The sequence below is a fragment of the Cryptomeria japonica genome, chromosome 7 (assembly GCF_030272615.1).
Source record: "Cryptomeria japonica chromosome 7, Sugi_1.0, whole genome shotgun sequence".
In the NCBI taxonomy this organism is placed as follows: domain Eukaryota; kingdom Viridiplantae; phylum Streptophyta; class Pinopsida; order Cupressales; family Cupressaceae; genus Cryptomeria; species Cryptomeria japonica.
In genome coordinates, this window is record NC_081411.1 from 710369025 (window position 1) to 710513203 (window position 144179).

Sequence of the window (144179 nt, forward strand, 5' to 3'; positions counted from 1 at the left end):
TTCATAAGATTCCTCATCTTTTGTTGATCTAGTAGTTTTGAATGTTGTCTTTGTTCTCGCACTAGTAGTACCAAACTCCCTCAACTCTAAAGAAACCAAAGAGCCATACAAGTATTCTAACATATAATTCATATAATCCATATAATCCATCTAACATACCAAGTGCATATAGAGAACATTAGTATAAATCCATCATATCAATATCTTCAATAAAAGGTATCATCTTAAGCATCTTAAATATAACTAAAGTCAACACATAGTATATTACCATCAAATATTACCATAAAGTAAACTAAGCTATGCCAATAGGGTCTATAATGTATAAGGAGAATGATGAGTTAGGGTGGGACATTACAGTTTTACTTTGGCACCTTGTTTCAAATTATTTCTCTTTGTTCTCAATTGCAAGGTGCCACCAAGAACAACAACAAGAGTAGTTACTACTTGAGTTACATTAAGCTTCAAACTTTCCAACATCAAGAAAAAGTCATTCCATGTTCAAGACAACTTCAAAGTTTTTTCAAATTTAGCCTTCAAGTGTAATTTTCTACTGTTTATGGCTTCAAATTTTATTCTAGTTGGTATATGTGTGTTATATATGTAGTTTGTGGCTTCATGTTTGGCTGCAAATTTTTGTATCTGCTATTTATTACCTTTTGCCGAGTTGCAAAACTTATGTTTGGCTACAAGATTTTGTTTATGTCGTCGATGGCCTTTTGTTGAGCTACAAAACTTTGTATCTCCATGTGGTCTCTCATAGTGTTATGTTGACAGTTATGATATCTCTTGGCACTCCTTCAAATTGCCCTTCTTTATTCTATTTTTCTTCCAAGCATTGATTTCTTTACCCCCCTAAAAAAAAAAACTCATCTAGAAAATAAGGAAAAATAACCTCATGTCCCCATGCTGCTGCTTAAATGTAAAATCTGCTTAAAATTAAGCAGCTAGAGTGTTCCCATGGAAATTTTTAATTAAGGGGAAGGGATAAATTATAATCTTTTCCTATTTTGGTGGAGCAACAACTACTTAAAACTTAAAAATAAGCTTTGAAAAATGAAAATAAGCAACAATTGCTTATTGAGAAGAATGACAAGTGGCTCCACAATTTTTTTTCCCTTTTTTTATGTTTCCAACTTTTTCTTTAAAATTTATGTGAAAAATTATTATTGTTAAAGAATATTATTAAAAATACAATTTAAGATAAATAAGCAGTAGACACTTAGGCTAGGATCCAAGTGGAAAATAACATGCCTAAGCTGGTCCCCTTCACATATGAAAGCCTAAAAAGAAGGAGCTTCTACTTTTTAGGAAAAGATTCCAAATAATCTATAATGAGACTATTTCTTTGGAATCTTTTCCTAAAAATAGAAGCTCTTATTTTCTAGGCTTGCATATTTAAACATATGAAAATGGGGTGGGACTAGAAAATTGCTGCCACTTGTCAATTATCTAAGTTTAACACTTCTATTAAAAAAAAGTAGACAAAAATAATTATTTTTTACTCATTTATGTCTCAACTTGTTAAATTTACTTAAATTTTTAAGCTGAAATTTATAAGACCAACAATTTTAAAATATTCGTACAAATCTAATATCTCCAAATCTATTTTTATTTCAAAGCCCCCGGCATCAAACCCTACATAGACCCCGTCACCCCACCCTTAGGAAAAGATCACATAGCAAATTTATGTTTTAAGGAAACAAAGAATCGAGACAGTTGGAGACTTTAACGGAAAAAGGGCCAAACCCAATTTCAAAAAGTAATATCCGAGTTCAAATAGTTGGAAACTTTTAACCGAACAATTTTAATTTGTTTGGGAGCGGAGCGTCCAGGTAGATGCCAGCTAAAGTATCCGTTGGAAGAAACTGAATGATCTACATGTTTGAAATTCTTTTCCCATCATGATAATTGATAATTTACGTTTGACACGAGTTTTTCAGGTGAAGTGATAGAAGCAGATTTTTACACATCTGAGATATACAATTCCATGCATGCATAAGATGATCGAGCTCTTAGGTAATTTTATTTTCAGAAGTCTTTAAGCTCCTCTTAAAAGATTGAGCTCTTGGACAGACCATAAACAACTGGATTTTCTTTTTGATTCCCAGGGTTTGATGATGTGTAGATGATTACCCAGGGCTTAAACAGGGATGCATATGTGGGAAGAGTAGACGCAAGCTTGCTTCCAGAAATTGCAGCAAACTACAAAGGAAAACCACAGTGCGAGGAAGAAATTCTTGCGTGGCTCTCAGGCTTCTCGGTCAGGGTCCCTTCTTATTAATTCGATATCCTAGCTGATCTTCTATTGCTTGAAAATCAGGTCCTCCTCCTTGGGCTGTTCGAAATGGAGGACAAGCACACAGAAGAAACGGCAAGGACAGAGCTGCTAAGAATGATACTCGATGGTATAATTGCCTTGGCTCACCCTTTCTCGTATTCGGTGCACCCAAAAACAGGGGAATCACCAACAGAGCTTAAAGAGAGCGACACAAAATTGAAAGAAGCCCTACCGTTTAAAGCATAACATTCTGAAGCAATACAATCACATTTTGGGATTTTTCCATGATTTCCAAATTTGGTGGGTTTCCAGGGTTTTTAATCTTACATCACGTTAACCATTCTTGAGAACTTGCGTGGCTCTTCAATCCCTAGACTCTAAGGCTTGATCACTTTGGAACCTTGATCAGGTTCCATCCTAAATGACCTTCGATTGCTTGAGAATCAGGTCCCCATAGTCCTCCTCCTTAGGCTATTGGAAATGGAGGACAAGCACACAGAAGAAACGGCGAGGACAGAGGTGCTTGGAATGATATTCGATGGTATAATTGTCCCCATAGTCCTCCTCCTTGGGCTGTTGGAAAAGGAGGACAAGCACACAGAAGAAACGGCGAGGACAGAGGTGCGTGGAATGATATTCGATGGTATAATTGCCCTGGCTCACCCTTTGTTATATTCTCTGCAGCCAAAAACAGGGGAAACACCAACAGAGCATAAGGAGCGCGAGACAAATTTGAAAGAATCCCTATAGTTTAAAGCTTAAATTTCTGAAGCAATACAGCCACATTTTGGGATGTTCATAATACACGAACAGAGGGTAGCCATCATCGTTAGCTTCGTGCTCTTCTCCCTGTGATTTTGATATAGATATCTGATGCTACAAATTTGATCTTCAGGAACCTCATGGCTGTGGACCTCTCCCAAGAAAAAAAACTCACTCCTACTTTAAAGAATGGGTTTCCAATTAATACTTTGATCCAGTCTTAAAAGGACGTGGCTCTGCTGAACATGGCGATAAAAATGAAAACTCTGCAAAAGAGCTGGGATGAACCTACACAAAATCGTCCAAAAGGCCAGGTATGGTTGCGATTCTAATTTCCTTTTTACCGTATTGCATATTTGTCCTATATCTTCTATCTTTTCTAAACATAGTGGTTATATACATGTCAAACTATTCGTATTCATTCCTATATTTCAGATACAGGTCTATCCGATCTTGACTTTTATAAATTATTATCTGCTTCAATCCGTGGTTACATTTGATTGCAATTTATCTGATCTCTATATAGCTGTCATTTATTACATTCAGGAATATTACAGATTTGGAAAACTATCACCTAATTCCTTTTTGTCTATGTCATTGTGTTCTACTACCTCCACATTTTTTGATCTTAAATTTTTTATCTTACTCATCTTTGGATAATGTCAGTTAAATTCTTGATTGATTTTCATTTTTAGTCCATTATGAATGCTCCTTGTATGATCATGCAAAAAATTGTGAATGCTTCGAAAACATTACATACCTAAAATCTGTCATTCCTTTTCTCTCTCTTATCTTCCAGTTCTTGCATTGTAATGCTCAAGAAAACATTGAATCACATAGCCACAGCCTTTACATATCTTAGGCCATGATTATTCCCAGGCTATAACTACTTTAATTTCTACCACGAAGAAGTAGTCATTTAGAATTTGCACTATTTAGACTTCATTTTAAAAGTATATGGAATTTTCATGTGAAATGAAGCTTGAAAAGAGAGAGATCAATCCAAAAACGAAAAAGAATATAAACCAGCTCAAACTATCCATTTGAAAGGATGACAAACTAATTAAGAGAATGCACGTCTCATCATCAGAAAAGGTAGCTAAATCAACCTTTCCTAGCTATTCCTGTGTCATCTTCTGGCCTTTTCTGGTTTCTGTGCTGTAAATGCCCCCATATATATTGGAAATTCCATGCACCACACATCCCTGCAACAACACACAAATCACTGTTATACAGCTATTAACTTTATTGAGTTTTAGGCGTCTTGAATGCCAAGACTGTTAGTACAGAAGATGGTTTTACAGTTTCAACGGACTTTCTCACAAATTAAAAAAACTGTATACCACATACAGTGAAAGGCTATTTCCAAAGATAAAATCCACAGAGCCTTTAGTGTATTCTGTTTTCTGAGGGCTACAGATTGCTTGCCAAGTACTCCTGGTGGATGAATAGAAGCTGTAGTTTGTGCTTTCAAAATAAGTAAATAGGCAAATCAATGCATTAGTATAACAAAAATCATCTACCACTTAGAACATTTATTCTGTAGGCATTTGTTAGTCCTTGCCTATATAGGTCGAAACTTATGTTTTCACTTCGCTAATGTTATTATCTCGGTTCTTGGGAACCATGTCAGTTCAAGAGAACAGGATTTTCCTATGGTCTGCAGCATGTTGATTATTAAAATGGATTTTTTTTTTGCCAATTTTTTTCTTTTCTGATTTGCCCTTACATGTTGCCAGGGGGTTTCTGATTTTCTGATTAACAAATTCAAGGAAAAAATCATTTGGCAAATGAGAAACGAGCAGGGGAAAAGTTTAATGCATTCTCTAATGTTTCGTTTTAGAGAGTTTTTTTAAGAAAATCTATTGATTGGGACGGTTTTGAATTTTGTAATAATTTCCCAGAAATTTTCTTTGTTTTCAAGTGGCTTTTGTAAAAGAGGTCATGTGCCATGTTTATCCTTCCACATTTTTGCATACATGCCTGCATCCACACAGGGACAGATGGCTTTAGGCCCCTTCTTCATGTAAATGCTCAAAATCAGGACAAAAAGAGTAAACAGGGTCAGTAAAAGTCCAAATTGTGGATATCCCGCAGTATACTCAAGGGTTGCATCTCTTCCAATGGGGACTCATGACAAGGATGAAATTTCCATTGCTGGTGAGTTGCAAGATTCATGGCTTCAAGGTTTAAATTCAATAGCGGTACAATTTTGCAGTTCTCAATTGCTAGTTTTCTCCTAGATTGTGATGTATTTTAGAGTTCCTAATGTGCTATATACTTATGTTTACAGGTATTACTTTTCTGAATCTCAGTTTTGACAAACTGTTGCACTCCCAATAGTTCCCTTGCCCTTGGTCTAAGGTATGTAGCCATTTTTCGATTGCATCCCTTGTTTTCAGGCTCTGTTGCATCCCGAGATTTCTAATCTCTAATGGATTCATAGTTATAGCCTTATCAGATTTCAATTCAATGGTGGTGCAAGATTAGAGTTCTCAATTGCAAGTTTTCTCTTAGATTTTGATGCATTTTGAAGTTCCTAATCTGTTATATATTCATGTTTACAGGATCTCATAGTAAGTGGTGTTGCTAATGCTAATGCTAATGCTGTTGTATTTGACCCCTCAGCGAGGCAGATCCTTTCTACACTATCTGGGCACAACAAACAGGTTTGCTAAAATCCTTCTTGTTTGTTTCTTAACCTAGTGTTTTACCAAGTTGTGAATAGTAGTACTTTTTAGAATCTCAGTTGTCAATCCAACATGTTTGGATTAGACATTTTCTATGTAAATAGACGTGACTGAGATTCTATTTGATATTATGCGTGAAATAGACATGGTAGTTTCGTTTTATACCATAACTTTAAAAAAAACACTGTTTTTTAGGAGCTACGCATATCATTTTTCTCCAATGTTTGTTTTGTTCTCCTTCTAGGTATTCATTTTGAACTCTAATCCTCTAGTGTATTTTGGAGATGCAAATATTTTCTTTAGCTGCTATACATTCTCTTCAAACTGCTGTAGTCACATTATGAAGCTGCAACACTCCTCTCCTTTAACATTTGGTTCATCATTATCCTTCGATACACATATTATTAAAGAAATTACAAGTTCTGATATGAAAGGATTTGGACACTATCTAGTGCTTTTGCTAGCCTTGAGCCACATAGCTACTCCAACTGTTATAGATGTAGTTTACCACTGTGTTCACAAACATGTCTTGCAAATATAGGTTTATTAAGGATTAACTTTTAGATATCCTAAGTTATGTTTATTTAACACATGAGAAGGCAAAGTGTAAGCTTGTAATTTGGAAATCTATACTCGTTTCTATCATTCTAAAATGAAATAGCCATGAAATTTAAAAAGTTTCATGAGAGAGGGATTTTTTCTGCACCATGGCATGCTATATTTATGTCAATGAGACATCTCATAATTTCCTAGTGATTTGCATGCCAGTTATTGGTTTCTAGTTTTGGACCATAGAAACAATATTGTCTGTTTATGTTTTATGAGCATTCAACTTATTCCCTGATTCCCTTTTCCAAATATTTTGGTGCTAGATTTGGGCCTAGATTTAGCTTGGATATGCTATGATGTGTTTCCAATACGTTGTTACTACTGATGATTTAGAAGTTAGTAGTACTTGGTTATGTACAACTCTAGGATTCATATGATATATCTGATAATGATAATGCTTCGGAGATTAGATATATCATTTACCTTGTCCAACATCTCCTATGTTTTACAAATACAATTCTGTGAAGGTATGTGTTATGGGTCTTTTGCAACGACTTTTTTATAATATACACTTTGAATTTAGTTTTTCATAACAAAGAAGCAAAAATCGGCAAAAGAAATCATAAAAATTTGGCAAAAATTGTTAAAATTTTAGAATGCTGATTCGCCCCCCACCCAAAAGCTCGTGATTTCATTTAAAATTATTGACCAATGATTTTGACAATTTCCTAACCAATTTTGACAATATGTAGATTTAGTATCAATTTTGAAATGTTTTTGTTTGACCATTTTGTGTCTTTGGCCTGTGAAAAATCCTAGGGTTGTGATAGTTCTATAAACATGGTATCGGTATCAGAGCAATAAAATTTACTCCGATTTAGAGTAATGTTTCGTATTTCCGGTGTAACGCATTGTTTCTCAAAGTATTGTAGTAAAGCCCAAATTTAAAGCCTGTTTGAGCGGCAATTTAATATAGCAGTTAGTCGGGAAGCCAACAACTCCAATTCAACACACTATGGATTTGTCGAAAGCTCCAACCAGCTGATAGGATAGGCAAAATGGAATACATGAAGAAATTGGATCAAGCAAGTCTTCGAGACATTCCAAAAGTTCAAAATGTTTCTTTTCCATTTGATAATCCTAGTGATAGAGATATAGGAAAACTCCCTTTGGAACGCTTTAGGCTTCCAAAGAAACTAGTAAATTATATTTATAAGGACTTAGAATTTATGTCCCTATAGATATGTCACTTATTGCAAAATTATTGAACTCCAATTGTTTCAAACAATCAATCAAATTTCATCAATTTGATTAACTCTACAGAAATAGCTATGCTTAAAGACCAAGCTAAACAAAAAAATGGCTATAAATATATCCACTTTGGGTATATTATGTGTGGAATTGAAGGTCTTCCCATTTGTTTGTATATGAGTCTTTTGGATGCTAGGCACAATCAATATTCTGATATGTTGCTTGTAGTAATTCAAGCTCCTATGATCAAAGGTCCTATAGTCTAGGATTGTCAACCCAACTACTCAAAGTTATCTTGACAAAAGTCTAGTTTACCGGTTCCAATCATTTGACCTAAATCTGAAGAAAGATGCTATTAGCCATACTCAGTGTAGACAACAGTCTTGCCATCATAAATAAATAATGTCTTGTTTATGTTTTGTTGGTATACTCGGTAGTATAATTAGTTTTTCTTGAGAGGTTGTGTTAGTTTCCTACAGTTGACTGTCTTAACCAACCGCCAGGGACTATATAGGTTTGGAGTATTGTATCGGGAGGAATGCTATGAGAATGACTGTATACACATTACACTTGATAATGAAGGAATATCATATGTTTTGTTGAATATTGTCAATTGGTATTATTCTAGTATGTTACTATTTCTGTTGTATTCTGTTTTCTCTACAGATAGGATGGCGGAGTAATGGGCCAATTGTTTGAACATCAAGTACTATTAACAAAAAGTGACAATGAGGAAGAGACACTTGAAGATTGGTTAACATAGGTCTTGGTAGACCTGTGGGAAGTTTCAGTCGATCAATACGTGCAGAGTGAAGATCGGGAGAGTGGCCCTTGAGAGCATGGTATGTGACAAACTCATAGTGAACCACACGTTCTTTGATCTTCTCAGGAGAATTCCAAGAGTGTTGGCATGAAATTTGATTGAATTACAAAACCGGTGGGAAGAAAGGAATCAAGAGCAGTGTCAATAGCAAATACTACAACAATCTAAAGAAAGGAACTATAGGGAGGAAGAATAATGATGTATTGGCAGATGTCGTACCCTCGACAATTAATGCCCCTACGACCAAATAAGGAGCAACGTGCCAGAGACACTCGAGAGGCAGGGGAGAGATTAGTAAGGAGATCTCTCCACCTGAGACAACAAAGTGAGAGGAGACGACGAGTATAGGGAATCGTCGAAGGTTTGGAGAGTCCAACAAGAAGTAGGAGTTAGGGGTGTCAGCTGAAGTCATAGTTGGGAGAGAGAAAGATCGTGTACGTGGAGTTGGAAGAGGTTGCCAGAAACCTACCACTCCTACATGATGAAAGCGAAGATCTAGCCGACCAGGCAAGTAACCAAACCATACACTCTACTTTGCAGACATTACTAGTAGCCTGTTTGTATAGTCGGTATGTGATGAAGAGGAAGAAAGGAACCTCCAGATTGAAGTTGCTGAAAGTTTTGAAACTAATTTGCATCGTATCGGGAACCTGCCCCTTGTGGAGGAATCGAGAATAGGGGACCTATGCCGAAGACTCTGTTGGTGTTTCCAACTGATTACTCCAAAAGATCCTCTATGAGAGGCCAACTTCAATTTTTTAGGTTTGGATTAGTGGGTCAACTGACAAAGCAATGACTAGGAATAAGGAATTGTTACTAAGGAATTGCCTCTCATTTGTAAGAGAGATTTTTTGTAGAATTGTTGGTATATGCTACAGCTATTTGAATATAAATAATTGTTCGACTTGATGGTGATTTTGTCTTTCAAATGTTGTCTTGCATTCATGGTTCTCAATTCCTCCAAGTTAGATTAGAATTTGTTTTCATGTTTGTTAGATTGAGTGAAAGATTTGTTGAATATATTTGTGTGGAATCCTTAATCCATACCACTAGCCTCTTGCCGTTGGTAACTGCACCTTGTGTGGTCAACTGGAAATTTATGCAACCTTAACTTCAATTATTATACATCCATTGATATGCATCAACTTGGATGGTCCCAATGTTTGATTGTAGTAATATGAAAATCTATTAGTATACCTTAGATGATTGCACTAAGCTCGTGTCAAGATCTGTTCGATTTGATGGTGAGACCTTGCCTAGTTTGATTCTACTAAATTTGTTCATCATTTCCTACATTTCTAGGCTTAGAAGAGATTTCCTGAACCCTATTCCCTTTTGTCATTTTTTAGAAAGTCTTGTTAGAATTAAGTCTAGAGCTTCAATGCAAAATCCTAAGCCATCGACATACCCATCCTAATCCATGATAAGATTGTGCATTCATGTACAACGTAAGTCCCCTTGCAATTCCAACACATCTGTAGCGTCCTAAAATTGCGACACTTGCAATTTCGACTGCATTTGGGTCTTCACGATGGCGATGCAACATGGAACCTAAATGGAGACCCCGAAACTTGCTCATGACACCAAAAACTGCATTTTTCTAGCACCCTGGCCTGATCCTCCTTGCACCCTGCTGTCCCGAGAGGTGGGACCAGAGCGCCCAGCGCCCTGGTCCCCCAGGACCATGGCGCCCAACGCCCTGGTCCCTGGCCCTATTTTGGGCCCGGTCTCCTATGGGACTTCGGGCCTTTTTGTTTGCAAATTGGAAAATAACATTTCCTGGTTGGCCTAAGGTCGGGAAAATCAGTCTTTTAACCCTAATTGGCAAGTATATAAACTACTTTTCCTCTCTCATTTTAGAAGGAGGGAAAAAGGTGAAAACGATATTCAAACATTCAAACATTCAAGCATTCAAACATTCCTTCAAGCAATTGATCATTCTAAGTTTCCATTCAAGGCTAAGTGTTGCATTCAAGACAAGGATTCAACCATTGAAGAGGAGATCACTTACAACACATTACATGCTACAACATACAACATACAACAAACAACAACATCTATACCTTCGCATATAAGGATACAAACATCCTTACAACAAGGTATTAGTACTTGTTTTACATTACATTTACAGCATTTCTCATTTCTTGGTTAATTCCAAAACCGGGGTTTGACATAAGGGCAAACCCCTAATCCCTAACCCCCCAATCGTCTTCACTTTTCTGTGTGTAGGTTGCAGGTACGCGGCTGAAATTGAAGATCTGGAATCCTTGTGCAGAGACGAACAGATCCCCCTTCGTTTCGCGGATTTTTCGGAGGACCGTGTGCACGCCGGGCGCCATCGTCCCGTCAACTTTTGCTCAAATTTGCAGGACAGCGCCGTCTCGACATTTTACTGCTAATTCCAGGTCCGCAGCTTCATCCTATATCCCTAACTCAGTTTATAAGCGAATCTTTCTCACTTTCTATGCATTCCTAGTTCAATCTTTCTATCTACATTCTTTACAAAAGAGGGTATCCTTGCTATCACAACCCTTGAAACTCATATAGAATCCAATCTTGCATTGCGTGGGATTGGATCTTGTGGGTTTCAACCCCTCTTTTGAATGTAAAGTCCCTCCTAAGTGAAAACCATCAACCCTAGTGACTCTCCCTTCTCTCTCCTCGGAGTTGGGGAGGGGAGAACGACTAGGGTTCGATTTTTCCGCTTTACATTTTGGTGAACCCGACGTGAACATCCTTTCTGATTATTCATGGTTAGATCTGAAAATTGGATTCCTTGATTACATTTCCATGTTTGATCTTTTGCAAAATTTTAGAGGTTAATTGCATAAAAACCCTAAATTTTCTTTTTAAGTAATTAAACTTGTGAAATGTTTAATTGTTGATGCTTGTTTCAGATCTGCCCTTCTATTACAAATTATCAATTCATATTTGTGCTTTAATTTTGAAAATTAAGTGGTTAAGTGTCAAAACCCTAATTTTTGAAACCCTCTTGATTCAACCTTTGTCCGACAATTTCACTGATCAAAACATCTCCAAATCGGCTGTAACTTTGGATTCCGCAATAAAATCATAATATCTTTCATCCCTGAAAATTTGGAAAAAAGTTGCGAGGACCGTGTGCACCCCGAGCGCCATCGTCCCCGACATTTTTTCCGAAATTTCGGGAGCTAGATCTTACTGTATTTTTCTGCTAAAATCCAGAATTTTGGCCGATTTTATCAATTTTAACACCTTCAAAATTACAGTCAAAGTTGGTCTAGCGATTGCTTGGATTGAGGCTTCTAATCATTCAAAAATTGTTGAAATTGAAATTTGTGTCAAAATTGTGTTTCTTACAGTCCTAAATCTGAAAAGTGTGTTATCATTCATTCGAAATTTCAGTGATTCATTCAAATTTTTGCAATTTGTGACTTTTGAAATTAAGTGCTTAATTACAACAACTTTGATTTCCGCTTTCAAAATTGAATTTTGCGTGAAATTGAGTCAACTTTCAAATTTCAAAACTTGCATTGCTTTTGGTATTCCCTCTAAAATCATAAAATTCAAAATTTCAGTTTCCCTCTCTTTTTCAAAATTCAAATTTTGCATTTTCGACAATCTTGGTAGGGTTCAATTTTGAGATTGCAACTTTAATTTGGCCTATCTACAAATCGTAAAATCACTCAATTTTTTCAGGTTAGCTGTAAAATCATCATAACTTTCATCCTTGCAAATTTCGAAAAAAGTTGCGAGGATCGTGTGCACCCCGAGCGCCACGGTCCCGGACATTTTTTCCGAAATTTCGGGAGATTGTCCTGATTGTATTTAACAGCTTAAATCGAGAAGATTGGCTGGTTTTACTGAAATTTGCTACCTCTAAAATTCAAAATCTTCTCTCTCTCTAGTGCATGAGTTTTACAACAATAAGCCCTACTTACACTATTCCCGTTAGACGAAGCCTTAGAATTAAGTCTTTCCAAGGTTTAATTACTGAGGAGATGGAACCTAATTTGAATGGTCTTTTTAACGAGGACATGGGTAATTCCTCTAATCCTCTTAATGATGAAGAAGCTCTCCATGAGGTTTCTGTAGAACAACTTTCAAAATTGGATAACCAATTTGACGATTTTCGACAATGGATGTCTCAAGAATACCCTGATAGTCAAGCTCTTCCTTTAATTGAGGGTCTAAAACATATGCTTCAAAGTGATAAGAATGGAATTGATATTTTGCGTGGTATTGCACACATTGTGGATTCAAATGTGATGCCTATGAAAAGTTGTGCCGAAACCTTAGGTTATACACAACCTCCTACTCAAGACAATCATTCTATTCCTTTGACGACTCCTATTGCTAGTATACCTACTTTTACATCAAACATAGTGACTACTTCAACACAAGACATTCCTCCTATGATCACCAGTCATGGGGGCAATCCCTCTTCTTCAATTAACCCTCTTCCTTCATTCAATCCGACTTCTTCATTCATTCCTTCAATGAGTGTTCCTCTTATATCTCCACAAATGAACATGACGCAAGGGGGCAATTCATTTAACCCTTCCATTCCTCCTTGTAGTGTTCCTCCTTTCCAATCATCTCCTATGACTAACTATCATAGTGTCCCACCACCTTACTCTCTACCTTCTTTCAATAACATAACACCTCCATCACAATCTAACACGTCTAATATGAACTCTTCGACTGAAGCGACCATTAACAATCTTGCACAAACTGTCTCCTCTTTACAGCAACAAATTGCCTCTATGAATCAATCTAAGTTTAGTGTGCCCACATTTGACGTTGCGAGCCCACTTTCTCTTGACATTGTTCGAGCTATCCCCCCTAAACATGTTGAAATCCCACATTTGGAGCTTTATAATGGTAAGGGTGATCCTCTAACACATGTTAAGACCTTTCAAACAATATGTACTGATTTTGCTTATGACCAAAGGTTGCTTGCAAAATTGTTTACTAGAACATTAAGAGACAAAGCCCTACAATGGTATTGCTCGTTGCCTTCCTATTCTATTACTTCTTTCGAACAACTTGCAAATGCTTTCATTCAACAATTTCAAAACAATATAAGTCCTAAAGTTACTTTGATTGATTTAATGCATTGTAAACAAGGTGTTAAAGAAAAAGTGACTGATTTTATTGGTAGATATAAGCATTTGTATGCTCAAATTTCTGTTCCAGTGCCTGACAATGATATTCAAAGAATCTTTATTTCTAATTTACAAAAAGACATTAGAGAAAAACTCTTGTTTTCTGAGTTTACTTCTTTCCAACAGTTGTGCGCAACTCTTCACAATTATCAACTGACTGTGAGTCAAATGGAACAATCACATCCTATGGCTCCAAGTGATAAGGGTGATAGTAGTCAACAACCATTTGGGAAGTTTAAACCGAACAGAGAGTCCATTAAATTCAATGAAAACATCATCAACAACAATGTGAATACAGCATCAGGTGTGTCTCCTATTTCTAAGTTTTTCAAGAAAGAAAGAAAGTTTACTCCTTTGAATGAATCATTGCATAGTATTATGAATAAGTTATTGGAACAAAATGTGCTTACTCTTCCTCCTATAAGGCAAATTGATCCTGCAAAGATTAATTCACCCTATTTTGATAACAAATCTTTTTGTCAATTTCATCGTCAACCTGGGCATGATACTGAAAAATGTTTTGCTTTAAAGGGGAAAATTCAAGATTTGATTGATAATAATACTATCTCTGTTTCTGGTGTGAATGATAGTAGTCAACAACCATTTGGGAAGTTTAAACCGAACAGAGAGTCCATTAAATTCAATGAAAACATCATCAACAACAATGTGAATACAGCATCAGGTGTGTCTCCTATTTCTAAGTTTTTCAAGAAAGAAAGAAAGTTTACTCCTTTGAATGAATCATTGCATAGTATTATGAATAAGTTATTGGAACAAAATGTGCTTACTCTTCCTCCTATAAGGCAAATTGATCCTGCAAAGATTAATTCACCCTATTTTGATAACAAATCTTTTTGTCAATTTCATCGTCAACCTGGGCATGATACTGAAAAATGTTTTGCTTTAAAGGGGAAAATTCAAGATTTGATTGATAATAATACTATCTCTGTTTCTGGTGTGAATGATAAAGGCAACAAATCTGTAGCTCTTCCTAACCAAAATCTTCAGATTTTTACTGATCCATTGCCTTCTCATACCTCTAATGCGATTGATACTACTGATTCCTCTGTCTCACCTGATGATCTCGTGTCTATGACTCCGAATGTGATTAATTTTGTGGAGCAACAGAAAATCCCTAAAGAACCTTCCATCACATTTGATTCCAGTGAAACTATCAGGGCACCTGATGGTCCTTTATATATAGTTGCAAAAGTCAAGAACACACCTTGCCGTGGAGTGCTTATTGATCCTTCTTGTATGGTTAATGTCATTATTGAAGAATTTCTTTTTACTTTGCAATTGAATCAAGTTATCTATGACAAAACAGGTGTGGTTGTGAAACTATTCGATGCATTTTCTTCTCCTGCAATTGGTTCTATTACATTACCTATTGAGGTCCGTAACAAATCCCTTGATGTGAACTTTGCTATTATTCCATCTTCCGAACAGTTTCGTGTGAAGCTTGGCTATCCTTGGCTATCTTCCATGAAAGCTATTGCTTCTCCTATTCACAAGTGTTTGAAATTTCCCCATAATGGTGAAGTTGTTACTGTCAATCATAGTCTCTTTAAACCAGCTGAAAGAACTTCTAGCGTTCCTATTGATTACTTTTGGCCTAAACAATTCCAATCTCTTCCTCCGCGAAGTGGTCATCTTTTCAGATCTTATCAAAAGTGGAAAACAGATATGATCCTATCTCTAAGTGAACCTAGAACACCCAAACTTGACATTCCTATCATTCTTGAGAAGGAAGTTCTTCCTTTGAAAGATAAAACTAATGTCTTTCCTCAAGAAGATTCCCAACCCATCCCTATGGATGTGACTATGCCTATATCTAATAAACCTCCTAAGAGTAGACCTATACCTCCTCGTCATGATGGACTTGGTCTCCTTTCTAAACCAAATATTTCTCCCTTATATGGAGCAGTTTCTCCTCCGTCCTTTTATAGAGAGAAGAGACCTTCCTCTTCTCCTATTATCCAGCCTAAGAGACCACAACCTAAACACCCAAGTGATAAGGATGAGAACATTCCTCCTCCTCAATCTTCTCAACTTCCTACTAAGACTAGACGAAATCGTTCTGCACGTGAACGCCGGCGAAAGCGTCGTCTTAGAGCTCAAACTTTGCAATCCCCAAAAACACCTTCAACAAGCATTATTCCATTTTCTCCTCAGCCGACAATTGAGCCGAAATCTCCTAAACATAAGATGCATGATGGTCTTGATCCTGTGCGAGTTAAAGATCCTATTTTTATAAATCTTGATGATGATATAGATGAAAATGTTATTCATGATGAAAATGCTACTTCTCCTGTTCATTCTGATAGTGAATATGAACTTGTTGATATTGATAACCATTTATCTAACGAATTTTCTAAAGCACTTATCCTAGCTTCTAGACAAGAATACCGTGGCTTGGGATATGAACATAGCCCTTGTTTGGATCTTGTGATAGCTCCATCTGCTGTGTTGGATGTTCCTCCTCTAGCGTGTTCCCTACCTTCCCGAAATACTGATCAGCAAGATCGGGGGGTAGATGACGTGCTAGACTAGTTTCATTAGCATAGCAGATTCTCTCCTCCCCTATTTCTTTTGTTACTTCTTCTATGTGTTATTCTCATTCTTCTATTTGTTGTCCTTAGTGTTGTCTACTTGAGGACGATGCAAAGCATTGAGATCTCTCGATCTCTCTCATGTTGACTCAAAAGACACATGTGTTCCCTTCTTCTAGGTGACCTTCCTTGATTGGGGAGTGAAGAACAATTATGCATACATACATATGATATACATGAATTATCATACAGCATACTAACCCCGAGGAAAGCGAAGTCACCTTGTGCTTTGTGTTTTGTGTCTATTATCCTTGGGCTTATCTCACACTTGGGGGCTAAATCCTTGTGATAACGTGCTCCTTTCTCATTTCTTATATGTATCACTACCTTAAAGCAATCACCCCCGGTGAGGCGTGTGCGATCGCTTTAACATAGGGGGCATACATCCCGTCCATATCTTTTCAAGATACTTGAAAATTTCTTGGCAAATTTAGCTTTGCCTTGAAAATTTTTGATATCTTTCTTGCATGACTCATAGTGAGGGAACCTTACTACTGACAGTCATGGTTCTCCCTCGTGATCTTCCCTTTTACTTTGTCAATCGAAGTCGTAAGATCCTTAGCCCACTGGGGGCTTGGTGTATCTTGCCTCCTTGACATGGTGAAAGTTTTTCAATGTTGTTTCCTTGTACTTTACCGGAAGTATGAGCGTACGCTTATACTCCCGCTAAAGTGGGGGCTAAATGTAGCGTCCTAAAATTGCGACACTTGCAATTTTGACTGCATTTGGGTCTTCACGATGGCGATGCAACATGGAACCTGAATGGAGACCCCGAAACTTGCTCATGACACCAAAAACTGCATTTTTCCAGCACCCTGGCCTGATACTCCTTGCACCCTGCTGTCCCGGGAGGTGGGACCAGAGCGCCCAGCACCCTGGTCCTTCAGGACCATGGCGCCCAGCGCCCTGGTCCCTGGCCCTATTTTGGGCCCGGTCTCCTATGGGACTTCGAGCCTTTTTGTTTGCAAATTGGAAAATAACATTTCCTGGTCGGCCTAAGGTCAGGAAAATCAGTCTTTTAACCCTAATTGGCAAGTTTATAAACTACTTTTCCTCTCTCATTTTAGAAGGAGGGAAAAAGGTGAAAACGATATTCAAACATTCAAACATTCAAGCATTCAAGCATTCCTTCAAGCAATTGATCATTCTAAGTCTCCATTCAAGGCTAAGTGTTGCATTCAAGACAAGGATTCAACCATTGAAGAGGAGATCACTTACAACACATTACATGCTACAACATACAACATACAACAAACAACAACATCTATACCTTCGCATATAAGGATACAAACATCCTTACAACAAGGTATTAGTACTTGTTTTACATTACATTTACAACATTTCTCATTTCTTGGTTAATTCCAAAACCGGGGTTTGACCTAAGGGCAAACCCCTAATCCCTAACCCCCCAATCGTCTTCGCTTTTCTGTGTGTAGGTTGCAGGTATGCGGCTGAAATTGAAGATCTGGAATCCTTGTGCAGAGACGAACAGATCCCCCTTCGTTTCCCGGATTTTTCGGAGGACCGTGTGCACGCTAGGCGCCATCGTCCCGTCAACTTTTGCTCAAATTTGCAGAACAGCGCCGTCTTGACATTTTACTGCTAATTCCAGGTCCGCAGCTTCATCCTATATCCCTAACTCAGTTTATAAGCGAATCTTTCTCACTTTCTATGCATTCCTAGTTCAATCTTTCTATCTACATTCTTTACAAAAGAGGGTATCCTTGCTATCACAACCCTTGAAACTCATATAGAATCCAATCTTGCATTGCGTGGGATTGGATCTTGTGGGTTTCAACCCCTCTTTTGAATGTAAAGTCCCTCCTAAGTGAAAACCATCAACCCTAGTGACTCTCCCTTCTCTCTCCTCGGAGTTGGGGAGGGGAGAACGACTAGGGTTCGATTTTTCTGCTTTACAACATCAAACCATTGAACTTATCCACACGTCAAGACCTGGCATTTCGTAACCTTGCAGTTGTCTCATTTGATCGCGAAGCATAGCATATGAGAGACTTTGTTCAAGAGAGGATAAGATACCTTGCTATTTTATTCTGTGTTCGCATGTGCATGAAAAGCACATCAACAGGAGGCAGGGTAGGGTGCCCTAAGACAACTGTGCTCCTTCCATGCAGTCCTCCACTACACATCCATGTCTAGGAAGCCTTATGTTTATTAATAGTCCCTTAATGTAGGGGTTGGAAGGAAAATTGCAAGAGGATGCCCTTAGCTATTCTCTCCCTTTTGTAAAGTTATATTCAATTGCAATAAAAGAACTATTATATATATGATAATATTGTCTAATATTTTATTGTTTAGTTTGCAAGCTGAAGGAGAGAGATCATTTACGTTTTTTTTATGTCTTCTCCAAATGATTCATATCGGGCTTTATATGTTTAGAGGACCGGTCAATGGATGTCTTGACCGGTCATGTCATTTAGACATGACCGATCAAGGCACCCATTGATCGGTGCCTCTTCATAATGCACATCCCGATCTATGTTATGTTTGATAACTAACATTAATAATTAAACTCTTGTTCGAAGCGGTGTTTAGTTAAGATGCTTTGTTAATGACCCGAACAGGTTTATGAACTAAACTCGATAACAACAACATTCTATATGCTATCGGGTTAATACCCCGATAGCATATTAATGCCGATCCATTTATGGATTGACATTAATGTGCTATCGGGTTACTAGCCCGATAGCATTAGATCAATGCTTAACTATGTTAAGCAAGTCGTCGATCTAATCCTTCTTTTATCAATGTCAATATCATAATCATGATCAATGTTGTAATCCGATAAACATATTCAGTTCGGAAAGCATAAATCAGATAGCATAATCAAAACAGAACAAAGGAGATTAATAGGTTAGAAGTGTCTTATCTTGCAGAAGCTACTAATGCATTAACACTCCCTCTTAGCTTTGGAAGATAGATAAAATAACTTGCATCACATTTCTTTTTCATAATGTCAGTCTCCAAAATATATATCATCAATACACCTAATATGAAGTATCATCCGGACACAAGATACAAATATAAAACATCACTCTAACCATGTGATATAAAAGATTCATTATTTCATTATAACAAGATATCACTTGAACACGTGATATCAGTATTGCATATTAGTATTGCCTAAACACACAATACTAAGGATAAACATATGAGGATGATTAAATTCTCATCTTATCCAGGTTGTGATATGTGCACAAGCATTTTATACAAATGTTTTATCACAACACCATCATGGCACATCCATGACATACCAGAGATCCAACATGATAACTGGTTAGAGAATCATAAGATCGTCACCTTATGATTTCTGTATACAAGTGTTCATTATCTGAGAGATCGTCACCTCTTAGATATGAACATAGAGGGTGAAACCCATAATGTCTCAACATGACAAAAGAAGTTTACACATTAAACATCTTATTTACAAAGCAGATTACCTTTCTATCATACCTAAACCTTTTTTGAAGTGATCAACCTTCACTTTGGAAAGTGGTTTGGTCAGAATATCTGCAGTTTGATCTCCCGTGCTAACATATTCCAATTTGATCACATTTTTGTCTACCATGTCTCGCACATAATGGTATGGAATCTCAATATGCTTGGATCTGTCATGAAATCCTGGATTTATAGAAAGCTTTATGCAACTCTGGTTGTCACAATGGATGACAGTGGGTTTCATAGGTTCACCAAATAGTCCCACAAGCAACTTCCTAAGCCATACTGCTTCTCGAGTAGCCATGGAAGCTGCAATGTACTCGGCCTCGGTGGAACTCTGAGCTACAGAAGACTGTTTTTTGCTGATCCAAGATATCATGGCTGATCCCAAACTGAAGCAACACCCTGAAGTGCTTTTCCTGTTAGTCACACTCCCAGCCCAATCTGAGTCTGTAAATCCGTGTAGGTCTAGATTGGCTTTCTCATATTTGAGTCCAAGGTTTAGAGTACCTTGTAAGTATGTCATAATGTGTTTCACTGCAATCAAGTGAATTTCCTTAGGCTCACACATAAACTGACTTTCAGTGGATTGTGACTCTGATGCTGCTTCTCTAAGTTTATGTAAATTTGTTTCCATGGGAGAGGTCATAGGTCTGCAGTTATGCATTCCGAATCTCTTCAAGATGTCCAAGGTATACTTTCCTTGGTTTAGTATAATATTGTTAGAATTCTGCCATACTTCCAATCCTAGGAAGTAATGAAGGAGTCCTAAGTCCATATCGAATTCTTTGGATAGATCATTCTTGCATTGATCTATAAGATGATCATTTCCTGTGATTAATAAGTCATCAACATATTGTAGCGTCCTAAAATTACGACACTTGCAATTTCGACTGCATTTGGGTCTTCACGATGGCGGCGCAACGTTGAACCTGAATGGAGACCTTGAAACCTGTTTACAACATCAAAAACTGCATTTTTCCGCACCCTGGCCTGATCCCTCCTTGCACCCTGCTGTCCCGGGAGGTGGGACCATGGCGCCCAGCGCCCTGGTCCCTGGCCCTATTTTGGGCCCGGTCTCTTTTGGGCATCGGGTCTTTAAGTTTGCAAATTGGAAAATAATGTTTCCTGGTCGGCCTAAGGTCGGGAAAATCAGTCTATCAGCCCTAATTGACAAGTATATAAACCACATTTTCCCTCCCATTTTAGGAGGTAGGTAAGAAAGAAAGAGAGGAAGAAAATAAGCAAGAGCAAGACGCGGAAGCAACATTCAAACATTCAAACATTCAAGCATTCAAGCATTCCTTCAAGCAATTGAGCATTCTAAGTCTCCATTTAAGGCTAGGTGTTGCATTCAAGACAAGGATTCAACCATTGAAGAGGAGATCACATACAACATATAACATACTACATACATTACACCTTTGCATGTAAGAATACAAACATTCTTACAACAAGGTATCAGTACTTGTTTACATTACAAACATTTACATTTACAACATTCTCATTTCTTGGTTAATTCCAAAACCGGGGTTTGACCTAAAGGCAAACCCCTCATCCCTAACCCCCCAATCGTCCTCTCTTTTCTGTGTGTAGGTTGCAGGTACGCGGCTGTAATTGAAGATCTGGAATCCTTGTGCAGAGACGAACAGATCCACCTTCGTTTCGCGGATTTTTCGGAGGACCGTGTGCACGCCGGGCGCCATCGTCCCCTCAACTTTCGCTCAAATTTGCAGAACAGCACCGTCTCGACATTTTACTGCTAATCCCAGGTCCGCAGCTTCATCCCATATCCATATCTCTGTTTATAAGCGAATCTTTCTTGCTTTACATGCATTCCTAGTTCAATCTTTCTATCTACATTCTTTACAAAAGAGGGTATCCTCGATGTCACAACCCTTGAAACTCATTTAGAATCCAATCTTGCATTGTGTGGGATTGGATCTTGTGGGTTTCAACCCCTCTTTTGAATATAAAGTCTCTCCTAAGTAAAAACCATCAACCCTAGTGACTCTCCCTTCTCTCTCCTTGGAGTTGGGGAGGGGAGAACAACTAGGGTTCAATTTTTCCCCTTTACATTTTGGTGAACCCGACGTGAACATCCTCATTCTGATTATTCATGATTAGATCTGAAAATTTTGCCTTCCTAAATTTCCATGTTTGATCTTTTGCAAATTTTAGAGGTTGATTGCATAAAAACCCTAAAATTTTCTTTTAAGTAATTAAACTTGTGAAACGTTTAATTGTTAATGCTTGTTTCAGATCTACCCTTTTATTGCAAATTGTCAATTCATATTTGTGCTTTAATTCTGAAAATTAAGTGGTTAAATGTCAAAACCCTAATTTTTAAAACCTTCTTGATTCAACCTTTGACTGATAAATTCACTAATCAAAACACCTCCAAATCGGCTGTAACTTTGGATTCCGCAATAAAATCACAATATCTTTCATCCCTGAAAATTTGGAAAAAAGTTGCGAGGACCGTGTGCACCCCGAGCGCCATCGTCCCCGACATTTTTTCCAAAATTTCGGGAGCTAGATCTTACTGTATTTTTCTGCTAAAATCTAGAATTTTGGCTGATTTTATCAATTTTAACACCTTCAAAATTAAAGTCAAAATTGGTCTAGCGATTGCTTGGATTGAGGCTTCTAATCATTCAAAAACTGTTGAAATTGAAATTCATATCAAAATTGTGTTTCTTAGTGTCCTAAATTTGAAAAGTGTGCTGGCATGCATTCGAAATTTCAGTGTTTTATTCAAATCTTTGCAGTTTGTGACTTTTCAAATTAAGTGTTTAATTGCGGTAACTTTGATTTCCACTTTCAAAATTGAATTTTGCGTGAAATTGAGTCAATTTTTAAATTTCAACACTTGCATTGCTTTCAGCATTCCCTCTAAAATCATAAAATTCAAAATTTCAGTTTCTCCCTCTTTTTCAAAATTCAAATTTTACATTTTTCAACAATCTTGGCAGGGTTCAATTTTGAGATTGCAACTTTAGTTTGGCCTATCTACAGATCGTAAAATCACTCAATTTTTTCATATTAGCTTTAAAATCATTATAACTTTCATCCCTGAAAATTTCGAAAAAAGTTGCGAGGACCGTGTGCACTCCGTTCGCCACGGTCCCGGACATTTTTTTCGAAATTTCGGGACATTGTCCTGATTGCATTTAACAGCTTAAATCTAGGAGATTGGCTGATTTTATTGAAATTTGCTACCTCTAAAATTCAAAATCTTCTCTCTCTCTTTAGTGCATGAGTTTTACAACAATAAGCCCTACTTACACTATTCCCGTTAGACGAAGCCTTAGAATTAAGTCTTTCCAAGGTGTAATTACCGAGGAGATGGAACCTAATTTGAATGGCCTATTTAACGAGGACATGGGTAATTCCTCTAATCCTCTTAATGATGAAGAAGCTCTCCATGAGGTTTCAATAGAACAACTTTCAAAATTGGATAACCAATTTGATGATTTTCGACAATGGATGTCTCAAGAATACCTCGATAGTCAAGCTCTTTCATTAATTGAGGGTCTAAAACGTATGGTTCAAAGTGATAGGAATGGAATTGATATTTTGCGTGGTATTGCACACATTGTGGATTCGAATGTGATGCCTATGAAGAGTTGTGCTGAAACTTTAGGTTATACACAACCTCCTACTCAAGTTAATCATTCTACCCCTTTGACAACTCCTATTGCTAGTATACCTACTTTTACATCAAACATAATGACTACTTCAATACAAGACATTCCTCCTATGATCACTAGTCATGGGGGCAATCCCTCTTCTTCAATCAACCCTCTTCCTTCATTCAATCCAACTTCTTCATTCATTGCTTCAATAAGTGTTCCTATTATATCTCCGCACATGAACATGACACCAGGGGGCAATTCATTTAACCATTCCATTCCTCCTTGTAGTGTTCCTCCTTTCTAATCATCTCCTATGACTAACTATCATAGTGTCCCAGCACCTTACTCTCAATCAATACCTTCTTTCAATAACATAATACCTCCATCACAATCTAACACATCTAATATGAACTCTTCGACTGAAGCGACCATTAACAATCTTGCACATATTGTCTCTTCTTTGCAGCAACAAATTGCCTCTATGAATCAATCTAAGTTTAGTGTGCCCACATTTGATGTCGCGAGCCCACTTTCTCTTGACATTGTTCGAGCTATCCCCCTTAAACATGTTGAAATTCTGCATTTGGAGTTTTATAATGGTAAGGGTGACCCTCTAACACATGTTAAGACCTTTCAAACGATATGTACCGATTTTGCTTATGACCAAAGGTTGCTTGCAAAACTGTTTACTAGAACATTAAGAGATAAAGCCCTACAATGGTATTGCTCGTTGCCTTCTTATTCTATTACATCTTTCTAACAACTTGCAAATGCTTTTATTCAACAATTTCAAAACAATATAAGTCCTAAAGTTACTTTGATTGATTTAATGCATTGTAAACAAGGTGTTAAAGAAAAAGTGACTGATTTCATTGATAGATATAAGCATTTGTATGCTCAAATTTCTTTTCCAGTACCTGACAATGATATTCAAAGAATCTTTATTTCTAATTTACAAAAAGATATTAGAGAAAACCTTCTGTTTTCTGAGTTTACTTCTTTCCAACAGTTGTGCGCAACTCTTCACAATTATCAACTGACTGTGAGTCAAATGGAACAAGCAAATCCTATGGCTCCGAGTGATAAGGGTGATAGTAGTCAACAACCATTTGGGAAGTTTAAACCGAACAGAGAGTCCATTAAATTCAATGAAAACATCATCAACAACAATGTGAATGCGGCATCAGGTGTGCCTCCTCTTTCTAAGTTTTTCAAGAAAGAAAGAAAGTTTACTCCTTTGAATGAATCATTGCATAGTATTATGAATAAGTTATTGGAACAAAATGTGCTTACTCTTCCTCCTATAAGGCAAATAGACCCTACAAAGATTAACTCACCCTCTTTTGATAACAAATCTTTTTGTCAATTTTATCGCCAACCTGGGCATGATACTGAAAAATGTTTTGCTTTAAAGGGTAAAATTCAAGATTTGATTGATAATAATACTATTTCTGTTTCTGGAGTGAATGATAAAGGCAATACATCTGTAGCTCCTCCTAACCAAAATCTTCAGATTTTTACTGATCCATTACCTTCTCATACCTCTAATGCGATTGATACTATTGATTCCTCTGTCTCGCCTGATGATCTTGTGTCCATGACTCCGAATGTGATTAACTTTGTAGAGCAGCAGAAAATCCCTAAAGAACCTTCCATCACCTTTGATTCTAGTGAAACTATCAGGGCACCTGATGGTCCTTTATATATAGTTGCAAAAGTCAAGAATACTCCTTGCCGTGGAGTGCTTATTGATCCTTCTTGTATGGTTAATATCATTACTGAAGAATTTCTTTTTACTTTGCAATTGAATCAAGTGATCTATGACGAAACAAATGTGGTTGTGAAACTATTTGATGCATTTTCTTCTCCTGCAATTGGTTCTATTACATTACCTATTGAGGTCCATAACAAATCCCTTGATGTGGACTTTACTATTATTCCATCATCCGAACAATTTCGTGTGAAGCTAGGCTATTCTTGGCTATCTTCCATGAAAGCTATTGCTTCTCCTATTCATAAGTGTTTGAAATTTCCCCATAATGGTGAAGTTGTTACTGTCAATCATAGTATCTTTAAACCAGCTGAAAGAACTTCTAGCGTTCCTATTGATTACTTTTGGCCTAAATAATTCCAATCTATTCCTCCGCGAAGTGATCATCTTTTCAAATCTTATCAAAAGTGGAAGAAAGATATGATCCTATCTCTAAGCAAACCTAGAACACCTAAGCTTGATATTCCTATCATTCTTGAGAAGGAAGTTCTTCCTTTGAAAGATAAAACTAATGTCTTTCTTCAAGAAAATTCCCAACCCATTCCTATGAATGTGACTATTCCTATATTTAATAAACTTCCTAAAAGTAGACCTATACCCCCTCGTCATGATGGACTTGGTTTCCTTCCTAAACCGAATATTCCTCCCTTATATGGAGCAGTTCCTCCTCCTTCCTCATATGGAGAGAAGAGACCTTCCTCTTCTCCTATTATTGAACCTAAGAGACCACATCCTAAACACCCAAGTGATAAGGATGAGAACATTCCTCCTCCTCAATCTTCGCAACTTCCTACTAAGACTAGACGGAATCGTTCTGCACGTGAACGCCGACGAAAGCGTCGTCTTAGAGCTCAGGCAGCTACTTCTCAAACTTTGCAATCCCCAAACACACCTTTAGCCAGTATTATTCCATTTTCTCTTCAGCCGACAATTGAGCCGAAATCTCCTGAACATAAGATGCATGATGGTCTTGATCCTGTGCGAGTTAAAGATCCTATTTTTATAAATCTTGATGATGATATAGATGAAAATGTTATTCATGATGAAAATGTTACTCGTGTTCATTCTGATAGTGAATATGAATATGTTGATGTTGATAACCATCTATCTAACGAATTTTTTAAAGCACTTATCCTAGCTCCTAGACAAGAACACCGTGGCTTGGGGTATGAACATAGCCCTTGTTTGGATCTTGTGATAGCTCCGTCTGCTGTGTTGGATGTTTCTCCTCTAGCGTGTTTCCTACCTTCCCGAAATATTGATTAGCAAGATCGGGGGGTAGATGACGTGCTAGACTAGTTCATTAGCATAGCAGACTCTCTCCTCCTCTCTTTTGTTACTTCTTCTATGTGTTACTCTCATTCTTCTATTTGTTGTCCTTGGTGTTGTCTACTTGAGGACGATGCAAAACATTGAGATCTCTTTTGGTCTCTCTCATGTTGACTCAAAAGACACATGTGGTCCCTTCTTCTAGGTGACCTTCCTTGATTGGGGAATGAAGAACAATTATGCATACATACATATGATATACATGAATTATCATACAGCATACTGACCCCGAGGAAAGCGAAGTCACCTTGTGCTTTGCGTTTTGTGTCTATTATCCTTGGGCTTATCTCACACTTGGGGGCTAAATCCTTGTTATAACGTGCTCCTTTCTCATTTCTTATATGTATCACTACCTTAAAGCAATCATCCTCGGTGAGGCATGTGTGATCACTTTAACGTAGGGGGGCATACATCCCGTTCATATCTTTTCAAGATACTTGAAAATTTCTTGACAAATTTAGCTTTGCCTTGAAATTTTTTGATATCTTTCTTGCATGACTCATAGTGAGGGAACCTTATTACTGACAGTCATGGTGCTCCCTCGTGATATTCCCTTTTACTTTGTCAATCGAAGTTGTAAGATCCTTAGTCCACTGGGGGCTTGGTGTATCTTGCCTCCTTGACGTGGTGAAAGTTTTTCAATGTTGTTTCCTTGTACTTTACCGGAAGTATGAGCGTACGCTTATACTCCCGCTAAAGTGGGGGCTAAATGTAGCGTCCTAAAATTGCGACACTTGCAATTTCGATTGCATTTGGGTCTTCACGATGGCGGCGCAACGTTGAACCTAAATGGAGACCCCGAAACCTGTTTACAACATCAAAAATTGCATTTTTCCGCACCCTGGCCTGATCCCTCCTTGCACCCTGCTGTCCCGGGAGGTGGGACCATGGCGCCCAGCGCCCTGGTCCCTGGCCCTATTTTGGGCCTGGTCTCTTTTGGGTATCGGGTCTTTAAGTTTGCAAATAGGAAAATAATGTTTCCTGGTCGGCCTAAGGTCGGGAAAATCAGTCTATCAACCCTAATTGACAAGTATATAAAGCACATTTCCCCTCCCATTTGAGGAGGTAGGTAAGAAAGAAAGAGAGGAAGAAAATAAGCAAGAGCAAGACGCGGAAGCAACATTCAAACATTCAAACATTCAAGCATTCAAGCATTCCTTCAAGCAATTGAGCATTCTAAGTCTCCATTCAAGGCTAGGTGTTGCATTCAAGACAAGGATTCAACCATTGAAGAGGAGATCACATACAACATACAACATACTACATACATTACACCTTTGCATGTAAGAATACAAACATTCTTACAATAAGGTATCGGTACTTGTTTACATTACAAACATTTACATTTACAGCATTCTCATTTCTTGGTTAATTCCAAAACCGGGGTTTGACCTAAAGGCAAACCCCTCATCCCTAACCCCCCAATCGTCCTCGCTTTTCTGTGTGTAGGTTGCAGGTACGCGGCTGTAATTGAAGATTTGGAATCCTTGTGCAGAGACGAACAGATCCACCTTCGTTTCGCGGATTTTTCGGAGGACCGTGTGCACGCCGGGCGCCATCGTCCCCTCAACTTTCGCTCAAATTTGCAGAACAGCACCGTCTCGACATTTTACTGCTAATTCCAGGTCCGCAACTTCATCCCATATCCATATCTCTGTTTATAAGCGAATCTTTCTTGCTTTACATGCATTCCTAGTTCAATCTTTCTATCTACATTCTTTACAAAAGAGGGTATCCTCGATGTCACAACCCTTGAAACTCATTTAGAATCCAATCTTGCATTGTGTGGGATTGGATCTTGTGGGTTTCAACCCCTCTTTTGAATGTAAAGTCTCTCCTAAGTAAAAACCATCAACCCTAGTGACTCTCCCTTCTCTCTCCTCGGAGTTGGGGAGGGGAGAACAACTAGGGTTCGATTTTTCCGCTTTACACATATAAAATCAACATTAGCATATCACCTTTATTTCTTTTGTAGTAGAGATTAGGATCTGCATCATTTTTATAGAAACCTAGTCCTGAGAGATAGGTGTCAATTCTTTCATACCAGGCCCTTAGATGTTTCACTATATCCTACAAGTATTCCCCTTTTTCCAGAAGGTTCTAGTTTTAGTCTTTTCTCTTTAGGTACATATATATAGACAGGACACCCAAATATCCTAAGGTGGCTGATATCTGGTTTTAGTCTGGTAAATACTTCCTCAAGAGTTTTATCGTCAAGATGGGAGTGAGGACATTTGTTTTGTATATACACAGCAGTGTTAGTTGCTTCTGCCTAAAGATTGATTAGTTGCTTCTGCCCAAAGATTGATATTTAGATTTTGATCAAGAATCATGGCTTTGGGAGCTTCTACAATTGTCCTATTTTTCCTCTCAGCTACCCCATTTTGTTGAGGATTATAAGGTATTGTTAACTCCCTCTCAATCCCTGAGTTTTTACAAAAATCTCTAAATAATTCTGATGTGTATTCCCCCCAATTATCAGTCCTTAGGGTTTTGATTTTGTTACCTGTGTAGTTCTCTGTTAGTGATTTAAACTTTTTAAACCTACTAAGGATCTCTTCTGATTCTTTACACTTCAGAAAGTAGATCCAAGTTTTCCTAGAGTAGTCATCAACAAAAATTACATAATACAAACGTCCTCCTAGAGAGGGAGCGGACATGGGTCCACATACATCAGAATGAACTAACTCTCATACTTTGCTTGTTTTCCTAGTACTATTATGGAAGGCACCCTTGATATTTTTACCTAGGGCACATCCCTTGCATGCCTCTGAATGATATTGCTGCAACTTAGGTAAACCTGTGACAAGGTTTCCCATAGATGACAAAGCTCTATAATTCAGGTGGCCTAGTCTTCTATGCCAGACCTCATTTGCATTTGTTGCTTCATGAATTAGGGCTAGGTTGGGCTCTGTGCACAGCTCATACAAATAGCCTCGTCTTTGACCAATGACTTTAGCTTTCTTGATGGAAGAGTTTCTCAGCCAAGCCAACACTTTGTTGTCCATGAAGGTTACTCTGTATCCGTTATCTTCTAGGGCTGATATGGAGACTAGATTTCTCTTGATGCCGGGGACATACAATACTCCTTCGAGTTGCAATGATATGTCTGTCTTCAGTTTGATGGTGCAGGAACCAATTCCTCTATCTGGATGTGAGGAATCATCTCCGATGGTTACTTGCTCTTTATTATCCTCTGTCATGGAGTTTAGCACTTCTCTAAACCCTGTAATGTGTCTGGATGAACCACTGTCCATCACCCAGGAGTTAGATTTATTTGTGTAGCGTCCTAAAATTGCAACACTTGCAATTTTGACTGCATTTGGGTCTTCATGATGGCGGCGCAACACTGAACCTGAATGGAGACCCCGAAACTTGTTCATGACACCAAAAACTGCATTTTTCAGCACCCTGGCCTGATCCTCCTTGCACCCCGCTGTCCCTGGAGGTGGGACCATGGCGCCCAGGTCCCCCAGGACCATGGCGCCCAACGCCCTGGTCCCTGGCCCTATTTTGGGCCCGGTCTCTTTTGGGGCTTCGCGTCTTTAAGTTTGCAAATTGGAAAATAATATTTCCTGGTCGGCCTAAGGTCGAGAAAATCAGTCTTTCAACCCTAATTGACAAGTATAAAAACTGCATTTTCTCTCCCATTTTGGGGAGGAAGGACATATGTGTACAAGACGCGGAAACGATATTCAAACATTCAAGCATTCAAGCATTCAAGCATTTCCTTCAAGCAATTGATCATTCTAAGTCTCCATTCAAGGCTAAGTGTTGCATTCAAGACAAGGATTCAACCATTGAAGAGGAGATCACTTACAACATACAACATACAACAACATTTACACCTTCGCATGTAAGAATACAAACATTCTTACAACAAGGTATCAGTACTTGTTTACATTACAAACATTTACATTTACAGCATTCTCAGTTCTTGGTTAATTCCAAAACCGGGGTTTGACCTAAAGGCAAACCCCTCATCCCTAACCCCCCAATCGTCCTCTCTTTTCTGTGTGTAGGTTGCAGGTACGCGGCTGTAATTGAAGATCTGGAATCCTTGTGCAGAGACGAACAGATCCACCTTCGTTTCGCGGATTTTTCGGAGGACCGTGTGCACGCCGGGCGCCATCGTCCCATCAACTTTCGCTCAAATTTGCAGAACAGCACCGTCTCGACATTTTACTGCTAATTCCAGGTCCACAGCTTCATCCCATATCCCTATCTCTATTTATAAGCGAATCTTTCCTACTTTACATGCATTCCTAGTTCAATCATTCTTTCCACATTTCTTTACAAAAGAGGGTATCCTTGCTATCACAACCCTTGAAACTCATATAGAATCCAATCTTGCATTGCGTGGGATTGGATCTTGTGGGTTTCAACCCCTCTTTTGAATGTAAAGTCTCTCCTAAGTGAAAACCATCAACCCTAGTGACTCCCCCTTCTCTTTCCTTGGAGTTGGGGAGGGGAGAACGACTAGGGTTCGATTTTTCCGCTTTACATTTTGGTGAACCTGACGTGAACATCCTCATTTTGTTTCCTTAATTACATTTCCATGTTTGATCTTTTGCAAATTTTAGAGGCTAATTGCATAAAAACCGTAAAATTTTCTTTTTAGGAATTAAACTTGTGAAATGTTTAATTGTTAATGCTTGTTTCAGATCTACCCTTCTATTGCAAATTGTCAATTCATATTTGTGCTTTAATTCTGAAAATTAAGTGGTTAAATGTCAAAACCCTAATTTTTAAAACCTTCTTGATTCAACCTTTCACTGATAATTTCACTAATCAAAACACCTCCAAATCGGCTGTAATTTTGGATTCTGCAATAAAATCACAATATCTTTCATCCCTGAAAATTTGGAAAAAAGTTGCGAGGACCATGTGCACCCCGAGCGCCATCGTCCCCGACATTTTTTCCGAAATTTCGGGAGCTAGATCTTACTGTATTTTTCTGCTAAAATCCAGAATTTTGGTTGATTTTATCAATTTTAACACCTTCAAAATTAAAGTCAAAGTTGGTCTAGCGATTGCTTGGATTGAGGCTTTTAATCATTCAAAAATTGTTGAAATTGAAATTTGTATCAAAATTGTGTTCCTTACTGTCCTAAATCTGAAAAGTGTGTTAGCATTCATTCGAAATTTCAGTGCTTTATTCAAATCTTTACAATTTGTGTCTTTTGAAATTAAGTGTTTAATTACAACAACTTTGATTTCCACTTTCAAATTCGAATTTTGCATGAAATCGAGTCAACTTTTAAATTTCGAAACTTGCATTGCTTTCAGCATTCCCTCTAAAATCATAAAATTCAAAATTTCAGTTTCCCTCTCTTTTTCAAAATTCAAATTTTACATTTTTCAACAATCTTGGTAGGGTTCAATTTTGAGATTGCAACTTTAATTTGGCCTATCTACAGATCATAAAATCACTCAATTTTTTCATATTAGCTTTAAAATCATCATAACTTTCATCCCTGAAAATTTCGAAAAAAGTTGCGAGGACCGTGTGCACTCCGTTCGCCACGGTCCCGGACATTTTTTCCGAAATTTCGGGAGATTTTCCTGATTGCATTTAACAGCTTAAATCTAGGAGATTGGCTGATTTTATTGAAATTTGCTACCTCTAAAATTCAAAATCTCTCTCTCTCTAGTGCATGAGTTTTACAACAATAAGCCCTACTTACACTATTCCCGTTAGACGAAGCCTTAGAATTAAGTCTTTCCAAGGTTTAATTACCGAGGAGATGGAACCTAATTTGAATGGCCTATTTAATGAGGACATGGGTAATTCCTCTAATCCTCTTAATGATGAAGAAGCTCTCCATGAGGTTTCTGTAGAACAACTTTCAAAATTGGATAACCAATTTGATGATTTTCGACAATGGATGTCTCAAGAATACCCCGATAGTCAAGCTCTTTCATTAATTGAGGGTCTAAAAAGTATGGTTCAAAGTGATAAGAATGGAATTGATATTTTGCGTGGTATTGCACACATTGTGGATTCGAATGTGATGCCTATGAAGAGTTGTGCTGAAACTTTAGGTTATACACAACCTCCTACTCAAGACAATCATTCTATCCCTTTGACAACTCCTATTGCTAGTGTACCTACTTTTACATCAAACATAATGACTAATTCAATACAAGGCATTCCTCCTATGATCACTAGTCATGGGGGCAATCCTCCTTCTTCAATCAACCCTCTTCCTTCATTCAATCCAACTTCTTCATTCATTCCTTCAATGAGTGTTCCTATTATATCTCCACAAATGAACATGACGCAAGGGGGCAATTCATTTAACCCTTCCATTCCTCCTTGTAGTGTTCCTCCTTTCCAATCATCTCCTATGACTAACTATCATAGTGTCCCACCACCTTAATCTCTACCTTCTTTCAATAACATAACACCTCCATCACAATCTAACACGTCTAATATGAACTCTTCGACTGAAGCGACCATTAACAATCTTGCACAAACTGTCTCCTCTTTACAGCAACAAATTGCCTCTATGAATCAATCTAAGTTTAGTGTGCCCACATTTGACGTTGCGAGCCCACTTTCTCTTGACATTGTTCGAGCTATCCCCCCTAAACATGTTGAAATTCCGCATTTGTAGCTTTATAATGGTAAGGGTGATCCTCTAACACATGTTAAGACCTTTCAAACAATATGTACTGATTTTGCTTATGACCAAAGGTTGCTTGCAAAACTGTTTACTAGAACATTAAGAGATAAAGCCCTACAATGGTATTGCTCGTTGCCTTCTTATTCTATTACTTCTTTTGAACAACTTGCAAATGCTTTTATTCAACAATTTCAAAACAATATAAGTCCTAAAGTTACTTTGATTGATTTAATGCATTGTAAACAAGGTGTTAAAGAAAAAGTCACTGATTTCATTGGTAGATATAAGCATTTGTATGCTCAAATTTCTTTTCCAGTGCCTGACAATGATATTCAACGAATCTTTATTTCTAGTTTACAAAAAGATATTAGAGAAAAACTCCTGTTTTCTGAGTTTACTTCTTTCCAACAGTTGTGCGCAACTCTTCACAATTATCAACTGACTGTGAGTCAAATGGAACAAGCAAATCCTATGGCTCTGAGTGATAAGGGTGATAGTAGTCAACAACCATTTGGGAAGTTTAAACCGAACAGAGAGTCTATTAAATTCAATGAAAACATCATCAACAACAATGTGAATGCGGCATCAGGTGTGCCTCCTATTTCTAAGTTTTTCAAGAAAGAAAGAAAGTTTACTCCTTTGAATGAATCATTGCATAGTATTATGAATAAGTTATTGGAACAAAATGTGCTTACTCTTCCTCCTATAAGGCAAATAGATCCTGCAAAGATTAACTCACCCTGTTTTGATAACAAATCTTTTTGTCAATTTCATCGTCATCCTGGGCATGATACTGAAAAATGTTTTGCTTTAAAGGGTAAAATTCAAGATTTGATTGATAATAATACTATCTCTGTTTCTGGTGTGAATGATAAAGGCAACACATCTGTAGCTCCTCCTAACCAAAATCTTCAGATTTTTACTGATCCATTACCTTCTCATACCTCTAATGCGATTGATACTACTGATTCCTCTTTCTCACCTGATAGTCTTGTGTCTATGACTCCGAATGTGATTAACTTTGTAGAGAAACAGAAAATCCCTAAAGAACCTTCCATCACCTTTGATTCTAGTGAAACTATCAGGGTACCTGATGGTCCTTCATTTATAGTTGCAAAAGTCAAGAACACACCTTGCCGTGGAGTGCTTATTGATCCTTCTTGTATGGTTAATGTGATTACTGAAGAATTTCTTTTTACTTTGCAATTGAATCAAGTGATCTATGATGAAACAAATGTGGTTGTGAAACTATTTGATGCATTTTCTTCTCTTGCAATTGGTTCTATTACATTACCTATTGAGATCCATAACAAATCCCTTGATGTGGACTTTGCTATTATTCCATCATCTGAACAATTTCGTGTGAAGCTGGGCTATCCTTGGCTATCTTCCATGAAAGCTATTGCTTCTCCTATTCACAAGTGTTTGAAATTTCCCCATAATGGTGAAGTTGTTACTGTCAATCATAGTCTCTTTAAACCAGCTGAAAGAACTTCTAGCGTTCCTATTGATTACTTTTGGCCTAAACAATTCCAATCTCTTCCTCCGCGAAGTGATCATCTTTTCAAATCTTATCAAAAGTGGAAGAAAGATATGATCCTATCTCTAAGTGAACCTAGAACACCCAAACTTGACATTCCTATCGTTCTTGAGAAGGAAGTTCTTCCTTTGAAAGATAAAACTAATGTCTTTCCTCAAGAAAATTCCCAACCCATTCCTATGGATGTGACTATGCCTATATCTAATAAACTTCCTAAAAGTAGACCTATACCTCCTCGTCATGATGGACTTGGTCTCCTTCCTAAACCAAATATTCCTCCTTTATATGGAGCAGTTCCTCCTCCTTCCTCTTATGGAGAGAAGAGATCTTCCTCTTCTCCTATTATTCAACCTAAGAGACCACAACCTAAACATCCAAGTGATAAGGATGAGAACATTCCTCCTCCTCAATCTTCGCAACTTCCTACTAAGACTAGACGAAATCGTTCTACACGTGAACGCCGACGAAAGCGTCATCTTAGAGCTCAGGCAGCTGCTTCTCAAACTTTGCAATCCCCAAAAACACCTTCAACTAATATTATTCCATTTTCTCCTTAGCCGACGATTGAGCCAAAATCTCCTAAACATAAGATGCATGATGGTCTTGATCCTATGCGAGTTAAAGATCCTATTTTTATAAATCTTGATGATGATATAGATGAAAATGTTATTCATGATGAAAATGTTACTCCTGTTCATTCTGATAGTGAATATGAATATGTTGATGTTGATAACCATCTATCTAACGAATTTTCTAAAGCACTTATCCTAGCTCCTAGACAAAAACAACGTGGCTCGGAACATGAACATAGCCCTTGTTTGGATCTTGTGATAGCTCCATCTGTTGTGTTGGATGTTCCTCCTCTAGCGTGTTTCCTACCTTCCCGAAATATTGATCAGCAAGATCGGGGGGTAGATGACGTGCTAGACTAGTTCATTAGCATAGCAGACTCTCTCCTCCTGTCTTTTGTCACTTCTTCTATATGTTATTCTCATTCTTCTATTTGTTGTCCTTAGTGTTGTCTACTTGAGGACGATGCAAAACATTGAGATCTCTTTTGGTCTCTCTCATGTTGACTCAATAGACACGTGTTCCCTTCTTCTAGGTGACCTTCCTTGATTGGGGAATGAAGAACAATTATGCATACATACATATGATATACATGAATTATCATACACCGTACTGACCCCAAGGAAAGCGAAGTCACCTTGTGCTTTGTGTTTTGTATCTATTATCCTTGGGCTTTTCTCACACTTGGGGGCTAAATCCTTGTGATAACGTGCTCCTTTCTCATTTCTTATATGTATCACTACCTTAAAGCAATCACCCTCGGTGAGGCGTGTGCGATCGCTTTAACGTAGTGGGGCATACATCCCATTCATATCTTTTCAAGATACTTGAAAATTTCTTGACAAATTTAGCTTTGCCTTGAAAATTTTTCATATCTTTCTTGCATGACTCATAGTGAGGGAACCTTACTACTGACAGTCATGGTTCTCCCTCGTGATCTTCCCTTTTACTTTGTCAATCGAAGTCGTAAGATCCTTAGTCCACTGGGGGCTTGGTGTATCTTGCCTCCTTGACGTGGTGAAAGTTTTTCAATGTTGTTTCCTTGTACTTTACCGGAAGTATGAGCGTACGCTTATACTCCCGCTAAAGTGGAGGCTAAATGTAGCGTCCTAAAATTGCGACACTTGCAATTTTGACTGCATTTGGGTCTTCACGATGGCGGCGCAACACTGACCCTGAATGGAGACCCCGAAACTTGTTCATGACACCAAAAACTGCATTTTTCAGCACCCTGGCCTGATCCTCCTTGCACCTCGCTGTCCCTGGAGGTGGGATCATGGCGCCCAGCACCCTGGTCCCTGGCCCTATTTTGGGCCCGGTCTCTTTTGGGGCTTCGGGTCTTTAAGTTTGCAAATTGGAAAATAATATTTCCTGGTCGGCCTAAGGTCGGGAAAATCAGTCTTTCAACCCTAATTGACAAGTATAAAAACTGCATTTTCTCTCCCATTTTGGGGAGGAAGGACATATGTGTACAAGACGCGGAAAGGATATTTAAACATTCAAGCATTCAAGCATTTCTTTCAAGCAATTGATCATTCTAAGTCTCCATTCAAGGCTAAGTGTTGCATTCAAGACAAGGATTCAACCATTGAAGAGGAGATCACTTACAACATACAACATACAACAACATTTACACCTTCGCATGTAAGAATACAAACATTCTTACAACAAGGTATCAGTACTTGTTTACATTACAAACATTTACATTTACAGCATTCTCATTTCTTGGTTAATTCCAAAACCGGGGTTTGACCTAAAGGCAAACCCCTCATCCCTAACCCCCCAATCGTCCTCTCTTTTCTTTGTGTAGGTTGCAGGTACGAACAGATCCACCTTCATTTCGCGGATTTTTCGGAGGACCGTGTGCACGCCGGGCGCCATCGTCCCGTCAACTTTCGCTCGAATTTGCAGAACAGCACCGTCTCGACATTTTACTGCTAATTCCAGGTCCGCAGCTTCATCCCATATCCCTTTCTCTATTTATAAGCGAATCTTTCCTGCTTTACATGCATTCCTAGTTCAATCATTCTTTCCACATTTCTTTACAAAAGAGGGTATCCTTGCTATCACAACCCTTGAAACTCATATAGAATCCAATCTTGCATTGCGTGGGATTGGATCTTGTGGGTTTCAACCCCTCTTTTGAATGTAAAGTCTCTCCTAAGTGAAAACAATCAACCCTAGTGACTCCCCCTTCTCTCTCTTTGGAGTTGGGGAGGGGAGAACGACTAGGGTTCGTTTTTTCCGCTTTACAATTTGATGCATGGCTTGTAAGTGCTGAGTAGAGGACATAGTTCTGGGAGTCATCTTCTCTTTTAGATTTTCCTGCTCTGGCAAATGTGGCTTGTTTGGCTCTCTGGACATTTTGCAACAAAGTGTCCGAACTTATCGCACCTATAGCATTGAATATGTGATAGGTCTTTCTTTGAAGTGTTCTTGCTTTGATGACCCTTCCTCTTCCTAAATTGCTTCTTCTTGGTTGTCTTATTTGTGCTATTATTTAGGACTCGAAGGTTTTCATCTATGTTCTTTTGTTTTATTCCCATCTTGTTGAATCTTGATAATTCTTAAAGACAATCGTCCCTTAATCTTTCAAACTTAGGATACTTGGACCTCTCACTGATGTCTTGGACGAATGTACTCCCAGAGAAACGGGACTCGCCCGAAATCGCCCAGACTCGGCGAGTCCGAGTCCGAGTCAGGCTGGCCGAGTCCCAGGGGCTCGGACTCGGACTTGGCCGAGTCTGGCGAGTAAACTCGTCAGGCTCGCCGAGTTGGCAAGTTTGGCCCAAACTCACCAAACTCGGCGAGTCCCAAGCCCTGGACTCGGCCAGCGTTGGCATAAGTTAAAACGCCAAAAAAAATTAGTTTGGAAAGTTTTTTTAAATCCGTCTTTTAATGTTAATTGTCTTCTAGCCCTAAAAGTGACTTTCATTTCATTCACTTGCAAAAAAAGGAAGAGTAAAGTGAGTTGGGAAGAAAAACAAGGGTGCATAGAAGAAAAACCAGCAAGGAGGAAGCTCAAGTTTTCTTCAATTTGTCACATTGGAGCTGCATTGTGTTTCGATTTGGTGCATCAAGAGTTGGATAGGAAGAGTTTGCAGCTCATTTCAAGTTTGTTGTAAGAGGTAAGATTGTTTTTTTGAATATTATTTTGTTTCTTGTATGCAAAAATTCCATTTTCTATTCATTTATTTTGAAAGTTTTACATTTTCTTGTATGCAAGATCTTTTGTATGTTTGTAATTTGTATGTAGCATGTAGTATGTAGTTGTACTACGTAGGGTTATATGTAGGGTTTGTAAATTTTTTTTTTTTAAATTGTAGGGTTTGACAAACCCTACAATTTAAAAAAAATAAAATTTACAAACCCTACTTTAGTTTTTTTGAATGTATGTATTAATTTTATTTTGTATTTGTAATGTTTTATTGCAGCAAACTTCACTTTATTATTTGCCTCAACTTCAAGTTTCACAAAACTATCCTAAAATGTCTACTTCAGCTTCTAGACCCCCCATGAGCAAGGACCCTGCTTGGAAATATCGTGAGGATTTTCCAGGGCAAGGAAAGGGGCAAACAAAATGTATGTTTTGCAAAACAATATTCCATGGAGGTATATATAGGCTGAAATACCATATTGTTGGTGTGCGTGGACATGATGCCGAACCATGCCTAAAAGCAGTCTTTGAGGCCATACGTGATTGTTATGTAATGGTTGAGGAGATTGAAAGAAAAAAGAAACAAAAGGAGGATCGAGCGGCCATTGGGAGAGAGACAGTTTTAGGAAGAGGGACACAGTTAGGTTGTGTTGGAGGCCCTTCTTCCTTACCTCCATATCATCCCACTCAGTTTGCTACTGCTGGTGCTTCCATTTCTGCTTCTGCTTCTATAAGTGGCAGTGCCACCGCCACTTCTCATGCTCCTACCACTAGTAGTTGTAGTGGGAATGTTACCATTGGACCTAGGATTCGTAAATCTAGGTTGGATTCCTTCTTTGTGCCTTGCACTACTCCTGGGTCCCAACCGTCGCTTGAGAGCATGGGTTGGAACAAGGAGGTCCATGATGCTGCTAAAATGGCAATTGGCAGGTTTTGGAGCTACAGTTGTATTCCATTCTTTGTAGCCAGGTGAATGTTTTACTAACTTACTAACTTTGATTGTTTTAATTTTTATACTTAACTTATCTCATTGAATTTTTATACTCAACTTATCTCATTGAGTTTCTTTGCGACAGGTCTCCTTATTGGCAACAAATGGTTGATGCCATTACCATATGCGGGGCGGGGTTCAAAGCCCCTAGTGAGAGTGATTTGAGGGGACCCATTTTGTCTCAAATGGTGGATGATGTGAAAAAGGATTTAGATGAACAACGCCACATATGGAGCACTAAAGGTTGCACCATCATGACTGATGGTTGGACGGATAGGAGAAATAGAACTCTCCTTAATTTTCTTGTTTCTTCCGCAGGTGATTGATTAATTTTAGTTTCATATAGTCTTTAATTTTTTATTTTTTATCTAATGGTTTATTGAATGATCATTGACCTAGCTTTATTTTTTTATTTCAGGGGGCACCATTTTCATCAAGTCCATTGATGCCTCCGCCCATTGCAAGAATGCCACCTACCTATGTGAGCAGATAGAGGAGGTGATTGAAGATGTGGGTGAGGAGAACGTGGTACAGGTGGTGACCGACAATGCAGCAAATTATGTTGCTGCGGGTAAACTTTTGATTACAAACTAATTTTGTTTGCAAATTAATTACTATCTTGTAGTTTGTACCTCCATTAATTACAATTTACAATGCAACAAATTATGTTGCTGCAGGTAGACTATTGATGGAGAGGCACCCATCTATAGTTTGGACTCCATGTGTTGCTCATTGCATTGACCTCATGTTGGAGGATATTGGAAAAATCCCATGGGTCAAGAGATGTGTAGAAAGGGCAAGAAATGTCTGCAAATTTGTATATTCATGGGTGTTGGCTCTTATGAGACAATACACAGAGCAGAAGGAGTTGCATCGTCTAGGAATCACAAGATTTGCCACAAACTTCCTCACATTGCAGTCCATGCTTAGGTCTAAGTCTGCCTTGAGACGTATGATTGTTGGTGAGGAGTGGTCTTCCTCATCCTATGCTACCACCCCTGCAGGGATAGAGATGGCAGACTGCATTTTTTATGAGCAAGGCTTTTGGGTCCCTTGTGATGAGATAGTGAAGGTAATTTTTTTATAAATTCTACAATTTAACTTCATGTTTTATAACTTATTATATGTATTCTCTTATTTGCTCATTTTTCTAAATTACACAATATTTTCAATTTTGCAGTTTGTTAAGCCCTTGGTGGTTTTGTTGCGAGTTGCGGATGGAGATAAGCCCGCAATGGGCTATATATATGAGGGCATGGATAGGGCGAAGGAGGCCATCAGATTCGTCTATGGAGCAGATGAGAGCAAGTATGGTCCCATTTGGGAGATCATTGATAGGAGATGGCATCATCAGCTTCATAGGCCCATCCATGCGGCAGCCTATTATCTGAATCCTGCATTCCGTTTTATCCCTTCTTTCAAGGTTGATGCGGAGGTCCTTAATGGGCTATATGCAATCATGGAGAAGATGGGACCTGTTGGTACTTCTCAGACAGACCTTTTTCGAGAGCTACAGATGTTCTTAGATGCACAAGGGGAGACCTTCTCTCGTCCTGTCGCCAAAGACGGTAGGACAACTATGATGCCAGGTAAAAATAAATTGTTAGGCTTAATTTTAGTTTTATTCAATACTATATTGTAACTTGTTAAATGAGTTCATGAGTGAGACTGATTTTATTTATTTTTCTCATTTCAAACTCAGATCATTGGTGGAACTTTTTTGGCCCAGAGACACCAAATGTTCAGAAGTTGGCCATTCGTATCTTGAGCCAACCATGCAGTGCATCAGGTTGTGAGCGCAATTGGAGTATGTTTGAGCACATACACTCCAAGAGGCGCAATAGATTATCTGTGGAGAAGATGAATGATCTCGTCTTTGTTCACTACAACCTCCACCTGAGAATGAGAAAGAATGCAACAGTTGACATGTCTCCTATCATTCTAGATGAGGTTGATCTTGAAGCAGAGTGGGCCAATGAGAATCAGACAGCTCCTGGGACTCCTACAGCTGTATTTAGTGATGATGACATTGATTGGATCGACCAGGTAGATATAGAGGCTGAGGCTGTAGCCATGGCAGAGGAGGAGTAGAGAGCACGAGCAGAGACAGGAAATACTGAGACTCAGAGTAACACAGCTGTTCCTGATGTTGGTGAGCATGACACAGCCGTTCGGCCTGTTCCTGATGTTGGTGAGCATGGCATGGTGTCACGGGGAGCGACTATGGCTGCTGAATCATCCAGGACCTACTTTAAACGCCTTCGCAGGGGGCCAGGGCGAGAGGGTGCACGGCCCTCTGAGCCATAGGCTTGTACACTTGTAGTTGTATTTAGTATTTACTATTTACCTTTGGTATTTGTATGAAACATTTGATGATGATCATATGATGACATGGATTTTTTATTCCATGAGTTTTGTAATATTGTATACATTTGACAATATTTATATATCTATGTTTGTTATTTTCTTCAGCTACAATTTGCGTTTATGCTTATGTGATTGATGTATACTTGTGTATGTAATCAAATGAGCGGAGTTTAATGATGTTTTTGTGTCTTTAAGGTGTATTCAATAAAGGGTGTCTGAAACAAGTTTTAAATCTTTAAAAATCTCTAAATTTCTTGAGTTTTTCACTTTCCCGAGTCCAGCCGAGTCTGGAGCCGAGTCTGACGCTGAGTCCCGAGTCCGAGTCCGAGTCGGCCTTGGCGAGTCCGAGCCGAGTCCGAGTCCCGTTTCTTTGTGTACTCCATCCACTAGGCAACCCATCTAGAGCAATGAGTGTTAACTCTTTGCTTTGGATCTCGTAATCCAGAGTTGCTAGATCATCTCCTAGAATTGATATCCGCATAAAGTAGGCGTTGATTGTCTCCCCCTTGTTCATGGTGATATGATTTATTTCTCGTTTTAATACCAGAGTTCGACTTGCATTTGATATCTCAAATGTGCTCTCAAGTGCTTTGAACATTTTATAGGCTGTCTGATGTTTTCTTATGATGGGCATTATGTTTATTTCTCACCCCATCAACTATTATTTTGATTGCTTTTTCATTTCCTTCAATCCATGCGGTTTTGTCAAGTTCATTTTCAGTTCGATCATTTTTAGTTTGAACAAATGAATCCACTTTGTTCTCCTTTAAGATCATCTGGATTCTGAACTTCCAGGCTGAAAAATCATCGCCACCTCCGAGTCTGTCTTCGAATCTGATTGCGCTGGCCATTGGAGAAATGTGATGTAGTATATAACCTTGTTCTTAAATTGTTCACAAAATTGAATAGCCTCAAGTTCGATCAACTTGGCTTTGATACCATGTAAAGTTATATTCAATTGCAATAAAAGAACTATTATATATATGTGATAATATTGTCTAATATTTTATTGTTTCGTTTGCAGGCTGAAGGAGAGAGATCATTTACGTTTTTTTTATGTCTTCTCCAAATGATTCATATCGGGCTTTATATGTTTAGAGGACCGGTCAATGGATGTCTTGACCGGTCATGTCATTTAGACATGACCGATCAAGGCACCCATTGATCGGTGCCTCTTCATAGTGCACATCCCGATCTATGTTATGTTTGATAACTAACATTAATAATTAAACTCTTGTTCGAAGCGGTGTTTAGTTAAGATGCTTTGTTAATGACCCGAACAGGTTTATGAACTAAACTCGATAGCAACAGCATTCTATATGCTATCGGGTTAATACCCCGATAGCACATTAATGTCAATCGCATTTTAATGCTGATCCATTTATGGATTGACATTAATGTGCTATTGGGTTACTAGCCCGATAGCATTAGATCGACGCTTAACTATGTTAAGCAAGTCGTCGATCTAATCCTTCTTTTATCAATGTCAATATCATAATCATGATCAATGTTGTAATCCGATAAACATATTCAGTTCGGAAAGCATAAATCAGATAGCATAATCAAAACAGAACAAAGGAGATCAATAGGTTAGAAGAGTCTTATCTTGCAGAAGCTACTAATGCATTAACACCTTTCACTGTGTAATAGGGTGTCCTAATAAATGTTCTCTCTCTATTTGCCACTATAGCAGGGTGCCCTATAACTGTTCTCCCTAATTGCAGATTCTTTCCTTCCTTACCCTACATGATGTTTAATTACAATAATTTCATTAAATGCATGGATGCTTAGATCAGACAATCAAGCATATCTTTCTATCATATACACATAATTAATCATAATCTATTATGAATAGGCAACACGTATATATACCATGATTGCGAGAAGGAAAGTGCTATGGAAGGCAGATCTGATATAATACCCGTCTGCTGTATTACCTCTGGTCTGAGGATAACTCCTTGGTGTATATGTGATCAACCTTTATGAGTCAATCCTAGACTTATGTGCTCTTTGTCGAATGCTTTGACAAGTTTACTGGATGTGCTTGGATTTGATTCTCCCTTGTGAATCAATGATCGAACTGGAAGTTTCTGCTGCCTTTCTATCTTAGAGGAGAGATCCTTGTGTCTGTTCTCTTTCTCTCTGGATGAATGGCTCTCTTCTTCTTGAGTGTTGTCCCCTTATCTTACAAACGTAATTCTTGTTGTTGCATTCAATGCTACTGATAGTGGATTCTGAAGTCTGATGCATGCTCTCCAATATGCTTTTCTTTTTTCCACTCGAATGCTTTTTCCCATGCCAGTTATTTGTTTATTCTACTAGCTATCTTGCTGAATGCAATTTCCATATTTATATCTTAAAATCTGTATAATGTCCCCTTCTGCCTAGCGCTCGCTCATCCATGATTAATTTTTCTAAGATTTTATTATTTTCAAAGGCTAGAAAAAAAAAAAATTAATAAGAAAATAAAGTCATTAATTAAATATGAAAGGAACCTATAGTTATAAAATTATAACTTTTCATATTTAATTAATAAAAGTGGGCCCTTTAATAATAATTGAAGTACCTATTATAAGCTAAGGTGGGCAAATATTAAAATTAAGAGATATGCATCGATTTGTGGAGGAGAACTATGTAAGGGAGACGAAATATTGAGAAGATTATTATGTGATTATGTGGATTATTGCTCTGAGTATCGATGCTTGGTTTTCTTCAACCTTAGGATGCAACCCCTAGAGAACTTAGATAATTTGGATGGCAAACCAGATCATCTTTGCGTGGAATTCATCTCAGAATCCACAGTGCTGCCTGAACTACCAAATTGAAAGGTTTGAAGCCATAATTATTGCATTAATAATATGTGTGTGGGCCAAGTCCAATAAACTGTTCACACGTTCCTATGTTTGATCTCATTATATGCGTCGCTGAGCCTTGGCATTCATCATGTACAACACCAGTAATATTGTTGAGCCGTTTGGAGGAAATATACACCACAGTTTGATCTGAAGAGTAATCGCACCCAATCAAGAATGGAGTCTCTTGAATATTAGTATTATCGCTGCTATGAAATGGGCAGTTGAGTACATAGCGAAGACAACACAGTCCCTGGGTTCTCATCGCAAGGAAAGGAGTCACGGTATTATCCCTTTTGAGAAGGCAGATTTGATATTGCATGATCAAGGCAAGGATTGGAGCTTCCAGGTGCAAATATTGTTACTGTAATCTCTGCTCCTATAAACTGTTTTACTTCTATCTATGTATCGGCTGAAATGAAAGACATCTTGCATTTGGTAACCTTTATTTGAAGAAATTAGCATTGGTGTATGGTAAACTGCTGTATCATTTGTCATACCATTTGTCTCATCGCAAGGAAAGGAGTCACAGTATTATCCCTTTTGAGAAGGCAGATTTGATATTGCATAATCAAGGCAAGGAATGGAGCTTCCAGATGCAAATATTGTTACTGTAATCTCTGCTCCTATAAACTGTTTTACTTCTATATATGTATTGGCTGAAATGAAAGACATCTTGCATTTGGTAACCTTTATTTGAAGAAATTAGCATTGGTGTATGGTAAACTGCTGTATCATTTGTCATACCATTTGACCATGTATTGCCACATAAGCTATCTGCCATAGATATAAAATTTGAATCATTAAATTAGCAAACTAAAGTTAAACTTCAGTTTCAAACGAGCATAAATTTAATAGATAGTATGCAAAGTGTTTGACAAAATTACTTTGGGAATAAGTAACAAGTTTTGAATGTTATGTTCAGTCAAGTGTTTGACCAAATGTCTGTTCTATGAAATGGGACCATTATCACAAACAAAGGTATGAGGACATCCAAATCTAGTGACAACAGGTTCTGCAAGAAAATTGATTACAACATCAGTAGTGCAAGACTTGAGAGCCTTTGCTTCTTCACTATCTAGTGCAATAAATAGTGTAAAGTTATATTCGATTGCAATAAAAGAACTATTATATATATGTGATAATATTGTCTAATATTTTATTGTTTCGTTTGCAGGCTGAAGGAGAGAGATCATTTACGTTTTTCTATGTCTTCTCCAAATGATTCATATCGGGCTTTATATGTTTAGAGGACTAGTCAATGGATGTCTTGACCGGTCATGTCATTTAGACATGACCGATCAAGGCACCCATTGATCGGTGCCTCTTCATAGTGCACATCCCGATCTATGTTATGTTTGGTAACTAACATTAATAATTAAACTCTTGTTCGAAGTGGTGTTTAGTTAAGATGCTTTGTTAATGACCCGAACAGGTTTATGAACTAAACTCGATAACAACAGCATTCTATATGCTATCGGGTTAATACCCCGATAGCATATTAATGCCGATCCATTTATGGATTGACATTAATGTGCTATCGGGTTACTAGCTCGATAGCATTAGATCGACGCTTCGATCTAATCCTTCTTTTATCAATGTCAATATCATAATCATGATCGATGTTGTAATCCGATAAACATATTCAGTTCGGAAAGCATAAATCAGATAGCATAATCAAAACAGAACAAAGGAGATTAATAGGTTAGAAGAGTCTTATCTTGTAGAAGCTACTAATGCATTAACAAATAGTAGCGGTTAGAATGTACCTATGTTGTGCTGAGGATGAGGGATTGATTATACCAATAAAGTCTAGACACCATTGAGCAAAAGGTCTTAATTCGATGATCAGCTGTAACGGCATGGTGGGGTTCCTCTCTTGAACAATGGCTATCTGGTAGATATGGCATGTTTTCACATACTGATGTGCATCTTTGAACAGTGTGGGCCAATAAGAACTTGCTCGCAAGATATGATGAGCAATCGCTAGGGCACCTCCATGTGCAGTTCCAAATTTATTATGGAAATAATCCATAATGTCCTTAGCTTCATTCTTTCCAACACATTGTAGATAAACTCCTTCATAATTTCTCTTGTAAAGCATTGATCCTTGTAGCATGCACCTTTGACTTTTGATTCAAGATGCACTTTTCTGTATTGAATTCAAATGTGAGGGGCGCCTTTGATGTAACAGGTAACATACAATGTCCTTGTACCATTCATCTGGGCTAATGTCTTGAAGTTGATATACTTCTTGTACCAATCCTGGTCCATAATCACAATTGTCTGTATTAGTGCTTGTCCTTGCACTAGCTTCATGGGTTGTATCACGCCGTCTAAAAGTGTTACAAGCCGGAAGGAGTTTGGAAGACTTCGGAGACCTGGGTCACCGAAGTTGGGGGAACTGTTGTCATTTTATGACACCCTTTGTCCATCAGTGAGAGCCGATCAGAGATATGTTCCATGGACCAGTGTTGCACCAGTTTGATCAAAGATGAAACAATGGAATCATGAAGTATGAAGTGTTGTCTTGCCGGACCCCTAGGTTCCCAAGTTCCTAAGTCTTCAACCCCAGAACTCCGAAACCCCCAGGTTCCCAAGTTGCTAATTCTTCTCTTCTTCAACCCCGAAACCCCCAAGTTCCCAAGTTCCTAAGTCTTCTAGTCTTCAACACCAGAACTCCGGAAACCCCAGGTTCCCAAGTTCCTAAGTCTTCTCTTCTTCAACCCCGGAACCCCTAGGTTCCCAAGTTCCTAAGTTTTCAACCTCGGGACCCCCAGGTTCCCAAGTTCCTAAGTTCTCAACCCCAGAACTCCGGAACACCCAGCTTCCCAAATTCCTAAGTCTTCAACACCGGAACTCCGGAACCCCCTGGTTTCCAGGTTCCTAAGTCTTATCTTCTTCAACCCCGAAACCCCCAAGTTTCCATGTTCCCAAGTCTTCAAGCACGAAACTCCGGAACCCCGAAGTTCCCAAGTTGCTAAGTTTCACCAACTTCGGTGACCCAGGTTTTTTGAAGTTTCTCCAACTTCGGTGACCCAGGTCTCCGAAGTCTTCCAAACTCCTTCCGGTTTGCAACACTTTCAGACGGCGTGATCAACACTCAAGGCCCTAAATGCTCCACCAACTTTGGTGACTTGTACACCTTCTTTCCATGAGCTACATGAGCGCATTTAATGAGGTTTGCAGGCCTGTCTGGGAATATTCTAGGGGTCATAAATGCATATTTAAGAGCTTTTATGGCAAAGCATGGGTTGGCTTGACTTTTGGCTCGAGTCCATCCCTTTCTAGACATGTTTTGACCCCCAAAACTAAGGCTTTTTGGGGAAATTCGACCAAGATGGTTAGGGTTTCCTATTTGGATGCAATTGTTGAAGAAAGTATCTAAGGCTGTTATGCCTCATTGTAAAGGGTTCTCTCCCTGCTGGTCTTGAGCTTTCCTATGCTCTTTCTCTTCTCTTGAAGACTTGTAATTATCTTGCATTTCTGCAACTGTAAGTTTGGCCTTTGGCCTTTGAATGAATTGAAATCATCGTTCTTGCCTTCCTTCAACTTATACATGCTGTGTATGTATTTTTTTACCTTCATTGTAAGTGTATGTTTGTGGCTTTCTTTCACATATATGCTGTGTTAACCTATTTTTGGGTTTCCTATTTGGATGCAATTGTTGAAAAAAGTATCTAAGGCTGTTATGCCTCATTGTAAAGGGTTCTCTCCCTGCTGGTCTTGAGCTTTCCTATGCTCTTTCTCTTCTCTTGAAGAGTTGTAATTATCTTGCATTTCTGCAACTGTAAGTTTGGCCTTTGGCCTTTGAATGAATTGAAATCATCATTCTTTCCTTCCTTCAACTTATACATGTTGTGTATGTATTTTTACCTTCATTGTAAGTGTATGTTTGTGTCTTTCTTTCACATATATGCTGTGTTAACCTATTTTTGGGTGTGACTTGTGGGAAACCTTCTCCCCTCTTGACATTCAGCAAGTTCTAACCTCCATACATGTGTTGGGGTCATTCATACAAGTGAAGTTTGTGCATCTCCTTGCTGGTCTTGAGCTTTCCTATGCTCTTTCTCTTCTCTTTGGCCTTTGAATGAATTGAAATCATCATTCTTGCCTTCCTTCAACTTATACATGCTGTGTATGTGTTCTTACCTTCATTGTAAGTGTATGTTTGTGGCTTTCTTTCACATATATGCTGTGTTAACCTATTTCTGGATGTGACTTGTGGGAAACCTTCTCCCCTCTTGACATTCGGCAAGTTTTAACCTCCATACATGCATTGGGGTCATTCATACAACTGAAGTTTGTGCATCTCTTGGGTATTTCAGTTGATTCCTTGTGCTATTTCGGGTAGGGAGAGAAACAATCTCTTATCTTGGTGCATCACCTCCTTTCATTTCAACATTTTTCTCTTCCCCTTTCCTCTGCAAACTATTAGGATAGGTTAGAAATAAGATTTGGAGTGTTTAGTTGGTTCAACACCTGCATTTGGATTTAGAAGGAAGTCGACTTTCTCCGGAGATTCAACCCCCTTGCGCAAGGTCCCACACTTCGGGGTTGTTTCCATGTTTCACAAGGTTGCTGAGTCGATAGCTCAGCAAGGGTGCTAGCTTTTGTGACAACAGTTACCTAGTAAGAGGAGAAAGCAGCTGCATTGTTAGCCACGATCTTATGTGGGTCACCAAACCTGGAAATTATGTTCTCCTTGAGGAACTTGCATACCACTTTTGAGGTAGCATGCTTTACTCTCCACCCACTTAGTGAAGTAATTAGTTACAGTGAGAACATATGTGTGATGAACACTTGAAGAGGGGTTGATGACACCAATGAAGTCAATTACCCATTGTTGTAAGGGTTCTTCAATCACAACGGGCTTTAGAGGTGATGTTGCAAGCTTTTTTACTTACTTATAAATTGCTGGCAATGCATGTACTTGGGCACCCATTTGAAAGCATCTTGGAAAAGTGTTGGCCAATGATATTTGTCTCTCAAAATTTTATGTGCAATCATTGGTGCAGAAAAATGCCCACCACATGCCATATTATGGAAAGATTCCAATAATCTAACTTGTGTGTAATGTCCCTACTAGTTAGGGATCACTGTCCTGCAAAACAGACTGTTAGAATGCAACAAATATATATATATATATATAACTAATCTAATTTTCAATTAAACTTCAATTACTTAATTAAAACTAGTCTCAATTCTTATTTAACAAAAAGGATACAAATGCAGTACTGGGACATGCCCTTAGGCAGTTGTAATGCCTGCCTTCTTGGAACCAATCATGGTTCCAAGTCTTACTAGGAAATCGATGGATAATTCGATTCCTGTCTTGGATGTAACATCTTACATCCAAGCCTACCAAGGAAGATCATCATATATGGTCAATTCCTTACCTTGGATGATACATCTTATCATCCAAGTCTACCAGAGAGGACCGACCAGATCCATCTCTTCTTGGGTGAGCTTTTGACACCCAAGCCTGAACATATATGCATATGAATACTCAGTATATACTGCCTACCAATGATTACCATAATCCTTGAATTAGGCTAAGGGAATTTCCTCCCAATAGCCTCCATCATATAGCTACATTATTATTATTCATATAACATTCTATATTTCATTATCATTTTTCAATCTATAATTTATGCCTACATTTACATATTCCTTAATTTCTATTATTGATCCTATATAGATACAAATATTCTGCATACATACATATATCTATTGCTACATATGAGACAATACTATTGTAAAACTATAACTCTGTCAAAGAGACAAATCCATTATAAACATATATGTGTGTGTGTGGCACACACATCCACACACATATATATTCCTTTATCGTAAGACTTAACCACTTACCTCCTCGTAGACGGTTGTCGTAGCTTCTCTGCCTCCCGTGCTTATTCCCGTCTTATATCATATTCAGTTCATTCCATTCCCCATTCCATTTGATCCCTCTTCCCTTTTATATCCCCCAATATGAGGGAGAGGTCTCACCTCTTTATCATGTATGCCCTTTGGCAAGAGATACACTCTTTCACCATTAGCACCCTTTGAAGGAGTGCAACTCTTCATTAATTCTGCCCTTTGAAGGGATACAAACTTTCACAAACAGATCTTCATTTCCATCCCCCCATGTTCCCCTCTCAAATGAGGGTTCTCTTCTCCCTTTTATATCTCATGTTTGAGGGAGTCACAACTTTTCATTTCATGCCTTTTAGCTATTCCTTAAACTTAACTAAATTATAATTATTTTATTTTAATTTTTATTCTTTTATATTTTAATTTTATTATTATTATTTATTATTAAATCTTGCTTCAAAATGGGGACATCAATAGCTCGCTTATACAAACCTTGTCCCAAAGAAAAAAGTTCTCAGATTTGAGCTTAGTATTCCTCATTTCCTTAAATGACAAATGCACTGGACATTCACCATAGGTCAGAAAAAAGGCTATGTTTGAATACCATTCATCAGTCGTACTAACAAATATCTCTGGGAAAATCTTCTGGAATGTCTTGTTCTTGCTCCTCTTGATTGTTCTCAGCAATAAGCTGACAAAGGCCTTTTTCACGAACAAGTTTGGTTGGCTTGATTTCCAAGTCATATTCTCGGATCTTAGCAGCCTCTTTTTGTACAAAAATTTTGCTGAGTCAAAATAGACTTAATTGTTGTGTCAGAAACTAAGACCAAGGTGTGAGAATTCAAAATATAAAATCTTAAATACTTTACCGCTTTCACCCTGGCATAAGCATTCTTTTCAACCAGGGAGTACTTGAGTTCATGAGACTTCAAAGGACAACTCATGAAAGCAATGGGAGATTCAATTCCCTCTGAATATTTTTGCATCAAAATGGCAAGCATAGTATGCTTGGAAGCATAATTATACATGAAGAAATCCATTGTGTAGTCTGGACAAACCAACATAGGTGCATGGGCTATTGCTTCCTTGATTTTGCTGAAAGTAGCCTTCCCTTATGGATTCCAACAGAAAGTAGTTTTCCCTTTCAACGATATGACAAGTTTTCTTGGCAAAATCAGGAATAAATCTTTGCAGAAAATTAACCTTGCCAAAGATAGAATGAACAATAGTCTTACTGGCAGGCAAAGGAAGATTCTGAATAGACTTAACCCTCTCCGGATCAATCTTGATCCCCTCTTTGGACACAACATGTCCAAGGAGTTTTCCCTCAATAACCCCAAAAATTGACCTCTTACAATTAAGAGAGATCTCGTTCTTGCGATATCTTTCCAGAACATCTTGCAAATGAAAGGGATGATTCTCACGATCTTTGGAGAAGACAGTGAGATCATCTAGATACACAACAATATACCTACCTAGAATACCATGGAAGGCTAAGTCCATAGCTCTTTGGAAAGTTGCTCCTGCATTAATTAAACCAAAGGGAATCCTGCAATACCCAAGGAGTAGTGAATGCGGTTTTATATTGATCTGATTCTCTTACCTCAATCTAATTATAGCCTGAAAATCCATCTAACATGGACATCATTTGGGCTCCTATCACTATCTATAATACTTGATCCATTATTGGCAAAGGGTAATTATCCTTTAGTGATAGCTGATTGCGATTTCTGAAATCAACAGAGATATGTATTTCTCCATTCTTCTTACGCAGTGGAACTATATTTGCTACCCACGTTGAATGGTGGATAGGAAAAAAAATCTGAGCGTTCAACATCTTCTGAATTTCAGAAAGGATGGTACCTGAGATTTTAGGATTATATTGGTGTTGCTTCTTCTTGAAAGGTGTTGCGCCAACCTTTAAAGGAATGTCATGTTGCATTTCCTTATATTGAAAGGGCTTGAGATCATCATAGGAGTAAGCTAGCACATCCGTGTATTGGCATAGAAGCTACATAAATTGATCTCTCTCCTCAAGAGTGCAATTGTTGCCAATATTGATAAACATTGGATCATCTTCAGATCCGATGTTGTACTTGTCATATGCTATAGAGGAATTAGAATTGACTTGCTGTTGCTTCTTGATATAGCGATCATGTTCATCAAAAAGTTTATCAAGCGAAACCAACCCTTTAGGAATTTTATTTCCCTTCAGTTGGACCATTTCCTCATCTGATTCAAATGATGTATCTAACATTGAGTCTGAAAAAGAAGAGGAAGAGTTACTTCCTTCAAAATACAGATTATTGAAACTATCTTAAGTTTGCAGAAAATTAATAATCATGAAAACCATCAAGGACACAATCTGAGACCAAAGAAATGGGACTCGGAGTCGGCTCGGAATCAGGACTCGGAGTCAAACTCGGTTGGATTCGGGAAAGTGAAAAACTGAAGAAATTTAGAGATTTCTAAAGATTTTGTACCCCAGTCTATGTCTGGCCAAGTCTGGCCGAGTTTAGCCGAGTTTGGCGAGTCTAGCCGAGTCCAGGCGAGTCTGGACCCCAGACTCGACTGAGTCCGAGTCCGAGCCTGGCAAACTCGGGTAGGGCTACTCGACTCGGGAATCCCCCAAACTCAGTGATTTGGGCGATTCCTGTTTCTCTGCCCGAGGCACCAAGAAAATAGCCATGGTTTCGAAACAATAATCAAGATTTCATTAGACATGGAATACAACACCAAATAACAAAGGAGAGCCCTCACCATTGGATAATCCACCACCTTCTGAGAGCCGACCAAAAGATAAAGTTTTCTTAGCAGAAGCAACTCTATTTGGATGGTCTAGATTACATAATACAAATCAACACTCTGAATTACAATGTCATGAATTCCAAGTAGCTGCTGATATCTTCCAAAGAGAAGTGAAAAATACTAAAGCTCTTGAGAATCCGCCTATATCAGGATATGAGTTAGTCCCTACTCCCAGATATGATCAAGCATTGATTTTGGAAGATTTCAGATTCCCGTCCGAGTTCCAAGATTATATGCCACCATAGACCAATCAAAGATTCCCAACAATAGCAGCAAATGGTTCAGTGAAGCCGGTAGGATGTCAAGATCTGTCAATCTCACCTAATGAACCTCTTGAAAAGGATGGTTATAACATTCCTCCACTTTACAACATGTTGGTAAACAGATATGTCACTGCGGTCGTTTATCGGAAATTGACCTTGTTTGCCCGATGAGCAGTGACAAACGTTCCCACAGTTGGAGAGATTGTGGTAAAACCACAATCTTCCTCTGCATTTGAGAGGGGCAGCTCCCTCATATGATGGGATATTTAGGATTTTTGTGTACTTTTAACCTGAAAGTACATAAAGGAGAAAACATAGAACTTAAACCAAGATTAATAACAGGAACCCTACTAGAAGACATACGAATACCAAGTAGGATTCCATAAATGATAACAATTACAAAAGGGGTCACTGCCAAATAGGTTAGTCATGCAACGATGATGAAAGAAGTACAATAAACCTCGACACTCTAAGAGATAGGTTGTACTAGCACATGCAAGTCAAGATACCATGAAATGATGTGTTTCATCAATAGATTTCACCAATACATAAAGGGATTACTAATTCAACATACGAGAAATTAGTAACAATAACTCATGAATACATTCAAGACACACGAACTCAATGCATTCTTCATTACTCTTTTTGAAAATATACAAGTTCAAAAACCCCTTAGTACAAAGGTATGAACATCAAAAGTTCTCACTTAGTTCCTCTACAAAATTCTGTAGAGTTTTCCTATCGTAAAAGTCTCCCCTTACAATGCGAAAGCCTTGTATTTATAGGCTTGAGAGAATAACTACTTGTAACCACCTAGCCTAAATACTTAGAATAACTAACCTTTTTGAAGATAAGTTAGGATTTACCTTAACGTTTACAAAAATAAAGCTTGTAATTCAATTGTAATTACAATAAGTGACATAAGTCACCTTTTCAAAAAGGACAATTTAATAAAACTTGCAATTTCGATGAACAGTCAATTCTTGAATTATGCTTTGGCACTTATCCACCTTTCATCCACTTCATCTGATCTCATAATCATATCACCAACATCTCTCTTGATGACACTTGGGCATGCACATTGTGTGTATGATGTAGTAATACATCAATCCTTTGCATCAAACATATTCTGAAATGAAGGTGGTCTTCTTTAATTTGGAGTCGCTTCTATTTGAAATATGCACATTCATTCCTGTCAGAGATAACTCTATCCACTTTCATTCTAGTCACAAATTATCTCCTTTCTGTATTTTGTCTAGCTCTCGTCATGCATTGTCAACATCTTCACATTTCGCACGTAGGCCACTTATGAATATCAAGTATTATCACTCGATAACTATTACCAACTTCTTCACTAGTGAATAAATAAATGTCTTTAGTATGGGAATCTAAAACATCTTGTACCCTTTGAAACTATAAGAGGTGTTATCGATGACATGGTCTCATCGAGGATGATGTCTCAACCTTCATTTGATAAAGTAAAAAGAAATGATGTCGTTACACAAATGAAAAATTTCTATACGAATTTGACAGTTCCCAATACATCTTCATCCACTCCTCTGAGTTCACATATGCATCTTGTAGAGAAGGAAATATCTTTGAATAACACCATTCTCTTTTGTTATTTTAGAATGCTTCTTAGTTCATCCCCAATGCACATAATTTGTCCTAACATCTCCATGCAAGCATATGAGACCACATTCCTTCATGGATTCTGCTAAACAATTCAGATGTATTGCTAGTGACTCCACAATTTACAAAGCATGTTCACTAGTGTGGTTGCGAGCACTACTCTCATTGAAGCACTGTCAAACATTTGACACGCCTTGTTTTATCCTCCCATATTTTGTATGCATGTTCGCGAGGCAATTGCTTTTGCTTGAAAGTTTTTAAAGTCTTTGTACAAATACAATTTTGTGCATATCCTGTGATCATTGCATTTAATGAGACCACATTTCTTTTAGACATTTTGTCAAACAATTCACATGCTTTGATTATGCTCCACGTTCTGCATACAAGTCTACCAAAGCAGCTGCAACTACCACGGCTGACAAAATTCCTCTATCCTTTACGCTTTGATGAATACTATGACCAGTTTGAAGACTTCCACATTGGTTTGCGGGCAGAGAGGGTGCAATGCTAAGGTTGTGAAATGCGGCTCTACACCTTCTTTGAAGCATTATGTCAAACAGTTCACTTGCCGTGTCTAAGCTTCCACTTTTGCATGCATTTTAACCACGATTTGCATGTGTGTTAACCACGTCATTCTGTCAAACAACTCGCACCTTTGCTCTAGTTATGTCTACCACTGCAGTTCGCGCCTTTGCCAAGAATCTACAGTTTGCAGCAATGTCTACCACTGCAATTTGCGGTGTAGTCTTGCTTCTACGATTGGCATGTATGTCTCTAGAGCAGCTGCAACTACATAGTCAAGTCTCTAGAGAAGCTTGCGGTTAGTCTTGCTTTAATGATCACGACTTGCACCACGCCCTCAATCCTCCTTTATGCACACAAAAAATTGAGCAGCTCCAAGCGAAACATTTTCTTGATAATGTAAGCCCTCACTAATCGGCCCTGCATTCATATGGGATATTCGTTGATATCGTTGCAATGGCAGCATAAAGAGGGAACACCATGAGCTCTCAGTGAATTCAACGACATCCTTTGAAAACACCACGAGCTGGAGTTGGAGCTGCAAACCAAGCTAATTTTCCAGAGTAGTTGCAATGACATCCTCTAGCGACAACTCTTTGATGAATGTCCATGACTAGTTCAAAAAGCTCTCGACTTTGTTATGAGTGAAATGGAAGGAGGACAAACTTGTGTTGCAGGTTTGCATTATTACTCGTTTTGTTCTTGCTTACAAAAATCCATAAGATTGCATTTTCTTTGTACACACAAAAACTCTTATGGAAAGGTTAAGAATGCTCCAAAACGGAGCATTTCTAACCTTCTTGACAAAGTGGGCCCACACAAGGTTAAGAAATAAGGTTAGAGATGCTCCGCTTCAGAGCATTCTTAACCTTCTTTTTATCTTTTTCCTTTTGAGGTTATAAATATGGGTTAAAAATGCTCAAAAATGGAGCATCTTTAACCATTTCTTACAAAGACTATGATCTCGACCTCATAAACCATCGACCACGGAGGAGAATAAAAGAGAAATGAAAATGACATTTTTAGACAACTTTTTCTCACAAATGACAACAATATTAAAATAATTTAAAATATTAAATTATCTTTTGAAAAATAATTTAAATATTTTAAATTTAATGCCCAAACTTAGGAAAAACGGCCATATCTTCCAAACGGTAGGGAGTTAGGCTTTGAAATTTGAAACACGCGTTGATGGTAGGGAAACAGGCCAACAACATTATTTACTCCTCATGACGAAACCCAAAATGAGAGTTTTTAATCATTTTGGGCAAGGGACATCAAAATTTGGAAGTTTAATATATGATAAATTGTGAATTGGGTTCAGGCAAAAATTAGCCACACGACACAAAATGATGCTTAGAACATGTCTATCAAATGTTTTTCCTCAATTCTTGGTAATTTTCAAAACTCGTCCATTTTTCACATATTTTGACTGACAACGATCTTGGATCACGTGCTCACTCATTACGCATAGACACATATTTGGGCCTTCATTCAACATTGGGACCAATTTGAAGTTCAGATTTTGGGTATGTCAAATATGGGGAAACACAACAGTGTCCTCGTGGAAGGAACAAGAGAGGTTCAAGCATTTTAGCAATCATCTGGACATGCAAATCCAAAAGCATATTAGAGCAATCACCAGAATCATGATCCATTAACCACATCAATTCCTCCCATCAATTTTTCAACTCCTACAAATCCAAATGCATGTAATGTTCCAATCCTTCCAAGGGACTCACTAGAGTATCGACAACAAACCTTCTCGCAAAATGAAAGAGGACAACCAACTACTCAGTAGGCAAAACAAAGATAGAAGGAAAATCTTCCTAGGGAGGAATTCAAAAGGCTAAGCTCCTGTTTATTTGCGGAATTCAAGAAGATAAAAGTGAGCTTGCTGCCCCTATTTGAATTGATGAGAATTCCAAAAATCCGGTATACATTGTTGGGGAGTTTGAATAATGCTCCTATCTCGAGGAATATTCCTCAAAACGTACCTAATATTCCTAGATACATGCCCAACAATTCCCAACCTAATCTGGTATATAATACAAATATAGTTTAGCATGTGCCACAAATGTTTTACAATATGTTTGATGCTCCACAATAGTCTCCCAACTTCATAAGAATGGTACAAAGTTCACCAGATGCTTCAAAAGATCCAAATGTCGCAACAAATGAAGGTGCACCACAGAATAATCCTGCTATAGAAAAGTAAAATACAACCATGAGCACTAGTGCACCAATGAAACAAACTTCAGGTAGTATAGTGCACACACAAAAGGGAAGTAGTGAGTCTGCCAGCTTCATAAGTGTTGGGTGAATATTTTGTCACCAGCGTAATAATGACAAAATATATAATTCACACAAAGCTATGCTGAGAAATTAATCTCTCCTCTCATCAAGGGGAGGTTCCCTATGAAATTTCTCCTCTAATTAATAAGAAATTAAATTTGTAGGTTGGTGTTGGGCATATAACTCTTTTTTTTCAGAGTTTATGTATTCTCCCTTCACCTAGTTACAATTTCTTTATCTCTTTAGATACTTAAAGAAAAGAACTATGAATCTAACAAACTACACCAAGAGTTACTATTAAGCAGCACAAAGTCTCCTTGAGGGTAACACTAACTCAAACTGATCATTACAAATTAAACAATTAGAAACTTAGCTCAAAGTCTTTAAGTATAAATTTCTAATCCTTTAAACTACAAGTAACAGCAGCAATACAAAGCTTACCACTAGTTACTTAATTTATCAAAAGATTTCTCAAATATGCTAGGAGCACAAAGTCTACTTGCAAGATTTAAGAGCTCTTTAATCACATAACAATACCCTCAAGATCAAAGAAGTAAAGAACATATATATTCAATGGACATAGGAACATTAAATTATATAAACAATTTTCTTGATACAGCACAAAGTTTGAGATCAACAAAATTGTTATCTTTATTTGCTTGATAGAACTTTCACCACAAAAGCCCAAAGTCTTACTTGGGATAAAAATTCTACAGAGTTTTGCTAAACATGCTAAAAGATAAATATTTACAACTGAGGTCCTCCTTATATAGGAAAAGAAGTTGAGAAAAAGGTGGGCACAGTTGACTTATTCAATTGCACAGTCCCATTTTACTACAACTACAACATAAAGGAAACGTGCAGCTGCATAAAAATTGACAGCATCTATCGGTGCAACTGCATAAAGAAAAGGTGCCAAAAGGGGGCACTTCATTCTTCATTCTCCTCTTCATTGGATTTCTGGAAATCTTTGAACTTAGCCATGATGGCTTTCATCTCTGCTTCGTTCGGCATCAGGGTAGAACTTGTGATCACTCGGACGCGGGAAATTGCATCTTCAATCTTTACCTGTTTTTTTTTAACATCCTTCAGCATGGATGCGAGGACTTCAAAACTGACCTGGATCTCTAACAGCTTATCAAATGTATCAAGTGAGGAATCCTGTCCCATGCAGTGATCCATCAAGGAAAAGAATTCCTACGTGACAACTTCACCAGTGACGAGATTTTGATCGCCATCATATAAATAACAAGGAAGATCACCAACTTTGGCAAAAATGAGATCAACCTCGTCATCACCTTCTTTCTTCTCACGGTCCAGTTCTACAATCATTAACCTCATTGTCTCTTGCTTATGAGACAGACAATAAAGACAAGATCTGGATGTACTTCTCCCTTGTGGGGATTACCTTATTTTCAACAAGGACATCTATCTCGAAGTCCTCCATTTTGCTCCACAAGGTAGTACTTTTCACAACTTCCTCAATCTCCTGAGATAAAGAGGTTTTGATTCCTTGCATCTGACTCTGGATTACTTCATAATCTGACAATAATCCCATTGTTGAAATCCACTCATCCATCACTCGGCCTTTAGCTCCCACCTGTTCAATCTTGTTGAGAGCTTCGGTATCTATTGAGGATCCTATGGGCTCAATCTCTTGAGAAGATTGTGTGACCTTTAGAAGAACGTTGGTTAGTTGTTCAGACTTCTGCTTCATGATATTTTTCTCATCACTCTCCTGATCCAATCTTCTCAACAAAGAATTAAAGGCTGTCCGAGAATCCAATTTCACACTCTCATGTGTTTCTACTCCGAGCTCTATGACCTGCATGGTATAATCTTCTGATCGTATGTTGCCTTTGTCCTTGTTTGACGATGGCACCATAACTTCAGCATACTTTCTCTTAGAAGTCGGGTCTACTACCACCCGAGATACCGTCTTTGGCTTCTTTGTTCCCTTAGGCTTTGGAGGAACCAAAAGCTCAAAGTCGAACTCATGTGGAGAGATCACCTGTTTTTTCCTCTTAGGGGCCACTACTTCCATCCAAGGGGGTAGTTTTGGATTGCCGATGGAGTAGTAACTCCTTGCTGATTTTGAGTTGAAGTTTCGGGAGCAGGTTGACTGGAACTCGGAGCAGTTGTGAGTGTTATTGATGGCTCCGATATTGAAGTATCTAGTGAAACATTTGTTGCTGCTGACACCTCTTGAGTTACAGATGGGAGAGTTGAAGGTGCCGTGAATGCAACTTCAGCACATACCAATGGTGGAATTTTTGTGGTGGTGATGGTGGTGACAGGTAAGTCTACTAAAACCTGTTCTGCAAGTGCCTCTTCCAAGGTTTCATTAAAATCCATCATTGTGGATTCAAAAGTAGATGAAGGGATATCATCTAGATTGGAAAAGTTGGTTATTGTGAAAAACTGATTAGTGGCTTCCGATTGCGCCATGCCCATACTTAGATCCCCATCTGGAAAAGCCTCATCCTCTTGGTCAGAGTTAGAGTCAATAGAGTGGACGATTACCTGTGAGGTAATCGGGGCATCAACTTCAGCTGGGTGTGATGTTTCTTCGGCTTGTACTTCCTCTTGTTGAGGAATTTCACCTTCTTCAATTTCCTTGGTAGGCGGCTGTTTTGGCTCTTTAGTCACTGCTTCCTGTACCGCGGATGATGATTCACCCTTTTTGGACCCTTTCACTGTAAATTTAATCTTGGGCCCTTTCCCTTTTGATTGTATTATAGGAGCTGAGGATAGTGCTTGTGGGTTTGCCCTGCTCTTCGTTCTTGTCTCGGCTGTAGTTGTCTTGCCAACCAGGCCATCACTGTTATCATCATCTCTTGAGCTAGCAGGAAGTTGTTTCATTCTGAGGTTCTTTCTTACCAGCCATGCATTGGTGTTTTCTAGGGTAGGAGTAATCCTCTGAGTGATTGATTTGCTCTCCTTCTTTGACCATTGTACGGGAGGAAGGGGAGAGTCAGCAATATTCTTCTCATAATAGACTGGGTCTAGTATGTCATCCGTATCTTCCATGGTCATTGGAATCTTAGCCAAATCCAAGTTTTTAATTTGCTCCAGAGTAAGGCGGTTGAAATCCATCCTTCTTATATCCTCATCATTTTGATAGTTTGCCCAAACATTCACTGGATAAGCAGATTATGTTTCTTTCTCAGTTGGAAGAAAGAAGAGCTGAAGTGGTAGATAGGATTGCTGCACACCAAAGGCAAGTGAAGGCATTGTTTGATAGGAAAACAACTTCCCGTGAGTTCTCAGTTGGTGATCAAGTCTTGTTATGGGACAAGAGGAGGGAACCAAAGGGTTTGCATGGAAAGTTTGACTCTTTATGGAGAGATCCCTTCACCATTCATGAAGTATGTGGTGAGCATAGCTACTTACTTGCATATGCAGATGGTACCCCCGTTCTCGCTACCTCATGGTGGAGAATATTTGAAGCTTTTTGCTCAATAGAGAGCATTGTAAAGGAAGTTGCACTTTTTGTAAAATATGTATAGTCATTTCTTTTCAGTCTTTTTGTCGCTTGACTTTATAGCCCAATGGATACAGGCACTCAGAGTTCTGGATTCTACAAGCTTTAAGTGGTGTAGCTTGTTCCCCCGTCAGAGTGAGTTGTTGTCCTCTATTTCAGTGCGGCCAAAATTGTGAGGCAACCCTACGAAATTGGTCCATTTTGTACCTTACAGTCTCTGGGAGAGCTTAATCGACTTCGTCGGTTAGTTCGTTTAGCTCTTTGCTTTTTATTTTTAGTGCTGTCTTGTTTTTCTTAAGTTTGCAGTTTTGCCTGCAGTTCGGACTTTAAAGTCCGAACTGTAGGGTTCTTTTTGTTTTATACACATTGGACTTTAAAGTCCGATGTGTGTTTGCAGGTGGTCTTAGCTTGCAGTACGGACTTTAAAGTCCGACTTGCAGATAGTCTTCCTCTGCATGTCGGACTTTAAAGTTCGATCTGCAGACTACTTGGCCGGACAATGCAAGTCGGACTTTAAAGTCCGACATGCAAAGATTTCTAGAGTCCGACATGCACTGCGAGTTGTCATTAATTGCGGCATTAATTATTAATTTAGGGTTTTTATTTAATCACTTTTTAAGTTAATTTTTGCGATTTTTTCCTTCATTGTTGTTCGTCTTCTTTTTCTCTGCGCGCCCTCTGCTTTTGCTCACCGTGACTCGGATTTTGCTCACCGTGACTCGGATCGGATCGCTCCTTTGTCGTATTTTTTGATCTTCATTGCCGTGAAGGTAGGTTTTTCCTTGTTTTCTTTTCGGGTTTCTTTGTTTGCTTTGTTTTCTTCCTTTCCTTTTTGTTTCTTTCCGGGTTTTGTTTTGTATTGCGTAGACAATCGGATTTTAAGCTTCGATTGTCTCCCTTGCATCGAGAGGACAATCGGACTTCAAAACCCGATTGCCCTCCGAAGTCATCCTTCTCCAGCCGCATACCGAACTTTAAAATCCGGTGTGCAGCTGGATGGAAGGATCTCCGCACATCGGATTTTAAAGTCCGATATGTGGGATTAGGTTTGGTTGACACGTCGGGTTTTAAAACCCAACATGTCAACCGATTGTTTTCCCTTTGTCTGCACATCGGACTTTAAAGTCCGATGTGCTGCTTTTGCAGATGGTTTTACCCTTGCACATCGGACTTTAAAGCCCGATGTGCTAATTGATTTTCCCTGGAATGAACATCGGACTTTAAAGTCCGATGTGCTGATAACCTACCCCGAGTTTGCACATCGGACTTTAAAGTCCGATGTGCTAATCAGCATTATTTACCCTCGCACATCCGACTTTAAAGTCCAATGTGCTGATCAAGGTGTTTGTCATTGCACTTCGGACTTTAAAGTCCGATGTGCAATTTTTGTTTTCAAAAGAGCATGTCGGACTTTTTTCCTCGACCTGCTGTTTTTGACAGTTTTACTCCCAAGCCTGTTTTGAGTCCCGTTTTTCGATCCGTTTGAGAAAAATTGATTTTGATAATGATGAATAGCTAATCATCAGTGTTGAATGCAGTCATCACGAATGTCAAAGCTCCCTCACAACAAGCCCGAGTCTTCCTTAGGTTAGTTGGAATCTTCTCCAAGTAAAGCATCATCAAGAAAGATGAAGTACAAGTACGACAAGTACTTGAATCTGTACCCAGAGAGTTCAATAGACTCGAATATCAAGGAGATCAGAGACACTGAAATCGGGCATGTAGTTATGCAAGAATTCATTGACCGAGTTAAGAAGGCTCCTGCTCGCCTAACTAATCTAATCAACTCCGAGTTGCATAAATATGCATCTTTTCCAGTTGCAGCTCATGATCCAGAATTTGTGCTTTTAGTAGGGGATCACTTTGATCCAAATACAAGACAGGTGAAAAATGAAGATCAGAATGTCATCATGACCCTTGATAGTGTCTTTTTCAATAGTGTCTTCAAAGGCTCTTTAGTTGAAGAGGTGGCTGATATTACTCAAGAAAGTGCTCAAGAGTACTATGAGAAGAACGAGGATAAATGCAAGAAGGTAATCAATATTGTTTTCTTCTCTGCCGCAAGAAGTTCCCTAACCTCACGATGGCCTAAAGGTTTTCACAGGAGTGATTTCAATGAGGAATACAATGACATGGTCACCATGTTATCAAGGGTGAGGGGGTTAAAAGACTCATTACTTTCAAAGTTGGATGTGCTACTATATGAAAATAATCAGGAAAGGAGCAGCAAGAATTGATTGGGGTGAACAGATTAGCGATGCCCTCTGTGCTCAATTGAAGGAGGTCAAAGTAACATTGAAATTTTACATGACCTCATACCTGGTTTATGCGGCTGCTTCAATGAGGCAATATCCAGGCTTATCTATGAAGGGTGATAGGAGGTTGGTACCCGTTTGGGAGTACTATGATCAGCTTGTTATCAAGGGTGAGGGGGTTAAAATACTCATTACTTTCAAAGTTGGATGTGCTACTATATGAAAATAATCAGGAAAGGAGCAACAAGAATTGATTGGGGTGAACAGATCAGCGACGCCCTTTGTGCTCAGTTGAAGGAGGTCAAAGTAACACTAAAATTTTACATGACCTCATACCTGGTTTATGCGGCCGCTTCAATGAGGCAATATCCAGGCTTATCTACCAAGGGTGATAGGAGGTTGGTACCCGTTTGGGAGTACTATGATCAGCTTACTATCAAGAATCAAGGTAGTCATTACAGAAGGGTTAATGATGCCTTCTTTGCTGTATGGAAATGTATGTTTGGTAAGGGCCTTTAGAAGCAGAGAATATCATAGGCTGCTTACAACAGGGTATCTCATTTTGGGTGTGTATTCCTGCAATTTCCCACATTCACTTACATCCGAATAGGATGCTTCTCAGGTGAGCCCTTTATTCTACCAAGGTTCCCTTTAGACAAAATCCTCCTCATGGAGTTGTGCAGACAACTGATAAATGTGCATGAAAAACAATCACAAGCACATAAGACTGGGCTGAAATTCCCAGAATCAATCGGCAGGTATTTAGTGCTAACCAATCCCCAAGGCCAAAAATATGGAGGAAGAAATGTAGTGGAATACCATGAGAAGATTCAAGGCCCAAAGCCATTTTGACTTTCGTGGTATAAAGAACAAACTCAAAAGGAGTTATACTCATGTTTATAGGCTGGAGAATGTTTGGGCAGACTGTCAAAATGACGAGGATATAAGAAGGATGGATTTCAGTTGCCTTACTCTAGAGCAAATTAAAAACTTGGATTTGGCTAAGATTCCAATGACCATGGAAGATACGGATGACATAGTAGACCTGGTCTATTATGAGAAGAAAATTGCTGACTCTCCCCTTCCTCCCGTACAATGGTCAAAGAAGGAGAGCAAATCAATTACTCAGAGGATTACTCCTACCCTAGCAAACACCAATGCATGGGTGGTAAGAAAGAACCTCAGAATGAAACAGCTCCCTGCTAGCTCAGGAGATGATGATAACAGTGATGGCCCAGTCGGTAAGACAGCTACAGCCAAGACGAGAACGAAGAGAAGGGCAAACCCGCAAGCACTATCCTCAGCTCCTGTAATACAATCAAAAGGGAAAGGGCCCAAGATTAAATTTATATTGAAAGGGTCCAAAAAGGGTGAATCATCATCCGCGGTATAGGAAGCAGTGACTAAAGAGCCAGAACAACCGCCTACCAAGGAAATTGAAGAAGGTGAAATTCCTCAACAAGAGTAAGTACAGGCTGAAGAAACATCACACCCAGTTGAAGTTGATACCCCGATTACCTCACAGGGAATTGTCCACTCTATTGACTTTGACTCTGACCAGGAGGATGAGGCTTTTCCAGATGGGGATCTAAGTATGGGCATGGCGCAATCGGAAGCCACTAATCAGTTTTTCACAATAACCAACTTTTCCAATCTAGATGATATCCCTTCATCTACTTTTGAATCCACAATGATGGATTTTAATGAAACCTTGGAAGAGGCACTTGCAGAACAGGTTTCAGTAGACTTACCTCTCACCACCACCACACCACAGAAATTCCACCATTGGTATGTGTTGAAGTTGCATTCACGACACCTTCAACTCTCCCATCTGTAACTCAAGAGGTGTCAGCAGCAGCAAATGTTTCACTAGATACTTCAATATCGGCTTATCAATAACACTCACAACTGCTTCGAGTTCCAGTCAACCTGCTCTCGAAACTTCAACTCAAAATCAACAAGGAGCTACTACTCCATCGGCCAATCCAGAACTACCCCCTTGGATGGAAGTAGTGGCCCTTAAGAGGAAAAAACAGGTGATCTCTCCATATGAGTTCGACTTTGAGCTTTTGGTTCCTCCAAAGCCTATGGGAACAAAGAAGCCAAAGATGGTATCTCGGGTGGTAGTAGACCCGGCTTCTAAGAGAATGTATGCTGAAGTTATGGTGCCATCGTCAGACAAGGACAAAGGCAACATACGATCTGAAGATTATACCATGGAGGTCATAGAGCTCGAAGTAGAAACACATGAGAGTGTGAAATTGGATTCTCAGACAGCCTTTAAGTCTTTGTTGAGAAGATTGGATCAGGAGAGGGAAGAGAAAAATATCTTGAAGCAAAAGTGTGAACAACTGACCAACGTTCTTCTAAAGGTCACACAATCTTCTCAAGAGATTAAGCCCATAGGATCCTCAATAGATACCGAAGCTCTCAAGAAGATTGAACAGGTGGGAGCTAAAGGCCGAGTGATGGATGAGTGGATTTCACGGTTAAGGTCAGAAGGCTCTCATCTTTTGAGTTCAATAGTGGGATTATTGTCAGATTATGAAGTAATCCAGAGTCATATGCAAGGACTCAAAACCTCTTTATCTCAGGAGATTGAGGAAGTTGTGAAAAGTACTACCTTGTGGAGCAAAATGGAGGACTTCAGGATAGATGTCCTTGTTGAAAATAAGGTAATCCCCATAAGGGAGAAGTACATCCAGATCTTGTCTTTATTGTCTCATAAGCAAGAGACAATGAGGTCAATGATTGTGGAACTGGATTGGGAGAAGAAAGAAGGTGATGACGAGGTTGATCTCATTTTTGCCAAAGTTGGTGATCTTCCTTGTTATTTATATGATGTCGATCAAAATCTCGTCAGTAGTGAAGTTGTCACGCAGGAATTCCTTTCCTTGATGGATCACTGCACGGGATAGGATTTTTCACTTGATACATTTGATAAGCTGTTAGAGATCTAGGTTAGTTTTGAAGTCCTCGCATCCATGTTGAAGGATGTTAAGAAGAAACATGTAAAGATTGAAGATGCAATTTCCCGCATCCGAGTGATTGTGTTCTACCCCGATGCTGAACGAAGCAGAGATGAAAGCCATCATGGCTAAATTCGAAGATTTCCAGAAATGTAATGAAGAGGAGAATGAAGAATGAAGTGCCCCCTTTTGGCACCTTTTCTTTATGCAGTTGCACCGATAGATGCTGTCAATTTTTATGTAGCTGCATGTTTCCTTTATGTTGTAGTTGTAGTAAAATGGGACTGTGCAGTTGAATAAGTCAATTGTGCCCACCTTTTCCTCAACTTCTTTTCCTATATAAGGAGGACCTCATTTGTAGATATTTATCTTTTAGCATGCTTAGCAAAACTCGATAGAATTTTTATCCCAAGTAAGACTTTGGGCTTTTGTGGTGAAAATTCTATCAAGCAAATAAAGAAAACAGTTTTGTTGATCTCAAACTTTGTGTTGTATCAAGAATATTGTTCTTATGTCCATTGAATATATATGTTCTTTACTTCTTTGATCTTGAGGATATTGTTATGTGATTAAAGAGCTCTTAAATCTTGCAAGTAGACTTTGTGCTCCTAACATATTTGAGAAATCTTCTGATAAATTAAGTAACTAGTGGTAAGCTTTGTATTGCTGCAGTTACTTGTAGTTTAAAGGATTAGAAATTTATACTTAAAGACTTTGAGCTATAAGCTAAGTTTCTAATTGTTTAATTTGTAATGATTAGTTTGAGTTAGTGTTACCTTCAAGGAGACTTTGTGCTGCTTAATAGTAACTCTTGGTGTAGTTTGTTAGATTCATAGTTCTTTTCTTTAAGTATCTAAAGAGATAAAGAAATTGTAACTAGGTGAAGGGAGAATACATAAACTCTGAAAAAAGAGAGTTATATGCCCAACAACAACCCGCAAATTTAATTTCTTATTAATTAGAGGAGAAATTTCATAGGGAACCTCCCCTGGATGAGAGGAGAGATTAATTTCTCAGCATAGCTTTGTGTGAATTATATATTTTGTCATTAGTACGGTGGTGACAAAGTATTCACCCAACAATAAGAATGGTACAAAGTTCACCGGATGCTACAAAAGATCCAAATGCTGCAACAAATGAAGGTGCACCACAGAATAATCCTGCAATAGAAAAGTAAGATACAACCAAGAGCACTAGTGCACCAGTGAAACAAACTTCAGCTAGTATAGTGCAAACATAAAAGGGAAGTAGTGCCTAGCAAAAAGTGAGAATTTGGAATCAATTGGGGCAAGCTAATCAGTGGTAACTGTTGTCACAAAAGCTAGTACCCTTGCTGAGGTATCAACTCAGCAACCTTGTGAAACAGGGAAACAACCCCGAAGTGTGGGACCTTGCACAAGGGGGTTGAATCTCAAGAGAAGGCAGGTGTTGAACCAACTCAACACTCCAAATCTTACTTCTAACCTGTCCTAACAACTTGCACAAAAAAAGGGAAGAAGGAAATGCTTAAAATGAAAGGAGGTGATGCACCAAGATAAGAGATTGTTCCTCTCCCCACCTGAAATGGCACAAGGAATCAACTAAAATACTCAGGAGATGCACAAACTTCAGTTGCATGAGTGACCCAAATGCATGTATGAAGGTTAGAATTTGCTAAGTGTCAAGAGGGGAGAAGGCTTCCCACAAGTCACACTTAGAAACAAGATAACACAACATATATGGAGAGAAGAGCCACAAAACATACACTTATGATGAAGGTAAGGAAACATACACAACATGCATAAATTGAAGGAAGGCAAGAATGTAATTTCAATTCATTCAAAGACCAAAGGCCAAACTTATAGTTGCAGAAATGCAAAAATAATTACAAGTCTTCAAGAGAAGAGAAAGAGCATAGGAAAGCTCAAGACCAACAGGGAGAGAACCCTTTACAATGAGGCATAACAACCTTATATACTTTTTCGAACAATTGCATCCAAATAGGAAACCCTAACCATCTTGGTCGAATTTCCCCAAAAAGCCCTATTTTTGAGGGTCAAAACATGTCTAGAAGGGGATGGACTTGAGCCAAAACCTCGGAACCCCCAGGTTCCCAAGTTCCTAAGTTTTCAACCACGGAACCCCCAGGTTCCCAAGTTCCTAAGTCCTCAACCCCGGAACTTTGGAACCCCCAAGTTCCCAAGTTCCTAAGTCTTCAACACCAGAAATCCGGAACGCCCAGGTTCCCAAGTTCCCAAGTTCCTAAGTCTTCTCTTCTTCAACCCCGGAACCCCCAGGTTCCCAAGCTCCTAAGTCTTCAACCCCAGAACTCCGGAACCCTGAAGTTCCCAAGTTGCTAAGTTTCCCCAACTTCGGTGACCCAGGTCTCCGAAGTTTCCCCAACTTCGGTGACCCATGTCTCCGAAGTTTTCCAAACTCCTTCCGGTTTGCAACACTTTCAGATGACGTGATCAACACTCAAGGCCCTAAATGCTCCACCAACTTTTGTGACTTGTACACCTTTCCATGAGCTACATGAGCGCATATAATGAGGTTTGCAGGCCTGTCTGGGAATATTCTAGGGGTCATAAATGCATATTTAAGAGCTTTTATGGTAAAGCATGGGCTGGCTTGACTTTTGGCTCAAGTCCATCCCCTTCTAGACATGTTTTGACCCCCAAAATAGGGCTTTTTGGGGAAATTCGACCAAGATGGTTATGGTTTCCTATTTGGATGCAATTGTTGAAAAAAGTATATAAGGCTGTTATGCCTCATTGTAAAGGGTTCTCTCCTTGCTGGTCTTGAGATTTCCTATGCTCTTTCTCTTCTCTTGAAGACTTGTAATTATCTTGCATTTCTGCAATTGTAAGTTTGGCTTGTGGCCTTTGAATGAATTGAAATCATCATTCTTGCCTTCCTTCAACTTATACATGTTGTGTATGTGTTCTTGCCTTCATTGTAAGTGTATGTTTGTGGCTTTCTTTCACATATATGCCATGTTAACCTGTTTCTGGGTGTGACTTGTGGGAAACCTTCTCCCCTCTTGACATTCAACAAGTTCTAACCTCCATACATGCGTTGGGGTCATTCATACAACTAAAGTTTGTGCATCTCCTGGGTATTTCAGTTGATTCCTTATGTTATTTCGGGTAGGGAGAGAAACAATCTCTTATCTTGGTGCATCACCCCCTTTCATTTCAGCATTTTTCTCTTCCCCTTTCCTCTGCAAGCTGTTAGGACAGGTTAGAAGTAAGATTTGGAGTGTTGAGTTGGTTCAACACCTGCACTTGGATTGAGAAGGAAGTCGGCCTTCTCTGGAGATTCAACCCCCTTGCACAAGGTCCCACACTTCGGGGTTGTTTCCATGTTTCACAAGGTTACTGAGTTGATAGCTCAGCAAGGGTGCTAGATTTTGTGACAACAGGAACTTCAGAGACCTGACCTGGGTCACCGAAGTTGGGGGAACTCCGGAGACCTGACTTGGGTCACTGAAGTTGGGTGAACTTCGGAGACCTGGCTCACCGAAGTTGGGGGAACTTCAGAGACCTTACCTAGGTCACCGGAAAGTCTCTGAAGCTGGGGAACTTCGGAGACCTGGGTCACCGAAGTTGGGAAGACTTCAAGTTGGGAACTTCGGGGTTTCGGTTTTCCGAGGTTGAGGAAGAGAAGACTTAGGAACTTGCGAACCGGGGGGTTCCGGAGTTCCGAGGTTAAGGAAGAGAAGACTTAGGAACTTGGGAACCTGGGGGTTCCGGGGTTGAGGAAGAGAAGACTTAGGAACTTGGGAACCTAGGGGTTCCGGGGTTGAGGAAGAGACTACTTAGGAACTTGGGAACCTGGGGGTTCCGGCAAAACAACACTTAATACTTCATGATTCCATTGTTTTCTCTTCGATCAACTGAGGCAGCGCTGGTCCATAGAACATATTTCTGATCGGTTTTTACTGATGGACCAAGGGTGTCATAAAAATGACAACATTTTGGCGACCTCTGCGGGATGCTTGCCTGCTAAGCATGAATTCCAAAAGCCTTGAGCATCCATTGGGCACAAGCACTTATGACAGCAAAACAATTTCTAGTCTAATATTTATATAGTCATCAACACCCTCTTTAGAAGGAGGGCTTGAGATGAATCCCATTCACTGGGATTGGAAGAACTTCGCCATCAAGCGTAAATAGATGAATTGTACTGGCCTCCTTGCAACTAGTGATGACATATGGACTACTCTAGATAGCATCAAATTTGGAGTGGCGCCCAACTTTGGCTTTGTCTGCATCCCACTTTAGAACTAGATCTCCCTCTTTGAAGACCCTCTTAGTAGCCTTTTTGTCAAAAACTCTCTTGACATTTTTTTGATGAGTCTCAATTGTATGCATAGCCTGACCGCTAACCTCCTTGAGCTCCATTAGCTCAGCTAGCCTTACTGTCATGGCATCATTCTCTGTCAACTCCACCTGATGTGCTAGCTCAAGAGAGGGTAACTCTAGGGAAGTTGGAAGTCTTGCTTCTTTCCCATATACTAGCATGAAAGGGGAGTTACTGATTGCCCTCTTGGGTTTGATCCTGCCATAAGGCTTTCCTCAACTTAGTATGCCATGACCTCTGGTTGTCTTCGATCGTCCTTTTGATTATCCTGATGAGGTTCTTGTTGGAAGATTATAGTGAAACAAACTTCAGCTAGTACAGGGCAAACACAAAAGGGAAGTAGTGCCTAGCGAAAAGTGAGAATTTGGAATCAATTGCGGCAAGCTAATCAGTGGTAACCTAGATGAACAATTGAGGAATTTGAAATGAACTCAAACATTCTACATGACCTCTTACATGGTCTACATGTTGGCGAGAACTTATAGATATAGAGGATTGACATGTAGAGGGCCAGTTGGGAATGGAGAACAACAATTCAAGGCGTACAAATGTTCCCAGTTCCATCTTCATAATGCCGCTCATTTTAGGAGAGTGAATTCTTCTCTATGTACATTGTCCAAACTTTACAAGGAGGCACTCATAATTGATTATCACAAGAGGCAAGGACTTGGTCAAGAAGTTTGGCTCGTGGTTCATTCAGTTTCCAAAGTTCACCTACATTAGAGTTCAAGGATTTTCATCTTCTCCTTGTAGGCTTCCAAGATTCTCAATTGTCAAGGTGATATTGTTAGAAGTTACAAGACAACTCTCTACTCATGATAAAATTCAAAAGAACAAGCGCAAGGTTGGGACGCCTTTTTCGCTCACCATTGGGAACTCAATTGAAGCATGTCCTTCACATCAGGCAGCCAAGGGTTTCAAAGAGGAGTTACAATTCTATTCCCTTGTGACCTATGCATCAAGATCGAATTTTGATCCTTATCATAAGATTGGAATGACATTCAGGAGGAAATTTGGACACAAGGTACACCTAGAAGACTATTGGGCAAATGCTATGGACGATCTTGAAATTAGGAAGAGGATGTGTTCAAGGCTTTTGATGCAAATGGTTAGAATTTGTTAGCTATTCCCCATTGTAGATCAAGTTGAAGACAATGGGAATTTTGTTCAACGCCATTTTGAAGAATAAAAGGGTAAGCCCCTCCCCACCCCTAATTGGTTTTAGGTAGAGATAGCAGATTTGAACATATTGATGAGACCTGTCATGGCACATACACAAACCTGAATGGATCATCGAGTTAGTAGATTGAAAGAAATGAATATCCCTCTAACCTATGACTTGATGGGTGATTTGGAATCACACTCTTCTGAGGATGAGACAGATGAAGAGCAACATGAAATCAGTACTCAAGAAAAAAGAGATTAACCAAAAATGAAAGTCACAAGAAAAGAAAGGATATCGTCGAGACTTCATGACCTAAGAAGACAAAGAGAAAGGAGGTTTCTAGTGAAGAGCCGCCACAAGAGATGCAAAAGTCAAGAACATCTCACTCATCAACTAGCAGCTCTTTCGATCAACAAGTTGCCTCTTCTGTGGGTCGAAATGTAACATTAGTCGTGGAGAATGAGTCATAAAAGGAGGTTGAGATTCATCTAAGTGTTCTAGGAGATCAAGAGGTGTGTGAATCCTTGGAATCCATTCAACTACAAAACCAGGAGGGAAATCCTTCTCAAGGTGTGGAGATTCTTCTTGATGGAGCAAGCAACAATACCAATTGAGGAAATTTCAGAGGATGCGAACATGGTTTTTTTGGATGAGGATGTCAATGATAGAAGGATATCGACACTTTAAGGATTTCAAGAAAATGAGGAAGTGAGTAGGGATATTGAGCAATGCACTGCTCTTGAATGGTTAAGACAAAGAATTTCAAAGAAGGCTATGGTAGACACTAATCTAGACAATGCCTCGAAGGATTTCCTAAGTAGGATTGGCAAGACTACAGAGAAGAAGCAAGCCAAGAGATACTCCAAGATCACAAAGGATAGTTCAGGATCCCACACAGTGCAAGTTGTAACTGCAAGGGTTGATAAGACACAAGATGGCACCAGTTTAGAAGAGTGAGATTACAACTGTTGATTTGGGACTAACAACATAGGAACAAGTGATCGAGGAATTTGATGAGTCCACAAATGTTGTTAAGAAAAGATGGAGGAAAGTAGAAGAAAATAAGAATCATCTTTAAGAAGAGAACCAACAATTGAAGGAGTACATAAGACACTTGATGAATCCAATTCAACAAACCGAACGAACATTTGCTCCTCCCGTGGCACTTTCGAAGGAATCAATTGAGAATTTGGAAGGAATAAAAATTACAACACAAGCAGCGAAAAATTGGATTGGAAATGCATTTGATAAAGAAAATGCATTTATTGAGGAGTTAGTACAAGCATATGGTAGAGTTACATTCATTCAGGACAGGATTAGGGTTATACTTGCATTGTGTGATGAGTTCCAGGTTGTCAAGGGAAAACTATTCCATGTTTGCATGTGTTGATGGATATTTCTAAGAAAACTTTGGTGGACAGATATGTAATGGAGGTAAATCAAGCTTGTGACTTTCACCAATGGTATTATGCATTGATGACAAGAATGAAAAGTTCTGAGAAGGCAAAAGAGGATTGCAGTTAGTTAGGCACCATGATCAAGGGAATTCTTGATAGGATTCTTATTGCAATGGAGGTTGTGCTTGGAAGGGAAGTGATAGATGATAGAGATATGGATGTGAATCAATTGAAAGATAGAATGAAGGCTATCTTCTTCAAGGCAATGGTTTCTATTTTAGAAGATCATTTCGAGGATGGTTATTCATTCATCATTTTCATGAATGGTGTTCGTGACCAAGGACTGGAACGAGAAATAACATTTGCCACATGTACAACTGACTTAGCACTCATAGGGTATAAGGTGGAAGTTGTGCCAAGTATACCAATGGAGGAGCTTGACATCATCATGTCCAAATTCATTGAATTTGCTATCAAGGAAAAGGATAAGAGGCACATCTTACTAGATGATTGTTATAGACTTAGGCGGCATTGAATTTTCCTATTTACTTTTACACCTCACAATTTGTGCCAAGGAGGTTGATTTATTTTTTATTGGTTGGTATTTAATAGAAGTTAAGAGGTTAGGTGGCTATTGTAGCTAATTCTAATTAGGGTTGCTTTGAATTATCTTGGACATTGATTTAGAATCAATTTGGGCCCTTCCTTTGTAATCAATAACTCTATATAAGGCTTGCTCATTTCATTTGTAGTAAGAGACTTTGATGAAATTGTTGCTGAGATACTGCTAGAATAAATACAAACTCATTGAAACCTGGTGATAACTTGTGTTTTTTTGGGTGTTAGCATAGTATCGTACTTTCCAAGTTAGATTAAGATTTATTTACATCAAGTTGCATAGTTGAATGAAATATATTGTTGTTGATTCATGGTGAAACCTATATGTTTATAAGATTTGTGATTTGTTGATTGCAAGTTGTAGTGCATGGTTAGATTGAGCTCCATTGAAAGCTTAACTTTAATTGCTTTATGCTCATTGATTTGCATTGTCTATGGTGTTAATGTGTATAAACTATTTGAAAATCATTTGCGTTTCCTTTGAAGATTGCATCATCTTTGTGTAGTTGTTTGTCATGGCAAAGGAAAGCTTGATTTGGTTTCACTAAGTCATCAATAGTTTCTTGCATTGTTAGAGATAGATTATATCCCTAAACTTCATCATTTTGCATTTTATTTCAAAGATCTTTTGTAGAGTTAGTTGGAGAACCTTATTGCGAAATCATGTCATTTTAAGAACAAATTGATAGAATCCTAGAACGATTGTGTAAGTCCCTTTTTGTTAACCAGCATATAAAGTCAATTGTTCACATTTTAAACCTTGGGGTTTCCTTATTTGATCACAAAATTTAGCATTTGAGGTTTCCTTGTTCAAGAGAGGATAGAATACCTAGTACTTTATTCCGTGTTCGAAGTGTCCTAAAAAAACACATCAACAATAGTAATTGATGGGGCTAATGTTAATGTTGTTATATTTTGACCCCCCAGTTAGGTAGATCCTCTGTACTGTATTTTACATAAAATCGTTATATTCAAAAGCATGAAGAGAAAATTTTCAAATTCAAAATCATGGGAGGCGAAATTTTGGTGAAGTATGATAGCAAAGAGGAAAAGATTTCATAAACTCCGCCCTATGGTAGGGAAGTATTTTGGCAAAATCCGCCATTGTTGGGAAACATTTTGATCGTGTCCGATCTGCAGAAAAGGGAAACTATTTCACTGTCCACCCAGCCTAGGAAGGGAATTAGGAAGTGAGGAAAGTAAACTATGAAGTCCGCTTCACCAAGGAAAAGATTTGTCAAAGTCTGCCTTGAGGAGGAAAAGAAATAATGAAGTCTGCCATGAGCTAGGAAAGTTTTTCCTAAACTCCGCCTTGCAATGAGGAAGACAATCTCCAAAGTCCGCTGGCAGATAGGAAAAGAAATGAAGAAGTCTGTTGGCAATGAGGAAAAAGTTTTATCAAGTCCGCCCAGTCTTGAGGAAAGAAAAATATGAACCCGCCTTCAATAGGGAAAGATTGTTTCGAAGTCTGCTCCAATGAGGAATGGTTTTGTCAAAGTCCGATTGGCAAGGGAAAACTTTTGATGAAGTCTGCCAGCATTTAGTCAAGAAAACATTTCTCAAAGTCCGCCCAGCAGTTAGAATGGAAAGTTTCAAAGTTTGCCAAACTAGGAAAGAGTTTCATGAGGTTCGATTTGGAACTGATTTTAGAAAGTTTTCAAGATTTCGAAGAAAGAAAGATAAGAGTTCGATTCATGAACTCAACTTGGAAACTTTCTCAAAGGACTAAACTCAAACTCTGAATGAAACTGGAAACTTTCTAAGGGACTGGAAACAATAAGGAAAAAAGATCATTTACTGAATGAAGAAGTTTGATAAGTGAGATGAACATGGAAACAAGTTTAGCTCGAATTTGGAAAGGCTGGTTGGATTTCTAATTGCAGAATTTGAACTCTTTAAGGGTTTGTATTTATGATGAATCATTCATTCATTCAAACAGTTCGACTTTGAAGAGCAAAACAACTGAGGAAAAGAATATTTCAAGTTTTCTAAAGCATTTTCAGACCTTCAAGAACAATTCCAGGAATTTTCTAAGGCATTTGTATGGGAACAGAGTGAAGATTTTCAGACCAAGCATTCTTTCCACACATTTCTTATCTAAATTCTGAAGGTGACAGGGGTATTCAAGGCAGATTTGTTGAGTTTTCAAATTTTTTTTCAAATTTTTGATGGAGTTTTCATGGAAAATGGATTTGGCTTTCACAACTTAGAGTCATTTTCCATTATCCAAGTCTGATTTTGACACGGGCAGTTCACGAATTTTGGGACTAAGTTACTCATTCTCAGATTAATTAAGAACCAAATTCAGTCCCAAAACCTTCAAATCAGATTAAGTTTCTCAGTGTTTTTCTAAATTTTCCAAATTTCTATGTGTTTGCAGCTAAAAGTGTTGAGAATTTGGAAAAATCAGAGCCCACTTGGCCATTAAAACTTCGAATTTCATGCTAAAAAATGGGAATTCTAACTTATTTTCTTTAATTTCGCAGGGTGTAGATGACAAGGGAGGTTGGTGCTGAAGATTGGCAGCATTGGTTATCACTTCCAATCTGAGGAAGACAAATGTGTAAGTGGTCTAATCGGCCTATTCAGCCAAGATGGAGTGTTGATCAGATTCCTACAGGCCGACATAGATAACATAAAGGTTGTGATAATTATTGTGGTATAATAATTATATTGATAGGCATTGATAATATAATTATTATGATATAATAATTATATTAATATTATTATTATTATTATTGAGATTATATAATATAATATAATATAATTATCTTATATTATTATTGAGATTATATTATATTATTATAATATAATAATATAATTATATTATATAATAACATAATATAATTATTGGGCCAAGAGTGGTGACCCTTAGTGAAGGGACATCACCAATATATATATAATTGAAGTGATGAACGCATACAATTTTTGATGGATAGTATGTAGATGGGCAACAATATATAGCAATAAAAGAAAGAATCAATACCCATGGTAAAATCAACAGCTGTATCATCAAAAAGGACACAAACGAAATTCCAAGTAGACAAGGATTCTCCACCTGAATAAAAAATGAACTCAAAATGGAAGAAGGTTGGTGATACCAACCTTGGGCATATCAACTTTAGAGAATTCAAAAAGAGGATGCATGAACAAGATGGACAATTGCCTACACGCACAACACAAAGAATGATGAAGAATGGAATAGCGCAAACAACTAGATTTCTTCTAGCAGTTCAGTGCAACGCAATACTGATTGTTGAGTGTGCCAAACACCATAATTCTTTGGAAAGAGAAATCGTGGCTCCGAGAGTAGTTGCAAACTTAGGAGAAGTTGCCATAAGAGAGGCTTTTGGTATCTGTTATCACAAAAGCTTGCACCCTTGCTGAGCTATTAACTCAACAACCTTGTGAAACATGGAAACAACCCCGAAGTGTGGGACCTTGCACAAGGGGTTGAATCTCTGGAGAAGGCCGACTTCCTTCTTCAATTAGGTGCTGGTGTTGAACCAACTCAACACTTTAAAACTAATTCCTAAGCCTACCTAAACAACTTGCAGATGTAAAGGGAAGAGAGAATGCTGGAAATCGGAGGTGATGCACCAAGAAGAGATTGTTCCTCTCCCCACTGAGATGACACAAAGAATTAACCGAAACACCCAAGAGATGCATTAAGTTGCATGAGTGACTCCAATGCATGTATGGAGGTTAGAATTCGCTAAGTGTCAAGAGGGGAGAAGGATTTCTACAAGTCACACTCAGAAAACAAGTTAACACAGCATATATGGAGAGAAAAGCCACAAGACATACACCTATAATGAAGGTAAGAAAACATACATAGCATACATAGGTTGAAAGAAGGCAAGAATGGTGATTTTCAATTAATTATAAGGATAATAGCCAAACTTACATTTGCATAAATGCAAGATAAATACAAGAGAAGTGGGAGAGCATAGGATAGCTCAAGCCAGCAGGGAGAGAACCCTTTAGAATGAGGCTTAATAACCTTTATATAGAAGAAATTGTTACAAGGGTGATCATGACCCCTACATGTCAGTCTGGAAGTGCAGGGAAGTGCATGCACTTGACTTGTACATGCAAGCAACCTAGCCATACCCACAAAGAGCAATCTTGAGAAGGTGGATTGACTAACCTTCCAAAGTCAGACATGACATAAGTCACCAAGCATGGCCCTGTACCTCCCTTGATGGAAATCCTGCCAAAAACATTTAATGCACCCTTGTGGCTCCACAAAAGAATGTGCACAAGTCACCAAAATTGTCGGAGCATTAAAAGCCTTGAGTGTCGATCACACCATCTGGAAGTGTCGCCAGTCGGAAGGAAGTCTAGAGACTTCGAAATTTGAGACTCCCGAAGTGAGGAAGACAAGGGAAGGAGCAAGGAACTTTGGAACCTCGGGGTTTCAGAGTTCCGGAGAACTTTGAAAGGCTAAGGAAAGAACTTCAAAACCTCGGGGTTTTGGAGTTCCGGGATAGAGAGAGGAAGAGAAGAAAAGGAACTTTGGAACCTCAGGGTTCCGGAGTTCCGGAACAAGAAAGAAAGTGGCTAAGGAAAATAACTTCGAAACCTCGGGATTTCCGAGTTTCGGGGGAAGAGAAAAAGAGGGCCTAGGAACTTCCAACAAGGCAACTCTTCAAACCATGATTCCACTGGTTTTATCCTTGATCAACTGGGGCAGCGCTGGTCCATGGAACATATCTCTGATCAGTTCTTAAAGGTGTCATAAAATGACAATCCTTGAATATCATAGAGCTGTTTATTAAATCAAAGAGGAGACAACTAAAATGTATGACAATACCGAGGAGTATGAAGCAAATATCAGCAACTTGTGGTTGGAAAAACCAAGGTAACATTCCGACAAGATGCCTAAGAGGCTCCTCAAGCCATATTTCAAAGAGGATTTTGGAGACCTCATCGTGTTATTGAATAGAGTCATGGGCAGCCAGCAAGGTGCACCTTTCAAGCCTTGGATGTATTATTTCATCCATAAGATTATCGCTGGTGTCAAAATGATAATTGGGCTAGGATAATAAGTGATTGTCTTCATGATCAGCTTAGGAATTTGGAAAAGACAAGGACATTTTAAATGAGCTCTTACCTTATTTATTCACTGGCAAGGACCTATAGATACAAGGGCTTGGTTTGTAGAGGATGGTGGGGAACAAAGAGAACTAATTCAACATATATGATTGCTACTTGCAATTACTATCATTTCAGAAGGATTAATGACGCCTTCCTCATGTACATTACCAGGACTATATAGGGAGGCACACACCAAAGATTATCTCAGGAATCCAAGGAGCTGATCAACTGATTTGGATATTGTTATATCTAATATCCTAGATTCACATATTTACGAATCTAAGGATTCTTTGGTTGTCCCTATAGACTCCCTATGTATCCTATAAATAGGATGGTTTTGCTCGAAGTGTTGAGGCAACTTGAAACTTTTATGAGTCTTCAGAGGGTTAAACAGAAGACAAGAGCTTCCTTTCCTCTCAGTATCGGGAAAATGTTAGAATCTTGCCCATCTGCTCAGGCCACAACACATGCAGATAAGGAGATTCAATGGTATCCATTCCTTCAATTTCAGTCAAGGGCCTACTTTGATTCCTTCCATTGTATGGGATTAGTGAATGGAATAAAATATGAACACAGGCCTGATCTTGAGGACTATTGGGCCAATGTTGCAGACACTCTTGAAGTAAGAAAAAGGATATGGTCCAGGATACCACTCAGTTTGATTCAGTCATCTGAAGTTTTTTGGGTGGCTCATCAGATTGAGGAGGGTGATGAATACGAGCAGCCACATTATGCAAATTTAAGGGATGACCCTCTTTCCCCAATAGATTGGTCAAATTAGAAAAGGGCTTAGGCGATCTGATGAGGCTAGTGATTGAGTATTCAAAATGGTGGGTTGCCCAAAAAACTAATGAGCTCAAAGCAAGGAATGCGTCCCTCATGTATGATTTGATGGGAGCTAGCGAATCTTTTTCTTCAAATCACGGTGAGATGTCCAATAATCCCAAGGGTCTTGAAAGTGTGGGTTCAAGGAAAAGAAAAGAAACAATTGGGAGTTCAGCCAAGGCAAGAGGGAAGAAGGTTGTTGATGAGGAGATTGTAAACAAACGGAAAAAGCCAAATCAAGCTCAGTCTACTATTAACGTCTCATCCACAACTCCAAATAGGCCTTCATTGAATGAGCATGAAACAGAGAATGAGAGAGGAATTCCTTCTCCTATCTTTGAAGAGCAGAATTTGGAACCCATTTGCCCTAAGGTTGTAGAGATGGAGAACATTGGGCTTGAAGGAGAGTTTTCGGATGGCATGATTTCAGCACTCAAGGGAATAGAGGATGATCCTGATGATGATGGCATGGAGCAGTCAACCATTCCTGAATGGTTGAGGGACAAAATGAAGGCTAAGGCACCCATAGAGGTGCGCCAAGAAGATGACACGACAAGCCTCTTAGCTAGATTGAACAAGACAATAGAAATGCTAAGAAATTTTCCTTAATCCAGAGAAATAATATAGGATTCAGGTCCATTCAAGTGGCCGTTCCAAAGGTTGACAAGGCAGAAGAGGATATTACTTTTGAAGAGTATGAAGTGACTACCATTGACTTGGGCCGAACTACTAAAGTACAAGAAGCTCAATATTTTGATGATTTCGTCAAAACTATCAAGGAGAGAGATTGAATAAGGAGATTGAGAAGAAGAAAAAGTTGAAAGTTGAAAATGAACAATGGAGGAGATATGTCCACCACCTGATGAATCCTGTTGCTTGAGAGGAGGTAGTAGTTGCTCTACCCTTAGCCCTTCCACAAGAATCTGTAAAAGACTATGAAGATAAGAAAATTACTTTCGGAGAGGCTAAGGGATGGATCTCAAACACAACAGAGTAGGCTGCCATACTTGTTGAGAACCTGATGTCAGCGTATGAATCCACATCTTCTTTTTTGTGTAAAATCCAAGACATGTCTGAGGCTTGGGAGGATCATCAAAATATCCAAAACAGAATAATTTCATATTTGAGGGTGATGAGGGGGCTTCCCAAATAGGATTTGGTTAATGGAGTAATTTAGGCTAGTGATGTTTATGACTTCAACACTTGGTATTTTGTCTAACCACCAGAGTTGAATCCCTGAAGAAGATAGAGGCCAATTGTGTTGAAGTAGAAAAAATCTTCCTCGTGGCAGCTGAGGTGCTTAAGCAGGATGTGGTACGAGAGGAAGATATGCGTGTAGAGAATCTGAAGGTCAAAATCCAAGAGAATTTCTTCAATTCCACAAGATCGATTCTCAGGCAAAGTTTGGTTAAGGTTTCAAACTTCTTGTTCATTGATGAAAATTTCCTAGCACAAGCTGTTGATTGGGAAGGCGCTTTGGCCATATGTAGTGATGAGTTGGATATGGCTAACTACAAAATTGGCAACTTGCCACATGTCACCATGTAAGAGGTTCGTCCTCTTGTGTCCAAGTTCATCGAATATGCCACCTTAGAAAAGGAAAGTGGATGCATCCTCTTATAAAGTAGCATCCAGTGACACTTGTCTTGTTTCTATTTGCTCAAGCTTGTTAGGTTTTGGAAACCCTAATTAGGATTTTGATACTTTAATTTGGGCCCTTGATCATTGTTTGATCTTGGTCGTTCATTTCTTTCCTAGTGCCTATATAAGACCTCCTCCTCTCATTTGGAGAGTGTGAGGTTTTTGTTAAATTGTTGCAAGAAATTGCTTTGATAATAGAGTTTCTTATGTTCTTATAGGCTTTGGAACATATATTGTCTAAGTGGTTTGCATGGTTTACATTTTCTTCAACAAGTAGAATAGAATTTGATTAATGTTGTTAGATGAGATACAAGATTTGATTAGTGTTGGTTATAGGTAAAACCTATTTTCTCATACTTTTAATAAGTAGATGATTTCCATTTATCGTGCAAAGTTAGTTTGAGCTTGTTTCTGTGGATGCTTAACTTCAATCTAGGTAGATATTGTTCGAATTGATGATATTTACATTGGATATGAAAATCACAAGCACAAACCTTTGAAGATTGCACCTACTTTGTTGAGTTGATTAATTTGGTGAACCAAAGTATGGTTCATTTTGCCTTGGCCAACACCATCTCTTGGATTTCTTAGGAGTAACATAGAACTTCTAAACCCTTCTCCTTTTTCAGTTTCTTCGAGATCCTGTTGTGACCTATTTCACACATCGCCCCATTGCAAATGGGGACCCCCCCTTTTTTTTTTGCTTTTTAGGGTTTTGCTTTGGCATTGCAACCAATAATCACCAATCTTTTTGCAAATTAAGAGTTATAGTTTTGAGGTCATCTTTAGCCAAATTGAGAAATCATGCCTAGAATCACTTGTGTGTTGTCAAAGTGTTCAGAAGGTCTAAAGGACGAAAATCACAATTGCTTTGGGTCATTTTTGACAACCTTCTATTTTTAGAAATTTTTTCTTTTTCTGCTTTTTTGAAAGTGGCTTTTGGGTTTTGTTCTTTGAACTATTTTATTACTACCCATTTTGTCGTTTTTGTTCTTTAGGTCATTTTGATCTTGCCCATGTCTTCAGATTTCAAAATTTTTGTCTAAGCATAAAAAGCAAGGGTTTGAAAACTTTTACTTTTTCCGAGATTAGGGTTTCAATCCTCATGTCAAAATATTCCTACCCATATTCTCCAATTTTTGAAAATTATGTCTTTAAGGGTAAAAGCAGAATGCAAACCCTAATTAGGGTTTTTGTCTAGATGAACCAACAAGGTATGAATGTGGCATGAACACTATTGACCAAGTCAAAAGAGGGCAAGTGAAATGGAACATTAAAAATTTCACCCAGGTTGAAGAAATAAAAATAGCAGACAAGTTCAACAAGGTTCAAGGGTAGAATGGCAAACGATTAGTTAAAATTGGAAGAAGTTTGAGTAGGATCAATTAAAAAATTGTCCAAGAAAAATTGCCCGACAGATGGCAAACTCCTACCAAGGGTCAACTAACTCATGGCAAAGGTTAACAGACCCCTACTCAAGGAAAAGCAAACAAGAAACTAAGGTGTAAAAATGGTTAAGTATATGCAATTATGTCCAATATTTTCAAAGTCTGCCTTAAAATTATGGCATGAAAGAAAGATGGCAAAGATTTATCTAAGGCAAAAACAAACATGTCAAGGAATTTTCAAAGCCCATCATACCTTCAAAATACGCCTAAGTAAAGGTAAATCATGGCATAAGGAAGATGTGCAAAATTTGCAAAAGCTTGAGAAAGAATGTAGGGCGCACTTATGTGAAATTGAAGATGGCATAGAATAAAAATGATATAAATTTCCTAGTTGGCAATAAAAGATGACTTGGCATTTAAACAATTAAAGTCACCAAAAAAAAAAAAAAAAAAATTGTGACATGCCTTCCGCAAATTCGAATTTCTAGGAGATTTAAAACAAATAAAACTTTCTAAAACATGATGGAAGCTTCTAAGGATAAAATTCTAACTTCTTAGGAGGATAAAATAATAAAACTTTCTAATTTTTGAGAATCTTCCAAGCTTCCTTCTATAAGGCAAGGAGTTCAAAATTTCCTAAAGATAGAATAAAATAATAAAGCTTCTAGAAGCAACTCAAGAAGCCTTTAAAGACAAGTTTTACCATCACTTCTCTTTGCCAAATTCAAGAAAATTGCTAAGAGTGATCAGAGTAAGCAGCTCAAAAACTAAAAAATTATCAGATTCATGCGAAAATCGATCATATTATCAGATTGGTCTTGCAGAGATAAAGTAAATTCAAGGGTTTGAAAAAAAAAAAATTGAATTCTTCAGAGGAAGCAGCTCCAAAATCCAATTAGATTGTCAAATTTTCAGAAGAATTTGGATGAGAAATAAAGCAAAATCAAGGGTTTGAAGGAAATAAGTTCAATATTTTCCTCAAATTCGCCATTGATAACAGTTTGAAGGTGAAAATTCTACCTTGAACATCTCAAGAAGAAGGAATAAAGCAGGTCCAAGGGTTTGAAAGGGACATTCAAAAGGTTCAAATTCGCCATCACCAAGGTTTGCTGATAAAATTCTGGGTTCACCATTAATCATCCTTGAATCTACCTTGGGAGAAAGAATCCAAATCTGCACATAAACTCCTCAGAAATCTTTCAAATCTGCAAGATGATACATGTCAAGACATCATCCAAGTTCGCCAAAGTTGGAGCATAAGCCTATGCCTAGAATTTGCCAAGGATGAGCTAAAGTAAGCAGCTTCCAAACATGAAGAACATGGAGAAGCAATCAAAATATGATCAGAGACAGTAAAATTTGCCATGACAATAAGAAACCAAGCATATCAAACTCAAAAGCTCGCCATGTTCACAATAAATTCGCTTAAGGCATGAGAAAGATGTTTGTGTGAAAGCAAAGGAATCTTTGTGAAAAATTCTGTCATGAACATCGATCAGGACAAGTAAACTGAATTCTCCAAGTTCAGAAATCAGATTGGCATAAAGCAAATTTGGTTGTGGCATAGCAAGACTGTTCGAATTTTGTCCAAACTAGTCAAGAACAGCAGTTAAAGATGAACACAGAACAGTAGATTGGCCTGAGTAATTTCTCTCAAGACCGCCAAAATTTGAAGGGAAACATAATAAGGTTCGCATGATAATAAGGAGAGAAGGCTTGGAGAATGATCTTCTAAGCGCATGACATGGAAAGAATGAGTAAAGCTTGGTGATCAGACCTCCAAATTTGATAAGCACAGGGACAAGACAATATGTCTTAGCATATTCCAAGCCTTCCAAGTTTGTGTTGATCAAGGAGAAAATTGTCCAAGGTCTTGTCCAATTAAATCAAGAGCAAATTAAAAATTGTCCAAGGATATGTGAACTACGCCTTGCCAAGAGGAAAGTCTTCGAGCATGCCAAACAATCCAAAGCATGAAATTTGTCCTTCCAAGAACAAGATGGCCTAACAAATTGGAAGACAATTTGTCCGATCATACTTCCGAAGCCTACCAAGATGACATGACAAAGAGCAAGACAAATTGTCTGATTATATTTCCGAAATGTGCCAAAGACAAGAGGACATGTGACTGTCCGAACTTTTCCGATCCATCAAACATGAAGGATGATTGTCCAAGAATATTCCAAGTCCGAGGATAAGCCAATTGACATGAAGCATGCCAAGACATAAAGACTGACACAAATTTGTTCCAAGCCACAAACCCTAATATGTCACACACATTCAAGTTCCTAGTTTAAGATAGCCTAAGAGGGAGAAAACATAAATTGGCACATTCACGGTCAGGACATAAGACAAAACTGAAAATTGTCCAAGTAGGTTGATCAAACTCAGACATGAATTTGTCCAAGGCATAAATGGAATATGTGAAGATGTCGGATCAGTGACCTCAAATTTGTTCCATTAGACAAGAAGACAGTCAAGTTGGCATGCCATGAGGAAAGACAAATTTTGACAAATTCACCTGAAATCAAACCAGCAATCAAGTAGGAAAATAAATTTGACAAGCACATGAAATCAAGGGTCAACCAAACGAACGGGTTGATAAAAGTTTGATACATGAAAAATGGCTAAGTGTGGAATTTTCCACAACCAAAAGAATCAAATTTTGACTAAATGTTGGAGAGGAAACAAGAAGAAAGAAGAAGAACAAAGAGGAAAATAAAGAGGAGATGAATCAAATTCTTCTCCAAATTCAAGGCACCTGAAAGAGTCTCCAGGCATCAAGAACGAAAAGTCTTCAGACTTGGTGAAAGTATGGAAAGAAATTCCAGATTTCTTGAAGGATTTCATTTTTGAAGAGTCAAAGACAGGCTCCCACGTGCAACATAAATTGGCTGCAAGAAGAGTATTCTAGACAAATTTTCATACTTAGGCAAATTTTTTGGCACAAATTGGGGAATTCAAGTCAACATGTCTAGGTTCATTGAACACACTACCTCTTAGCAGAAGAAGGGGGTGCAATCTTAAAAGATAGCATCTTGTGCCACTTGTCTCTCATTCGATGAATATTTGATCTATTTTGGGAAACTTTGATTAGGGTTAGGTTGTTTTAATCTCAACCGTTGATTGGAAATCAATCTTGGCCATTGAATTGTAATTGGGGAGCCTATAAATTGAGTTCACCCCTCATTTGTAAATTATGGGAGCATGTTGCAAAACATGTTGAGATAAGCAATTGTTGCATACAATTGCCAAAGTAATAAGTAATGCATTGTTCGAATTGATGGCGATTCTCTTTTATTTTGGAGTTGGCATGGTTCTTAGCCCTCATCATAGTTTAGATTTTATTTCATGTATGTTAGATGAATGAAGGATTCGATAGTTTAGATTGGTGAAACTTTTTGCTCATACTTTTGTTGGATGGATGATTTTCATTCAATGTGTAAAGTTAGCCTGAGCTTTGATGTGGATGTTTAACTTCTACTTTGAGTAATATTGTTCAATTGTTGGTATTATTCATAAGTGTGAAAATCTTGAGCATAACCCTAGAAGATTGCACATGCTTTGCGTAGTTGTCCCAAGTGTGGTGAAACAAAGTGTTGTTATTAGTTTCACCCAGTCTTTACTGTCTCTTGAATTCTTAGGGATAGATTAGAATTCCTAAACCCTTATCTCCTCTTCAGTTTTCTTGAAAACCATGATCCAAAACTCAAACGATAAACCTCCATTGTGAATTGAACAAGCCAAGCGTAAGTCCCCTTTGTATTTCAGCATACATAACCAAGGAAGCTATCCAACATAAAGTCGCTTGTTCGCACATATATACCTTGGAGTCGCCTTGTGGTCTTCTCGCAATCTTGGCACAAGGGGTGATTTTGTTCAGGAGAGGATAGAGTATCCTTGTGATATTTTATTCTAATGTTCGGTAAATGATAAAACGTACACCAACAGATCCAAAATTGAAAATCCAAAAGAAAAAGATAGAATTTATTGTCAAATTCATCTAAGTCCTAACTTGTGAATGATATCAGTTGAGCATATGTCCCCCATGTATTTCAGCAAACACCACCAAGGAATCTATCCAACATAAAGTCGTAAACCTTGGAGTCGCCATGTGATCTTCACGCAATCTTAGCACATGTAGTGATTTTATTCAAGAGAGGGTAGAGTGTCCTTGGACATTTTATTCTAATGTTCAGTGAATGATACAATACACACCAACACGTCTGCACTTTCCTTTTCTATATTTAGAATCTTCATTTTTCTTATCTATAATTAGATAGCTTCACCAGTTTAACTAGTTGGAGATATTTGAATGTATGAACTATGAATTGAAATTGGCTAGCTCTTCAGGGAACATAATTTTCCCTTTGTAGGTGTTGATGTGATTTTTATGCACATGCGAACACAGAATACAATACCCAAGAGTATCTTATCCTCTCTTAAACAAAATCTCTCAAATGCTGAAGTTTAGCTTAAGGATTACTTGAGAAGACTGCAAGGTTCATGAATGTAGGGTCACTACGTGTGGATAAACTCCGTTGGTTGATGTGATTGTGCTAGAGTCACAAGGGGACTTACATTTGAATGTTTGAATGCTTGATTTGCTAGAACTTAGGTCATCTAATGTTACAATACAGTGATGCTTTTTGATCCTAAACTAACTTGAATTGAAAAAAAAAGGGCAAAAGGAAAGCATTCAGAGAGTCTATTCTAGGACCTAGAATGTAGGAATATAGATGAATGAATTGGTGGAATCCTACTGAGCGAGGTCTCACCGTCAAACTGAACAATTTGACACAAGCTCAATGCAATCTTCTAAGGATGTTTCAAAGATATTCAAATCAATACCATCAAACATTGATCACCATTCAAGTTAATGCATAAGCAATGAGTGTAGAACAATTTGAAGTTAAGCTTATATCATTCCAGTTGACCACATAAGGCACACTTACAATCAGTAAGAGGCTAGTGGTATGGATTAAACGGATTCCACATGAATGCATTCAACAAATTCCTCCATTCAATCTAATTTATTTATCATCTAACATGAAGATCCAACAAGAAACCATGCACATTGTAAAGAAACAACACACTTCACTATAACTTCAATGAAAATGGAGTTCATTTACAACTTAGGCAACAATTTTTGCCTTCTCCTCCTACTCTACTCTAATTGCTATTCTATTCTTCTCCTATTTATTTGCTACTAACTATTAGCTATTAACCTTTACAAATGAAGAGCCTAAGCTTTTATAGAGAGCTCATTTACAATGAATGACCAGGATTGAATCTCCATCAATGGCCAAGATTTTACAATGAAAATTCTAATTAGGGTTTGTTACAACAAACTCTCCTGAGCCAATGAGAAAATTACATTCAGAGAGTGTGGACCAATTGACATAAGGGGTAGGTACATCAGAGTTTGTGCCTTCATATATGAGCTTGATTCATTGAACTTAGACGTGTTGATGTGGACCCCTCGGATTGGTGGGGGTAGTAACTGGGCTTCCACCTCAATCTTGCACTTATAAACTTGATTTGATTCATCATCATGAAGGGATGTTGAGAGATATCTCTTTATACTCAACATTATCTAGCTTCAACGATGGTGATGATCTTCTAACTTTGATTAACTCTTCTGAAACTATCTTCTAGACTGGCTTAGAATGAACTTTTGATGTCATCTTTGTATCTCTCCTTTGGAATTCCTTCTCTTGTGACTTCATATCGTTGATGTTGTAGATCATGTCTTCGTGCAAGTGAATGCTTCTTGTTTGATCCCCTTATTTCCTTCTTACTAATCTCTTGCAAAACAAACAAGCAAGTATCAAATACACTTGATAGATAGGTTTAATTAAAGCATATAATAGGATTCGCCATCATGAAGCAACACTTGAAGTTGCTTTTTACTCGTGAAGAGGAGCTCTTGAAGTCTATTCCCAAGCCTCTGCTCATGAAGTTCGCCTTGCTTCTCATGAAGTGATCTTTGAATTCTCACTTTTCATCCTTTCAACTCAAAGTGATTCTTTCCAATCATCAAATTTCTTTCAATGTAGTGGTCTTGTAGTCAATCTTGCCAATTCACCCTCAATTAGGAACACATGAAGTAGAATTCACTCTGTAACCTTTACACTTGAAATTCACCCTTGAAGCTCGGTGTTGACAATATGCTTGATTTGGTTAAGTGTTGTCATTGATGTCAACACTATATCTCGGCTGGAGGCTATCCCGGTTGGAGACTATCCCGGTTGGACCTATCCCGATTAGTCTTGGTGATCATCGTGGTTTTGTCTATGATTTTGATCCGGTATGATCAGATTTTTGGAATCGGTTTTGGATGCTTATATGCTTGCTATATTCTATTGGTTCATGATTTGGTATCTCGGTTGCCATCGCTTTTGTTCTCGGTTGGTATTTCGTTGTATCGGCTAGCTTTACCAGTAAGCAATATTTGGTGATTTTAGTCAATCTTGCCAATTCACCCTCAATTAGGAGCACGCGAAGTAGAATTCACTTTGTAACTTTTACACTTGAAATTCACCCTTGTAGCTTGGTGTTGACAATATGCTTGATTTGGTTAAGTGTTGTCATTGATGTCAACATTGTATCCCGGCTAGAGGCTAACCCGGTTGGAGGCTATCCTAGTTAGTCTTGGCGATCATCGTGGTTTTGGCTATGATTCTGATCCGGTATGATTAGATCTTTGGAATTGGTTTTGGATGCTTATTCTGGATGGTTATGTGCTTGCTATATTCTGTTGGTTCATGATTTGGTATTCTAGTTGCTATCGCTTTTGTTCCCGGTTGGTATTTCCTTGTACCAACTAGCTTTACCGATAAGCAGTATTTGGTGATTTGGTCATACAATCTTGATCCGACTTATGGGAATGGTTTCTATTGTGCTGAAGGTGATTCCTGATTATGTCCTAACTATTTGGTGGCGTTGCATTGGATGGTGTGCTGTTATGATGGTCCTATTTGGTCATACGTTCTTGATCCGACTTATGGGAATGGTTTCTATTGTGCTGAAGGTGATTCCTGATTATGTCCTAACTATTTGGTGGCGTTGCATTGGATGGTGTGCTGTTATGAAGGTCCTATTTGGATCCGGTTGGACTTTCTGTTATTTCACTGAGGGTTTCTACCAGTTGGTGAACCGTGTTGGATTTTGGTCTTAGTTGAATTTCTGGCAGATGTAATTGTTTGGGAATTTGATTTAGGTCCATGCTATGTAATGTAAATCATAATATTGGTTCGGTGGTATCGTGTGATGTAATTTTTGTAATAATGTTTTATGGGTTTTAGGGTTTAACCGACCTTGTTAATAAGGTTGATGATTTGTATTTATAGGTGACTTGTTCATGTAATTGTATGGGTCATGGGATTGGTGGTTATGTCTGCACTATCAGAGAAAGGTTTATGTGCGGATAGAGTCATATCATTTTGGTAAAGTTTGGAAAGGTTTTGTATTGCAGAGCAGACATCTGTGTTTAACCGGAACTGTATCAGGCATTGGTAGATGCTACTTCCACAAATTACTTCTTTCTGGATTGTAGTCTGATGATTTTTGTAAGTCAGTGAGACTTCCCTTTGTGATGAGCAGTGCGCTCTAAGCTGTTGGCCTTTTTGCATGTGTAGACCCCTTTGTAATTATTCACAATACTATTGCAGAGTATTCATTTGACTGTGGGTAAGGTTTCCCACCGTGGTTTTTCCCTTTATCGGTTTTTCCACTTCAAAATATTGGTGTTATGTGTGTTGTGCTATCATATTATATCTTTCATTTTATTTTGCTCCGGTATAAGGTTTAAATTGAATTTAATTGCTATACTTGATTCACCCCGCCCCTCCCAGTTTACTCCCGGTATCAGACCTGTTTAACAATTGGTATCAGAGCGAGGTCCTATCTACAGAAGCTTAATCGCTTGGGGAGGTCCGATGGCATTGGCATCTAGTTCCACCTTTAACTCCTACCGGAAGGAGAGTCCTAGGTTTGATGCTACAAATTACAAAATATGGAAGGAGCGAATGAAGATTCATCTTAGATGTCTTGGAACAAAAGTTTGGGAGATAGTGGAGAAAGGATATACACTTCATGATCCTAATTCTGGAACACTGACACCTGATGATGAACAGAAGAAAGCTAAAAATTGTGTTAGAGTGAAAGAAGCATTGTTAAGCGCCCTATCTGATGAGAAGCTATTGAGTGTCATAGAATTGGAGAATGCAAAGCAGATTTGGTTGAAACTTGAAACCCTTTATGAAGGTGACCAGGCAGTAAAGATTACAAAACTTGAAGGTTTCCGGGTAAGATATGAAACTTTGAAGATGGAAGAAGATGAGAAGATAAGTTCTTTCATGGATAGAGTGAATGAGATTGTCATGTGCATCAAATGTTGCGGTGGATCAGTCAGTGAGGATGAGATTGTGTCAAAGATTCTGAGAGTTCTACCTCTAGCTTACAAAATGAAGGCTATTGCAATCAATGAACTTTGGACATTGTCAAGTACCCCTGTTACCAGAGATACATTGTTTGGGAAATTGACTGCTTTTGAACTTGAAGAACTTGGAGATTAGAATGCTGCTAAAACTGAGACTGCATTTAAGGCATCTGCATCCAGTAAGCAGATTATAGATTGGAAAGAGTTATATGCTAAAGATATGGAGGATATTGAGAGAGAAGAAAGAGAACTTGAAGAGTTGGAAGCCCTGATTGCTAGAAGAATTCCTAAAGGACCAGTTGGAAGTGAGTATGAAGGAAAAGTCCCCTTTAAATGTTTTTCATGCAATAAGATTGGTCATTTTGCTTCTAGATGTCTTGAAAGAGCTGCTAGAAATCATGGAAAATTTGTGGGGAATTATAAGCCTAATCCTGAATATCAAAGCAGACCTAGATTCAGAAGGAATAAAGATAAATCATACTATTATGCTAGTGATGATGATTTTGGTGTTATTGATGATGATGAGGATGATGAACCTGTGAGTGGTACCGGTAATGGAAGTTCAGGCAAAGATTGGGTCTTTATTGCTATCAAGAATGATTCTTCGGAACCTGCTGTCAAAGAAACTCACACCGAAGAGAAGGCTTTAGCTGCAAAGATTGAAGAGAAAGATGAATGGGTCATAGACAGTGGATGCTCACATCACATGACTGGTGACAAGAGGAAATTTCTAACGCTGCAAGAATTTGATGGTGAATTAGTTAGATTTGGAGACAACAAGGCATGTAGAATCAAAGGCAAAGGAACAATATCATTGGATGGTAAGACAAATACTGATAATGTTTACTATGTTGAAGGCTTAAAGCATAATCTTTTAAGTGTAGGTCAGATGGTGGATAGAGGATTTCATTTGCAATTCAAGGATGGAAAGTCAAGATCATCAATAGATTTGGACTAGAGATTGCTACCGGGACACAAACCAAAGGTAACATCTTTCATTTGAACTCCGGTGAGAAGACTTGCTTGATTGCTCGGATCGATGAAAGTTGGTTATGGCATAAGAGGATGTGTCATGTAAATTTTGATTGCATAGTGAAGATCGGTTCAATACCGGTTGTCAGAGATTTGCCCAAAATTGTTAAACCTCATAATCCGGTATGTAGAGAATGTCAAATAGGTAAGCAAGTAAGAACTTTTTTCAGAAGCATACATGATAAATCTAATGAAATTCTTGATCTTATTCATACTGATCTATGTGGACCGGAAAAGGACTAAAAGCTTTCAAGGTGATAGATACTTTATGTTGATTATTGATGATTATTCTAGAAAGATGTGGATAGCATTTTTGAAGGAAAAATCTGAAGCTCTTGAGAAATTCAAAATCTTTAAGGCTATGGTTAAGACTGAGACAGGACTGAAGATGAAATGTTTAAGGTTAGATCAAGGCAGTGAGATTACATCCAGTGAGGTCAACAACTTTTGTGAAAGGAATGAAATCAAAAGACAACTTTCTGCACCTAGGACACCACAACAGAATGGATTAGTGGAAATGAAGAACATAACTATATTGGATGCTGCTAGGACAATGATGACTGAGGTTAGATTACCTGATATCTATTGGAGGGAAGCTGTCAATACCGATGTATTCACTTTCAACAGAGTACACATAAAAAGTGATACCGGTAAGACTCCTTATGAATTATGGTTTGGTCATACTCCTATTGTTAGATATTTCAGAATTTTTGGAAGTAAATGTTACATTAGAAGAGATGATGCAATAGGAAAGTTTGATCCTAGAAGTGATGAAGGAATATTTCTGGGTTATTATACTAAGAGCAAGGCATATAGATGTTATAACAAAAGATTGAATAGGATAATTGAAAGCATTAATGTCAAGGTGGATGAGCAAGGCAATAATTAGAGCAGATCATATGACTATGGATTGGAAAATGAATTTATCATATCAGAACTGGTAATGCAAGAATCAGATCAGAACAGTGAACCTGTCACTCCAGTAACATTAGAAAATTCAACAGTAATAGATGAACAGCAAAGAGAGTCAGAAAATCAAGAAAATTCAAAGACTCCCAAGTATGTGAAATTCAATCATTCTAAAGATCAAATCATTGGAGATAAAAGGAAAGGTGTGATGACTAGAAGAAGGTTAGTTGTTGAAGAGGTATGTTTAATTTCTCAAATTGAACCGGAATCTTTCATTGAAGCAAGTAAGGATGAAAATTGGATAAAAACAATGGAAGAGGAATTAGATCAGATAGAAAAGAATAAGACATGGGAACTAGTACCTAGACCTAAAGACAAGAATATTATTGGTACTAAATGGGTTTTCAGGAATAAATTAAATGAAGAAGGTCAAGTTGTGAGAAACAAGGCTAGATTGGTTTGCAAAGGTTATTCATAGGAAGGAGGAGTTGATTATGGAGAGACTTATGCTCTGGTTGCAAGAATTGAGGTTGTAAGATTATTTCTTGCTTATGCTGCACACAAGAATTACAAGGTATATCAGATGGATGTCAAATGTACTTTTATGAATGGAGATTTTGAAGAGGAAGTTTACATTGAGCAGCCAGATGGATTTTCTTTATCAGAGGACAGAGAGATGGTTTGCAGACTGAAGAAAGCTTTATATGGACTAAAACAAGCCCCTAGAGCATGGTATGCTAGATTGGATAAATATCTTTCAAAATTGGCTTTAGTAAAGGTAATGCTGATAGTAACTTATATTACAAAATTGAGCATGATGACATATTGATCATTGAAGTCTTTGTGGATGATATCATTTTTGGAGGAGAAGGTCTATGCATGAAATTTGCTGATGATATGAAGAATGAATTTGAAATGTCTATGATTGGTGAGATGAAATTTTTCTTAGGTTTGCAGATTACTCAGATTGATAAGGTATCTTCATTTGTCAAACTAAATATTGAAGGAACTACTTAAGAAATTTGGATTTGAGAACTCTAAACCTGTTGGTACTCCTATGATAACCAGTTGCAAATTGTCAAAAGATGATGAATCCCCTAAAGTGAATCCAAGCAAATACAAATCAATGATTGGTGGTTTGTTGTACCTAACTCAAACTAGACCTAATATAATGAATGTTGTCTGTATTGCTTCTAGATTTCAGTCAGATCCTAAAGAAACTTATGATATTGCTATTAAGAGGATATTCAAATATTTGGCAGGTACAACAGATTTTGGGTTATGGTAACCAAAGAATGATGATTTCAGATTATGTGCCTATACAGATTTTGATTGGGCAGGAGATGTGGATGACCGGAAGAGCACTACTGGCGGTGCATTCTTTCTTGGGAAGAAGTTGGTTTCATGGATTAGCAAGAAACAATCACGCACTTCATTGTCTACTGCTGAAGCGGAATATGTAGTTGCTACTACCAACACTGCACTCAGATTTTATGGATGAAACAAATGTTTAAGGATATAAGGGTGAGTTATGATGAGCCTATTGTTATTCACTGTGATAATACTGCTGCTATTGATATGTCAAAGAATCCGGTATTTCATTCCAAATCAAAACACATTTCTATAAGGTATAATTTCTTGAAGGAAAAGGTTGAAGCAAAGGAAGTCAGATTGGTTTATGTGCCTACTAAGGAACGGATTGCAGATATTCCAACTAAACCCTTGCCTAAAGACACTTTTGAGTATCTCAGAGACCTTTTGGGGGTCACCACCCCTTCGGAAGAGACTTAATGGTGCAGGAATGCATCAATCCGGTGAGCTTATCAGACATATGTTTCTGATCCGGGTTGATGAGATGGTGCTACTACTCAGGGGGAGTAGACAGTTGTTTGGCTTAGTATTCTTGGCTTGGTATCCGTCTTTTGTCATTGATGTCAAAGGGGGAGAGATGTTCATGTGAAAAACAGTTAGATCTTTTTGGGAGAGATGTTAATCTTAGGGGGAGTTACATATTTCAGATCAGACCAGCCCTTGGGGAAATTGTTGGCTTTTGGGAGTTTGTTGGCATTCCTTGGAACTTGGATGTTTTTCACATTCAGTGTTGCCATCAATGCCAAAGGGGGAGATTGTTGACAATATGCTTGATTTGGTTAAGTGTTGTCATTGATGTCAACACTGTATTCCGGTTGGAGGCTATCGCGGTTGGATCTATCCTGGTTAGTCTTGGTGATCATCGTGGTTTTGGCTATGATTCTGATCCGGTATGATCAGATCTCTGGAATCGGTTTTGGATGCTTATTCTGGATGGTTATATGCTTGCTATACTCTGTTGGTTCATGATTTGGTATCTCGGTTGCTATCGCTTTTGTTTCCGGTTGGTATTTCCTTGTATCGGCTAGCTTTACTAATAAGCAGTATTTGGTGATTTGGTCAGACGATCTTGATCCGACTTATGGGAATGGTTTCTATTGTGCTGAAGGTGATTCTTGATTATGTCCTAACTATTTGGTGGCATTGCATTGGATGGTGTGATGTTATGATGGTCCTATTTGGATCCGGTTGGACTTTCTGTTATTTCACTGAGGGTTTTTACCGGTTGGTGAAGCGTGTTGGATTTTGGTCTTAGCTGAATTTTTGGCAGATGTAATTGTTTGGGAATTTGATTTAGGTCCATGCTATGTAATGTAAATCATAATATTGGTCTGGTGGTATCGTGTGATGTAATTTTTGTAATAATGGTTTATGGGTTTTAGGGTTTAGCCGACCTTGTCAATAAGGTTGATGATTTGTATTTATAGGTGACTTGTTCATGCAATTGTATGGGTCATGGGATTTATGGTTATGTATGCATTATCAGAGAAAGGTTTATGTGCGAATAGAGTCATATCATTTTGGTGAAGGTTGGAAAGGTTTTGTATTGTAGAGCAGACATCTGTGCTTAACCGGAACTGTATCAAGCATTGGTAGATACTACTTTTAGAGTTCACTTGTTTCCGGATTGTAGTCTGATGATTTTTGTAAGTCAGTGAGACTTCCCTTTGTGATGAGCAGTGCGCTCTAGGCTATTGGCCTTTCTGCATGTATAGACCCCTTTGTAATTATTCACAATACTACTGTAGAGTATTCATTTGACTGCGGGTAGGGTTTCCCACCATGGCTTTTCTCTTTACTGGGTTTTCCATATCAAAATATTGGTGTTATGTGTGTTGTGCTATCATGTTATATCTTTTATTGTATGGTGCTCCGGTATAAGGTTTAAATTGAATTTGATTGCTATACTTGTGAATAAACTGATTCACCCCCCCCCCCCCCCCCCCCCCGCCCTCCCTCAATTTACTACCGGTATCAAACCTGTTTAACACTCGGAACATGAAGTTCGCTCCCCTTTGTCCATTCATGAAGTTCACTTTTATATGTTAGAAGGTAAAGTTCGTTCTCCTTGAATTCATGAAGTTTGCTCATGTTGTTGAGTTTGTGAAATTCACTCATTCATGCTAATTCATGAAGTTGACATTTGTTCATGTAGGTTTGAACATGAAGTGAAGATTCGCTTATGTATGTTTGAAGATGAAGATTGTTCTAGGTGGCTTCTGAGTCATGGAGTTCATTTTTGTAGAAATTCGCTCCAAATCCTCAACTCCTGAAGTTTGTTCCAAACCTCGGATTCATGAAGTTTACCTTCATATGGAATTCACTCCATTTTTTGAAATCATGAAATTCGCCCTCAACCTCTAATTCATGAAGTGCATTCAATATAAAGTTCGCTCCATTGTATTGATTCATGACGTTCATTTGAATGGAATTCGCTCCCAATCATCATCTCATGAAGTAGACTTGTATGAACTTCGCTCCAAATGTCCCAAACATGAAATTCGCTCCAAATGGGCAACTCATGAAGTTGCAAAAATTTGTTCCAAACTAGCAACTCATGAAGTTGCAAAATTTCGCTCCAAAAGCTTAATTCATGAAGTAGAAATTTCACTTGAACCTTGCAATTGCTTGAACATGAAGTGAGTGATTCCAAATTTCCTTCATCTCCTTTCTTCCATCTCGCTTATGAAGCCTTGAAGGTGAAATTCGCTCCAATACCCCAACTCATGAAGTTCGCTTGAGATTATCAACTCATGAAGTTAGAAATTCGCTCCAAAACATGAAGTCATGAAGTAGGAATTTCACTCTTGTTGCTCAACTCATGAAGTAAAGATTTTGCTCCACTCTTGTGACTCATGAAGTTGTGAATTTCGCTCCTAAAGTCCAACTCATGAAGTTCAAGTTCGCTCCAAGGGGTGAAATCATGAAGTTCGTTCTAAAACATGAAGTCATGAAGATCGCTTGGGTGTTTGATCATGGAGTAGGCGCATTTTGACTTTCTCTCATTTTTCCACTTTCAACATGAGGAAATTCGCTCCAAAAGTCTAACTCATGAAGTTCGCTCCAAAGTGGCAACTCATGAAGTTCGCTTGTGAATGCTTAATCATGAAGTAAATGGTTCTTTCATCTCTTTATCTTTCCATTTCGCTCATGAAGCCTTGAAGGGGTGAAATCATGAAGTTCGTTCCAAAACATGAAGTCATGAAGCTCGCTTGGGTGTTTGATCATGGAGTAGGTGCATTTTGACTTTCTCTTATTTTTCCACTTTCAACATGAGGAAATTCGCTCCAAAAGTCTAACTCATGAAATTCGCTTGTGAATGCTTAATCATGAAGTAAGTGGTTCTTTCATCTCTTTATCTTTCCATTTCACTCATGAAGCCTTGAAGGTGAAATTCGCTCCAAAAGGTGAACTCATGAAGTAAGTGTTGTCAACCTCTTCACTTCATTCCTTCATCGCCAATCTCGCCTATGAAAGCTTGAAAGTGAAATTTGCTCTAGTCTCCTCCCTCATGAAGTTCACTCCATATCCTTTAACTCATGAAGTTCATTTCAATCCTTCAAACATGAAGTTCGCTTCCAACTCTTCAAACCTGAAGTTCGCTTCAAACTGTGAAGTCATGAAGTTAAAACCTAGAGAAGACTTAGAGATGAGGTAGATTACAAATGAACTTATTAAGACTTCAATTCTTGGAGTAATTCATTCAAAAGATCAAGCTCAATTCTTAAACAAAGACTCAAGGGAAAATTCGCATCATCAAGAGTAGCACTTAAAATAACCTTGAAATTGACAATTTTTCCTCACTCATGGTTGAAATTATGATATCTAGACTTTGCAAGCCTACTGCACACTTATGTAAGACTATCCACCTGACTCCTAGCCATTTGAGCACCTTACCTCTCTAATGCAAAGGCTAATAGCTAAGACTCGACACTACCTAGAAAGCAGAAAAAAGTGGGGCGATGGGGCGATGTGTGAATACCTCACAATAGTAAGGCCACTTTTTCTCCATTAGATGAACCTTGCATTTAAACCTAATGATTTCAAATTTCCTTAGATTCAAATCTTACAAGAGGATCTATAATTGGACCAAACAACGAGGCTCATGTTTGTATAGCAAAGGACACCAAGACAAGTTTCTTACTGCAACTTTATGCAATTTTCCATTATGGTGGTTTTATGATCTTTAATGTTCATTTGACACGATAGGTTATTCTTACACCTCTAAATACAACTACTTTCTATTGGGTATTCGTGCTATCAATTTTGTTATCTCACACTCATTTGGTATGTTGCATATGCAGGTGAACTATGCATGGTTCTCTTTAACCTGAGAGATGTAATATCTATAATCTTTGTGAAATTTAGGCTGTGATGGAAATACTTTGCATTCACTACGAGGTTAATTGTTTGGAATGATAGAAGTCTTGTAGTGATAAGTGACAAAATATCTATAGAAATACCATCTCATGGTTGTGCTTTATTTGTTATCCATTGTGCTTAATGGAACTTTTACCTTAGCTTTATATAACCTTTACCTTCAATTAAGTGGAATGTTTCATTAGCTTTAGATTAAATTTATTATAGTTGTGCGCCTTTAATGATAATTGTTTATTATTATGATGGCAAAACTTACACTTGAGCATAGAAGATTGTAAGCTTTAGCAAGCAAAGCACATTATTTTTTTCTTTCAGCTTTTATAAAATTTGGTGGGAGAAATTTACATATGTATTTCCTACCCACCAATTAATATATATGAATTGTTGTTTATTAAATTTACAAGTTGGATTGGCCTGTGAATGGGCTCAATCGAGTGAATCCAAATCCCATTAAATCTGTGATAAGTGATTAGATAAGTGATAAGTGATTGCATGGTTGAAAATTAACTTTGATGAGGTGTCAAATGGTAATCTGGGGCCATCCGGAATTGGATTTGTTGTTCGAGACTGGACGGGGAGTATCCTAGCCATGGGGGCTCAAAGAGTGGAGATGGTACAAACAACATTGCGGAAGCATTGGCAACGTTAAATGCAATAAAATTCAGGAAGAATTTGGGTACACAAACTTACACCTTGAAGGGGACTCTTTAATCAATATAAATGCTATTATCTCGGGAGAAATTCATGCATGGCATTTGAAATAGTTTACTATGGCTATTCGTAGTGAGTTGGCGACTGTTCGGAATTTCCAAATCGGACATGTGAGCCGTACGACAAATCAGGTGGCCGATTCGCTCTCAAAGTGGGCAGTGAATTTTCATGATGTTGGGGAAGTAGGAACTGAGGATTCTCACACCCTCCCAAGTAACGATTAAATTCCTTGGCATGTAGGGAAACGATATTTGCATTAATGAGGAGGAAAGGGATGTGATAGATGGGTCTCAGGGGTGCTACAATGACAATAAATTGAGAGGGCTCGTTTTCGATCGTGTCTCATTCTTCTTTGTGCTTGTAGTTGGGAGAAATATGGAGGTGAATTTTCCCCACATCACCTCCAAACCCCAAGCTGCATTCTTTGGGCTTGTTTCGGCAAGACAGATGAAGGGCCTGTTCAAGTTTGGGGATGATGAATTCATCCATTTGATGGAACTGCTATTGGGAGAGGTATTTTTGCAAGCGAAGCACTGGCATTGAACGAATATGGATATAGTGACAATGGTGGTGACTTGAGGGTTAGAGGTGGGGGATTCCATAGACAATGTCTCGTGGGTGGTGCGTTCAATTTTGGAGGATGAGTGGCTGGTGGGTTTGAATTTGGTGCTGGAATGGGCGGTTCTTGGAGCGAGTTTTGATGTTCAGGAATGAATTGAAAACCCCACATTGGTTGAGATTTATGAGTTAATGCCCTTCATGCGATGGCCTGCGGGGTATAATCGTGATGAGCGTCGAGCTTAGGCCCTCATTGCTTGGGACTTGTTGAAGGCGCTGCTCCGACAGAGAGAAAGAGTTGGGGGTGGTGCCATGGTGGTTGCAAAGGGTGTGGCTAGTGACAGAGGCAAGCAAGGATGAAGGCGTGGCAAGGTGGCGAAGAGGAAGTAGGGGGCATGTGGCTCAGGTGGTGGTGCGGCTCGGTGAACTCTGTGTCCTTTTTCTCTGTTTTTTTCCAGGGGTCTCTATTTTCTGGTCTAGGTGATTTTTGTTTTTGGGTACCCCTTGTCTGTAAATTTTTGTTTCTGTAACTTTGGCTTTGGGAGTAGGGGCTGTTTTCAGATTATGGGAATGGCCATACTCGTGGTATTTTCGGAGATGTAATGGGTAGTGGGGGGTGTTTGGGTAGGTAGATATGTTTTGCTCTGTTTTTTTCGTCTCAGAGCTCGATGGATGATGATATACTTCTCATATATGTAAGCTCTAATTTTCAAAATAAAATATGTAACACTTATTACCGACCAAAAAAAATAAATTTACAAGTTGGATTGCAATGGTTGCTTTCTTTAACTGTTTTAGCTGTATGGTCATTCGACTCATTCCTAATTGCACCGAGCAAGAGCAGTTTTATAATGACTAGTTGATACAATTCTGTTAATTTTTTTTTCATTAGGCAGGGACTCCAGCTGCAACACAGCCCTGGTTAATCATTGGTTTTGAACTTTACCCAATAAACCAGCATTAATTAGGTAAACAGAACAGTGTCAGCCCTAACATCCCATCATTGTGAGATGCCTAAAAATAAAGTTATAAAGCAGCAAAAGTTACAGGAGTTTAATTATTGGGAAGAGCCCATTTGTTCAAACTTCAAGTTCAATAGAATGATTATTCCTTAAAATTATATTTCATATTTGCCGAGGCTGGAAAAAAGTTTGTTACTTTTCTGTTTAGCTTTCTCTCTTTGCCCATCGCTGCTACCCTCCAATTATTGTATGACTGTGGTGTCTGCACCTGCTCCTTCAACAGTTAAACTTAAAATGCTTTGGTCGTAGACTTGAAGTGCTGAGCAATGTAATGAGAATCGCAGCCAACTCTAACTTCAAATTGGCGGTGCATGAACATTGACAATTGAGTAAGGTTGTGCTCACAAGTCTCTTACATTTTTATTATTGTAGGGAGCCCTCAATAAAACATAAGGCTATAAGTTATAATCTTCCCAAATGAGCAGGTAGTCAAACTACCAATCACAATTAGTGGTTCAATAAATTTCTTATAAATTTTACTAGAGATAACACAAATTCAAGTTGTACCGTAGAAAATACCAGTCTTTATAGTGTCAATAAAATTTAGTTTCAGAGCTTGTGAGGGATCTAATTGTATTGTGAGCAAAGAAATAGCTGCAGAAGAAGCCATCTTTATCGGAGGGCTAATGTCTCAGCTGTTTTCCTTGGCAGTAAATGATCCCACATAAAGGTTTCTGCAGGCTGAGAACATAGTGGCATCACTGGCAGCAGGCACATTTTTACTTCATATTTTGCTAACTTGGCTGTTATTTGGCTTACTAGGAGCAACTTTAACACAGAGTTTTTCATGGTGGGTTCTGGTCATTATCACTGCTGCTTACATATTCTTTAGCACTTAATGCAAGAAGACATGGGCAGGGTTCACTCTCAATCTATGTCACCAGAAACAAGAAACGAGAAACGCAACTGCAACGGCAACGTGACGAGAAACGGAAGTTTAAAAGGTTGCCTATAAGAAATGGATTTTTAATATATATATATATATATATATATATATAAATATAATATAATTAATTTTAAAAATAAAAATTATAAAACATATATCTCTATAAAAAATTTAAACATTCTTTGATTTCATTCTTTCATTTTAAAATAATTTATATAAAACATTTCACACAATAAGTATAATAAAATCAGGAGGACAAAAATAAATTTGTGTGATACTTAACTGGGCTTACAAAAATTACAAATTAATGTAAAGTTCAGCTTGGGCTTTATTGGCATTTATAAACTAATGTAAACTCCACCTCCAAATTAGGAAAAAGATAAAAATATCTTAAGTTTTTATTTAAATTTTAACAGCAACTGTTAGAAAAACAAAAATCACGGCTGAAACGGCTGTCCACAACGGGAAACCCGTTTCTGCCATCGAAACGCGAAACGGAAGTCTCCCGTCGCGTTTCTGGTAACTAGGCTCTCAATGCTTTTACAGGACTCTGGTCTTACTTCAAGTTAACTGTGGCTTCTGCTTTTATATTGATGTATGGTTTTACGTTCCGCTGTACTTGCAGTCATTTCAGTGTTCATGACTAGGATTTTTACACTTAGGTTTATGTGAAGTGAATCAATGTTCAATGACCAGGTTGGAAATATGGTACACAGAAGGACTTGTGCTCATTTCTGGATTGTTGCCAAATGCAGAGATTGCTTTGGATTCTGTATCTGTCTGGTATGTCAGCAGGGCCCTGTTTTTGTCTTTTCTAATCTCCAAATGAAGTAATAGGTAGGCATTTATTATATTGGGCTTGGTTTCAAATGCAATTCTTATTGTTTGTGCCATCATGCTCAACCTACAGCATGAATTATTTGAATTGGGACTTAATGATAATGTTGGGCCTAAGCACAACAACAAGGTACTGCAAGGCCAGATTCTTGGGCATTTATTGCAATTTTTGTATCATCAAAGGAATTTCTTTGCAATTGCATTTCTCCCTTAGGAATAAAATTTGTAGATTTCACAACTTGATTCTTTAGATGCTTTAATAGTTTATTTATGTCATTCATTAAGACATCAAGCTTTTTATTCTGAAGATGTTCCAATTTTCAAGTCACCCCTCACTGTTGTTCTGCACTCATCACCTTAGTAGAGAGACAAATATTAACATCAACTCACTTCCAAGTTCTCCTGCTTTCAAGTTCACCAAATTCTTCAAAACTTCAAATGTGGAGACAACTTTCTCTTTTCAAACATTGCATTTACTTGTTTTCCAAATTCGGTGGGTTTCCAGAGTTTTTAATCATACGTGACATTAGTCATTCTATAGAACAAGAATGTTCTCAGTAATCAGAAATCCTTGCGCGCCTCTTCATTCCAGAGACTCTCAGGCTTCATCACAATGGAGCCTCGATTAGGGTCCATTCTTGTCAATTTGATATCCTAACTGATCTTCATTCCAGCGACTCTCAGGCTTCATCACAATGGAACCTCGATTAGGGTCCATTCTTGTCAATTTGATATCCTAACTGATCTTCTATTTCTAGAGAATCAGCTCCCTATAGTCCTCCAAGGAAATGGAGGACAGAGCTGCTTACCCTTTCTCATATTCTCTGCAGCCAAATACATGGGAATCTCCAACAAAGCATAAAGAGCGTGAGACAAAACTGAAAGAAGCCCTATAGTTTAAAGCATAGAATTTTGAAGCAATACAGCCACATTTTGGGATGTTCATATTACATGAACAGAGTCTATCTTAGATACAGGTCTATCTGATCTTGAATTTTATCAATTATTATCTGTTTTAATCTGTGGTTACATTCGATTGCAATGTATCCAAGCGTATCTCTATATAGATGTCATTCATTACAAATTTTTGAAGACTATCATCTTATGCCTTTTTGTCAATGTCATTGTATTCTGCTAGTGCTACCTCCACATTTTTTGGTCTTAAACTTCTATCCTACTCATTTTTGGATAATATCACTGAGCTGTAAATTCCATGCAGCACACATCCCTGCAACAACACAAAAATCGCTGTTATACAGCTCTTCACCTGTTAGTAGAATAGATTTCATATAGTGCCGTAGAAAATACCAATCTTATAGTGCCCGTCAAAGCTTGCGAATCTAACTTCATTTTGATTTCTATATAATTATAATTTATATTATGGGAAATATCCATTGATTATGAATTTTAAGTTTATTATTTAATTAACTTAATAATTTTATAATTATTTAACATTTTAATCTAATATAGTTCATTTATCTAAAATTTGATACAACCAATTTAATTTATTTTAAATTGTGTTGTTATTTGCGTGCAAAATACTAAGTTTTTAGGTAAATTATTTTTCATTTTGCTATCAACTGTAAAAAAAAATTGGACTGCCTTATCAATTCTATTTTCTATTTACATATAGCTTAAAAATCTTTGCATATTTGCATGAGATCGTATTTAAAAATCTTTATAATGGAAGAGTTTATAATGGAAGAGTTTGCTTCATGTAAAAATCTTTATAATAGTTTTCATAAACACATATTTTTGATGATTGTGATGTTAGAAAATTTATTTAGATTGTGAATTATACAATGTGTATAAAATCAAATTATTTAAAAAAAAGACAAGTAGTATAGTTAAATTTAAGTTTAGTATTTGAAAATTAGTATTCATTAGAATTTAATGTAGCTATAATAGTTCACTAAAATCTAAGTAATAAATTGTTTTGCACCAATCAAAACCAATGATTATTAATATTGTTTTCAAAATATCTTGATTTTTATAAATTTGAAATTTAAAATATTGTAGGAATTATTTAGTACATTATATGATTGGTTTAAAAAATTGGGTGTTATAGTAGCAAATTTTTAAGAATGATAGATTTTTTAGTTGTTTTTGAATTTCTTTATGTTTAGAACATAAATATTTATTTTTATGTCGAGATGTATTAGGCTAATATCATTTAAATTGGCGTGCATTTGGCCATTAGCCAATTTGTTATTAAGATTGTCTTAAATATGAATTTAGAAACTTATCATAATTGAAATAATAGGATATAACTATTTTTAATTTTAAAAATATTTTAATATGAATTTTTTAAATAGTTTGTATTTTTTTATATAAATTTAGAAACTTGTCATAATATATAAAATTTAAGATTTTGACATTTATTATTAGTAAATTAGTAATTAATAACTGATTATAATTTATTATTGATATGTAATATATATTATTGTATTTATTTTATGAAAATTGTAAGTTTTTTCTTACTAATATTATTCTTAACTAGAAGAGAAGTTGCATAATTTGCAAGTTTTCTTTATTTATACTCCAAGTTTTCCTTATTAATATTACTCTTAACTAGAAGAAAAGTTGCATAATTTGTAAGTTTTTCTTATTTATAATCTTTTTAATTAGAAGAGGAAGTCTTCCTTACACTTCATTATTTAAGACAGTTTGGTAAACAAGTTAGTGACTATCCATTTGAACAATATAATCTCCTTCATTCCATCCACTAGAGCATTGTTTGAGGTATCTATCACAAGAAAAATAATCACCTTTGATTCTTTAATCTCTACCATTTCTTTGTTGCTCTATTGGTTGCATTATTTTAAACAAGTGTTTATGTTCAGCTGGTAATCTATCTCTGTATGTGGTAATTGTTGCCATATACATAGTGTGGTTGCGAGCTGTCATAAGCATTATGGGAGACTATGTTTATTGGTTTTATTTCGTTCTTTTTATCCCCAAAATGCTTTGAGAGTGGCAGCATGCTTTATCATTAGCTTTTTTCAAGGTTGCTCTCATGCGTGGGATATGGAATACATGTTTTTGATTAATTGTGACGTGCCTTGGCTCTCAATATAATGATTACTGTTGTACTGTTTATCGGCTTCAGTGGAGATAGTATGGTACTTCTCACAAAGGTAATTATGAGGTTTAATGATTTTGTGGCTCACCTGAGATGCATCTCTTACAATGATTTTTTGGAGACTTGTTTTTTCACATGAGCGGATCGTTCATTATTATGAAAGGTGGCTACATTATTATAGGCCTTGGTTTATTTGATCGATCGGGATGCATTTCTTGGCATGTTTTTTCTTGACTTCTCACACGGATGACATTCATTACAGTGTATGGTGGCCAATTAATTTAGTTTTCTTTCGGCTATATATTAACTCTGCTGCAGAATATTTTGTTTACCTGCATCGATGGTATTTTAAGGAATTCTTCTCTCTGAGGGAAAGGTAAATAATCCTCATGTCTTTTATTCTTCCGACTTATCGTGTTATAGTATCTACTCCTGAGGAAGACATTGTTGACAACTATGGTTATGTTTCTGAGAAGCTTGGGAGAGTTTTTGTTTTGCATAATCTGGAGTTGGAGTCTGAAATTCGCAGGGTGGTGGGTAATCGTTGGTTGCTCTCTCCTTCTTTTATCTCTTTCTCGGAAGTTTTGTCTCGTTTTTTTACTATATGTTATGATCTTTTGTGGGATAAGACTCTGGTCCAGCTTATTGCATCAAAATTTGTGGTACCTCCAATGCTTGATATGCATCATCTTGGGTCAACTTTGGATAGTTATATTTTTGATAAGGGTACTCTTCCTTATGGGGGCTTTCTTTCTGTTCAAAATCTTTTGGAAGACGGGCACTATGGGAATTTGCTCTTTGAAATTAGAATGGGCCTGATTTGTGACACTATTGATGAAGCTCTAAAATCTGTGGAAAGTTTGTCTGGTTTTATATCTCCCCAGGTTTTGGTCAGAGCACGGGAAGTATTAGTTGGTCTTCATGCTCTAATTAATTTTTGTAATTGGTTTTTGGACTAACTGTTCCCACCTTTTGCAGATATCTTATATTTTTTTGTAGGTTGTTTATGAGATGGATTTTGGATAGTTCTCATTTTCTCAATTCTATGGAGTTGGAGATTTCCGGTCTATTCTAGTTTCGGTCCTCCTTGGTTTCACTTCTTGGTATCTCGGCATGCTCCTCCTTCATTTTATATCTTGCTGTTGTTATCAGTTGATGGGCTCCTGGTTCTTCTTGTTGTAAACTTTTGGCAATTCAGCCTCGCTTTTTGTAACCGAGTTTTTTTTTTTTTTTAATCAGTTGAGATATATGGCCTATGGGGTCTATGTACATAGGGCATCTATATGGGTATGGGTGAGATTTCGGGTCATCAGGATCCTCCTATTTCGGGTCATCTATAGTTTCTTTTCTAAAGGCGACAACCAGAGGTTTTCTTGCGGGTTCTTTCCTGCCGGTATGCCTTTGTTTGAACCCGTTGTATAATCATTTTAAAAATAATATAATAAAGTTTAGTGGCTATGCCACTTTTATTGAAAAATAAATAAATTTGTAGCTAGCTTTCATTCATATAAAATTGGTCTTGTTTGTCCTTCTGAAATAATTTATCTGCATGAATTTTTTTTTGTTGTAACTTGCAAGAAAGTTGCAATTATTGTATTAATTCTTTTAATGGTAATATAAATTGAATTTACATAAAATTTACTTTTTAGAAAGAATATTTTTTGACAATTTGTTATTTAATATTTTTTAAAAATATTTTTGTAGAAAAAATATTTTATCATATCTTTTTTTTGTTTTTAATATAAAATAGTTTTTTAACATTAATAAGTGTTTATAAATTAAAATAAATAGATGAATAAAATTATATTGGAATAAAGATAAAGATTAAATTCCTAAAATTTGGTCCCCTTCGACTATACATTTCAAACTCAATTTTGACAGGGCTATCAGGGGGTCTAGCTGCTGGTGGAGGGGTTATCAGAACCCATTTGGGGGCCCTTGTTGTTGCTTATGTGGGTAACCTGAATGGGCATTCCTCTAATCAGACTGAAGCTATGGCCTTAGCTTGGGGAATTCGTCTCGCCCTCACCATGGGAATTAGGATTATGGACATTTAGGGTGACTCCAAGCTCATCATTGATGTTGTCAAAGGGTAGAATAGGCTTAATTGGACCATTGAGGGAACCAACAAGGAAACCCTGAGGCTCATCTTTGGGCTTGATTCGTTTAAAATTATGCATGTCTACAGGGAAGGCAACAGAGTGGCGCGTGCCCTGGCAGTCATTGGCCTAAATCTTTCAGGCTTGAGATGTTGGAGGAGCCATAATTCCCTCTCGGACCATGTTAACTTCCTTCTTCAGGAAGAGAAATCCAAAATTCTTACCAATGATTGAGCTACTACCAGCAAATTCCTTACCAAGAAATCATTACTAAAAGTGGTTTCAATTTTTCCCATGTGCCCAACCTCATGTCTCATTTATTGACGCTAGGCTCGCACACTTCCCATTATCTTTTCTCGGCTTGCTTCGCGAAGGGTCTCTGCAACTTTCTCTGCGATAATTTTTTCATAACTAAAGAAGCTCTGTTGGTGGAGGATAATGGGGGGAGATAGAGTTAGATACGAACCAGACAATTCGAATGATTTCAAAAATGACCCCCTAGTCTGGAATTTCTACGTTGAAGGAGGGGTTGTCGATTTTTTGGAATGTCTGTAGGGCCACGATGAGTAGCTCCCGACTACTTTTGCCTCCTGGGCTGGGAGGTGTGTCTTGATGGGCGACATTTCCTTTGATGTCTCTGAGGAGACTATTGCCCAGGCTACAAAGCTGGCCCTCGATGGCCAATGCTGGAAGCGCACCAGCCATGTTGCCAATAGCGAAGGTTTGAAACTCTTCTTCCGCAACTGCGAGGAACCTGTCAAACTCCAGGGTGGGTTTGCTCGGGAGGAGCTCAAACACTCATGGAACATGATATGCCTTATGACCATGAAGCACTTCACTCTCGAGGGCAGGCACAACGTATTTTACTACTATCATTTGCCCCTTCTGAATCATTTCTGCAATAATGATTTGCTTTGTCTGCCCTTTTATTTAATGCATTCCATTGAAAGCTCTGTTAAAGACACCATGGATCCCAAGCATGGGGATAAGCCACCCTACCTCCTTCACTAGGGCCTCATTTACAGGTTGTATAAATTCCATGAGGCCCTTTGCCCCCCTCGGAACCTCTCGCTCTCTCATCTCCCATGCCTACTCCTTAGCAGCTTGCTGCCCTATCTATGGCCTTCCCCAGATTTTTCCAGTATCCTCATGAAGGCTTTGCTACGACCAACTTCTCCATGTCTGTGCTTGCTTATGCCTCTGTTGTTTCCTTATCTGCGGTCTCCCCCAGTTTGACTCTGTCCGCCTCTCCTAGTGCTTCCCGCTCCCTATCCAAGGGTAAAGGCAAAACCCTTGTTAAACACAAACGTATTGTCTTTGATGACAATTCGTCCTCTAAGGATGCTGAGAATGATAATCCTTCCCCTGATTCTGAGGTTAAAAGGAGATCCTCCATATTGGCTTCCAAAATCTTGCCCAAAAAGAAGACCCCTGTGATTGAAAATATTGACTTGGAGGAGGACCCCATTGGGGACAAGGAGGGAGAGGACCCTAATACCACTATGGGGGCCCCTTATGGGGATGTTGTGGATGTGGATATGACTAGGGACCCCATGGTTCTGACCACTGTCGGTGCCACTGGCACGAGCAATTCTGAGATGCAAACCCAGGACTCTGTTGATGTTAAGGATACGACCCCTATGAACATGGGCACTCAAGGTGTCATGGGTGAGGAAAATTTTGATAACAAAGCCCTTGACTCTAGTAACTTGGACCCGGATTTAAAGATGGCGGAATAGGTGATGAACTCTCTCCCCCTGATGGGCCTGGGTAATGATATTGACTGCCCCCTGCTGAAGATGTGGCTAAGGAGATGGATAAGACTGTAGATGACATGGCTATTGTGAACCCCCAGGGTGTCTCTACTCTAGAGCAAATGGAAAAGTTGTGCATGGACGTGTTGGACATCACGCAGAGGATTGAGAACCTGGGCCCTGTGCTTGAATTGCAGGCTATCATGGACGATGTCAATCGGCTCAAGAGAAAGATGGAAGCCTGGGATGCCCAAATTGTGGGCCTTAACAAATTTCATATATAGGTTTTACATAGCTCGACACTCACCCTCTCTCTGCTAAGGGAACATACTACGGACATGGAGGAGGATAAGTAGGAGGCTAGGGACCTGTACAAGTTCCCGTCCAATGAATGAAATAGTGTCATTGATGCCACTGGGGTGCGAAAGGTGCCCCTGTAGTTTGTTTTTGTGTTTGTTGCTGTTGTTTTTGATTTCTAAGACTTGGTCTCTTTTTACTGTTAGTTGTTGTTAATGTTGTTATAGTGTTGTTTTTGCACCGTGGTCTCGTTAATAGTTATGCTATGTAAAGGCTCAGTGCCGTAGTTCTCACTACTTTTTTAATAAAAAATAATAGATATGTACAAAACTTTCTCTTTAAATGTAGTAGTATATTTGAAAACATTTCATTATTCCGTTATACATTTGTTTAATATTCCATTATAGGTGGTTAGTAGAATTGTCACTCGTACACAAAACCATCAATTTATTAATATACTACTTTTATATGGAAAGAAAAAAAGACTTGTTGAAGCAATGATAGTAAGACACCACAAGAAGGACATTTTTAAAGAAGTTAAACCAAATCGCACTATTATTCAAGAATTGTTCTTTCTTTGTTTTATAAGTGTTTTATAAAATTACCACTTTATTTAAAACATATAAAAAATTTCAATAAAAAATACTAATTTACTTTACAATTACATAAATCTATTTTATTTATTAGATATAAGGTTTACTCAAGGTTATGATTTATTTAAGGTTATAGTTAATGTTCAATTAGGATTAGCTATAAGATTCAACTAGGGTTGTTGTGACGGTTAAGAGGTTAAGGATTAATTCTAGCAATTGAATTACAAGTTAATCACAGGTTAATTTGGAAGTATTTGGATACAAGACACATAGTTTGGATGGAAACATACAATGTCTTTAGGTTAAACGCTCAATAAAAAATGTATTTGAATAAAATTTAGGTTTCAATGAAATAATATCATAAAAAAATTACATTAAAAGTAAAATAGGGAGCCATAACAATGGTGTCATCTAATATGCTAGTAAGACTTTGCACGATTAGTTATAATATATGAATAAATATGTTTTGACCTATCAAGAGAATTTGACCATCATTAGAATTAAATGATGCACATATGACCAATTAAGTAGTGAAAACATTTTGTACCATGTTATTTTATATTTATTTCTACAAAGATTTGAATGTATGTCATGCCATTTAATTACTATTTTTGATTGTTTCTCATCTATTATTATTAAATCACTACCAAATTTTAATTACTAAATTATTATTATTATTTTTAAATGAAATTTAAAGAACTCTTAAATTTTTTTAAAAGAAACTCTATTTTTTTTAACCTTCAATTATTTTTAAGAAACTCTTTATTTTTTTAATAATTTTTTTAGAAACTTTTAAATTTTTTCTAAGAAATTTTTTAACATTTTAATTGATCAAGAAATTTTTTTTTTGGGTCATGAATCTTGAGTATGTTTTCTTTTGTGCATTTTCTCTTAAATTTTCATTGGTTAGAATGTTTTCTTCTAAGTAGCTTTCATTTGTATAAAATTGGTCTTGTTTGTCTCTTTGAAATTATTTGTTTGCATGAAAAAAAATTGACTATAACTTGCAAGAAAGTTGTAATTATTGTGTTGAATTTTACAATGGTGGCATAAATTGAATGTTCATAAAATTTATTTTTATAAAATTATTCTGGAATAAAGATAAATTTTAAACTACCAAAACAATCTATTATAACAATATGTAAGGAAATTTTATTTTCTTTAAATGTAGTTGTGAATTTGAAAAAAAAATCATTATTCCTTTAAACTTGAAAACATTCCATTTTGAAATCAAGTGGATTTGCATAAAAATCAAGTAGACGTGCATAACATTTAAAAGACATCTTTATCAATTGGATAACAATTTATTAGTTTTCTATTTGATATCCATTTTAAAATGAAATGGATGTATATAAAATTTATATGACAATTTATGATTTAGTATTTAAAAAATCTTCTATTTTTTTTAAAAAAGGATTCATTCCAAAATGTAAAATTTTCTAACATTGATTAAATACTTACAGTTTAAAAAATTAAATTTTTTATTTAAAATAAATAGATGAATAATATTAGGAAGGGTTTCCAATTTAATTTTGTTTTTCATAGGAGTTGAGAAAATACAAATGGATTAATGTATTATCAGTGGAATGGTCATTGCAAAAAAAATCAATCGTACTACGTGGTTGCAATAACAATGAAACCACTTTTGGCAACTTGAGGTCTTTGTTGCAGGTTAAGGGAACTTGGGAAAACCCTTCTTTGTTGTTTTTGGGGGCCAATTTAAAACCCAGGCTGAAGGTTAGGGGAGCCTTTCAAAACCCTATGTGTCCAGATTGTGAATGTATGACTACCTATTGTAATCTGGTGTCTTTGAAGGTGATGGGTGCCCGAAAACACCCATGGTATCAGATGAAGGTTAAGGGGGCTTAGTAAAACCCTTGTGTATGTATTCGAGGCTGGTCTTTTCACTCTTGACTGTGGTTGGGTTGCTGGTTTTCTGATGATTACTCTTTTTGGAAGCATTGTATTGTGGGTTCCTGATCTTGGTAAAATCTGAAGGTTTTGGGTCCCTTCAAAACCTGTGGGGTTTCAGGTCCCCTCCAAACCTGTTGTTTGGGGTTTCGGATCTCCTCAAAACCTGTTTTTTCCATAATAAAAAAAAATGAAACCTCTCATTCACTAACTATTCGTATCTACAAAATTATCAAAAGAAAGACTTGAAAGTCTATCATGGGTACACTCTCCAGTTGATAGTGATGGTGGCTTGTACCCTGCTACCTTGTATGGAAGGATTGTTGTAGTACTTTTATGAGGTTGGCAATAACTATATAATGAGATGGTCCACTACTTGATTAGTTAGAGATTTGGGCCAAGTACCTCCAGTCAATAATAGATCAACATATGATAGCAACAGATGAGAAAAGTTATTGTTGCAAGAATTAAAAAATGTGGTTATATTAGATACAATATTTAGACAAGATCGAGAAAACAACCAATAATAAAGGTTTCATCGAATTTTGACAAATCTAAAAGATGCAAACCCACAAATTGATAACTGGAGTTTTCTTATGATAAGAACCCCTATTAGCATAGATGCTACAAGTAATTCCAAGTTTGACAATATTGTTTATTTGTTCTCCACAAATAAAAATGTTCAAAATCATAACAAAAAAATTTATTTTCATTAAAACATCCCATTGCTCATAGTCTCGCAACAAAAGTGGGAAGTGTGCATCAATCAAAAGATTATTCAAATGATGAACTTGACCTAGTGATATTAATCAGTAAGAATTCAAGGGTGATGTTGAGTTCAAATCTTTTGATACAAGTAGGACTTGTAAATGGAGCTCTAGGATATGTTCAAAAAATTAACTATAAACAAGGAAGTTCTCCACTCGAACCACCAACAAATGTCATGGTTTAATTTTACAATTATTCAGGAATACCATTTGAAGATCATCATTCAAATATAATTCCAATAACAGAAATACAAAGGGGCAAAACACTTCAATTACCATTAAGATTGGCATGGGCATTGACAATACATAAATCTTAGGGGTTGACTCTATTAAAAGCCACAATTGATATATGACCAAGGGAAAGAACAAGTTGACATTTGTGGCAGTGTCTCGAGTAAAGTCTCTAGAAGGTGCTAGAATAATGTAAGCATTCACATATGATCATTACGAAAAAATGAAAATGAGTAGACAATTTGCAAAGTAAAAAGTCGAAGAAAATATATTAAAATTTGTAGAAGATAATTGATGTAAAATATCTTTGTTCAAATTCATTTCCATGGATTTATACAACATATTATACTTCATAGCTTCTTCTCATAAAATCTTACATAGAAAATCATCTATTGCATTGTAAACTAATAGAATGAAACAAAGCACACACCATTGTAACATCTTGATATTATAAAAGAAAAAAAACATAAATCAATAATTTATTTTAAAAAAAGAAAAAAAAAGTTGAGCATTAGATAGCAAATGTTTTATTTTTTCGAGGCCAACTCCACCAAATAGATGTAATGATTATATTATACATAAATAAATAAATATTATACATAATATGACGTGAATTATCATTAATAAATGTATGATTTTCCATCATTATAATAATTACTAACTGTATACACATAAAAATGGCTATGAGCGATTAAATAAATATTTGTTTATTCTTCTATTAAATAGTTAATGTGAAAAGATTAATTTATTTAATTCATTTCGTGTCTTTCTATTAATTAATATAATTGAAATATTTTATTAATTAATTCATCTATCTTATTGCCCTAATTAATTAAATATCTAATATTTAATTACTCTTTTGATCAATTAATTGAATATCTAAATATTTAATTATTTCCTCCAATCATTTGAATATCTAATATCTAATATCTAATGGTTATTCTTCTATCCTATAGTCTCAAATATTAAATAATTTCTAAATTATTTAATCCCTTTTCCAACTCACCTTCCATCTCCACTTCATCTTCCCTTTGCCAACTCATCAATCATGTGGTTAAAGATATTAATATTTCTTAAATATTAATTCATCATTTATCTCCAACCTCCAAATTTAATGAAATATTGTGTACATACACATATTTCTTTATTTTTTTTCTATATTCTCTCCAACATCCCTACATCTTAGGAAGGACTTGAGTCCACTTATCCTCTCATGTTGAAATTTTCTCCAACCATCCCTAGATTCCCTCAGTCAGCAAACCAGTCAAGGTGAGATGAGTGACACTTGTCTTCTCCTTCCCCCTTTCTCTCAACCTTCACCTTTGCTCACAACCATCCAAATCTGCAGATCTGATCATGACCATTGATCTGGGCCACATCATCTTATCCTCTCAAAGTCTATAAAATCAGGAGTTTTGAGTTGAGAAAGAGTTAATCTTCAAGTGAGTTTTCAAGCTAATCATTTGTGAAAACTTATGCATTTGCGAGTTTTAATCTTGAAGCAAATAGCATAATCATTTAGCATTGCATATCATAGTATCAGTTAACTATCAGTTATCAGTTCATTCTTCATATGCCATCTTGGAAGCTATCAGTGCTTGTCTGAGAGAACATCATCTACAACCAGGAACAGTGGAGTTAGGATAAATCATGAAGGTAATAATAGTGCTTTTATTTTAATATCAATTTCATGTAGTTTCATTGGTTGAGTTTGGATTTCTTGTCGCATTTCCTTTGTAATTTGTGAAACTAACATGTTGCAGGTAGTATTCTAATGATGAAATTCAAGTCGACACATTTTGGCGCCCATCGTGGGGCTCAAAGTCTCGCATATTCTTTCTAATATCCTACCTAATTCTCGCAAAATAGAAAATTTAATGCATTTATAATACAGACTCACGCCTATGTGAGTTCTGACAGCGCCTTTATTTGATAGGTTAGCGCTTTTGTCCTACAGGTTAGCACATTTGTCATTTAGGTTAGCACTTTTGTCTGTAAATCAACACATTTAATCTTCAGAACAACGTTTTTGTCCTTCAGGTTGGCACATTTGTTAGTTTGGTTAACTCTTTTGTCAGAGAATTCTCGCTTCTTAGTCTGTAGAGCAATATTTTTGTGTTTCGGGTTAGCGCTTTGGTCATTTAGGTTTGCGCTTTTGAGGTGAAAGACAACGCATTTGTTAGGATAACGCTTTTATTTGCAACTGAAAAAATTTACTTGCAAGTCTGAATGTCCAAGAACTTAAATTTTTCAAACTACTAATATGCATGTGTAGGATTATTTTTAAAGCAAATTTCATGCATTTCCTCACCTAGTTTATTAAGAATTCTATTTTGGAAAGTAACACATCATGTCATGCTCATTTAGCTTAACTAAGGGGGATAAATTAACAGCATGCAACTTGCATTTTGAGTGACTTCTTTAAAATAGTTGCACATAGATTTTAGAAAGCTAAAATGGACTTGTGCTTTCCGTGCTTGATGAAGTAGTAGGTAAGTATGCTCTCACCATCATACGGTGATCAGAAAACCAGACATACTTTCTTTTATGTATAACCTTTAGAGGGCCTGCCTTCTTGAGCTGCCTTGAGGGTGTCAGTGAGAGGGGAATGACCCAAAGTGGAAATGGGCTAATACCGAGTCCTTTCAATCTACTCTAAATAAATTGTGTTTGTTACGAAAGTCACAAGCAACATGTGCTGATAAGTTCATACCAACACTATGTTTCCCCATAAACCCTATGGAGGGTAACCTCTATAGGCCGGGAACCTTCTGTATTTATAGAGCTGAAAGTGCTGCATGTATGGCCACACGACTGAAAACCTTTACTAAAAACCACTTGTACTAGTTGTCAAAATTCTTCTAGTTGTTGGCGTAGGAGGTCAGAACTTTGAAGCGGCTCACACACATACGGTTCTTAGTAGAGATATAACGTTTGCCATGGGGAGTTTTCATGGAAACTGGTGCTTGGTTGTCCTGGAGAAGTGAGTGCCGAGGGTGGAGCCAGTGGGGTCAAGCATCTAAATATTCGCTTTGAATAGCATAGCCTCAGGGGAAACCCCATGTGAGATTCAACAATTATTGTCTCAGCCTGCCATAGCATTTGTACTTGCTTATGCATTTTGTTTTTTAAAAACATTGTGCCTTCTATGTCTATGACATTCAAAATGGTCAAAAATTGAAGAAAATCATCATCTAAAAATGAGCAAAAATCCAACAACTTGCTGAAGGATTTGAGAAAAATCCTTGAAACATAATCAAAATAGCGCTTTCAAGCAACAAAATAGTTCTTTTATCCCATAAGTTAACACTCTTTGCCACAAGAGTTAGCACAAAGGCTTTTTCATATCTAAAAAGCATATCAAACCAAAATTTCAACATCAATATCAAAACACTTATTGAGTAGATTTGTCTTTAAATTGTCACACATTTTCAAACTAGTTCAATAACTAGGTCACTAATCCAACATGCTATTTCCAAAAGGTTTCCATAAGCATAAACATTCAACAAGCTATTGATTCAAACATTTTAAGTGTAAAAATCAACATCATTGTCAAGTTTCTCATCAGGATATATCAAATCCTTTATCACGAAGCTTGATCAATTCATCTTGGGTTCATTATCTTGGTTATATCTTTCCTATTTTGAACATAGGTCATATCAAAATCAGAATTACACCGACATTGGAATCAAACAAACTTGTAAACTATTAGATGCTTATATTACTTTTAAGTATCACCTTAAGAAAAGAAAACCCAGTTATAAAGCTACTCAGAAAAGAATAAGATTCTTGTATATCAATTGCAAGATCTTATTAAAACATAGGACATTCCTCCACCATTTTCGTCACTATTTACGTGGCTGCGGGATAAAATTTGACAGAGAAATTTTGCAAAGACGTGCTTTTCAACAAAGAGATGCTTTATCACGAACAAACAATAGTGGTAAAATCAACAAAGCATATCTTCCTAAACCAATAATCACTTATTGAGTTGTCCTTTGGAAACTTCAAATTTTTTGAAACAGTCACATGCCAGTTTGGACTAGAGCTCAATACGAACAACTTAGAAAACAACAAAAACAAATGGAGGAAGAAGATAATTCGATATTTCAAACTTTTGGGTTTACCGTTGTTGACAAAGAAGCGGTCAATAACACCATTAGAGACCTTGAGCAAGATTTTAAATTTGATAGACTAATGGAAAAATTATTGACAAAACAAAAAGAGAAATATCTTTTGATGTTGACAAAATCAGGAACTAAATTGCCACAAGACTTTAACATAGAAAGCTTGAAATAAGATGTGGAGGCAAGTAACACCCAAAACATAGATGATCCAAACAACGAAGATGTAAACAAATAAAGTCATGAAGAGACAAGAAAAGAACGTGATGACACAAGAAAAGAGCATAGTGATAAAAGAACTTACAAATAAATAAGGAGAAACTATATAGATAATTCATTGTCAAACCTTTCTCAACAAATGAAAACTCTACAACAACAGATACAAGATATGCAAAATGGAACAAGATCCAAGAAGTATTCATTGGAAGATATTTGCCCATATCCTTTTGATAAAAATTTGAATATGGTACCATTTCCATAGCATTGCGAGATCCCTAAATATGACAAATATGATAGAAAATCTGATCCTCGGGATCACATTAGGGAGTTTTGTACTATGAGTAAGGAATTTGTGCACGATGAAACTTTCTTGATGTGTATTTTTCCTAGGAGTTTAAATGGACAATCAATGGAATGGTTTTCAAGATTACCATCTGGAATCAAATCTTTTGAAGAACTAGTGAATAGATTTATTTCATAGTGTAGCGTCCTAAAATTGCAACACTTGCGATTTCGACTGCATTTCGGTCTTCACGATGGCGACGCAACACACAACCTGAATGGAGACCCTGAAACTTGCTCACGACACCAAAAACTGCATTTTTCAAGCACCCTGGCCTGAACCTCCTTGCACCCTGCTGTCCCGGGAGGTGGGACCAGAGCGCCCAGCGCCCTAGTCCCCAGGACCATGGCGCCCAGCGCCCTGGTCCCTGGGTCCTATTTTGGGCCCGGTCTCCTAAGGGGCTCGGGTCTTTTTGTTTGCAATTTGGAAATTAACTTTCCTGGTCGGCCTAAGGTCGAGAAAATCAGTCTATCAGCCCTAAATGACAAGTATATAAACTACATTTTTCTCTCTCATTTGGCATGAAGAGGATATGTGTAAAAAGCGTGGAAATTATATTCAAGCATTCCTTCAAGCAATTGATCATTTCAAGTCTCCATTCAAGGCTAAGTGTTGCATTCAAGACAAGGATTCAACCATTGAAGAGGAGATCACATATTACATACTACTACAACATACAACATACAACATCTAAACCTTCGCACATAAGGATACAAACATCCTTAGAACAAGGTATTAGTACTTGTTTTACAGTCATTTACATTTACAACTCTTGCTCATTTCTTGGTTAATTCCAAAACCGGGGTTTGACCTAAAGGCAAACCCCTAATCCCTAACCCCCCAATCGTCTTCGCTTTTCTGTGTGTAGGTTGCAGGTACGCGGCTAAAATTGAAGATCTGGAATCCTTGTGCAGAGACGAACAGATCCCCCTTTGTTTCACGGATTTTTCGGAGGACCGTGGCGCTGGGCGCCATCGTCCCGACAACTTTTGCTCAAATTTGCAGGACAGCGCCGTATCAACATTTTACTGCTAATTCCAGGTCCGCAGCTTCATCCTATAACCCGAACTCAGTTTATAAGCGAATCTTTATGATTTTCTATGCATTCCTAGCTTAATTTCCTTAACAACATTCTTTACAAAAGAGGGTAGCCTTGCTTTCCTAACCCTTGAAATTCATTTAGCATCCAATCTTGCATTGTGTGGGATTGGATCTTATGAGTTTCAACCCCTCTTTTGAATGTAAAGTCTCTCCCCTAAGTGAAAAACCATCGAATCCTAGCGAACCTCCCTTCTCTCTCCTCGGAGTCGGAAGAGGGGAGAGCAACTAGGGTTCGATCGCGATTTTTCCGCTTTACATTTTGGTGAACCTGACGTGAACATCCTTTCTGATTTTTCATGCTTAGATCTGAAAAAATTGATTACATTTCCACGTTTGTTCTTTTGCAAAATTTTAGAGGTGATTGCATAAAAACCCTAAATTTTCTTTTTAGTAATTGAACCTGCGAAATGTCTAAATGTTAATATTACAAATTTTCAATTTATATTTGTGCTTTAATTCTGAAAATTAAGTGGTTAAGTGTCAAAACCCTAATTTTTGAAACCCTCTTGATTCAACCTTTGTCCGACAATTTCACTGATCAAAACATCTCCAAATCAGCTGTAACTTTGGATTCCGCAATAAAATCACAATATCTTTCATCCCTGAAAATTTGGAAAAAAGTTGCGAGGACCGTGGCGCCGAGCGCCATCGTCCCCGACATTTTTTCCAAAATTTTGGGAGCGAGATCTTACTGTATTTTCCTGCTAAAATCCAGAATTTTGGCTGATTTTATCAATTTTAACACCTTCAAAATAACAGTCAAAGTTGGTCTAGGGATTGCTTGGATTAACGCTTCTAATCATTCAAAAATCATTGAAACTGAAATTTTGTGTCAAAATTGTGTTCTTACTGTCCTAAATCTGAAAAGTGTGTTATCATTCATTAAAAATTTCAGTGCTTTATTCAAATTCTTGCATTTTGTGACCTTTGAAATTAAGTGCTTAATTACAACAACTTTAATTTCCGCTTTCAAAATTGAATTTTGCGTGAAATTGAGTCAATTTTCAAATTTCAAAATTTGCATTGCTCTTGACATTCCCTCTAAAATCACAAAATTCAAAATTTCAGTTTCCCTCTCTTTTTCAAAATTCAAATTTTGCATTTTTCGACAATCTTGGTAGGGTTCAATTTCGAGATTGCAACTTTAATTTGGCCTATCTACAGATCGTAAAATCACTCAATTTTTTCAGATTGGCTCTAAGATCATCATACCTTTCATCCCTGCAAATTTCGAAAAAAGTTGCAAGGACCGTGTTGCACTCCGGGCGCCACGGTCCCGGGCATTTTTTCCGAAATTTCGGGAGACTGTTGTGATTGCATTTAACAGCTTAAATCCAGAAGATTGGCTGATTTTACTGAAAATTGCTACCTCTAAATTCAAAATCTTCTCTCTCTTTCTAGTGCATGAGTTTTACAACAATAAGCCCTACTTACACTATTCTCGTTAGACGAAGCCGTAGAATTAAGTCTTTCCGAGGTTTAACTACTGAGGAGATGGAACCTAATTTGAATAGCCTTTTTAACGAGGACATGGGTAATTCCTCTAATCCTCCTAATGATGAAGAAGCTCTCCATGAGGTTTCTGAAGAACAACTTTCGAAATTGGATAACCAATTTGACAATTTTCGACAATGGATGTCTCAAGAATACCCTGATAGTCAAGCTCTTCCTTTAATTGAGGGTCTAAAACGTATGCTTCAAAGTGATAAGAATGGAATTGATATTTTGCGTGGTATTTCACACATTGTGAATTTGAATGTGATGCCTATGAAGAGTTGTGCTGAAAATTTAGGTTATACACAACCTCCTACACAAGTCAATCATTCTATTCCTTTGACAACTCCTATTGCTAGTATACCTACCTTTACATCAAACATCATGGCTACCTCTATACAAGACATTCCTCCCGTGATTACTAGTCATGGGGGCAACCCTTCTTCTTCAATTAGCCCTCTTCCTTCATTCAATCCGATTTCTTCATTCGTCCCTTCAATGAGTGTTCCTATTACATCTCCGCAAATGAACATGACGCAAGGGGGCAATTCATTTAATCATTCCATTCCTCCTTGTAGTGTTCCTCCTGTCCAATCATCTCCTATGACTAATTATCATAGGGTTCCACCACCTTACTCTTTACCTTCTTTCAATAACATAACACCTCCATCTCAATCTAACACATCTAATATGAACTCTTCGACTGAAGCGACCATTAACAATCTTGCACAAACTGTCTCTTCTTTATAGCAACAAATTGCCTCTATGAATCAATCTAAGTTTAGTGTGCCCACATTTGATGTTGCGAGCCCACTTTCTCTTGACATTGTTCGAGCTATCCCTCCTAAACATGTTGAAATCCCGCATTTGGAACTTTATAATGGTAAAGGTGATCCTCTAACACATGTTAAGACTTTTCAAACAATTTGTACTAATTTTGCTTATGACCAAAGGTTGCTTGCAAAACTATTCACTAGAACATTAAGAGAAAAAGCCCTACAATGGTATTGCTCGTTGCCTTCTTATTCTATTACTTCTTTTGAACAACTTGCAAATGCTTTCATTCAACAATTTCAAAACAATATAAGTCCTAAAGTTACTTTGATTGATTTAATGCATTGTAAACAAGGTGTTAAAGAAAAAGTGACTGATTTCATTGGTAGATATAAGCATTTGTATGCTCAAATTTCTTTTCCAGTGCCTGACAATGATATTCAAAGAATCTTTATTTCTAATTTACAAAAAGATATTCGAGACAAACTTCTGTTTTCTGAGTTTACTTCTTTCCAACAGTTGTGCGCCACTCTTCACAATTATCAACTGACTGTGAGTCAAATGGAACAATCACATCCTATAGCTCCGAGTGATAAGGGTGATAGCAGTCAACAACCATTTGGAAAGTTTAAACCGAACAGAGATTCCATCAAATTCAATGAAAACATCATCAACAACAATGTGAATGCAGCATCAGGTGTGCCTCCTATTTCTAAATTTTTCAAGAAAGAAAGAAAGTATACTCCTTTGAATGAATCATTGCATAGTATTATGAATAAGTTATTGGAACAAAATGTGCTTACTCTTCCTCCTATAAGACAAATTGATCCTGCAAAGATTACTTCACCTTATTTTGATAACAAAGCTTTTTGTCAATTTCACCGTCAGCCTGGGCATGATACTGAAAAATGTTTTTCTTTAAAGGGTAAAATTCAAGATTTGATTGATAACATTACTATCTCTGTTTCTGGAGTGAATGATAAAGGCAACACATTTGTAGCTCCTCCTAACCAAAATCTTCAGATTTTCACTGATCCATTGCCTTCTCATACCTCTAATGCGATTGAGGCTAATGATTCCTCTCTTTCATCTGATGGTCTTGTGTCTATGACTCCAAATGTGATTAACTTTGTAGAGCAACAAGAAAACCCTAAAGAACCTTCCATCACATTTGATTCTAGCGAAACCATTAGGGCACCTGATGGTCCTTTATACATAGTTGCAAAAGTCAAGAATACACCTTGCCGTGGAGTGCTTATTGATCCTTCGTGCATGGTTAATGTTATTACTGAAGAATTTCTTTTTACTTTGCAATTGAATCAAGTGATATATGACAAAACATATGTGATTGTGAAATTATTTGATGCATTTTCTTCTCCTGCAATTGGTTCTATTACATTGCCTATTGAGGTCCATAACAAATCTCTTGATGTGAACTTTTCTATTATTCCATCTTCTGAACAATTTCATGTGAAGCTTGGCTATCCTTGGCTATCTTCCATGAAAGCTATTGCTTCTCCTATTCATAAGTGTTTGAAATTTCCCCATAATGGTGAAGTTGTTACTGTCAATCATAGTCTCTTTAAACCAGCTGAAAGAACCTCTAGTGTTCCTATTGATTACTTTTGGCCTAAACAATTCCAATCTCTTCCTCCGCGAAGTGATCATCTTTTCAAATCTTATCAAAAGTGGAAAACAGATATGATCCTATCTCTAAGTGAACCTAGAGCACCTAAACTTGATATTCCTATCATTCTTGAGAAGGAAGTTCTTCCTTTGAAAGATAAAGCTAATGTCTTTCCTCAAGAAGATTCTCAACCCATCCCTATGGATGTGACTATGTCTATACCTAATAAACTTCCTAAGAGTAGACCTATACCTCCTCGTCATGATGGACTTGGTCTTCTCCCTAAACCAAAAATTCCTCCTTTATATGGAGCAGTTCCTCCTCCTTCTTTTTATAGAGAGAAGAGACCTTCTTCTTCTCCTATTATCCAGCCTAAGAGACCACAACCTAAACACCCAAGTGCTAAGGATGAGAACATTCCTCCTCCTCAGTCTTCTCCACTTCCTACTAAGACTAGACGAAATCGTTCTGCACGTGAACGCTGGCGAAAGCATCGTCTTAGAGCTCAAACTTTGCAATCTCCAAAAACACCTTCAACAAGCATTATTCCATTTTCTCCTCAGCCGGACATTGAGCCTAAATCTCCTAAACATAAGATGCATGATGGTCTTGATCCCGTGCGAGTTAAAGATCCTATTTTTATAAATCTTGATGATGATATAGATGAAAATGTTATTCATGATGAAAATGTTACTCCTCTTGCTTCTGATAGTGAATATGAACTTGTTGATGTTGATAACCATTTATCTAATGAATTTTCTAAAGCACTTATCCTAGCTCCTAGACAAGAACAATGTGGCTCGGAACATGAACATAGCCCTTGTTTGGATCTTGTGATAGCTCCATCTGCTGTGTTGGATGTTCCTCCTCTAGCGTGTTCCCTGCCTTCCCGAAACATTGATCAACAAGATCGGGGGGTAGATGACATGCTAGACTAGTTACATTAGCATAGCAGATTCTCTTCCCCTCTCTTTTGTTACTTCTTCTATATGTTATTCTCATTCTTCTATTTGTCGTCCTTAGTGTTGTCTACTTGAGGACGATGCAAAGCATTGAGATCTCTCGATCTCTCTCATGTTGACTCAAAAGACACATGTGTTCCCTTCTTCTAGGTGACCTTCCTTGATTGGGGAATGAAGAACAATTATGCATACATACATATGATATATATACATGAATTATCATACAGCATACTAACCCCGAGGAAAGCGAAGTCACCTCGTGCTTTATGTTTTGTGTCTATTATCCCTGGGTTTATCTCACACTTGGGGGCTAAATCCTTGTGATAACGTGCTCCTTTCCTTTCTCATTTCTTATGTGTATCACTACGTTAAAACAATCACCCTCGGTGAGGCATGTGCGATCGCTTTAACGTAGGGGGGCATACATCCCGTTCATATCTTTTCAAGATACTTGAAAATTTCTTAGCAAATTTAGCCTTGCCTTGAAAATTTTTGATATCTTTCTTGCATGACTCATAGTGAGGGAGCCTTACTACTGACAGTCATGGTTCTTCCTCGCGATCTTCCCTTTTACTTTGTCAATCGAAGTCGTAAGATCCTTAGTCCACTGGGGGCTCGGTGTATCTTGCCTCCTTGACATGGTGAAAGTCTTTCAATGTTGTTTCCTTGTACTTTACCGGAAGTATGAGCATACATACTCCCGCTAAAGTGGGGGCTAAATGTAGCATCCTAAAATTGTGACACTTGCAATTTTGACTGCATTTCGGTCTTCACGATGGCGACGCAACACGCAACCTGAATGGAGACCCTGAAACTTGCTCACGACACCAAAAACTGCATTTTTCAAGCACCCTGGCCTGAACCTCCTTGCACCCTGCTGTCCCGGGAGGTGGGACCAGAGCGCCCAGCGCCCTGGTCCCTCAGGACCAGGGCGCCCAGCGCCCTGGTCCCCAGGACCATGGCGCCCAGCGCCTTGGTCCCTGGGTCCTATTTTGGGCCCGGTCTCCTAAGGGGCTCGGGTCTTTTTGTTTGCAATTTGGAAATTAACTTTCCTGGTCGGCCTAAGGTCGGGAAAATCAGTCTATCAGCCCTAAATGACAAGTATATAAACTACATTTTTCTCTCTCATTTGGCATGAAGAGGATATGTGTAAAAAGCGTGGAAATTATATTCAAGCATTCAAGCATTCAAGCATTCAAGCATTCCTTCAAGCAATTGATCATTTCAAGTCTCCATTCAAGGCTAAGTGTTGCATTCAAGACAAGGATTCAACCATTGAAGAGGAGATCACATATTACATACTACTACAACATAAAACATACAACATCTAAACCTTCGCACATAAGGATACAAACATCCTTAGAACAAGGTATTAGTACTTGTTTTACAGTCATTTACATTTACAGCTCTTGCTCATTTCTTGGTTAATTCCAAAACTGGGGTTTGACCTAAAGGCAAACCCCTAATCCCTAACCCCCCAATCGTCTTCTCTTTTCTGTGTGTAGGTTGCAGGTACGCGGCTGAAATTGAAGATCTGGAATCCTTGTGCAGAGACGAACAGATCCCCCTTCGTTTCGCGGATTTTTCGGAGGACCGTGGCGCCGGGCGCCATCATCCCGACAACTTTTGCTCAAATTTGCAGGACAGTGCCGTATCGACATTTTACTGCTAATTCCAGGTCCGCAGCTTCATCCTATAACCCGAACTCAGTTTATAAGCGAATCTTTATGATTTTCTATGCATTCCTAGCTTAATTTCCTTAACAACATTCTTTACAAAAGAGGGTAGCCTTGCTTTCCTAACCCTTGAAATTCATTTAGCATCCAATCTTGCATTGCGTGGGATTGGATCTTATGAGTTTCAACCCCTCTTTTGAATGTAAAGTCTCTCCCCTAAGTGAAAAACCATCGAATCCTAGCGAACCTCCCTTCTCTCTCCTTGGAGTCGGAAGAGGGGAGAGCAACTAGGGATTGATCGCGATTTTTCCGCTTTACACACAGTACTCCTACAATTTAAGGAATGAGATAACAATGTTGGATTTATGCAATGTTAAACAAAAGAATGGTGAATCTTGTATGATCTTTTTGCAGAGATGGAAACAAATGTTTAATAGGTATCCAAGAGATATACCTAATCAAGAAAAGATGGACATATTCATTGATACTCTTATCAGTGAAATGGGTTATCGACTAAAAATGCAATGTCCTCCCTCCTTCGCCAAGATGGTTGTGAATGTTCTGAAAATAGAAAACGCGATGGTAAAGAAAAGAGAGCTAAAACTTTACAATAATTCTTAAAACAACAACAACAACAACAACAACAACAACGACAACAATGACAAACACAAGTTCTGGTCAAAGAATAAGAATGTCATCAACAAAGGAAATGACGATAATAGTGCTACAATACAACAACCAATTTTTAATCTATCAATTCAAATCCCAAACAATAACAATCAAGAAAGCATTAAAACCTAGTCTTTCTTCTCCAATCCTCATAGGAAATTCACAAGCATTGGAGAACCATTGGAATCAACTTTAAAAACTCTTCTTGCAAACAAACTAATTGTTTTACCAGAAGCAAGAAGTTATGAACCACAAGTCAAGCCTAATTGGTGGAATGACAATCATTTTTGTAATTACCATCGCAATAAAGGACACCAAAAAAATGATTGTCAAAGATTGAAACACCTTATCCAGGATCTAATCGATAATGGAACTATCACAGTGGATAGCTATAAGACAAACAAATCACACCTAGCCTTCAAAACTCCACTTCCGAATTATGATAAAGGTGAACAATCCCAATTAAAAGATGACAAAGGAAAAGCCAAAGTGAACTACACTTATACATATGATGTGGTAAATGTCATCATTGTTAAAGATAATCCACCTTCAGAGCCAATCAATGTCATTACGAGAAGCCTTATAATTGGTAAATGGAACTGATTACGAGAAAAAAACTTTAGTAGAAATGACAGTTTCAAAAGACTTGGATGTGGATTAGTTCCAAAACATGGTGGGACACCTTATAGCCCCTCATTGCTTATCATTTTCTGAAAATGATGATGCGTCCTTGCAACATCCTCACAATGCTCCTTTACATGTTGAAGTTGCCATTAATAAAACTCGTGTCAAACACGTACTCATAGATGGTGGAGAGGGCTTAAACATTTGTGCATTAAGTTTAATAAAAGCTTTGGGATATTCAGAAAATGCAGTAGATCCAAAGAAGACAATAACTATTAAGGCTTATGATGAAGCAGAGCGTTCTTCTAAAGGAACTGTGGTGTTACCAATCAAAATAGGACCTGTGAAAAGGAATACATTATGTCAGGTTTTAGATTTGAACCTCTCTTACAAAATTCTTTTGGGAAGGCCATGGATTCACACCATGCAAGCAATTCCTTCTACATATCATCAATGTGTAAAATTTCCTCATGAAGGCCAAGAGGTCACTATAATTGCAGACTCTAGCCAATATTGCAATAATCTGAAGCCAACACAAGATACAAGACTTCCACATAACAGAAAATGAGTATATCCTACCAAAGAAATTCAAGAAAAGTTATGAGAAACCTTTGAGAAAAAGCTCAAATTGAATGATGAAGGAATGGGAAAATATTCTTTGCATAATTTTCCACTTTCACCTAAGTCATATGGAAAGCCTACAAATATCCAATCAAAGACCTCAGAGAGATCAAAAGACATGTTTAACGGAGCATTTGTTAGACCTGGAACACTTGAAGAAGAAACCAAAGACAAGGACATTCTTGGTTGGTTGTACAAAGATGAAAATGAAACTATAGCACAATAGAACAATATGGCAAGGGTTATAAAATCATGCGAAAAATGGGATATGAAGGAAAATGACCAATTGGTAAGCGACATCAAAGTATTTCAGAACCTATTTGTCCCCACTCGCAATCTAAAGAAGATAAATCAGGACCTGGATATCTAAAATCGAATCAAAAGAAACATAATCATCAATAACCAAAGTGGAGAAAGAAATCAGTCTCTAAAGACAAACAATGACAAGAAAAACTACATCAAGCGATATAAATAGTAGCCAATAAGCAGAAACAAGAAGAACATGAGAAACAAGAAGAAGAGATTTCAATCAAAAGAAAAGAAGAATCTTGTCAACAAGTTCAAGGAATATGAGCAAGTGGAAAATCTGAACAAGATATTCCAGAAGCAGTGAAAATAGAGATGACAAAAATTAGGGAAATTTTTGCACCATACAACATTCCTGTGTGGTATAGTGGTATAGTCCTAGACAATGGTTCAGAGACAGATTCAAATGAATATGAATGGGGTCCAGATGTCTCATCTAGTATATCAAGTGAAGAAAGAAATGAAGAGCAAGCAACTATCACAAAGGAAGACTTGTCTATTACAAAACAAAAGATGTTGTTAGAAAGAAGACAAGAAGAACTCATAATCCAAAGAAAAGAGGCATATACAAGACAACAAAAGAAAGGGGATGACAAAGACAAAGAAATAACACCACAAGAAGAAAAAACGGATATGGATCAAGCATCTAGAAATATCATATTTATATCAAATAAAGAGCAAGATGTACCAAGGTATGGCAGAACCATAGAAGAAATAAGAGATAGTCAAGTAGGATTGACTATTAGTTCAGAAGAAGCTGAGTTTGAAAGAAGACAAAAGCTAGCAAAAGAATTATCTATATCATGTACACAAGTATGTCAACTTCAAAATGCAAATGAATTTATTGAAAATAATCAAGAAGGAACTTGCAGTACTAAAGATGTGTGTGTTGATATAATCCATTCATTTAAGGGGCAAACGTCAGATGAGGAGCCATTTGAGTGTGAACTACAAAATACTAATATTGATTTTATTAGAACTAATTGAAGAATACTTGGGAGAGATAATCCTCAAGATCATTCTATCTATGACATTACCTACTCTACGCCAAATTATGACCATTATGTCATGAATTTTGAAGCACCTAACGATGACAATGATTATGACTTACCCCTTTTTCATCCTGAACTAATTGATTGGAATAATCTAGAAAAACCTGAATTAGATGTCTTTTCCAATGATCATGACTTGGCTATGTATCTTAATGTTGTCAAACCCATAACACCTAAGATATCTTCCTTTGCGGAATCAAGTAACGTTTCTTGCAGTCAGGAGAATGCCAAACTTTCCAGTCGCAAAATTGAAATAAAACAAGGAAAGAGACCTACTGTTGAAAACCATTTCATGGCAACACTACATTAATCAAAAGGGAAAATAAAGGACGTATTGGTGAAAACCTCTTGAAGGCGCCAGAAGATGGAAATTTTGACATCGTCCCTGCATATTTTTCAGGGGAGATATGCTATTCTAATAGAACCAACAAAATAAATAAACATTGGCACATCAAAGGATCCCAAGATACTTCATTTTGTTGCCTCATTTTCAGATAAAGAGAGGAAAGAATACATAGAATTCTTCAGACAAAGATAAATTTTTTTTTCTTGGTCCTATCCTGACATGTCGAGACTTAATCTAGATCTTATAATGCATCATCTCAATGTGGATTTAAAAGCAAAACCAACTAAGAAAAAGCTAAGGAAGATGCATCCACACATCACTCTTCTTGTAAAAGCCGGGCTAAAGAAACTACTAGATGTGGGTTTCATAAGACCTGTTGCCTATCCAGAATGGGTTTCAAGCATTGTACCAGTGTCAAAGCCGGATAAAAGCATATGAGTTTACACGGATTTCAAAGATTTGAACCAAGCATGTCCCAAAGATGATTTCCCACTACCCAACATTGATATAATTGTGGACTTATTAGCAGGGCATGAGCTGTTTTCATTAATGGATAGCTTCTCAGGATACAATCAAATAAGAATCGCCCCTGAAGATCAAGAAAATACAACATTCACCTGTGCATGGGGTACTTATTGCTAGAATGTTATGCCATTTGGGCTTAAGAATGCATGAGCGACTTATCAAAGGGCTATGACGACAATTTTCCATGATATGATGCATACATTTATGGAAGATTATGTAGATGATATACTTGCAAAATCTCATACAAGACAAGAACATTTGAACATCTTAAGAAAGATCTTTGATAGGCTGGAAAGATATCAGTTGAGATTAAATCCAAATAAATGTGCATTTGGAGTAACCTCTGGAAAACTTCTTGGGTACATTATATCATCCCGTGGAATTGAAGTAGATCCTGAAAAGGTCAAAGCCATCATGGAGATGGAGTCACCTAGGAACATAAGTCAATTGTGATCTTTACAAGGAAGATTGCAATCAATCAGAAGATTTGTCTCTCAATTAGCAGATAAATGTCACCCATTCACTCATATTTTACCTAAGAATGTTCCATTCAAATGGGATTAGAAATGTGAAGAGGCTTTTATGCAAATCAAAGAATATCTCACGAATCCTCCAAAACTGGTATCACCAATCAAAGGGAAACCATTGTTTCTCTATATCTCGACGACAAACGTATCATTAGGTGCTCTCCTAGCTCAACATGATAAATAAGGAAAAAAAAGAGCAGTGTATTACATCAGTAGAACACTTGTCGGCTATGAACTAAATTATAAATCAATAGAGAAGACATGTCTAGCAGTTGTATTTGCAACTCAGAAGTTACGACATTATATGCTAACTCATTATGTGAAGCCAATAGCAAAGATAGATCCACTAAAGTATTTGTTGAACAAGTCAACTTTGACAGGCAGATTAGCCAAATGGGTTATGATATTGAGTGAATTTGATATAGAGTATGTTGATCGAAAAGCTATCAAAGGATAGGTCATTGTTGATCAATTAGCTGAAGCACGTTTACAAAATGACATACCATTGCACATTGAATTTCCTGATGCATACATTCTGACAGTAAGTACAAAATTTTGGGAATTATACTTTGATGGTTCTTATACACAATATGGACCAGGCACAGGAATTTTATTCATCACACCTCAGGGACACACAATTCCAAAATCATATAGACTACGGTTTCCATACACAAACAATACTGCAGAATATGAAGCATTGACTATTGGGCTCAAAATGGCTATTGAATGGAATATCAAGGAATTACATGTTTATAATGATTCACGGCTTATCATCAACCAAATAAATGATGATTATCAAACTAAGGATGACAAACTCATGCCTTACAAACAACTGGTAGAAGAGTTTAAAGAACACTTTGCAGAAATATCATTTACTCAAATCCCAAGAAATGAGAATAAAGTAGCAGATGCAATGGCTACAATAGCATCTCTCTTGCAGAATTAGGAGAATCAATAGCGTTACAAATTCATCGTGGAAGATATCTTAACCCCTACCATTCAATCCCAGCATACTCACATGATTTTCCATATATCGGGGATCAGCCAATCCTTATACGGCCAAACCTATCAGTACTTAGAGAATATCCTTCCTCCTGACCTATCCCGCAATCAAAGAAGAAATTTTATCCGTCAGTCATCTCACTATACTATTATTGCTGATACCTTATATAGGCGAGGTCTAGATAGTACTTTATTAAGATGTCTTGAACAAGAAGAATTTGAGAAAGTTCTTAATGAAGTTCACACAGGTATTTGTAGTACACACTCAAGTGGATTAACACTAGCTAAGAAACTTCTTTATATAGGTTACAATTGACCTACTATGGAGAGAGATTCATTCACATTTGCCAAAAAATGTAAACAATGTCAGATCCATGGGAATCTCATTCACGCATCAGCACAAGAATTATATCATATGGCCAGATCATGGCCATTTTCACAATGGGGCCTTGATTTGGTAGGAAAGATAAATCCTTCATCTTCTAATGGACATATGTTCATTCTGACTGCTACTGAATATTTCACTAAATGGATTGAAGCAGTACCTTTGACAAAAGTGATAGGAAAATAAATATCACCATTCATCTTGAATTACATAATCTGTCGCTATGGAGTTCCTATGACCATTATCACTGACAATGGACGACCATTTAAGAATCAAGATGTGAAAAAACTATGTGAGCAATTTCATATCCAATATAGGTTTTCTACTCCGTATTATCCACAAGGAAATGGTCAAGTTGAGGCATCAAACAAGACTATCTTGAAAATCTTGAAGAAAACAGTCAATAAAGCTGGAAAAGACTGGCACATTCAGCTAAATCCTACTCTTTGGGCATACCGAACCAGCATTCGCACACCAATGGGGGAAGCTCCATATTTCTTAGTCTATGGATCAGAAGCCACATTACCCATAGAAGTAGAGATACCTTCTCTACGGGTTTCCTTGAAAGGTCTTATACCAAAAGAAGAGCAACGAGTCTCTAGACTCCAAGAACTTGAACTGATCCAAGAACGCCACCAAAATGTAACAGATCATTTGAAAGTATATCAACAGAGAATGGAAAGAAGTTATAATCACAAAGTCAGCTACACATTTTTCAAATTGGAGATATAGTTCTAAGGGAGAATCCAAGAAATCAACAAGACCGAGAAAAGAAAGGTAGCATATAGCTCAGGATCATACAAGTTATCTACCCTTGAAGGTGATTGGTTTGATGAACCTATCAATTCTATTCATCTCAAGAAGTTCTATGCTTGAGATATAAAGTCCTGGACAAAATCAATACAAAAGCATATAAAGTCTCGAAGAAATCAGTAAAAATTAGAAAAACAGAAAATTCCTAAAAAGCATAAACAGAGAAAAATGCAATAAATTTAGATGGTGAAAACCTGGTAAACAGGTGCTATCTAAAAAGTGAGTCCTTCCATCTATGAGATCACTTTGCGCACCTATCTGCTCCATCATATCCAATCTATCACTTCCTAGCTTATCCATTCCATCTTTTGCATCCATTGCTCTGAACCATTAGCAAAAAATATGCATCTTACCAACAGCTATCAATCTTTGACATACTTGTCGTACTCATTGTCTTAGATTTTATCAGAATCAATCAATCTGCATTTTTATCCCACCATGGTTTGGATCTTGATCAATTCATACATCCATAATAAAGTTGCATTTTTTCTAGGGGCAAAATCCTAATTCCTTTTGCTAAGGTGATCTTTTGAATCTTTGAAAATCCAAAACATTCGGAAAACTTAGAAAAACCAAAAACACCTAGGGTTTTGAAATAGATAACAAGCAACAAAGCAAAGAAGATCAAGGCATCTTATAACAACTAAATCGTGAAACTCGGAAAATGAAGAATCGACCAACAAGTAATAAAGGATTATCAAAGATCATTCATCAAGATGATTATATCAGTTAATGACCATGAGAATATGTGAATGACCTACAAGATTCAGTGTTTATTTCTTAATTTTACTGCTAATCATGTACTCTATGCGACTCAAGGATGTCCATGACTAGAGAAGCTATGATGGTGCATGATTATTTTCTTTGATTGTTGTTTGTGGTTTATCTCTTATTAAGGTATGTACTTGTCTCAGGATATGATCGACAAAAGATCAAGGAGGACATTCTAAGTCATGCATGAAAGGAGATAATCCTAGTTTGTTCTACAAACAATACTCAGGTCAACTTGATTCATTATATCAAGTTGCTTGTATTAACTTGCTATATCAAAATTTATGTAAGAAATACTCAGGTCATCTTGAATCATTATGTCAAGTTGCTTGTATTTTCTTATAAAATTTTAAAAGCTCAATGATGAAATCAAGCACTGTTACAAGACAAGCATACAGAGAATGGCAGTATCATTTTTAGTTAGATAATTTCAGTATCTCATTATTCAGTTCCATTATAAGCATTTATTTTCAGTTGCATTATAAGCATCTCATTTCATTCACAGATCAACGGTCATGAATAAAGATTGAGTATACTTGGATAAACAAAAAACAATTTGCATTTGATCATTATAGGTGCATTCTTTTTTTCATCATCAATTTCATTTAGTTGCATTTTAATCATTGCATTAGTTTGCATTCAATTAAGTGCATTTCATTAATCGTGTAGTGTATTGTCATTATTATTGTCATTATAATTTCATTAAAGATCATTTAGTTACATCTTTGCACTTAGATTCATAATCATTATAAGCATTACATATAAAAAATAAAAAATATTTGAATAAGATATTACATAATCATTCATTTGCATCCAAGGGCATCAAAATAAAAAAATAAAAATCATTTATCATTGCATCATCATATAAAGCATCATCGTAATGAAGATCATCACATCATCCATATAATCAATGCATAAAATATCATCATCCATATAACATGCATAATAAATATCATCATCATATAGAGCAACATGCATAATAAAAGATCATCATCATATAGAGTCCATGTCTGCATATAGATCATCATAAAAAAATAAAAGTCCAAGTATACAATGATATCAGATCAAAAGTACAAGTGCCTCATCAATACAAAGTCAAGTCACAGTTGTCCTATACCACTACCACCTAATTTTGTCTGTCTCTGTGGTTGTGGGCAAGAAGATCCTCCAGATGTTTGTCTCCCACGATCGCCACTCCTCTGAGGAGGTCCCATGACTCCAATGCTGCTAGTATCCATCCTCACAGTGGTATGATAGCTATCTGCTCTTTGTCTCTCTGCGACTAAATCCTCATATAGTCATCGCTAATGGGAAGTCTTCTTACCGACCCAAACTAGTGCTCTAATAGTATTAGCTGAGAGAGTGCCTGATCCAACCTGATGAATGTGATCAAGGAGGCCCTGAGTATCCTATTGTCTCCTAACAACTTTGTCTCTCTCTGTCATGACTATTTGTACATGGGCTCTAAGCTGATCTATCTATGCTCTGAGACTATCCATGGTCTCCTGCTCTGGCATATCCTTCTATGGCACATGAATGCCAATCCCCTCATCTCCACCTCCCTCTCCACCTACTGGAATCTCAGTCTGAGTAGCTCTCAGAACCTATTGTCTAATGAGTGAAACATGATCCTCTAGATCCTCATACTCTCCACCATGAGCTGTAATAACCCTAGGGTCTGGCTGAATTTGATAAAAATCAATGCCTCTCCCGCAACCCCCATTCAGTCTAGTCATCCTACCTCCTCCTATAGAGGGAAACCCTCTCCGTGATCTGATCCCTGCTCTGCCAGTATCCCTCCTAATCCGTCCAACCTCTCTCCCACCCATAGGAAATGGTCTCCCAATCCTGCCAACTGGTCCAAACGGTCCTCCATGGACTTTCAATCGACCTCCTCTTCGTCCGGGTCTCCTACCGCCACCACCTCCATCTCCACCCTCATCTCCATCCCCTCTGGCCTTCTGAGAAGCTCTAAGCTCTCGTCTCCGTCTCCGTCTCCTGATAACTGGATCATCTAAATTGTCATCCTCATCTCCTGAGATGGGAGGAGGATCTGTTGGATCAAGAATACGAGGAAACAGGTGTGCCATTATGTACTGAGCATAATTTGCAGTAACCCCAGGATCTAGAATGTGCAATCTCATATTATAAGCTGTCCTGGGAGTATCCAAAAACTCTGCACGTGTAATCTCAAATGATAAAGAAGGTCCCCAATCTCACCTATCTCTGTACCATTGTGTATATATCGTGACACCAGTAGGCATAGGCTGAATGATACCAAACTGTCTCAGAATGTGACTAATCAACTGTCTCTCAACAATGTATGGAGTACAACCAATGAGATATCTACTCTGCATAATAAATGGTAATGTATGTGCATCATCCATCCATGACTCACAATCGATATAAGGTCTCCAAATAACACTATCCAGTGAATCAAGAACCCAACGCCTATAATCCGTCTTACCCAGCTTATGCTGAGTAAGGATACCTGCATATAGATAAACATATGGCTACCTCTCTCCACAAACTCTATGATGAATAGGCTGAGTAATAGCAATGTGTTCCCAGCACCAGATCTGCAAAAGTGTGCATCTTATTGATAGACTAGCACTCTCATCGAAAACAACCTGATAAAGATCATGATACAAATGAGCAAGCATACAAACACCCCACGCATATCGAGTCCGATGCTGTATCATGCTCTGAAGAATCTCACCCCAACCAACAACAAAACCTCGAGATCTCCTATCTGGATAGATACATCCCCCAATCAACCCTGCAAGAATCACAAGGAGAGTCTCGTAATATATAATCATATCCTCCCATCGGATCTCTCCTCTCGAAATCCTCTCATCACCAAATACGGCTCTGCACGTCTTTATCCCTCTACGATCCTAAAAATCATACTGAACTAACTCACTGGTCACTGGGATGTGGAGAATCCTGTAGACATCCTTAAGCGTCACACTAATCTCACCCGTGAGCAGGTGGAAAGTGTTATGCTCTCTATGCCATCTCTCGGCTAACGCTGTCAACAATCCCCTATTATGGGTAATATTAGACATGTATAACAAGTGGCGTAATTCGCAGACATCTATATGTCTCACCTCCGCCTATGTAAGCTATAGCACTAAGTGTCGCATTGCTGAGAATTTCTCCCGACATTGGAGAACATCAAGTTTCTCCTGTTTACTAAGAGAATTCGATCATCAATCATCTATCTATTAAATCAAAGAGATCGCTAATCTCCAAAATCAACAATTGGTAAATCTTTTCAGATGAAGCAAATGGCTATCAAATGAATTTAAACCTAGCAATCATGGTTTTCTATCAATCACTGAGTTCAATCAAACTCTGTTATGCTCTTCATCAAAAACTAAATCGGTTTCTTAGAGATAATATATCCAATCAAATCAAATTGATCAATCGTTTATCCTATCAATCAACATTATCAAATCAAACAATCAAGTACCTATTCATCACAATTGCACATCAAAATGCCTAAATCTAATCATCAAAGTGAATTTTTACTATGAAATACATCAAACACATTCATTTGAAACAAAAGCGCTAATCTTTTTAACAAAAGCGCTATTCTATTGAATGCAGTCGCTAAACCATACATATGCATGAACCTTTTTAACAAAAGCGCTAAACCTTCGAGCATATACGTGAAACAATCAAAAGCATTGTTTTAAGCATCAAACGCACAAACACTAAGAGAAAAAGTGCTGACCAAGCAAAAACACTAATATACATCACACATGCGCTAACAAAATGAGCACATGCGCTAAACTTATCAAATGCGCTAACTTTACATGCAAAAGCGCTAAAAAAGAAAATAAAAACGCTAAACATAATTATCGAAAATAGAAAAAATTCAAAATAACCAAAAATGCGCTTAACAAATATGAAAAATCGCACGACAAGTTGCGAAAAGTTCGGGATAAGATACATATCGGATACCCATACTCAGGAGGCCGCTAATATCATCGAATGTGCTCAAATCGATGGTTCTCCAATGGGTTCACCATTTTGCCACCTCACCAAGACAATTTCTTCACAAAGTTGACAAGGATGCAAATGAAAATAAAATTAACTTTGGTTAATTTTATATTTACTATTTGGAAGGGTAATTAATGTTTTTCAATGGGGCAATTGACAGACCTTTTCAATTATTGTGAGATCAATCATTTATCCAAAATTTTCAACAAATTCACAATCAATCTCTCGAGGGGGCACACAATCAGGATTTTTATCTCCATCACACACACTATCAATACTTGATTTAATCTTTGAAACAATGTTGTCTCGACATTATTTCAAATAGAGGCAAAATGTATACACATAAAAATGGCTATGAGCGATTAAATAAATTATTTATATTTATTTATTGTTTATTCTTCTATTAAATAGTTAATGTGAAAAGATTAATTTATTTAATTCATTTCATGTCTTTCTATTAATTAATTAAATTGAAATATTTTATTAATTAATTCATCTATCTTATTTCTCTAATTAATTAAATATTTAATATTTAATTATTCTTCTGATCAATTAATTGAATATCTAAATATTTAATTATTTTCTCCAGTCATTTGAATATCTAATATCTAATGGTTATTCTTTTATCCTATAGTCTCAAATATTACATAATTTCTAAATTATTTAATCCGTTTTCTAACTCACCTTCCATCTCTACTTCATCTTCCCTTTGCCAACTCATCAATTATGTGGCTAAAGATATTAATATTTTTTAAATATTAATTCATCATTTATCTCCAACCTCCAAATTTAATGAAATATTGTGTACGTACACATATTTCTTAAATTTTCTTCTATATTCTCTGCAACATCCCTACATCTTAGGAAGGACTTGAGTCCACTTGTCCTCTCATGCCTAAATTTTCTCCAACCATCCCTAGATTCCCTCAGTTAGCAACCCAGTTAAGGTGAGATGAGTGACACTTGTCTTCTCCTTCCCCCTTTCTCTCAACCTTCATCTTTTCTCAGAACCATCCAAATCTGCAGATCTGATCATGACCGTTGATCTGGGCCACATCATCTTATCCTCTCAAAATCTATAAAATTAGGAGTTTGAGTTGAGAAAGAGTTAGTCTTCAAGTGAGTTTTCAAGCTAATCATTTGTGAAAACTTATGCATCCGTGTGTTTTAATCTTGAAGCAAATAGCATAATCATTTAGCATTGCATATCATAGTATCAATTAACTATCAGTTATCAGTCCATTCTTCATATGCCATCTTGGAAGCTATTTGTGCTTGTCTGAGAGCACATCATCTGCAACCAGGAACAGTGGAGTTAGGACACAATGAGACATAAATCATGAAGGTAATAATAGTGTTTTTATTTTAATATCAATTTCATGTAGTTTCATTGGTTGAGTTTGGATTTTTTGTAGCATTTCCTTTGTATTTTGTGAAACTAACATGTTGTAGGTAGTATTCTGATGATGAATTGCAAATCGACACACTAACATCCTTGCATCACTTTTTATTGTTATAATAAAGTGAAACTCTACATATATGTTATTTTGTTTGATTTCCTATTTAAATTAATACATTCAATATATATCAAGCAAATTTCTATAAAATTATCTAATCAAATGAACTTTAAAGAAAATTATTCTTACATATATGATTGAGATTTATTATATTTTTATTTACTTTGATAACATATAATTGCTTAAACTTTAGAAGCATATATGATATCCTAATTAATCTATAAAAAAATATCTTTTCTTAATTATAATTAATGTAAATGATAATAATAATTTTCATTCAGGTCACTAGGATGTCACACAATGCAAATATATGGGAGCACACTTGGTTATCAAAGTATCAATGGAAACTTCCTATCAATGTCATATATTGTATAGAAGAATTTGGTGTTCGCTATTGGTTGAGAGAAAAGATGGGCAACAAAATTTAAAAGAATGGACCAAGAACCAATAAATGAAAATTTGATAATTATGCTATGTACTATAACTTTTTGTATGGATCTAAGGTGAAAATGAACTTAATGTAAAATTCAATAATCTACAAATTAAGATTATGATTTTTTCTGATCGGTCAATTGCTCTATACCATGAACTTCGAGATCTCTACCTTGATGGATGTATCTAGAAGGTCACTATTAGGCCTACAGTGACCATCATAAAGCACAACCTATCTAATCAACTTAGTATTAAGTTCAAGAGATTTCTTAAGGGAAAATCACAAATTAGTTATCACACGGAGCCACTTGAATGATTGCTTGCTACTTCTAAATTCAATTATTCAATTAGATTCATAGTGCATGAGGTCATGCCATCATTCAAGTTGTTACATCATACTATGGAATACCTACATTACATGTCGTGAAGTCAAATGTGACAATTAAAGTTCAAGCTCTTCTTGATGATATTGAAAATAGAGAGCTATTGCCAGTTTATAAATGGTTAACTAATTAAAAAAATTATGAAATTGTATTTGACAAATTTTTAAGTTATTTACATATTGTAACTATGACTAAATTCTATTTTGACACTATTTTATAGATGTTGTCTAAGAGTTATTATTACTGCATAAATAGTTAACTGAGACTATAATTATCAAAATGGACAATTAATGATGTATTCATTTTGTTTCTTTTTAAACTCGTTACTAACAAACTCTTTATTATTTTTTATGAATATTAAATATTTTTATAATTTGATATCTCTCGGTGTATCTTATATTTTTTAAAATATAGGTATGCTAGTAAATATTATTTTTTAATTTTTATTTAATATATTGTAGAAATTATTACACCATGAGATATATTTTTATCACATACAGATCTTAAACACATGTGTTAATAAAAATTAAAGGTATTTAATTTGACGTTCTCGTGAGTGTCAATAAAATAAAATTAAATAACTAAAATAAGATGAAATTAAATTAAACAAGTGCCACGTAGTGACGAGTACTTGCTTTTATAGTATTGCAATAAATATATTTATAATAAGTTTGAATTATTGTTATTTAAAAATCATATTATTTTAATTATATTTTTTTAATATTAACTACAACTATCACTTCAATAAAATAATATTAATAATTATAATATAATATAAATATTATAGTAATATATTTTTTGTAAGAATATAATCATAATTTAATTATAAAATTTATATATTATAAGTATAATTATAATAAAATTAATCTTAAACTTAGTTATTAATTATTATTTTAAGATTACATATTATTTTAAAAATATTAATGTAATATTAATTTTAATTGATCTTGATAAAGTAACTATTCACAATTATAAAACTATATAATATAAATAATAAAGTGAAAATAAATATTTTTTAATGACTAAATGAAAAATATTCAAGCTGATGTATGGAGATTCCTTGCAAACATTTGAGATGATGTATAATGATTTATTGTGGTGTTTTCAAACTTGTAGTGATAGTCTTTGTGGTATGCAATTGTGATTTAGTGAAGTATGATTATTTTGATGAACAATTTGTCAATTAGGTCTTTGGTCCAGATTGTAATAGATATGTGCCAGATGATCATGCGATTGTACTATGATACTTATGAATACATATACTCATCATATTTAATATTTCATATGCTCATGTGTTTTACAGTTGAAGATATTTAGATTTGAGTTCTAGTTGGTTTAGTGACAGAGTAACATTATGCAGGAATGTGTTGCATTCCTTTGTCTTCAGTTGGTTAGAGTGATGTGGTCCATTCTTTTGGGTTCATTGATATTTTCTGTATCTATTTTTGCCATTTGCAAGTATATTTGGTGGTCTGTATTGAAGATTGAATCAGTTGTAATGGTACGTGTTAATAGATTTATTATTTAGGGCCAACCTATGGTATTTTGGTCTGTGTGGTAGTGTGCAGTTGTAAGAGCTATTTTCGAAGTGTCTGGAAGATGTGCCGACATGGTGTGATCCCTCACACGTTTCATTTGTCTTTTGCATTATCTTGGAGATTGGTTTTTGGTCTGACCATTTTATATTTACACAATACAATTGTTTTTGCCAACCTAGTTAATAATATTGTGGTTGTGGATGGTATAAAAAGGATGGAATGATTAAGTAGGTAAAATAATGAATTTTTTATATCATGTGAAGTGAATGTGAAGCAGTGTAGAGGTTTGTATGTATATAAGAGCAATGATGAAGTTTGAGATATTTTTTGAACAATAAGTTGTGATCATCATTTCAGTGAATGTGGTTCTCTGTAGTTCAACCTTTTTGATGTTTTTGTATCAAAAATCATGTATCTTACCCTGAAGAAGTAATCTTCAATTTTTGCAAATTCTTATTGTATCTTGACCTAAGGTTGTGTGCCTTAGTTTTCCAAGTCCACTCAGGGGCAATGAACTCCTTGACCATTGGCTTAAACATTGTAATCAGTTTATTATATTGTGAGTGTGATTCTTTTCATAGTTTTCTAAGTTTAGGTTTTCTACATAAAAATTGATATCTGATAATCTATAAAATAGTAGTATAATAATAGATTATAAATAAGATTACTAATTATGGGGATTGAAAGTGTCCCAACATAAACTCCTAAGGATAAGAACATATATTAAAATAATAATAAGATGATATGATAATATAATAATAATAACAATGAATCTTTATTAAAAAAAATTGGTCAAGAGTTTAACAAAAATATAATAATATAATAATAATAATTTGGTACTAAAAGATTTTTTGCTTTTGCAAATACTTTAATGGAAATATAAAAATATAATAATATAATAATAAGAGTATATATTAAAACATAATAACATAATCATATCTTATAATAATTTAATATTAATTATACTAATCATACAATCATTTTTAAGTGGAATAATGAACAAATATGATATTTTTGGCCTACTTTACCTACATTCCTCTAAAGATAGGTATGCTAGTAGAAATATTTGTTGTGTAATGCTTTTAATGAAATAGTTAAAGTATTTATTTTTTAATTTTATTTAAATAAGTTGAATAAAATCCCTATACAATAGTTAACTGATTTTATTAGCTATATTTTAAAAGATAAAAAATATTAAAATTCATATATATTTATATCAAAAAATCACTTTATTTAAAAGATTATCAATAAAAAATGAAAAAAAAATATCTATTTAAAAAATAAAAATGAAATTTAAAAAAGCCTATAAAATTTATCATTCCTATTATTTGCTCCTATAACATAAATTTTTTTCATCCAATCAATTATAGATAAATAATTTCTAGTTTAAATATATAAATTTTAGCTTTATAAAAATCAAGTTTATTTTGAAAACAAAAATAACAATCACTTTTGATTGGTGCGAGAAATCAATTAATTAAGCTTAAGTGAATGCAATAATAGTATTGTTTACGACAAGTACTAATAACTAAAATAAATTTAAATAAATTAAAATTTTACTATCATTTAAACTCAAATTGAAATATCAAGACACTAAGTTTATTGATTTTATGGTTTGATACATTAAAAGGAATGTCACAATTTTATTTTTAATATAGAATTAAGAGAAAAAATAAGCTCATTAAAATTTAAGAATTGAAAAATAAATTAAATTAACTTAATTAAATTAAATTAAATAATTTAAATTAATTAAATTAAATTAAATTAAATTAAATAATTTAAATTAATTAAATTAAATTAAATAATTTAAATTAATTAAATTAAATTAAATAATTTAAATTAATTAAATTAAATTAAATAATTTAAATTAATTAAATTAAATTAAATAATTTAAATTAATTAAATTAAATTAAATAATTTAAATTAATTAAATTAAATTAAATTAAATTAAATAATTTAAATTAATTAAATTAAATTAAATTAAATAAAATAAATTAAATTAATTAAATTAAATTAAATAAAATAATTTAAATTAATTAAATTAAATTAAATTAAATTAAATTAAATAATTTAAATTAATTAAATTAAATTAAATTAAATTAAATAATTTAAATTAATTAAATTAAATTAAATTAAATAGCTAAAATAGTAGGCATTTAATCTTAAGTTGAAATATAAAGACTCTAAGTTTGTTGATTTTATGGTTTGAGACATCAAAAGGAATATCAATATTTTATTTTTAATATAGGATTAAGAGAAAAAATAGGTTAATTAAAATTTAAAAATTATTTAACAAAAATTTCAATAAAATTGCTAAACTTAAATTGAACTAAATAATTTAAATTAACATAAATATTGGCTATTTAAACTCAAGTTGAAATATCGAGATTTTAAGTTTGTTGATTTTGATACATTAAAAGGAATATCATAATTCTATTTTTAATATAGAATTAAGAGAAAAAATA

At 37.0% G+C, this 144179-nt stretch overlaps 1 protein-coding gene across 3 annotated transcripts; it reads left to right on the forward strand.

Moving 5' to 3' along the window:
* The first annotated feature begins 1736 nt into the window (after positions 1-1736).
* Positions 1737-104652, forward strand: LOC131040273 (uncharacterized). Of its 3 annotated transcripts, XM_059207730.1 has the most exons (10): positions 1737-2016; positions 2109-3354; positions 5038-5200; positions 5334-5404; positions 5608-5709; positions 39279-39511; positions 39612-39764; positions 39871-40265; positions 40374-40782; positions 40896-41659. In XM_059207730.1, exons 5-10 carry the CDS (start codon positions 5633-5635, stop codon positions 41282-41284), a joined length of 1656 nt encoding a protein of 551 aa, XP_059063713.1. In that variant the 5' UTR covers positions 1737-2016; positions 2109-3354; positions 5038-5200; positions 5334-5404; positions 5608-5632; the 3' UTR covers positions 41285-41659. The 3 variants fall into 3 exon arrangements, 2 of the variants coding, with proteins under 2 accessions (XP_059063713.1, XP_059063712.1); XR_009358377.1 differs by lacking the exons at positions 39279-39511; positions 39612-39764; positions 39871-40265; positions 40374-40782; positions 40896-41659 and adding an exon at positions 103001-104652; XM_059207729.1 differs by lacking the exons at positions 1737-2016; positions 2109-3354; positions 5038-5200; positions 5334-5404; positions 5608-5709 and adding an exon at positions 38467-39171 and having other exon boundaries at positions 40896-41666.
* The last annotated feature ends 39527 nt before the right edge of the window (positions 104653-144179 follow it).

What these genes read in the sequence shown, in the direction of transcription:
- LOC131040273 (XM_059207729.1), top strand. Translation starts at nt 38,534, where the DNA reads ATGTCTACTTCAGCTTCTAGACCCCCCATGAGCAAGGACCCTGCTTGG. An exon ending in ATTCCATTCTTTGTAGCCAG is followed by an intron (nt 39,172 to 39,278) that starts GTGAATGTTTTA and finishes TCTTTGCGACAG; the next exon opens with GTCTCCTTATTGGCAACAAA. An exon ending in TAGGACAACTATGATGCCAG is followed by an intron (nt 40,783 to 40,895) that starts GTAAAAATAAAT and finishes TTTCAAACTCAG; the next exon opens with ATCATTGGTGGAACTTTTTT.